This window comes from Capra hircus, chromosome 5 (assembly GCF_001704415.2).
Source record: "Capra hircus breed San Clemente chromosome 5, ASM170441v1, whole genome shotgun sequence".
In the NCBI taxonomy this organism is placed as follows: domain Eukaryota; kingdom Metazoa; phylum Chordata; class Mammalia; order Artiodactyla; family Bovidae; genus Capra; species Capra hircus.
The window spans coordinates 27288336-27429412 of NC_030812.1; the positions used below are offsets into that span (position 1 = coordinate 27288336).

The window sequence follows — 141077 nt, forward strand, 5'->3', positions numbered from 1 at the left end:
TCACTCTCCCAGAAGCTTCCCTCTGAGTGCTCAGTACCTCTTGGTATAACCTCCTTGGACAACCCACAGTCATCACCCCTACATGTTAACTTTCTAACAGATCTTGTGTACCAGGCCTCCTTCCTCTGGTCCTTCCTATGCCTTGTCAGTTTCAGCTCCTTAAAAATCTGCTTCCAAGACACATCTACCCAGGCACCAAAGGCTCAGCAGAAGATGTCTGAAGGCTCCTTAGCCCAGCTCAGGTTGGCCCCAAGGAAGCCCTCTTTCTCATCTCCTAGGTCTTTCCCACTTTCTTTGCTTCATTTCTGGTCTTTCTTTTAGACCACTTGGCCAGAGTTGAGTCCATCACACTTCCCAGTTCTTGGCACAGTGTCTTCACCAGCCCACAGAAGGCTCTTCCCTCCTTTACTCATCTGTTCCACCTCATTTCTTATCCCTCGTCTCACTCTCCTCACCAAAGGCACCCACTGTAATGCATGTGATGATGTCTTCAAATTGTATAAAGTATTATAGCCTTATTAGCGTAAAGCAGTGCTTTCCTGGTGGCTCAGATTATAAAGAATCTGCCTGTGTTGCCAGAGACTTGGGTTTGCTCCTTGAGTTGGGAAGATCCCCTGGAGAAGGGAATGGCTACCCTCTCTAGTATTCTTGCCTAGAGAATCCCATGGACAGAGGAGCCTGGTGGGCTACAGCCCATGGGGTCGCAAAGAGTTGGACATGACTGAGCAACTGAGCATACACACACACATTGTGAAGTAAGTAGCAATGCTTTTGGACAGTGTATATTTTATTTACATAAACGGTATGGTTTTGACACTGTTTAACTCAACACTGTGTTGTCTGTAAGTACATCAGTTCTGTTGCTTCAAACTTCCATAATACACCTTTATCACCTTTTATGTTATCTAGGCTGACTCCCACTTCCCTCTGCTACAAACAAGGCCATCATGAATTGTCTGGTGCCGGCAGAGGGGCTGCTCTCAGATGTGGGGCTGGACTTCCCTCAGAAGTGGGGTTGCTGGGTCCTAGGCTTTACACATGCCTAAATACATGCGCAACACTACCCTGCTTTCCAGAATGCCTGCACCAGCTCTTATTCCACCCCAGTGCCCTAGGGTCCCCATTCTCCCAACTCTCCACTCATTGTTGGTAGTGCCTGCTTTTTAACCCTTGCCATTCTGATGGTAGAAGGATATCTCATGGTTCTGGTCTGCATCCTCTAAGGACTGGCAGGAGCATCCTCAAAGCCATTTGGTCTTTCCCTTTGGGGGGCTGTCTGTGCAGACTCTGGCTAGCTTTCCACTGGATTTCCTGTCCTTCACTTGTTGTTCTGTAGGGCTCCTTGTATATTGCAGATATTAAGCTTTTCCCAGGCTCTCCGCTTTTTCTCTATAGTCTTTCTTTTTTTTTTCTCTCTCTCTCTATAGTCTTTCATTGAAGTAGAATTCTTAATTGTGATTTAATTATGTCAATCTATCTTTTTCCTGTTGTTTTGATTTTTTCTTTGTGTGTGTGTGATTTTGACTTCTAAAGTTTGCTTGAGAAGTCTTTTCCCACCCCTAAGTTACAAGGGTTTTCTTTTATATTTTCTGTTTGCTTTATACTTGCATGTTTCATGTCCAGACCTTGCATTCATTGAGATCTCCCATGGCACAGGCTATAAACTGGACACCAGCTCTATGCTTTCCATGTAGTGGGTCTATTTTTACTTATCTCACCAGCCGAATAAATAACTCTTGTTGCCACCATCATCAAATACCAAATTTATCTTACATTAAAGGGCCTGTTTTGAGCTCTCTCTTCTGTTCCAATGGCATTTACCTGCCCCTACACAGGTACTAGGCTTCTTAATTACTGTGACTCTCTATCCTCAGATATTCTCTTTGCTTTCCTTTTTTCACAACCAACTTTACTGTAAAGGGACTTTATTTTTTTGCATAAAAATTAGATTGATTTTATCAAGCCCCTCAAAAGAAATTCAGCTGGAATTATATTGCATTATACTTAAAATTAATTTAGAAAGAATTGATATCTTTAAAATATTAGGTCAGATTATTTCTGAATATGATATAATTCTACTTAGATTTTCTTGTATTCTTTTATAAGAGTCTAACCTCTTTCATAAATAGTTATGTTTATTGTTACATGGCAACTATTGCACTGCTTTGATCACTCTTAAGAATGGTATCTTTATTTTTCTATTTATTTTCTTATTGGTGACACTGATATAGCAACACACTTTTAATTTTTGTAAGTTGATCTTGTAACCAGCAACACTGCTCAATGTATCCTGTCATTTCTAGAGTTTTTTGGTTGATTTTTGTTGAGTTTTCTATGCAGCTGATCCCACTGTCTACAGATAATACCAGTCCTTTCTCTCCTACATTAATTGCATATATTTATTTTCTTGGCCAGGAACTCCAGTATGTCAGGCAAGCATGGCTTTGAGAGCCAATGTCTTTGTCTTGTTCCCAACCTTCATTGGAATGAGCCCAAAGTTCACCCTTTAGGTATGACACCCTTTGAGATCCACCAGTACTCTTTGAATATTTCTGTGCTGTTCTGCCCTTTTCTACCATTCTGACTTCCCCAAGCCCTACCCACCCTTCAAATCCCAGCTCAAGTCTGGCCTTTCCCACAGAGCCTCCCTGATTGCACCAGCCTACAGTGAGCTCAGTCCCTGAAACAGACGCACTTTATCAGACAATTGACAATCAAGCATAATCAATCTCAAACTGCCTTAGAAAAAGGACTATATCTACTATCTTTAACATGTACTTGTTTCCAAACCTACCTGATTAAACAGTCAGCTTTTGGAAGACAGGGAAGTATGGAAAATGTCTCCTCATCTCTTACAGGACATAGTACTCGCTGAATAAACAGTTGTGGAGTATGTGACGGTGCCACAGTTTATCAGCTCCAGCCGCTGTGCCTCAGTGTATTGCAAGTTCAAGGCCGAAGGCAAAACTGGAGGCTGCAAGATTGGAGAACAAAGTAGGAAAGGGGAGGGGACGCAGTTCCCTCCTAGATCGCAGGCAAAGCAGGCTTAGCCTCAGGGGCTTTCACATAGACCGGCTCGTTTCATCCTTAGGGAGGCCTAGGAGGCCAGCGTTCCAATCCTCACTTTACAGACGAAGAAACAAGGCACATTAGGGAGGCCTAGGAGGCCAGCGTTCCAATCCTCACTTTACAGACGAAGAAACGAGGCACACAGAGATGGCCTTACTCGTCACACAGCTAGTCAGAGGCAGAAATGGGATTTGTATCCACATCTCTGGACTCTCACATCCTCTCACAGGCTTCACTGAAACAGCCTCGTCTCTTCCAGACAGGCAGCACTCAGGCACAGCCCGAGCCAGGGTGGTCCTCTTGCACCTAGTGATTTTACCTAAAGTAAAAAGAATTAAAGGACTCGTGGGTACAAAGGCAAGAAGAAATGACCAAAGTCAGGGCACCCATGGGTCAAATGCCAGGCAGACAGGCAGGTGACCACCAGAAAACTGCACAGTTATGAATAAGGCTGGGTGATGCTAGGCATCCCAGGGTGGTAGGCAGGAATCAGAGCTACAGGGTGAGCTGCAATTCCAGACAGCAGAAGCAGATCAGTCCCCAGGCAGACCCAGGCCAGCTGTGTGAAGGAGAGACACAGGGCACAGGCCTTGGCGACCAAACCATCCTGGGATGCGGCCAGAACCTTTATAGCCCAGGACGAGGGCGGGGCCCAGTCCAGCCTGGCAGAATGCTGCTGTCCCTTTGTCAGCTTCCTCTCTAAGGGGGTCACCAGGGCTCAGTTCTCTTTGTTCTGGACCACTTACACATAAGTGCTTTAATTAAAGCTTGCTGAGGCGGCCTTGATTGTCTCATAAAGATGCCGGGCTAGTTTCTGCTCACACAAGGATGATACTTCACAGCCAATGCTCACTGACCCTTGGCAAGGTCCTGCTGGCCCCTGTTAGTATACAGTGTAGGGGGGAGCACCTCCTGCCTCCAGGGTAGGGGAGAATACCTCCTGCCTCCGGGCATGCTCCTCATCCTCCCAACATTCCAGCAAAGTCTGGATTGCATTCATATTTTACAGATAAGGAATCTGGGAAGCATAACTTATCACAGGTCACAAAGCTAGTAAGTGGCAGAGCCAAGCTGCCAACCGTGCTTTTCATCTCCAGAGTCTACGCTCCCATCAGGACCGGGACCTGAGTACACTCATGGCTCCCCCAACCCAAGGAGATGGGTGTGTCTACACAGAGACCCTCAGTGAAGAGTCCAATTTGGATACCGAGCCCACTGGATCCAGGTAGATGAGCAGGATCAGAGGACAGAGGCAATTAGGAGTGTGGCGACAGATGGAGGATCCACCGTCTTCCATCCCTCAGCACTTGACCAAGAATTAATCTCACATAACCATTGGACATACAGTGAGAAACTTCCAGAAGCTCACCAGTTCCCGCTGAGACAAGAGGAGAGAAATATCTGGTTCTCTCTTGGCAGATGTTTGAGCCAGCAAGGGCTGAGCAAGAAAGTACCAACCAGCACACCTCCCACAGAATCACCCCCAAAGTCCCACTGGGCATTCAGCTGGATTCAGTCACCCCCAAACTCCCAGGCTGCCTCCTGTGTGTCTCTCACAGCTGATGCCCCTATCCCACAGAGCCCACTCCAGGCACAGGAGTCTGCGGAAATCTGTGCCTAGGGCTCAAGAGGAGGGGCTGCGAAGGTCTATTTTCAGCTCCGAGTGTATGTTGCCAGCTCCCTGCCAGATCTCCACAGTTCACCCATTCCCGGCCCTCCCAGAATAGATGGCCCCTCCCTCACCCTGGGGCATAACTGACCACTCACCTGAGAGGTGGTAGGGAGGGCAAAAGGTGAGGCTCTGGGAGAATGCTTGGAAGGCTATTTTTAGCCCAGACTGGGTCAGCATGTGGTGGCAGGGGGTCAGGAAACAGGTTCATCAGAGGAGTCACCCTCAAGTAGAAAGGTGCTCAAGAGACATACGCTCGGAAGGGTTTATAGGCTCACATTCTCAGATGAGGGAAACCTCCTGTCTCAGTCCCATAGTCCACCCATCAAAGTCATCAGTGACCCAGGTGCAAAAGGAGGGGGGCAAAAGGACAGCCATATGAACCCCCACCTCTGCTCACCCAAGGATCCTCTGAGGGAGGAAGTGACACCACTTCAGGACTCTCGTGACCTCCCCTACCTCCAACACCTTTCACTCTTCCAAGTGGGCGCATACACACCGACAGTCATCACTCAGCTTCCCTGCTAGGAAACCGAAGGACTTCCACCCCGCCAACATCTGACCCCAGCTCAACCTGGGCATTAGGGGCTTCCTCCTACCTGTGACCTCCCTCCTTCCCACAGTGAACAAGCCTTGGCATCCCTGGGGCCATGCCAACCCTCTCCTACCTCCACATACCTCCAGTCTCTGCTGGTTCCCAGGACCTAGCAAGGTGCATGGCTGGCACTGGATAAGAATGTACCGAATGAATGAAAGAACTAGTGATGGCACGGTTTCCAAATTAGAACTGAGCTCCTTCCTCGTCTCCCACCAACCCTAGCCTTACCCTACCCTGGTCCTCCTTAAACACACCTCCAAGGAGGCTCCCTGGATTAATCCTGCAGCTCTGGGGTGTTCTACTCTCACTCCTGCCCCCTGGCCCACCAGTGTGTGCTCAGTTGCTTCAGTCGTGTCCGACTCTTTGTGACCCTTTGGACACTATGGACCCACCAAGTTCCTCTGTCCATGGGGATTCTCCAGGCAAGAATACTGGAGTGGGCTGTCATCCCCTTCTCCAGGGGAGCTTCCTGACCCAGCAGTCAAACCTGCATCTCTTAAGTCTCCTGCATTGGCAGGCAGGTTCTTTACCACTAGCGCCTCCTGGGAAGCCCACCAGTAGTGATGCCTAGAACTCTGAAGAACAACCTTGGTTCTCTCCTGAACTCTCTGACTCAGGTTCTCCCATGTCCCAGTGGATGCCCCATGGCTCCTGCCCTCCTAGGAATATCCAAAGTGCAGGGGTCATGCTCTCTCCCAAATCTCTCCCACAACCCCCATCACGGAATAGGCTCTGGGTAGGAACAGCTTAAGAGAAGCTCATTTTGACGGTGAAGGATGGGACATACTTTAAGAGATAAAGGCAAAGAGGCCCATAACGAGAGGTTGCTCGGGACAAGCCAACCCCCTCATGGGACAGGCCAACCACTCTACCCCAAGGCCAGGTCGTAGGTCCAGGGCCCATGGTCCAGCCCTGTGCCTTCCAGAAAAGGATTTGGGGACCAGGCTCTACCCCAGGTCACTGCAACTATCGCCTGCACTCAGAGCATGGAGTCCAACTAGATACTTCTAGGAGGTCTCCACTTCCAGTAGCAATGGGAGGGGGAGAGGAAGCTCGTAAACGGCTTTGAAGATGAAACAGGCCTGAGGCCGAGATTGTTGACACAGCTTTACTGAATAGGCAAACAGTTGGCTCTTAAGAGGCCAGGGTGATGCCAAGCCAATAAAATGCAGCTGTTGTCTCTTTGCTGCCCCTTTTACTGCCAGCTACCCTGGTGCATAAAAGGGCCTGCCACAGCTCAGGGAGCATAGGCCTTTGGCTCAGTCCTCTGCCAGCTTCTCCACTGTCCAGACACCTCCCGGTCTCCAACATGACCTGTGGCTTCAGCACTGTGGGCTCTGGATTCGGCAGTCGCGCCTTCAGCTGCGTCTCCGCCTGCGGACCCCGGCCCGGCCGCTGCTGCATCACGGCCGCCCCCTATCGCGGCATCTCCTGCTACCGCGGCCTCACCGGGGGCTTCGGCAGCCGCAGCGTCTGCGGGGGCTTCCGCGCCGGGTCCTGCGGCCGCAGCTTCGGGTACCGCTCCGGGGGTGTGTGTGGCCCCAGCCCTCCCTGCATCACCACCGTGTCAGTCAATGAGAGCCTCCTCACGCCCCTCAACCTGGAGATAGACCCCAATGCGCAGTGCGTGAAGCAAGAGGAGAAGGAGCAGATCAAGTGTCTCAATAACAGGTTCGCTGCCTTCATCGACAAGGTGAGTCTCCTTGATCATGCCTTTCCTGAATCCCACCCATGCTCAGAACCCCAGCTGGGCACTGAGGAAGGAGGCAGAGACATGCCCACAGAAACCCTCAGGCCAAAAGGAGAGGAAGTCATGCCTCTTGAACACAGACAGAAAGACAAGAATATGCTCAGAAGCTGCCTCGTCTAATGGGGGAGACAAACGGAAAACACAGAAGCAGAACTAAGGGGAGAAACTTTAGTGCTGAGAGATAACATCTTGTGAGCAAAGGGCTGCTGTGTGGGTGTTCAATGCATTTGAGGACCAGCAGCTGCTTACTTAGCAAGGAGGTACTCCCCGTGTCCAAGCAGGGCTGGTGACTGCGATACTGGAAGACTGCCCAGAAGGAATCTCCTGGTTCACACAGAGCCCTTGATATAACAGTGGTTACTTGGCCACTGAGCAGGGCCCAGAGTGGCTTGTCCATGCCTCTGTGCCTGGGATCCAGGGGTGAGCAACAGACTTGGTCCCCACTCTCCTTGGCCTTGTGGAGAGGAAGGTAGTATGCGGTCTGGTTGAAACCATCTGCAGATGTCAGTGTCCAGCTCAAGTCTTCTCCACTGAATCCAGGCAACTGCCCTGAGGCAGTGGTTCGAGGGGCCAGGGGAGAAGGCTTCATTGAGGAAAAAGTTCTGGGGCCAGCGAAGGTTATCCAGAGCCAAACTTCTGAGAATTCATGCTACAGAGATACCCACCAGGAAGGGCCAAAAGGATCTGGAGCTCTTAAGAGCATGAGAGACCAACAGTAGCGCAAGAAAGAACTTACAGGAATGTGGCAAAGTTATTACAGAAAAGGATCTGAATGGGGTGGTGGGCCAACCTCATGGAAGAAGAATGGATGTGAAATTTCTCTTGGGCACAATTGTCAGCAATTATTGTAGTAAGAGAAGCAAGCTCCCCCCATCCCACCCCCACCCCGCAGGGCAGAAGATCAAAGTTGGAATTCTTCTGCCACTATGAGATCTCAGGCAGTTACGGAACCTCTCAATCCTATAAAACTTCCTCATCTGTAAAACAAGGGGGTTGGCACACACCACACCCCTGCACTAATAGTCCAGGTGACTATTATTCTAATTGCATTGTTGTCGTAGGATTTTGATTATTGGCACATACTTTATTTGGTAACTTTTACAGCTGGTTTTTCTAAAAAGGTTGACCTGTTCATTCGCACGCTGACAGTTACACCTGTCTTGGAATAGCAGACATTCTGCATTCGTGTGCTTTTCTGCAACAGGGCTCATTAAACTCTCAGCAAGGCAGGCACTCAGGACAAGGGTTAAGTGCTGGGCCCAAGGACACATTATTAACAAGAGCAGCAGGGTCTGGACTCTGCATGGCTTTAGTGCTTTCCATGACAGTAGGTATACTGCCTTAGAAGAGACTGACATTAGCTCCAAGGAAGAAATTCCAGGAGAGCCACTGAAGCCCTAACATGGTTTAAAGAGAGGGGACATATGCTTCTGAGGACTCTGGGTCAGAGAGTTAGGGATCCTGGGTCTTGGTGCTGGGACCCTCCTGCCTCCTGCCCTCTGGTCCTACAAGAAGAGGTTCTCAGGCTCTGCCTCTGTGCGGCAGGTGCGCTTCCTGGAGCAGCAGAACAAACTGCTGGAGACCAAGCTGCAGTTCTTCCAGAACCGCCAGTGCTGCGAGAGCAACCTTGAGCCCCTGTTCGAGGGCTACATCGAGACACTGAGGCGGGAGGCCGAGTGCGTGGAGGCTGACAGTGGAAGGCTGTCCTCGGAGCTCAACCACGTGCAGGAGGTGCTGGAGGGCTACAAAAAGAAGTGAGTGTGGGAAGGCACCGGCTCCGGGAAGGGCTTGAAGGTGGCTCCAGGCACAGGGGAGCATCCAGACCTGTGGCTGGGTCTCTGCCTGATGATCAGGAAGAGCCTATGCCCTCTGCCCCTCCTCGAGGCACATGGGTTCCATGGGTGGGTCCTGGCCCCCTGGGGATGGAGCTCAGCCTGACTTCCTACCAGCAGGTCAGGGAAATGATGTTCTCTCCCTTTCTTCTACCCATAGATTCTTCTCTTAGGACCCCAGAAAAACTAACATTGCTGATCCTTTTGAGTCTAGCTTTCAAAGTCCTGGACCTTCTTTTGAAGTTCACCCCTTCACTCAGCTAACACTTTCTGAGCACCTACCAGGCACCAGGCAGATCTGGACAGGGTGATAGCAATCCAGGGGTGAATGATAGACCCAGCTCGTGTTTTTGTGGGGCTTGCAGTCCCCTGGTAGGCAGAGATGGCAGAGTCACAGACAGAGACCTCCGATGACAAAGAGTGACACGGAATACGAAGGCACACACTGGGTGCTGCCAGGCCACCGTGCTCCCTGCCTCTGGCTCTGCCCACAGAGCAGGAGGAAGCAGCAGGCTCCACATCTCTTGGCTGAGCCAGGAGGAGGATGACAGAGGGGAGCTCCTACCACCTGTAGCCAGGGGCAAGGGGAGGAGTCAGAGGAAAGGGAAATGCAGACCTGGGTGAGAAAAGAAGGCACCTCCCAGCCCCAGCCACACACACGCACATGCACACACACAGCTTCTAGATCCTGCCCCGGCCCCGCCTCCACCCCCACCCCACCGAGGAGCCCAGAGGTGATGTGAAGGTGGGTGTTTCAATAGTCCCGTGTATCCCAGGAGGCCTGGACCAACCACCTGATTCCTCCCTGGTCCCACCCCATTTCTTCTGGAGGTGGGGAAACGAGTGGAGGGGGGAGCTAGGAATCAGGCTTGTTTGCTTACATGCTTCATGGTCAAGTTTAGAGTTGCTCAGAAGGGGCCCTGTTTTCCCCATACCCCTCAGGTATGAAGAAGAAGTTGCTCTTCGGGCCACAGCGGAGAACGAGTTTGTGGCTCTAAAGAAGGTAAGTGCGTGAGCCAAGCCCCTCCCTGAGCCCCTGGCCACCCTGTCCTCTCTGTCCTGTGACGCTGCAGCCAAGCCCACAGAGTGACCTTGAATCTCACGGCCCCTTGAACCCCACACAGGATGTGGACTGCGCCTACGTCCGCAAGTCGGACCTGGAGGCCAACTCAGAGGCCCTGATCCAGGAGATCGATTTCCTGCGGCGGTTGTATGAAGAGGTGAGAGGGTTCTTGGTCCTGGTGGGCATTCCTGAGCCCCTGTCCAGCCCTCCCACTGGCCGACTGATGCAGAAATACAGGATGAGACTGAAGGGTTAGGCAGAGGAATGGAGAAGCAAAACGGGATAGAATTAGTAAGGGGCACGGAATTAGTAAGGGTGACGACCTCTAGAACAGCTGTGCCTTGGGAAACCAAAGCCCAGGCAAACACCTTGACCGCATTTTCTCTAGCTCAGATTTTCTCTGGCAGCCAGGAGCCTGTGGATGGTCCATGAGAACAAGAAATGGGTCTCCACACAGGGGCCTGGACCCCAAGGAAGTGTCCCCAACATGCTGGCTGCAGGGACAAGATTTACAGGGGCCTGAAAAATCCCCAAAGCAAACATTTGAGACATAATTGCACTTTTTTCTAAATGGGATTTCCTATCTGTATGGAAAGTGATGCAATTTCATCAGGTAATTGTCTACTCCAAACGAGACTTTGGCTCCAGATGGACCTAAGAGATTACAGCCATTGGCGGGTGAGGAAAAGCTCAGATAACTTGCTTATACTTCGTCTTTCCTGACTCCCGATCCACAGGAGATCCGTGTTCTTCAAGCCAACATCTCGGACACCTCAGTCATCGTCAAGATGGACAACAGCCGGGACCTGAACATGGACTGCATTGTGGCTGAGATCAAGGCCCAGTATGATGACATCGCCAGCCGCAGCCGGGCCGAGGCCGAGAGCTGGTACCGCAGCAAGGTGAGTGCTCCAGGACACCTGCCTCCTAGACGCAGCAGTGGTAGGGACTTGAGGTATATATAATTAGAAAAACCTTCTTTTTTTCCAGGGATTCTGATCCCTAGAGATGATAACAGAAGGGCAGATGGTTCTCAGGTTACAGTGGCAGGACTGAGTTGCCATGTATGGTTGCACAGGCTGAGCACTGTACACCTGCAAATCATCCACGTTGTCCTGAGTGGGTGGAATGTCATATGCTGAGCTTCACGAGCCTTTCTGCTTTCCTCCAGTGTGAGGAGATCAAGGCCACGGTGATCCGGCACGGGGAGACCCTACGCCGCACCAAGGAGGAGATCAATGAGCTGAACCGCGTGATCCAGAGGCTGACAGCAGAGGTTGAGAATGCCAAGTGCCAGGTAAGGAGTGTTTGAGGCCCACCCAGGGTCCCACCAGCAGTGTGTGTGCCCAGCTGGATCTCACCATTCACTCTCCAGCCCATCTGGATGACTTGAGTCCTTGGTTATGGCCATGGAGAGGTCTGTTCCTGGGGTGATCTCATCTGGGTGGAGAGACTGGACACATCCAGGAAATGGACACAGAGACCCAGAGGCCATAACCCACCTTATTCTCTCCTGGGCCCTTAGAACTCCAAGCTGGAGGCCGCAGTGACCCAGGCTGAGCAGCAGGGCGAGGTGGCCCTTAACGATGCCCGCTGCAAGCTGGCCGGGCTGGAGGAGGCTCTGCAGAAGGCCAAGCAGGACATGGCCTGCCTGCTCAAGGAGTACCAGGAGGTGATGAACTCCAAGCTGGGCCTGGACATCGAGATCGCCACCTACAGGCGCCTGCTGGAGGGCGAGGAGCAGAGGTAAGGGTCATCTCGGTTGCCGCATGAGTTCCACTTGCATAGGTCTGCCCACTTCTGATTTTTCCTCATCCTAGTCTCAGTCCTAAGAACTGGTCCCAAGCCAGACTCTGAGCTCTTTGAAACCTGTATCTCGAAGGACTAGAATACGGTCAATAGCATACAGAGAGGAAATGAGGGCCAGGGCCACTGCAATGTCCAGAGTCCCAGAGAGCCCAGGGCCTTCCTAGATTTAGAACCTAGGTGCCCTGCCTCCCAGTTCAGAACATCCTCAAATTATTCCATCCTCAGCTCTTGCAAGATCCACTCCCTGCCAGGTTTCTTGGCAGTCATCCTGCCCTAGTGTGGAGATGCTGGCCAAACTCTGATCCTGGCCTCATGTGACTCCCCAAAAGAAACTTCCTCTTCCTAAACCTGAGCCCAGCCAGGTATGCCAGGTATTGTTGCTCCAGCTGTGCACTGCACAAAAGCAGCCAACTGAGGGGCAAGTGAGGATAAAATTCAATATATACTCTGTTTGCTAAATAGTGTGCCCTGGCATTGCTGCAACTGCCAGAACATCACTTTATAAATGTTAACACAAGGGCATAAATATAGGCCAGAAATAGCCCATTTGACCCATCCTGGCACCCAGAGGAAACTTGAGGATCTTATTCTAACCTGTTTTCTCTTTCCCTTATTCACCTTTTCCCCACTCAGGCTGTGTGAAGGCGTTGGAGCTGTGAATGTCTGTAAGTATTCTGAGCCATGAATAGGAAAATTCTAGACTGGGCAATAAGAGTGTCCTGGCTATGAGTGTATAGAGATACCAGGAGGAGTGTTTCAAAGAATTCCCTCAGTAAATGGGAGTAGGTTAGTCATACAGTAGGAGAGACTGAGGTTAGCTAACAGGAAGAACCTCACAGTATGAATGAGATCGGAAAAAGATCACCGCAGGAAGGGACCTCAGATGTCACACAGTACAACCCTCACCTTGTATAGTGAGGACACTAAGGCCCAGAGCAAGGAAGGGACTTGCCCAAGGCCACAAAGGAGATCCAGGGCCAGAAGCCAGGGCTCCTGATTTGCAGGCTAAGTTTCCGTCCACACCTTCAGAACACCAACTGAAGGCCCTTTGTGTCCTTCCTGGGAGGGCTGAACAGATAAGAGAGGCCAGAGGAAGGTGGCCAGATGCGGTGGCCACTAGCAGGCCTCCTGACACAGCCCTCATCCCCGCAGGTGTCAGCAGCTCCCGCGGCGGGGTCGTCTGCGGAGACCTCTGCGTGTCGGGCTCCCGGCCAGTGACGGGCAGCGTCTGCAGCGCCCCCTGCAGCGGGAACCTGGCGGTGAGCACCGGCCTGTGCGCGCCCTGCGGCCAGCTCAACACCACCTGCGGAGGGGGTTCCTGCAGCCTGGGGAGATGCTAGGCGGCCCCCAGGGAGAGCCAGAGAGGCCCCTCGGCCTGCCAGAAGTGCCACCGCCGCCACTGCTGGCTGAGAACAGCAGCGCCTCGGTAGCTGGCCCCCTCGTGTTCTGAGAATACACCACGCCCTCCTTCCCTTCAGCCTCTGCTCTGCTCATCTTGTCGCACCTGAAGGGGATGCAGCCTGGGGAGGGACTCCTCCCCTCCGCTGTCTTGGCCTCTGGCCTCGCCCAGGAAGAAGAGCGCTCCTTCCCATGTCCCCTGACTCTCTGGCCTCTTGTCCCCGACGTTTCTCTAATAAACCGATGGACCCGCTTTCTGTGCTGTGATGTCTGGCTTTCTGGGAGTGAGCCCCACGCACCGACTGGTGAGCACCCCAGCCCAGGGAGAAGGCCTGAGGACTGGAGTGCTTCTGGCCTGCCCTCAGCCTGTGCTCCTGCAGGGCCTGTCCCCGAACAATGCCGGCCTCCCCCTGGCCAGGCAGTGCTGACCTTCCTCAGTCTCACCTCTGGGTCTGGGGTAGCTGGGGACTTATTCCTCTGACTGGTTTTGGAGGGACCCAAAGGAGGGCACAGGAATCCGCTGGAAGGCTATGTATGTGTGTTAGTGTGTGTGTGTGCACACACTTGTGTGCACACTTTTAGCTCCCTTCCCACCCACCGTGCTTGCTGGGCACACCTTCACGCTGCTGCCCCACCTCCACCACACAATGCACCACAGCAGTAACAGTCACAAGTGCCAACAGCCACCTCAGGGGGCCACCCTGTGTCAGCCCAGACCCCACCCCACCTCATCCCCACTGCTGCCCACCAAACAAGGGGAGATGAGACCCTTGACACTGGCCCCTCCCCCTTCCACACCCCTCCCCAGCACCTGGAACAGCCTCCCCGCAAAGCCCTGTAGCTGGTAAAGGGGTACTGGCTACTGACTCTCCCAACTGCCCCACTTGCTGCCCTCACCCCCACATACCTCAGAGCTTCCATCCGGAGACTAAGATGGCTCCCCTGCCCCCTGTGTGGCCTGACCTTGCATGTCCTCTGTTCAGGAAGTGTCTGGGGGGGGTCTTAGGAGAAAGACCTTGAGGAGCCCCAGCCCCATTCTGGAAGCACCAGGCCTGTAGTAACCCCTCTCCTGTGTCGCCCACTTCCCTCCCACTGGCCCTCTCCTTGTCTGCCTTTGCCTTGCCTTATCCCAGAGCCCAGTGCTGGTCCTTCCTCAGGCCCTGACCTTTCTACCCAGCTTACCACACTCTCCCTGGAGGACCCAGAACCTTCCTCACTCCCTCCTGGAGTCTAGGGTTCCTTGGCTCCTCACCCAAGCCCCTTCTGCTTCCATCACCCTCACCCCCTTCCCCTCTCTTGAACTCTGAGTCTCTGGCCTTTCACTTCCTTGCTCTGCAGGCCAGGCTCTCAGCTCTTCCCTGGCTCACTTCCCTCACCCAGGCAAACTCACCCTCAAGCATGAAAATGCCTCAGGGCCCTTCCCTCACCACTCTGAGCACACTCCCTGGGCAATTACCTCCACCCCTTGCCTTCCGTTACCACCACGGTTAACATCCTCCCAGGTTCAAATCCTTCAGCCCAAATCCCCGTGGCTCTCCCCTGCCCTGACCTCACTCCCCAGCTTCAGACACACTAGCCCCAGTTCCTCCAAGACCTCTCCACTTGGCTGTCTTGGAGACTCTTCCAACCCAACAGACCTTCGAGATGAACTGACTATTCCTCATTCCCTCCAGTGGGGTCTCCTCCTACCTCACCTGTCAAGATCATCATCACAGCTGCCCAAATCTGAGCCTCTATGATCTGTCCAGGCCTGAACTCTCCCCTTCAAAACCAAATAACCCCTAAGTGCTCTCCTTTGTACCTCCTAAGTATTCCTCTCATCCATCTTTTTCCTCTCTCTGCTGCTGCTACCATCCGCATTTTGGCCGCCACCATCTTGGTTGGAGACCTGCTGGTCTTCCCTTCCAGTCTACACTGTGCGGCAGCCAGAGGCATCTTTCCAAAACACAGATCTGACAGTGGATGAAGTCAAGACTTTCGACCATGACGTGCCAGTCCTGTGAATCTGGCTGTGACCCATCTCTCAGTGTCTCTCATCACTCCCCTGCTCTGACTTGGGAGCCCTGAACACCTCTTAACTGAGAGCTGGCTTTTGCACAGCAAAGGAAACCATAAACAAAATGAAAAGCCAACCCTCGGAATAGGAGAAAATATTTGCAGACGAAGCACTAACAAAGAATTAATCTCCAAAACATATAAGCAGCCCATACAGTTCAATATAAAAAAAATAGACAACCCAATTAAAAAATGGGCGGAAGATCCACATGGACATTTCTCCAAAGAAGACATACATATGGCCAACAAAAACACATGGAAAGATGCTCAACATTATTAATCATTAGAGAAATGCAAATCAAACCTGTAATGAGGTATCACCTCAAACGGGTCAGAAAGGCCATCATTTAAAAATCTACAAACAATAAATGCTGGACAGGAGGTAGAGAAAAGGGAACCCTCCTATACTGTTGGTGGGAATGTAAGTTGATACAGACACTATAGAAAACAATATGGAGGCCCCTTAACAAAATTAAAAATAGAGCTACCATATGACCTAGCAATCCCACCACTGGGCATATAACCAGAGAAAACAGCAGCTCAAAATGACACACGCACCTCAGTATCCATAGCAGCACTGTTTATAATAGCCAGAACATGGAAACAGCCTAGATGCCCACCAACAGGGACATGGATAAAGATACAGCACAAATATATCATGGAATATTACTCAGCCATAAAAAGGAACAAAATTGGGTCATTTCTAGAGGCATGGATGGGCCTTTCAGTTCAGTTTCTCAGTCATATCCGACTCTTTGCAACCCCATGGACTGCAGCACACCAGGCCTCCCTGTCCATCACCAACTCCGAGAGCTTGCTCAAACTCATGTCCATCGAGTCAGTAATGCCATCCAACTATCTCATCCTCTGTCTTCCCGTTCTCCTCCTGCCTTCAATCTTCCCCAACATCAGGGTCTTTTCCAATGAGCCAGTTCTTCGCATCAGGTGGCCAAAGTATTGGAGCTTCAACTTCAGCATCAGTCTTTCCAATGAATATTCAGGAGTGAATTCCTTTTGGATTGACTGGTTGGATCTCCTTGCAGTCCAAGGGACTCTCAAGAGTCTTCTCCAATACCACAGTTCAAAAGAATCAATTCTTCAGTGCTCAGCTTTCTTAATGGCCCAACTCTCACATCCATACATGACTACTGGAAAAACCATAGCTTTGACTAGATGGACCTTTGTTGGCAAAGTAATGTCTCTGCTTTTTAATATGCTGTCTAGGTTGGTCATAGCTTTTCTTCCAAGGAGCAACTATCTTTTAATTTCATGGCTGTAGTCACCATCTGCAGTGATTTTAGAGACCAAGAAGTAAAATCTGTCACTGTTTCCATTGTTTCCCCATCTATTTCCCATGAAGTGATGGGACTAGATGCCATGATCTTCATTTTTTGAATGTTGAGTTTTAAGCCAACTTTTTCACTCTCCTCTTTCACTTTTATCAAGAGGCTCTTTAGTTCCTCTTCGCTTTCTGCCATAAGGGTTGTATCATCTGCATATCTGAGGTTATTGATATTTCTCCCAGCAATCTTGATTCCAGCTTGTGCTTCTTCCAGCCCAGCATTTTGCATGATGTACTCTGCATAGAAGTTAAATGAGCAGGGTGACAATATACAGCCTTGACGTACTCCTTTCCCAACTTGGAACCAGTCCATTGTTCCATATCCCGTTCTAGCTGTTGCTGCTTGACCTGCATACAGATTTCTCAGGAGGCAGGTACGGCTGTCTGGTATTCCCATCTCTTTAAGAATTTTCCATAGTTTGTTGTGATTCACAGAGTCAAAGGCTTTGGCATAGTCAATGAAGCAGAAGTAGATGTTTTTCTGAAATTCTTTTGCTTTTTCTATGATCCAGTGGATGTTGGCAATTTGATCTCTGGTTCCTCTGCCTTTTCTAAATCCAGCTTAAACATCTAGAAGTTCACAGTTCACATACTGTTGAGGCTTAGCTTGGAGAATTTTGAGCATTACTTCACAGGTGTGTGAGATCAGTGCAACTGTGCGGTAATTTGAACATATTTTGGCATTGCCTTTCTTTGGGACTGGAATGAAAACTGACCTTTTCCAGACCTGTGGCCACTGCTGAGTTTTCCAAATTTGCTGGCATATTGAGTGTAGGACTTTAACAGCATTGTCTTTTAGGATGAACCTAAAGACTGTCATACAGAGTGAAGTAAGCCCAAAAGAGAAAAACAAATATTGTATATCAATGCATACATGTGGATCTAAAAAAGTGGTATAGATAATCTTATTTGCAAAGCAGAAATAGAGACACAGATGTAGACAACAAATGAATGGCTTCCAAGGGGGAAAGGGGTTGGATGGGAGGAGCTGAGAGATCGGATTGACACATATACACTATTGATACTGTGTATAAAATAGCCAGCTGATGGGAACATACTGTATAGCACAGGGAACCCCACTCCATGCACTGCAACGTCCTAAATGGGAGGGAAATCTAAAAGGGACGACATGCATGTGTGTATTACGTGTGGCTGATTCATTTTCCTCTTCCCTAGAAGCTAATACAACATTGTAAAACAACTATATGCCATAAAAATCAATATTTAAAACTTGAGGCCTGCCCACAGGCTCTACAAGGGCCTTTTCAGTTCTGACCTTTTGGGGAAGTGACTCTGGACTCTGCTCTGGGATTGTAACACCTCCTTCCCAGGGACTTAGCAAGGAGTCTGTAATAACCTTGGGAGGTTGTCCAGGTGCCACCTGGGGGAACCCAGGGACACCCCCACACCTCTGGAGGTGATGTACTTGCCGTCCAGCTACCAGCTCAAGGGACCAAACAGGACTGACATTGTATACTCAACTTCTGTAAGAGCTTCAAGTCCTGAGGCCCTGAGCCCCACCTCACACCTTACAAAATTTTTTAAAGAATTATAGCAGATCTAACTCCAAGGAACAGAAACCATTCAAGGTGAAAAGAGGCCCCTGGGCTCCTAACCTCCAACAGACAAGAAGCAGGCTAAGAACACATGGGCTGTTTCTCATGGAAAAGAAAGGATGGTACAAAAGGTGAGGCCAAGATTCCAAAGGATAGAGACAAGGGCAGAGGAGAACCAATTCCAGGGAGCAAAATTAAGCACTAATCAGATACACTCCCAGTCTCTGCAACAGGAGGAATTAGCAATGAGTGCCTGACTGTACTTAGAACTGTTATGAATCAGGGACTTCTCACTGTGTCAAATTTTTCCTCTTTCTAAACAGAAGTGCAGATTGTGGCTATCCTACCCCAGAAGCTCTACAAAGGGCCTTTTCTGTTCTGACCTTTTGGGGAAGTGACTCTGGACTCTGCTCTGGGATTGTAACACCTCCTTCCCAGGGATTTAGGATTCTGTAATAACTGAATGCAATGGTGATTGCATGATAGGTGTGGTGGACATAAATAATTGTCATTTAATTCAAAAGACTTCAGCCTGAGGTAGATAATATTGGAGGAGCTACAATAAAAGAACCATATCCCAAGAGTCTCATGTGTTAATGGATCTAATCCAACCAGTGAGATCCTGAATTTCCAGCTGATGTTGGATGAAATTGGATGAAATTTGGGGGGATCTTTGCAGGAGTTAGCATATGATGTTTGTGGAAGGGACATGAATTGTTGTGACCAGAAGGCATACTGTGGGGTCTGGTGTCCACAAGAAGACTTGGCCGTTCTGTTCTTCTGTCCACATATAAGCCAGAACAAGGTGGAGTCTACTTCCCCTCCCCTTGAGCCTGAGCTGGCCCTGTGACTGCTCTGGCCAGTAGAATATGGTGGAAGTGAACTTCTGAGCTCAATCCTAAAGAGGCCTGGCTGCTTCTGCTCCCTACCTTCCTTCTTAGAACCCAGCCACCAAGCAGCTATATGAGAAAGGCTCATATGGAGGAGAAGCAAGCCCCTGGACTCCAGTTATCAATGCATTGTCTGTCAGCTCCAGATTCACCTGCCATGGCCTGCTCTGTGAAAATTTAGAGGGGCCCTCTAAATACCTTCCTTTGTTTACTGGAACAAGATTGAGCTTTGTCAGTAGAGGGTGATGGAGAGAAAGCGCAAGAGGAAGGGGCTTTCCTTCCTGGCTCCAGGTTCCTCCTGGCAGACTCCTGCAGCACCCACAGTTTCTCCAGAACTTCTCCTGTGTTGCCAAGGCTTTTCTCCTGCAGTGCACAGTGGTTAGCAGTTTCCAGTATCCCCCTCGGGTGGTTTTGAGGTGGAGACACGTCTTCACAAACAGGTCTCCCTAGTTTTCCCTGGATCTGAGGTCCGGATCTTGGCATTGGGGTCCACTTCCTTGGGTGCGCTCCCTTAGGTCTAGAGGTAGGGGCTGCTCCTTATAACTGCAGCCCCTGTATGCTTAGATTTCTTGCTTCTTACTAGCCAAACTCTCATGACTCAATCGCCTAGTACAGTTAATAATTCTTTATATTAAACCTCATAGGTTCAAATGATTGTCTCCTGACTGATATGTCCTGGCCGAAAGCTCCAGCTGAACTCCTGGCTAGTCATTCAGTCGTGTCCGACTCTGTGTGACCCCATAGACTGTAGCCTGCCAAGCTCCTCTGTCCATGACATCCAGCACCAAATCCACCCATGTGAAATGAGGCCATTTTGGACCTTCCAGACATCCTAGCATCCCAAACAACATCACATAAAGTAGAAGAGCTGCCCAGTAAGCCTATTGAATCATTAGAAAAAATAAAGCATTATGGTTCAAGCCTCTAAATTCTGGAGTGGTATGTTATGTGCAATAGATACCTTAAACCTCCCTACAACCCAGTAGGTCTCATTATTCCATTTTACAGATGAATAAACTATAAAGCTCAGTGACAATCAGTGTCTTGCCAACAATTACAGAACTAGGAAACGGCTGAACCAACATTCAAACATAGGCTTGTATTAACCAAACTCCTTTAAATACACAATCTTACTTAGGGAGCCAGAAGGAGCCTTAGGAATAGTGTCCACCATCCCTCATTCTCTAGCCAAAGAAACTGAGGCTCAGAGGGCAGAAGCAACTTGCCCAAAGTCACCCAGCTAGGAAATGGCAGAGTCAGGACTCTGAATTAGAAGCCTGGTTCTCCTGACCCTCAACCTGGAGCTCTTCCTCTCCCTCACACTGTTGTCCCTCATGCCTTCCTTTCATTCTTGCCCTCACCCACGTACTTTTCCCCTCCAGGAATGTCCTTGGCAGGTTGGCAGAAGGATCACGCTGGGTGAGAAGCCGTAGGGCACATCTGGCCGTGTCTAGGGACAGCTTCAGTTGTCACAGCTGGGGGAGGGTGGACTACTACTGCCATTTAGCGGGTAGAGGCCAGTGGGCAAGTCACTGATCCTCACTAAATTTTAGTTTCTTCATCTGTAAAGTGGAATAATGATACCTACTGGATTATAGGGAGGTTTCAGCTGTCTATTGCCCTTCTGGCTCCCTAAGTAAAATGATGTATTAAAGAGTTGATTAAACCTACGTTTGAATGTCGATTCAGTCATTTATTAGTTCAGTAACTGAGCAAATCACTGATCCTCCAATGCACAGGATACTTGCCCCCCCCAGTAAGGAAGTCTCTAGCCCAAAATGTCAGTAGTGTTGAAGTCGAGAATCCTTGGTCTAGAGAAACCCATGACCACACAAGGCAGGGAGGGATTCTCCATCCCCATGGGTCTTCTCTAGTTTTCTCAAGGCTCCCGTGGCTCAAGGCCAGGTGGGCAGCTTCTACCACATCGTTTTCACCTAATGAAAAATAACTGAGTGCATGAGAGGTCCTGAGGACATCTCTGGCAGGGAGCACCTATCTCAGGAGGGCCCTGGCATTTATGAGGCTCTGAGGCACCAGGTCTGATCAGCCACAATTAGTTTATTGGAAACAAAGAGTGAGACAGACAAAAGAGAGCGTGCGGGCAGTTGACTCATTAGCTTCGTAGAAGCCTTCGCGGGCATCCTTGAAAGGTGATGGTCTCCCCTCCCACAGGGCACGGCCCTCAAAGAGTTACAGGAAAACCACCACCAGTGTTCCCCACGTCCATGCCGCAGGTACCCCCAAGATGTGCAGATCTGGAGTTTCCGGGGCCTGTCCCCCGTTCCTCCAAGATTAGGTGAAGGGGATCAGGCAGGACCAATGAATCCAGCAAAACCCAGAAGGCAGAAGAAGGCATGAATCCTCAAGACAGCAAAAGGACTACTAGGAAAGGCTACAGAAAGAGGTCAGGGTGCGCCCCAGCCTCCCCGGGGCTCAGGTGCCTGGCAGATGGCACGCAAAGGAAGCAGAGAGGGAGCAGGGAAGGCGGACCCTGCAGGCCCGAGGGCGGCCCCGGGGCGGGGTGGGGCGGGGGTGCAACGGAAGGGGCGTTCCGGTGGAGCGAGGGCCTGGCTGGGCCGGAAGGCGACCTTAGCACTTCTTACAGCCCAGGATGCTGCCGCCCACCCTAGAGCAGGGGCTGCAGGCGTCAGAGGTGCCCACCACCACGTTGCCGCTGCAGGGGGCGCTGCAGACGCTGGTGGTGACAGCAGGGGCAGCACCGGAGGCGCAGAGATCGCCACAGACGACGCCACCGCGGGAGCTGCTGACGCCTGAATGCGGGGAGAACAGGCAGAGACGCGGTCAGACACTGCCCCAGCCAGGCGGCGTGGGGCGGCGAACGTGCCCCCTCCCTAAAGGCATTGTGACCACCCGGCTGGAGAATGGGGAGGGGCGGGCTACTTACAGACATTCACAGCCCCGACGCCCTCGCACAGCCTGCGGGCAAAGGAAAAGAGAAAGGTCAGCGCCCTGAAAAGCCGCCGGTCCACACAGCCAAAGTGAAAGGCGAGGTCCCCCGCCCTCATTCTGAGCACTTGCCCCGGAAAGGCGCCATTAAGCGGTAGCCCCGGGTCACTGTATGGGTTCTCTCTAGCCCTTATTAGCTGAGCAACCTCGGATTTAGGAGCTTCCCAGGTGGTGTTAGTAGTAAATTACCTGCCTGCCAATGCAAGAGACATAAGAGCTGCGGGTTCGATCCCTAAGTCGGGAAGATGCCCTGAAGCAGGGCATGGCCATCCACTCCAGTATTCTTGCCTGGAGAATCCCATGGACAGAGAAGCCTGGCAGGCTACAGTCCATTGGGTAGGAAAGAGTCCGACAGGACTGAAGCAACTTAGCACACACACAGCCAGCCTCCTGGGGAAAATCTACTCCCTGAACTTTGCGGGGATGAACTCAAACTGTGCCTGTAAGTGCCTGATTTCTGCCATTAGGAAGGGTAGTGCTTCGGAAATGGTAGCTCCTACTGTTTCTTTCCGTTCTAATTGACTTGTAAATGTATTCGAGGAGCAGCAGATTTAAATTCCTGAATCTGGTCTGACTGGTATCACTAAAGCTTGGGCTTCCAGAGGACAGAATTTTTTTTGTCTATCCTTTTTCCCCCGCTGCAGAATCGACAGTGCCCCCAGGTGATGCTTGGCTCAATAAATAACTTGCATGAATGAATGGGATGATAGAATCCATTGAGAGCAGACTCTGAGATTAGCTACATCTAGTCCCTCACTTAACAAATGGATAAACTGAGGCCCAGAAAGAGGAAATAATCAGTGCCACTCCAGCCACCTAACTCCATCCAACCTGGGTTTCCTTCCTATGCGATGCTGTCTCCTTAAGGAAAACAAACACCCTCTGAGAGACCAAAGCAAACGGTTGTCTTAAGCAGCTTCAGAAACAAGGACAGTCTGCAGCTCACAATCTACCTTCCCAGGCCCATGTTTCCTAGGGAATCCACAGCAAAGCTCCTGAGTTCATTCCAAGAGTGTTTGGGGCAGAGGGATGGACCCTTCTGTTTCCAGGGGAAGAACCAAAGGGCACAGCCTGTGACTGTTGTCCTCCCAGAAGCGGTTCAGCCGCCCTCCACCTGAACATAGACGGCTAATGACCAGTGGGTCTCCCTTTGTGCTCAAAAGCGACAAGAAAAATGCCCAGAGCAGGCTACAGCTGCTTCAAGGGACCAGTCCCTGTTATCTGTCTACCCTTAATTTCACTTGCTGCAATGAACAAACACTTAGGCAAAGGCACTATATAGTTAGAATATATAAGTGTGTGTTGATAAAATCATCTATTGACGCTGTCATTGGGAGGAAATCTGAACTCCCAGGGCTGGAGCCAAGGCCAAGTTTGAGAATAGAGTTGGAACCCTGAGGGGCGTGTGCAGTGAGGGCCAGGAGAGAAGAATCACTATTGAAGGAAGGCGACCTAGCCCAGACAGGGCTCCTCAGGAACAGCAATTACTATGCCCTTGACTCTGGGCTGTGAGAAACAGATTTGCAAAAGCACCAATCCCAGATCAGCACCTAAGTGGGCATGAGAAACTGAAATGGGGCTAGAAACATACCTAAAGAAATTACTCAAATTACCTGTCCAGTTGCAGGGTGGGGAGCTTTGTCAAGTAGGAAAGTCAGGGACACCACATGATGAGAACCCAGGCAGGGCTGGGAGAGAAATTTGCCTACAGTACCCACCTCTGCTCCTCGCCCTCCAGCAGGCGCCTGTAGGTGGCGATCTCGATGTCCAGGCCCAGCTTGGAGTTCATCACCTCCTGGTACTCCTTGAGCAGGCAGGCCATGTCCTGCTTGGCCTTCTGCAGAGCCTCCTCCAGCCCGGCCAGCTTGCGCTTGGCATCAGCGAGGGCTGCCTCGCCCTGCTGCTCAGCCTGGGTCACTGCAGCCTCCAGCTTGGAGTTCTAAGGGCCCAGGAGAGAACAAGGTGGGTTATGGTCTCTCCACACAGCAGGAATCTCTCCCCTTCATCACCTGGATCACCCAGAGTGACCACAGCCTTGGTCTCAAGTCGTGCAAATGGACTGGAACATGGATGGTGAGATCCAGCTGGGCCTGTGGGAACCTGGGTGGGCCTCAAACAGCTCCTACCTGGCACTTGGCATTCTCGACCTCAGCTGTCAGCCTCTGGATCACGCGGTTCAGCTCATTGATCTCCTCCTTGGTGCGACGCAGGGTCTCCCCATGTCGGATCACCGTAGCCTTGATCTCCTCACACTGGTGGGAAGCAGAGAGGCTTGTGAAGCTCAGGACAGGACATTCCACCCATTCAAGACACTACAGATGTCCAGTGCACAGCCTGTGAAACCATATATGCAGCCCTGTCCTCCTACTATAACCTGAGAACTGTCTGCACTTCTGTCAGAATCTCTAGAAATCCAAATTGCCAGACAAAAGAAGCCTTGTTATTGTATACCTCACATCCCTTCCATCATGTCTAGAAGGCAGGTGTCCTGGACCACTCACCTTGCTGCGGTACCAGCTCTCTGCCTCGGCCCGGCTGCGGCTGGCAATGTCATCATAGTGAGCCTTGATCTCAGCCACAATGTTGTCCATGTTCAGATCCCGGCTGTTGTCCATCTTGACGATGACCGAGGTGTCTGAGATGTGGGCTTGGAGAACTCGGATCTCCTGCAGATGGTGGGGCGGGAGGGTGGAAGGGTCTTGTTTACACCTTGGCTTCCCCCACCACAGTGTGTACAAGCCTTCTCAGCCCTCCTGATCTCCCTGGGCCTCCCAGCGACCCCCCTCTGACAGCCTCATGGACTGTAGCTCCTGCTCAAACTCCTGTCCAACTCCGACCCCAAACCAACACCCTCTCTTCCGGATCCTGGTTTCTGCCAGGGCTACAATCACTTACCTCCTCATACAGTCGCCGAAGGAAGTCGGTCTCCTGAATCAAGGCCTCCACATTGGCCTCAAGGTCTGATTTGCGGAGGTAGGCACAGTCCACATCCTGGGAAGATGGGGAGTCTTTGAGCAAAGTGGTCCCCTGGTGATCATCATCACCCCAAATTCCTCTCTCTTCTCACCCATTACAAGGAGGTGAGGAGGAAAGGATTCCCTGTGTTCTTCTTCCTGTCCCATCTCCATGCTGCCCTTCCTGAAGGCATCTCATAACCTCCTCCCCTTCTAAGAACAAATGCCTTGTGCCTTGGAGATGAACCACCAACCTTTCACCCTTCCTTCCTGAGACCTCTCACTTTGCAGCTCTCCTTTTCCCCTTCCCTGCACCAAAAAGCCTGCCAGACTGGCTCCCTTGCTCAACCACCTTGACCTTTCCCTGTTTCCCTATAGTTCACCAAGACTCCACCTGGCCACAGTTGGCTCTGCTCCATCCTCCCTTAGATCCTGGGACTGTGCCCCTCCTCTTAACCAGACTCCTGAAACACTAGAAAGGACACCATCCCTCAGAGAGAGGGATGAGCTACAGAGAGACTGAAGCTACCATGCCTCCACGGAATCCCAGCCACAGACTACTACTTCTGAAACACCACAGAACATCCAGAGGTCAATTCAGCTATACCCCGGCTTCAGGGCAAGGTGTTAGTGGATTGTCCAAGGTTACTGCCCTGGCCAAAGCCTTGGATGTGCCTTTCATGACCTGGTCTATGGGAATTTCCCATCCTGACTTGGCAAAGTCACTGCTCCCCAAAGAAGATGAGACCATTGTTCTCCACAATGAGAGCCTGTCATTCTGAAATCCTTCATGGCTCTGCTTCCCGATCCCATGTTACTCACCTTCTTCAGAGCCACAAACTCATTCTCGGCTGTTGCTCTCAAAGCAATTTCCTCCTCGTACCTGGGGAAGAGGGCAGAGAGGGGAATCATGACAGGGCAGGTCTCCCCAGAGCCCCCTCCACATTTTACCAGTGAAGGGGACAACACTAGGGACCTCCCCACACAGCCAGATCCCTGGCAGCCCTGCTGGGTCCTCTCTGGTTGGACTTGGGGTGTGTCTATGATTCTCTCTCCACTTGGAATTGAGGGATCCAGGGGGTGACTCTTCTCGAACCTCACAGCCCTGCTGCCCAAACTGCTCTGAGGTCACCTCTGGAAGAAAATAAGGACTCAGCACCGGCCAGGAGTGGACAACAGCCCCTCTGGGACACTGCAGCCCCAGCCTCTCCCCACCTGGGTGTCCAACCTAGCTCAGCGGGGGGAGGACCTATGGATCTCAGAGGCCATCAGCATTAGAGCAAGCTAGACAGTGGGACACCCAGAGACACACACCTGGCAGCCCTGAGAGACACTGAGACTCATATCACATCCAGGTGCTACAGGTGGGAGCCTGAAGGGCCAGGCCTGGGAGAATGCAGAAGCCTCCTCCCCACAGAGCACAGGGCACTGTTGCTGGGTGATCAGGCTTCCAGAAGAGAAGCCTGAAGGAGGAGACAGAGCTCCTAGGGAATCATGGCCCTACTCATAGGCATCTGAGCAATGACTGCCTGATGGGAAGATCCTGCTGCATATCACCAACTTGCCCTGCATGGTCACATCCCCTTTGAAATTCTCCAGTCTCATCCAGTGGGTTGAATCCATGTCCATTTCCTGTGCCCAACATCACCCCCAGCCACACTCACTTCTTCTTGTAGCCCTCCAGCACCTCCTGCAGGCTGTTGAGCTCTGAGGACAGCCTCCCACTGTCAGCCTCTGCGCACTCAGCCTCCCGCCTCAGCGTCTCAATGTAGCCACTGAACAGGGGCTCGAGGTTGCTCTCGCAGCACTGGCGGTTCTGGTAGAACTGCAGCTTGGTCTCCAGCAGCTTGTTCTGCTGCTCCAGGAAGCGCACCTGCCATTTGGGATGGGAGGAGGGGTCAGATGGCTTCTACTGCCCCAAAGCCTATTTGGGGGATAGAGGGGATTGGGGAGTGTGCTGATTGCTTTATAGTAAACTCCAAAACCAGGAGTTTAGCAGAAATTAGACAGAGGGGGCAGTGGGAGACAAGGCAATTTCTGGATTTCAAGATAGTGATCATGTTTGTATTTTCTATATTAGGGTGAGAGCAAGGTGTTTGGAAAGATCATTCACTTCTCAGGTGAACTGAGTTATCCTGACCTGCTGAGTCTAGATGACATGTGATCAGGAGCTAAGTAGAGCTCTTTTTGCATTTGACTGCCCCATCAGTGCCCAGCTGGGACTTGGGCATGGGGTGTGGGGGTGGAGGTTCAGAACAGGTGTAATCAAGGACAAATATTTGAAGGCTGAACTGTGGTCCTGTTCCTGTATCTTAGGTGCATTTCTTGAGTCTTGTTTGCATGTATGCTTTCTTCTCTGACATGTGGTTCCAAGCCTTGTCCTTGTCTGTGGGGACCCTGCCTGTCTGGACAGAGGCTGCATATAATAACAGAACTCCATTCAGGAGCCCCTGCTCTAGACTCATCTCTCTGGTCTGTCTGTGCCCTGGATGTGTGTCCATTTCATCAGTCAGATTGGGACCTGAAAGGACCACATTATCTCCTGCACCCTGACTAACCCTTGAGTGCCCACCCAGGAAGGGAAGGTTCAGGAAGGGTGTGATCAAGGACACCCACCTTGTCGATGAAGGCAGCGAACCTGTTGTTGAGACACTTGATCTGCTCCTTCTCCTCTTGCTTCACGCACTGTGCATTGGGGTCTATCTCCAGGTTGAGGGGCGTGAGGAGGCTCTCATTGACTGACACGGTGGTGATGCAGGGAGGGCTGAGGCCACCCACGCCGCCGGAGCGGTACCCGAAGCTGCGGCCGCAGGACCCGGCACGGAAGCCCCCGCAGACGCTGCGGCTGCCGAAGCCCCCGGTGAGGCCGCGGTAACAGGAGATGCCGCGGTAGGGGGCGGCCGTGATGCAGCAGCGGCCGGGCCGGGGTCCGCAGGCGGAGACGCAGCTGAATGCTGGGACAGCACGGTAAGATCCACAAGTCATGGTGCTTCTTTGGGGCACGGGAGGCTCTCAGGAGGCAGATGGCCTAATGGAGGGCTAGTGGACGAGGTGTTCACTTCTGGGACATCACTGGGCCTTTATATATGTTTGGAGCCTGATGTATCCACGTGTTAGCAGCAATTAGACATGTTTATGGGCTTGGGTTGTTTAGCTGCTGTTGCTCCTTCCTTAATGTGCTTAATTGGGTGCCAGATGCTGCCAGATGTTTATGGCCTTTTACCCTAAACTGCACAATTTTTGTCCTCAAAGGGCCAGCTCACCTCTCCTCACCCCACCCCAACCTCCTCATACACAGATGGCGAAAGGTTTTTGAGGATAGGGGAGCGGTGACTCACGTTGGAAAGGAGGGCGGGGAAAGGCGGGGCTGCGGCTTCTTTCGTTACCACCCATTTAATGTGCTCATGCCGCTGTCCGTGGTGCTGATCACATCGGCACTGCAACACTGGGAGAGGGTAAGATCAACAGATGGGGAACTTGAGATCGCTCCGTGATTTCCTTTACAGGGATGGCTGTTTTTACAGCAGCAAAGCCTCACACACCTGCTCCCAGATTCCTCACCTGCACCTATCAGCCACCACTCTGTATCTTGTCTCTCTCTCTGTTTCTCTCTCTCACACACATGTACACACACACGTGCTGGATTTCCCATCAACAATCTCACAGATACTCATACGTGCTCATACACACATGCATCCACCTCCACTTGCATCTGACAAGTCCACTTCTTAGACCTTATTTGTCAGCCTGCGCTGAGAGGAGGCACGCCCTCCCACAGAATCTTCCATGAGGCCTAAGGGGGCACACCTTGGCTCAGTGGTCTCAAGAATGCCCAACCATTTCCAACAAGGCCCCAAGCAAGGATAGCCTGTCTCGATTTCACCTCCAGGCTCCATGGTTTCTCCAGGGCCCAGAAGGACTGGGGTAGACACAGCTATTATAAGTCGTTATAGCTTTTGGCTCAGAATACAAGGGAATCTTTCTAGACAGAACCATATAGGGGGAGCATCCAGCCCCCTGCCATCACCCCCCGATCCTGTATTGCTTTCCATGTTCTAATAACCCTGCAACATCCTTCCCTTTACAGCAATTTGCCAATGGCATTGGAAGATGCTAATCCATATTGTCAGAACAAATCCATATTGGTGTGTGCCATCCACCCAACATAGTTAGATTGGTCCTTGAACCCTAAAAGGCAGGGTAGGAACTGGGGCTCTTCCATGATTAGCTCTATGTGATCTAGGGGGGCAAGGTAGTTCACTCGTCCGGGAAATGGATTAAGCATCTTCTTCCCAGGGCTGCCTTGGAGAATTACAGAGATGTGCATGCACTCAGTAAACTCCAGAGCACTGTGCAGATGTGCTTTGTTGTAATCATTAAGAAGCAAGAGGCTCTGGGACTGCATTTTCTCAGAGTTCACATCATGACCCACAAATAGAAGCAACCAGAGTTTTAATGAAACAGGTTAGGACAAAATCAAGTAGAGTAGAATACAGTAGGAAACATCAGAGTGTAGCATGCATAATAAAAACATTTCAGGATCTTTTATTTCAATAGTATGTGATATGTACATATGTGTGTGCTTAATCACTATGAAAAATTATTTCTTACTATAATTGGAACTAAAAAGTTTAAATACATGGCTTATCAGTTAAGAACACAGACCCAGAGTCCAAACTGCCTAGTTTCAAAGTCCACCTTTGCCAGTTTCTAGCTATGTAACTTCAGGCAATTTCTTAACCTCTCCCTATCTCATTTCATGATTTGTAAAACAGGGGTAATGCTACCTACCTCATATAGTTTTTATAAGGATTAAAAGAATTAATCCATGTCAAGCAGTTAAAATAGAGCCTGACACACTCTTAAGGATGTAATCATATTAGTGGTAGGTGTCGCTGCTGCTGCGGTTATAACGTCAGGTTTGATGGAGAGGTAGAGATATTTGTCATTATTGTTGTTGCTACTGCTGCTGCTGTGGATATATCAGCAGGTTTGATGGAATATACCTACCTACATTACTAAACCACATATGTAAAATACCCGCTAATGATGCCTATCTTAAAGGAATAATGAAGTGAAATGAAGTGAAAGTCACTCAATCATGTCCTACTCTTTGTGACCCCATGGTCTATACAGTCCGTAGAATTCTCCAGGCCAAAATGCTGGAGGAGGTAGCCTTTCCCTTCTCCAGGGGATCTTTCCACCCCAGGGATCAAACCTAGCTCTCCCACATTGCAGGCAGAATACACAGATTAAATTTTAAAATACATGGATAATTCTTAACAGCTGGCACATAGCAAGTGCTCAGTAAATGTTATCAACTCTTATTCTACCATGTGGTTAGTCTTAGGGGCAAGTAGAACTGGAGACCTTTCCTTTATCCTGAAAAAGAACACAAAATCAAAGGTCCATCCTCAAGCCCAACTACCTGAGGGAAGGCCCAATGAGAATGTCTCTTCTTAGGCAAAGGGAAAGTGTCACCAATCCTCAAGTTACTACACTACTGGGTGAAAAGAAAAGCTTGTACAGTCCAAAAAGTCTGTTATCTGTTATAATTGATAAATTTGTGTTCCTTATTTGGCCTTAACAGACCATCAGAAATCTTTAGCCACAAATCAATGACATGCTCATTCACCTTGCCTAATGGTGATTTTTTTTTTTTTGGCCTAATTCCAAAACCTCCTGATTGATCAGTAGCCCAGGGATATCATGGGGTGAGGCTGACAATCCATCCAAGTATGATGGAACTCTAAAGAGAGCAGGACTTCCACTGCGGCTGGACAGATGGAAGTTGGATTTGAAGAAAAACTTGCCAGAAGGAGGGCAAATAGTCATGCCTTCCTAAGGAGCTTGCATTATGTCTCCCATTTAGGGGAGCTTTATGTAAAAGAGAAACATTCTTTATTCTGGAATGGCCATCATGTTTGTGGAGACAGGGTGAACCAAAAGACCTTTATATCTGGAGATCAGAGCCTCTTCTTTTAGCCCAAGTAGATCTTGTTTCAAGGGATGCCTGGAGAGAAGGGGTAAATCAGGTAATTTTAACATTGAGAAGTTCTTTTCCAAGACTCCCTCTAGTCCATCCTGCTCCTGTGAAGGATGTCGCAAAGCAGATGCCCCAAGATGGACAGTGGGTTAGACAAGGTAACATCTTGTTGTTAGATTCAAGAATTTTGTGATTGATGTATCCCTGCAACATGCTGAACCCTATCTTAAGTTTGGAAGGAGAGAGGAAAGCACTAAGAGGAGGAAGGAACTATGGATTCTGGAACTCCTGATCTGACAGGGAAGACAGACCCAGAAGTTCAGAAGTTCATGAGAAAAGGCAGAAGGCTGAAGAGAGTTTGTTTATAGCTATACCATCAGATCCTCAGGAGCTCAGTGCCTATTGACAGTGCCCATTCTGGGACAGTGTGAAATACAGTTAGTCTGATGAGAAAGGTATGAACGGATCCCTAGAAAGGGTGAGGACAGGCTTCATAAAGCAGCAGGAGGGACAGTGTTGGTAAAAAGATGTGCATGAGGTATTTCAGAGAGTAGACAGTGGGGGCAATCTGAGGGCCCTTGCAGAAGAGGAAGGGATCATGAGGTGCTGTGACAGTGAAGAACCAGTGGAGACAGAGACCTCCGAAGCAGGGCCCATGTCATTCTGCTGCATGGCTGCAGACTGGGAAGCAGCCTGTGAACTCTACATCTGGAAGATACCAAAGCTCTAGGCTTGCAGGTATCCAAGAGGTGTGCCAGAGCTCTGCCCCTCAGCCAAGACAGCCTGGGACAGTGACCAATTGTCCATGAGAGCTCACCAGAGGAGGGAGGGCCAAAGGCAGTCCTGGAGAATCTGGCAGAGGAGGAAGCCTGACTCAGGAGCTCCATCCTTGGTGAGGTCCATTCCCACCAACTAGGCTGAGCCCCTGCACCTCCTCCAGCCTATGTCCATGCCCCATAAGGGCTCGTTTCTTTAGAGCTGGAGCCTACCCTTTAGGTAGGTCTAGACCTGTGCCCCTTCCCCCATGAACCTCCTTTGCTCTTCCACCGTGGAGTGTCCCCCCACTATTCTCCCATGGTCTTGCCCTTCTTTTTCCTCCACTGTCCTCCACTTCCCTCCTCTCCCCTCTGTCTCCCCTAGTCTTCCATCCATGCCATTCTCCTCACCCCAGTCATCTCCATCCTTCTTCCAAGTGGCCCTGGAGAGTAATAATCTAAAAGCAAGCATCTTTCTTCCTCCTTTCCTCTAGAAAATTACCTTCCATCCACTTCTCTCTCCTCAACCCTACCCCATCTCTACTCTGGCTCATGGCCTTCAGAATTCTTGCCTTGTTGTCTGCCTTTCCCTTCCACTCCCATCATCACTCAGGTTGAGGAGTTTGCTTTGGTAAAGGACACATCCATTCACTTCATCTTTCCTTCAGGCCCCAGCCAAGAACCTCTCCCCACCCCACCCCCACCCTTAGGAATGGCCGCCATCCGGTCTGCTTCATCTGGTCCCCACCCCATCTTACCAGAACAAGCTTTGCATAATTAACCATCAAGCTTTGACGGCTCCATTACTCAGCACCTAATGTGCATCTGGGATTCATTTCATTCACGCAACAAATATTTACTGAGCACCTACTGTGTGCCAAGTCCTTGGAATATAGCCATGAACCAAATGTCTGTACCCATTGGTATGCTGCAGGGTTTGCATTTTTGTTCATGATCTGGGTATATGTACAGCTTTTCCCTTGGAAGCTCACAACAAATAAGAGTGAGCTCTCCTCATCCTCTAGTCCTACACCCTGAGAGCATGCTGAAGGACCCAAAAGAGGTACTGGAGGGAGAGGAATAGTGAGCGTGTGTGAATGTACCATGTACCATGTGATGCTTTAGTGATGGAAGACAGTGGATGGACAAGACTATGATCAAGCTTTTCCATTGCGATCAAATACACCAGGCTACGAGTGCCAACTCTGCCTCTAACTACAACCTGAGCAAATCTCTTGACCCTCTAGTCCTCAGTGTCCTCATCTGTAAAACAAGAATAATAACACTAGCATCAAAGGACAATTTGTAAAAACTAAATGCGTTAATGCAAGTTGGGCAGTCAATATAGTATTTACTATGAAATAAGTTGAACATCAACAGATGTTGTTATAAGTTTGGAAGACTGTTCATAAAATAGGTTTCTATGCTAAGCATATGCTACCTGAATAATTTTTTTTAAATAACCACATACCCTAGAAAAACTTGTACAGATATACCAGAAGATATGGGAAATAATGTTCATGGCAGATCTGTTCATAATACATTCTGGGAACAGCCTCAAGGCCTTGGAGGTGGAAAGATGAATAAACTGTGACATATTCCTACAGAGAGTACAATCCACAGTGAACATGAACACAATACAGCTACAGGAAGCAACTTTGAACAAAGGAATACACACAATGTGCTTCCATTTATATGAAGTTCAAAAACTGGAATATATGGTTTAGAGATGCATTCCTTGGTCCTTAAACTAAAGAAAAGCAAAGGAATCATTCAACACAAAATCCCAGAGAACCATCCTGGTTCAGAGAGGAAGGGGGTGCAGTAAAAATGGGGTTCAGAGGAAGTTCCTAAGTTATACATATGTTCTATTTCTTCCCACAGGTGGTAGGCATACCACCTATACATTCTTTTGTAGAGGAGGTATATTTCACAATAAAAGCAATGTTAACTCTCCTGATGGCTCAGCAGGTAAAGAATCAGTCTGCAATTCGGGAGATGCAGGAGATATGGGTTCAATCCCTGGGTCAGGGAGATCCCCTGAAGAAGGGAATGGCAACCCACTCCAGTAATCTTGCCTGAAAAAAATTCCATGGACAGAGGAGCCTGGCGGACTACAGTCCAAAAGGTCAAAATCTCCTGTTGCCAGAGCCAAGACCAGACAGTAGCCATTCTGCCAGTCCTTCCCCCTCCCCTCTCCCCTTCCCTCACCAAGAGCTGTTTTCACTCCAAGGAAACCTACAGATACAATGTCTTTTTAAGTCTTCAAAATTAGCAGCCATTAGTAACACCTGAGTTAAATGAAATGGTGTCACATTTGAATTTTTTTATATCCTGGTTTAAATTGCTTCTTTCAAATTGCTTAGCAAAGACCAGCCATTAGTAATTAGCTTATGTTTATGCGTGTCATTTTTATAGGGAGTTACACTAGTAGAAAAGGCAAAGTGTGTGTGAGCTGCACTCTGACTCACAGGGCTTCTCCTTGGAATACCCAGCCAGCTGGCTGGCTGGAAGCACCGCAACTCCATTGTGGGCAGTGCCAAGAGTGGCGGATGAGGGCATAAAGGGCCTCAGAAGAGCCGGCCCAGGTCCCCAAACACATAAAGTGACATCAGGAGCCACACCCTCCTTTGGGATGGCCAGATTGCCGACATGGTCCGTGACCCCATGTCCATCCTATTGCAAGTCCCCATTCCTGAATGTTCTACATGGACATACTATTCTCTTCTCCTCCTTCCTCCTCTTTCCTACCAACCCCTCACCTCTTACCCTAAGCTGCTTTGCCTGCCCTTTGCCCCTACAGCACACCAGCTACCAGGGGCTGCCAGCTACAGTGTTTCTCTTCTCTTTTCTTCCCATCCATTTAAAACAAACCCCTGTACTTTTATGGGATCATTTTTCTAGTCTTGCTCTATTGGAATGGGGTGTTTCATATATGTAGAACACAGTATCATCTTATCAAGGTACTTACAATATACCAGACGCAAGCAAATAGCTAAAACTGCTATTCTCCATCCCTTTCCTTCAATTCTCAGCCACAAGGTCCTGCAGATCTCCTCTCCTCTGTCTCTCATTGCCTTGTGTCACACGCATGCCCATTGGCCCTCCTGGTTCCAACCATTAACACCCCCGACTCTGCCCATTTTTCTTAGACTCACTCTCCTCAATCCTATATCCACAGATTGCTGTTGTTATTTAATTGCTAAGTCATTTTCGATTCTTTTGGGACGCCATGAACTGTAACTCGTCAGGGCTCCTCTGTCCATTGGGTTTTGCAGTCAGGAAAACTGGAGTAAGTTGCCAATTCCTTCTTCAGGGGATCTTCCTGACCCAGGAATTGAACCCAGGTCTCCTGCCTTGGCAGGAGGATTCTTTACCACTGAGCCACCAGAGGAGCCCTATCTCCACAGAAACCCTCTCCCAATAAGTTTCTCCACCCTCTTGAAAGTCTCCAAGGACTAGGAAATCCAAGGGTTGTCATAACCTATAGGTGGGAAGGCTTGGCATCTCCTCAGTTCCACTTCTTAATAGCTGGGAGGTTTGGGACAAGTTATTTAACCTCTCCAAGCCTCAGTTTCCTCATCTGTAAAATAGGGATAATGATACCTACTTCATATGGTGGACGTGAGAATCAGAGATCATTTATGGCATATAGTATTGGTAACAGAGTAGGTGGCCAGTAAAAAGAAAACAGAACCTCTATTGCCCTACAGAGATCTTTCTAATTGTAAAGGGGAAAACATACTCAAGTGATCTGATTTAGCATCACCAGTAATAGGACAACTTGATTGTGCTTTCTGGGGTGATACAGTAAGAGTTATAAAGCATTGTTTATGATGTATGCGGCCCAAAAATGTTTCAGTTAAACCCAATCAAGCCTCCAGACCAGCACTATCCAAAAGACACTGGTGTGATGGTGGAAATGTTCTGTTTCTGTGCTGTCAATAATGTCGCTTCTAGTCACGCGTGGCATGTGACTGAAAGACTAGATTTTTAATTTATTTAATTTTAACTAATTTAAATTTAAATAGCCACATGTGTCTGTTGGCTACCATGTTGAACAGCCCAGCGCAAGAGTTAATTTTCAGTGTATAGAAAATACAAGAGATAGAGCCATAAGTTAAATCAAGAAAACCTATTTTTAAAAATCATAGGACAGTTAGGAAATTTTAATATGAATGGATAGTAAATGATGTTTTGGAATTATTCTTCTTGCATGTGAAAAATGGTACTGTCTCTATTCTTAAGAAATGCATACTAAAGTATTTAAGGGTTCCATGCTATGCTTTCTGTAATCATCAGATAACTGGGCAAATGTGAAGGCAAATACAGCATAATGTTAATAACTCTTGAATGTGGGTACCTGGGTACCTTTACAATTAGAAACACACATCAGGGTGTTTGTTATACAGGTACCATTTCTTCAACTTTCCTAATTTTGAAAATTCTCATAATAAAAGTGAAAGAAAACATAAAACACAAATATTTAATAATCTGCTGACTGCTGTCATGAAAGGAAAAGTCAGATGTTTTTCAGCAGCCAACTGGACTCGCTGGAGATTGGGAAAATACAGCTTTCTGTAACAGTAGACCCTTGCCCACTACTGAGATGCAAACTTCCAGAAGTTACTTGCTAACACCCCAGTCTCTCTAGGCCCCCCACTCACACCTGCACACACACAGGTCACCTGCTTCTACCACTTCTGGTTTCCGTTCTCCTCCCTCCACTCTCCTGCCCTGCCCTTCTCTTTCCAGTCTCCTCAGGTGACTGCATGCCCAGCTGGCAAGGCACTTTGAAGATGAAACATGCTGAGTCTCTTACAGCCCAGGGACTGGCATCTTTTACACAGAGGAGGGTGCGGGCCTCTATTAAAGCACATTCTAGAGAGGCGTTGACCTCAGCTAGCCACACAAGCCCATAAAGCGCACATTGCCACAACCGCATCTGCATAGCCAAGCCCCTTCCGACCTGAGCATAAATAGGACCCCGGCTCTCTGAGGAGGACATTGGAGTTTCCACAAGACTCCAGCTCACCTCTCCTGTACTCTGCAACCTACACCTCCAGAAGGATCATGACCTGCGGATCAGGATTCCGTGGCCGCGCCTTCAGCTGCGTCTCCGCCTGCGGACCCCGGCCCAGCCGCTGCTGCATCACGGCCGCCCCCTATCGCGGCATCTCCTGTTACCGCGGCCTAACCGGGGGCTTCGGCAGCCGCAGCGTCTGCGGGGGCTTCCGTGCCGGGTCCTGCGGCCGCAGCTTCGGGTACCGCTCCGGCGGCGTGGGTGGCCTCAGCCCTCCCTGCATCACCACCGTGTCAGTCAATGAGAGCCTCCTCACGCCCCTCAACCTGGAGATCGACCCCAATGCGCAGTGCGTGAAGCAAGAGGAGAAGGAGCAGATCAAGTGTCTCAACAACAGGTTCGCTGCCTTCATCGACAAGGTGGGTGTCCTTGATCACACCCTTCCTGAACCTTCCCTTCCTGGGTGGGCACTCAAGGGTTAGTCAGGGTGCAGGAGATATGCGGTCCAAGTGAGCCCCCATGGACACACATCCAGGGCACAGACAGACCAGAGAGATGAGTCTAGAGCAGGGGCTCCTGATTACAGCACTGTTACTATATACAACCTCTGTCCAGACAGGCAGGGTCCCTACACACAGACAAGGACAAGGCTTGAACCACATGTCAGAGAAGAAAGCATACATGCAAACAAGACTCAAGAAATGCATCTAAGATACAGGAACAGGACCACAGTTCAGCCTTTGAGTGGGAGTCCTTGATCACACCTTTCCTGAACCCACCCATACTAAACTTGGACTGGGCACTGATGGGGCAGTCAAATGCAAAAAGAGCTCTACTTGGCTCCCGACCGCATGCCATCTAGACTCAGCAGGTCAGGATAACTCAGTTGACCTGCGGAGGAAATGATCTTTCCCAACCCCTTGCTCTCACCCTAATATGGAAAATCCAAACACGATCACTATCTTGAAACCCAGAAGTCGCCTTGTCTTTCACAGTCCCCTCTGTCTAATCTCTGCTGAGCTCTTGGTTTGGGTTGTTGTTCAGTCACTCAGTCCTGTCCAACTCTTTGCGACCCCATGGACTGCAGCACACCAGCTTCCCTATCCTTCATCATCTCCCAGAGCTTGCTCAAACTCATGTCCATTGAGTCAGTGATGCAATCCGACCATCTCATCTTTTGTCTCCTCCTTCTCCTCTTGCCCTCAGTCTTTCCCAGCATCAGGGTCTTTTCCAATGAGTCAACTCTTCACAAGTGGCCAAAGTATTGGAGCTTCAGCTTCAGCATCAGTCATTCCAATAAATATTCAGGGTTGATTTCCTTTAGGATTAACTGGTTTGATCTCCTTGCAGTCCAAGGCACTCTCAAGAGTCTCCATCTCCAGAGTTAGAAAGCATCAATTCTTTGGCACTCAGACTTCTTTAAGGTCCAACTCTCACATCTATACATGATGACTGGAAAAACCTTAGCTTTGACCATATGGACCTTTGTCAGAAAAAGTAATGGTTTTGGAGTTTACCTTGAAGCAATCAGGACCCTCCCCAAGCCCCTCCATCCCCCAAATAGGCTTTGGGGCAGTAGGAGCCATCTGACCCCTCCTCCCATCCCAAATGGCAGGTGCGCTTCCTGGAGCAGCAGAACAAGCTGCTGGAGACCAAGCTGCAGTTCTACCAGAACCGCCAGTGCTGCGAGAGCAACCTCGAGCCCCTGTTCAGTGGCTACATCGAGACGCTGAGGCGGGAGGCTGAGTGTGTAGAGGCTGACAGCGGGAGGCTGTCCTCAGAGCTCAACAGCCTGCAGGAGGTGCTGGAGGGCTACAAGAAGAGGTGAGTGTGGCTGGGGGGTGATGTTGGGCACAGGAAATGGACATGGATTCAACCCACTGGATGAGATTGGAGAATTTCAAAGGGGATGGACCATGCAGGGCAAGTTGGTGGTAGGAAGCAGGATCTTCCCATCAGGCAGTCATTGCTCAGATGCCTATGAGTAGGGCCATGATTCCCTAGGAGCTCTGTCTCCTCCTTCAGGCTTCTCTTCTGGAAGCCTGATCACCCAGCAACAGTGCCCTGTGCTCTGTGGGGAGAAGACTTCTGCATTCTCCCAGGCCTGGCCCTTCAGGCTCCCACCTGTAGCACCTGGATGTGATATGAGTCTCAGTGTCTCTCAGGGCTGCCAGGTGTGTGTCTCTGGGTGTCCCACTGTCTAGCTTGCTCTAATGCTGATGGCCTCTGAGATCCATAGGTCCTCCCCCCGCTGAGCTAGGTTGGACACCCAGGTGGGGAGAGGCTGGGGCTGCAGTGCCCCAGAGGGGCTGTTGTCCATTCCTGACCGGTGCTGAGTCCTTATTTTCTTCCAGAGGTGACCTCAGAGCAGTTTGGGCAGCAGGGCTGTGAGGTTCGAGAAGAGTCACCCCATGGATCCCTCAATTCCAAGTGGAGAGAGAATCACAGACACACTCCAAGTCCAACCAGAGAGGACCCAGCAGGGCTGCCAGGGATCTGGCTATGTGGGGAGGTACCTAGTGTTGTCCCCTTCACTCCTGTAAGGTGGTGACCTCCCTCTGTCCTCTTTCCACAGGTATGAGGAGGAAGTTGCTCTGAGAGCAACAGCCGAGAATGAGTTTGTGGCTCTGAAGAAGGTGAGTAACATGGGATTGGGAAGCTAGACATGAGGGATATCAGAATGACATGCTCTTGTTGGGGAGATCTATGTTCTCAACCTCCCTGTGGAGTGCAGTGACCTTGCCGAGTCAGGATGGGAAATTCCCATAGACCAGGTCATCAAAGGCACATTCAAGGCTTTGACAAGGGCAGTAACCTTGTAAAATTCACTAGCACCCTGACCTGATGCAGGGGAATGACTGAATTGATCTCTGGACGTTCTGTGCTACTTCAGAGCCGATAGTCTGTGGCTGGGGTCCCATGGAGGCATTGTAAGCTTCAGTCTCTCTCTGGAGGGATGGTGTCCTGTCTAGTGTCTCAGGGGTCTGGTTAAGACGGGGAGCACATTCCCAGGGTCTAGGGGGAGGATGGAGCAGAGCCAACAGTGGCCAGGTGGAGTTTTGGAGGACTGTAGGGAAACAGGGAAGGGTCAAGGTGGTTGAGCGAGGGAGCCAGTCTGGCAAGCTTAGGGTAAAAGGAGACATGGGAGGTAAGAGATCTCAGGTAGGTGGAGTGAAAGGCTAGTGGTCCACCTCCAAGGCACAAGGCATTTGTTCTTAAAAGGGGAGGAGGTTGTGAGATGCCTCCAGGGAAGGGCAGCATGGAGATAAGACAGGAAGAGGAACACAGGGAATCCTTTCCCCCTCACCTCCAAGTACTGTGTGAGGAGAGAGAGGAATTCAGGTGATCATCACCAGGGGTCCTCTTTGCTCAAAGACTCCCCATCTTCCCAGGATGTGGACTGTGCCTACCTCCGCAAATCAGACCTTGAGGCCAATGCGGAGGCCCTGATTCAGGAGACTGACTTCCTTCGGCGACTGTATGAGGAGGTGAGTGATTGTGGTCTGGGCAGAAAGCAGCAGCTGGCCTGGAAGAGAGGGCATTGCTCTGTGATCAGAGTTGGACAGGGGTTGGGGCAGGAGCTACAGTCCATGAGGCTGTCAGAGGGGGCCAGGGCTGGAGACCAGGAAGCGCCGAGAAGGCGGGTACACGCTGTGGTGGGGGGAGCCAAGGTGTAAACAAGACCCTTCCACCCTCCCGCCCCACCATCTGCAGGAGATCCGAGTTCTCCAAGCCCACATCTCAGACACCTCGGTCATCGTCAAGATGGACAACAGCCGGGACCTGAACATGGACAACATTGTTGCTGAGATCAAGGCTCAGTATGATGACATTGCCAGCCGCAGCCGGGCCGAGGCTGAGAGCTGGTACCGCAGCAAGGTGAGTGCTCCAGGACACCTGCCTTCTAGACATTATGGAAGGGATGGAGGTATACATTAACAAGATTTGTTTTGTCTGGGGATTCTGATTCCTAGAGGTGGTGAAAGAAGCACAGACCGCTCTCAGGTTATAGTGGGAGGACAGGGCTGCCATTACGGTTTCACAGGCTGTGCACTGGCAACCTGAAAATCATCCGTGTTGTTCTGAGTGGGTGGTACATCCCATCCTGAGTTATAAGAGCCTCTCTGCTTCCCACCAGTGTGAGGAGATCAAGGCCACAGTGATCCGGCATGGGGAGACCCTGCGTCGCACCAAGGAGGAGATCAATGAGCTGAACCGCGTGATCCAGAGGCTGACGGCTGAGGTCGAGAATGCCAAGTGCCAGGTAGGGTTTTTTTGAGGCCCACCAGGGTCCCACAGGCAGTGTGTGTGCCCAGTTGGATCTCACCATTTATTCTCCAGTCCACTTGCATGACTTGAGACCCAGTCTGTGGTTACTCAGGGAGCCCCAGGTGATGAAGGGGAGAGGCCTGTTCCTGGGGTGATTCCTGCTGTGTGGAGAGACCATAACCCATCTTGTTCTCTCCTGGGCCCTTAGAACTCCAAGCTGGAGGCCGCAGTGACCCAGGCGGAGCAGCAGGGCGAGGCGGCCCTCGCTGATGCCAAGCGCAAGCTGGCCGGGCTGGAGGAGGCCCTGCAGAAGGCCAAGCAGGACATGGCCTGCCTGCTCAAGGAGTACCAGGAGGTGATGAACTCCAAGCTGGGCCTGGACATCGAGATCGCCACCTACAGGCGCCTGCTGGAGGGCGAGGAGCAGAGGTGAGGACCATCCCAGCCTGGCCCTGACTACCCATTCCCATCCTTTACATAAATACTTCCCTTGATCCTGGCTGAGCAATGGCCAGGTCTGGGGCAAACCTATCATTTATCACTTTGAGGTGGGGTATTCTGAGGACTCTTCCTTCTGACACTCTGCTCCTTCTTACCACTCATGGACCCCACTCCAAGAAGTTATGGAGCTCTGTTTGCAGCTCTGATTCAGTCACTAATGTTGCCTTTTTCCCTCTCAGACTGTGTGAAGGCGTTGGGTCCGTGAATGTCTGTGAGTATCCTCGGTCCCGTGTGGATGGGTTTACTTGCCTCCTGTAAAGGATAGGAGTGTTTTCTCTGACACCTAAATATGAGTGGGCTGGCATCACAGGGAGAGGGATTTGGGGTCAGACAGCAGGAAGGACGACTTCTTTTGGACCAGAGTTGTAAGGATGCTTGGAGAGGGCCATAGTCGGAGAGGCGGCACCCTCCGTCCCCCAGAATTTTGACTCAGTCTTTGGGGTTCGCAGGTGTCAGCAGCTCCCGCGGCGGGGTCGTCTGCGGGGACCTCTGTGTGTCGGGCTCCCGGCCGGTGACGGGCAGCGTCTGCAGCGCCCCCTGCAGCGGGAACCTGGCGGTGAGCACCGGCCTGTGCGCGCCCTGCGGCCCCAGCAATTCCGTCACGTCTTGCGGCCTGGGCGCGGGCGGCGTGGGCTCCTGCGGCATCAGCTCCTACGGCGTGGGTTCCTGCGCCAGCGTCTGCCGCAAATGTTAGGCCTCCCAACGCAGGCCCCGCCCGGGCATCTCTCCCCCGCAGCCCGGCAGGGCCTTCCCTGCATGGCCCCGCCCCCTCCGCCGCCACCCCAGCTCTGGGTGGAGCAAGCCCTAGGCTTCCTCTCTCGTACTTCGGAAGGTCCGTCCCACTCCTGGCATCTCACGCCTGTGCGTAATGCCCTCTTCCTGGGTTCTGCCTCACGCTCTGGGAAAGGCTACCCTAGCAAACAGTCCCTTTGGCCACCACAGGAAGGGACCCCAGGGCAGGGAGGACCAAGACCCCACTCTGGGTTGTCGTGGGGCCAATGGCCAGAGTCCCCACCCTGTCCCAGCATCTCCCTTCCTTCTCTGCTGTGTTCACCTCTTCCAAGATCTGTGTTTCCAATAAACCAATGTAGCCAACCCTGAGCCTTGTCTGTACTTCTGTTATCCTCCTCAGGGTCGAGGTTTGGGAGAGTCCCCAAACATGAAGCAGAGAAAACCCCAGGTCTGGGGTTTTCCTCTTTCCCTGGGCTCACAGCAGTCTCGGGTTTAGCCAAGGACGGTGCTAGGGCACTATATCCTGTAATTTTATCCACACCACCTTCACAAGATGTCTTGCAGAGGAAGAAACTAGAGCTCAGGGACCCACAGTGGCCAGGGCCAGGCTCTACCCTGAGTTCAGTGGCACACAGCTGGGGTTTGAACCTCCTGTTCATGTTTAGTGGTCATGTCACTAAACCACAGCTGCCTCCCAGAAATCACCTCTGTGCACATGTGTACACTTATGAATAGATTCACCAGTCACTCAGAGCTTAAGGAAACATCACTCTTGGCTTTGGTGGAGAAGACTCATACCTGAGTAATTCATGAGAATTCTTTAAGAGGTGAATATATGAACATGACTTAAGCTTTCAAAAAGCCTTTGATATGACTACCTTTTTTTTAAATGGAGTCCTTTTGGGGTTTGGAGACCTGCCATCACTGATAAATTACCTCAAAGCTAGACAATAACAAGAAGAAAAAAGATGATGTGGCCCAGAGGTGAGCACACAGACCCTGGATCCAGACTGCATGGGTCCAAAACTGGGCTCTGTTCGTAGCTGAGTGACTTTGAGCCGTTTACTTACCCTCTCTGTGCCTCAGTTTCCATACGTCTAAAGTGAAATGATAAAAAGAGCACCTCTCTTTCACCTCCTAGGGTTATTGGCAGGATGAAAGAATTTAATATATGTAAAATAATTAGTGCTTGCCACAAAATAACCACAACATGTGTTTATTGTCAGTAGTATTCTTTTGCAGAATATAAAATAGAAATCCTTCCTGGGATAAGGGCCATGGCCTGACTATCATTACACTTATATCTGTGATCAGAGACCCAAGCATAGAGAGAAATCCCCACATCTTCTGGGCCATCAAGCTCCTCCCTGCAGTAAACTGTCCCCCTTACACTGATGACGATATTACAAGTGCTGGTGCAAGTGGGACGATGGCCCCTCAGCTTCACTAGAGACTGAACTGAATACCTGAATATACACGTATACAGCACAGTGAATCTCAAAACTTTTGGATCCGGGCCCAGGAAGCTAACAGAAATGGGAGTCCCCATTCCATCACTAAGGGCAATAGAAATAATTGAGACCAGAAGTGAGAGGTCTGGAAAGACACAGGCTCTTTTAAAGGACAGGATTAATCCTAGGTCTTCTGACCACCAATGTGTCCCCTCCACCCTCCAATGGAATTCTGAGGACAGAGCCCTTGGAGAGTTCCAGAATCCACAACTGTTCTAACCAGCCCTCTGTGCTGTGACAACATACAGCTCAGAAGTAGACCTTATCTGGAGTCCAGATCCAAGGCCCCAGTATCAGCTTCATCTCCCACCCCCAGTTCAGGAGCCACCGGTCCTGAGAGACAGCTCCTTCAACTGACCCCTCCCTCTGCATCTCACTAGACTCCTCAGCCCAGCTGGACCTTGATGACCTGTCATATTTCACTCTCTCACCCTCTCTCTGGCTCTGACCTCTTACCTACCCCAGCTCCACAATCCTCACCTCCCTATAGGTTCCCAGTCCTAGACAGGCTCAGGCAGAGGCACGAGGGTGAATGAATAACACACATATTGCCCATGATGCAGGATGGTAAAGAAAATGAAACATCTTGCTGTGTGACATTCAGCAAGTCACTTCTTCTTTCTGGGCTTCAGTGTATTCACTAGTGGAAAAAAAAAAAAATGCTTGGACCAGATAGACACTAAGGTCCCTTAGCCATTTAAAGTTCTATTTTTTTTAATTGAAATATAGTTGATTTACAATGTTGTGTTAGTTTCAGGTATACAGCAAAGTGATTCAGTATATATATAGATAGATATTATTTTTCAGATTCTTTTACATTTTGGGTTATTACAGGTTATCTAATATAGTTCCCTGTGCTATACAGTAAGACCTATTGTTTATTTTATATATAGTAGTTTGAATCTCTTAAACCCGAGCTCCTAACTTATCCCTCCCCCTGATCTTTCCCCTTTGGCTAACTGCAAGTTTGTTTCTAACTCTGTGAGTCTAATTCTATTTTGTAAATAAGTTCATTCAGTTCAATTCAGTCACTCAGTCATGTCCGACTCTTTGCGACCCCATGAATCACAGCACGCCAGGCCTCCCTGTCCATCGCCATCTCCCGGAGTTCACTCAAACTCTTGTCCATTGAGTCCGTGATGCCATCCAGCCATCTCATCCTCTGTCGTCCCCTTCTCCTCCTGCCCTCAATCCCTCCCAGCATCAGGGTCTTTTCCAATGAGTCAACTCTTCGCATGAGGTGGCCAAAGTACTGGAGTTTCAGCTTTAGCATCATTCCTTCCAAAGAAATCCCAGGGCTGATCTCCTTTAGAATGGACTGGTTGGATCTCCTTGCAGTCCAAGGGACTCTCAAGAGTCTTCTCCAACACCACAGTTCAAAAGCATCGATTTTTCGGCACTCAGCTTTCTTCACAGTCCAACTCTCACATCCATACATGACCACTGGAAAAACCATAGCCTTGACTAGACAGTCCTTAGGACCACTTTCTTAGACTTCACATATAAGTGGTATCATATTTGTCTTTCTCTGTCTTCCTTTGCTTAGTGTGATGATCTCTGGGTCCATCCATGTTGCTGCAAATGGCATCACTTCATTCTTCTTTATGGCTGAGGAATATTCTAGTATATATATACCACATCCTCTTCATCCATCCGTCTGTCAATGGACATCCAGGTTGCTTCCTTGTCCTGGCTCCTGTAATCAGTGAAAGCTCTATTACTCTTTAGTAGACATGGGATGGCACGAGGAGCTGGAGGGAAGTATGGAGCCACGGTGCCACACACTGTGCTTCATCCCTCACAGCTCACTGTCTGTAGCTTTCTGTCTGTGAGTGAAACAGAATGATTGCATCCAGGTGCACGTACATATCTGGGCATCTGTGTGGAAACACGTACGTGTGTGAATATGCATACCTCTGTATATGTGCTGAAGAGATGACATTTGTGGGTCCATGAGGGTATGACTGCAGTGTGAGTGCACAAGTGGACTGGTTTGGGTGAGACGGGGTCACGTGTGAAGAACTGGACTCCGCACTGTGGTGGGAGTGGTGATAGGCAGGTACTGCTGGGGGTCATGCTGGGGAGGTACCCCCTGACTGGGGAACCCTAGCTCTAACTTGGGCTCCTCTGCCTACCCCTCTTGCTCTGCAATTACTGCAGCTCCAGCCAGGACAGAGGGAGACCAGCTGGCCTTCTTGAAGTTGGACAGCCTTCTTCAAAGATACTCACAACTTTTCCCAAGAACTCCAGTAAGTGAAATATTGATTATATTCATAGAATTCCTACTATGTTTTCAGCTCCTTACATATAGTAATATATTTAATTCTGAAACCTCCCTGTGTTAGGTACTATTCTTATTTTGCAAATCAACAGTAGAGAGATTAATTATGGAGGAAAAATACAAGGGATAAATGAACCTTCATTAGGTGTAGAGAGAGCAGGAATGAGGCCCAGAAACAGTAAAAGCAAGATTGGGAACAGAATCTGGACCCTTTCTTCTTATTCCAAGCTTGGCTGGTTGATATACTATAGCTAGAATCACATCAGGAAGGGCTGCATTTAGATGCATCAGGAGACTCCCAAGGAGGTCCCTAGGGTTAATAGTGGAAGAACAGGGCCCGATTCATCCAAGGACAGAGTGGACCACACAGGACCACAGGGCTTCAGCCCATTCATATCTACTACATGGCAGACTCTGGAGATGGATGGATGAGATAGGTCACGGTCCTCAAGGGATGCTATGAAGTTGCATCCAACACTCCAAATGCTACTATCAAGTGTGAGGCAGGTGTGGGCGCAGATGGGGGCTGACCCCTCAGGATCTCTTTCAATGAGAAGCAACTGGTGACACGTCTCCTCCCTTCAGAAGTCATTCGACTCACAAAGCTTTGTAAATAGTTGAGGACTGACTCTCCATAAATGCCCCAGGCTGGAATGTGGCCCTGGGCCAGGAAAGCCACTCAGAAAATTGATCCCCAGACCACAAGCATTGGCCTGGGCCCAACAAGTGACTAAAATCTGACCCCATGGCCCTTGGCGTCTCTAGCCTGACATCAGGCTTGGGATTTGGAAAGAAAACCTGTGGTCTGCAACCAGTCCTCAGTGATACTGGTTGCAGCATGCTCCCATCAATCCTGCCTGCAGCTCCTGGGTTGCATGGGGCGGGGGGTGGGGGCAGGGAGGGGCATAGCTCTTCCTTCTGCACTTCCCCAAATCTTCCTTCATTGACATGATCAGCATGGCAGAAGTGGGAGAAACCTGACTTTGAATATCAGAAAATCTCATCACTTCCCAGCAAAATGCAGGGAACATAAAATCCACCTGAAAAAAGTGTGCGGAGGAGCGGCTCTGCTTTCAGGCAGCTGCTTTGCATTGGGTGTGTTGGTCAGAATGTTTATACCATTGGTGTTGGTCAGAAAGGATTAAGGGGGCTGATCGTGAGTCCAGTGGGGCCCCGTTCCCTGTTCCTCAGGTGGATGGCAGGCTGCCAGCCAAGTTCTGGTCCCATTCCTCTTGCATGAGACTGCTCTGTTTATCCAGGAGGTAGGCCTTTTGGGTACCTGTTCTCTGGGCAGGAACTCAGAAAACACAGCAGACCTTCTGGTACTAGCAAACCTTAAAAGGTAAACCTGGGCCTCTGACCAATGACTCACCTTAGCCCCACCCAGGGACATAGAAAGCAGGGACCACTGTCCGCCAGATAGGTCAGTGATGTAATCCTTTGTGCAACAGAAAAGAATGTGAGCTCCTTGAATGGAGGCTTCTCTCAGGCCTGTGTGGCAAGGAAAGAACCCAGAAACCCAGCCTTTCTCAGGCCACCCCCACTGCCACAAACTGGCTACCTTCTGCACCCTCTCTCAAAAGTGCCTTGTGAAAATGCAGACCAAACTGCACCAGAGACCTGGAAGTAGCCAAACTGGAATTTCTGATTCCAAAGCTCATGTTTTCCTCCCCTGTGGTATGTTGTTCCCAGCCCACGGTCAGATGATTTGTTCATTTAAAGCCTGGACCACCCAGCTGTGTCCATGTCCTCCAGCCCTAGTCTGCCAGGGTCATTTTCCCCTGCACCTGTCCTCAAGTGCTCACACCAGGGCGGTAGAGTGGGGCTCACCTTCAACCCCATCACTGTATTTCTTTCTGCTCCATTTCCTGGTTTAAGGCCTGCCCCCACCCACCACCACCAGACCATTGCCCAGGACTAGAGTGCCTTGCCCACCAAGCACTATGCCTGACCCTCAGTGGCCATTCGGCACTTATAGCCTGAGTGGATCAATGAATGCAGTTCTCAGCAACTCTGGCAAGATTAGCTGCCTGCGGACCCCAGGATGGGAATCAGTCCACCATCATGCATGAATCAACCCCTTCTTTCCCTTTCACTGGGTTTTCCTGGTAGCTCCAGGGGCCCTCACACACACATGCACACACACACACTCACACACACACGCACACACACACACCACACAGAACATCCCCAACCCTCAAGATCCTGGTCCTCTGATATCACCATCAACTGAAGTCATATGGACCCACACACCCAAAGTGGGGTTGCTTCCTGGTAATGTCTCTCCTTTTCTTTTCCCTCCCCCAAATCCAGCCAGCTTTGTCTTTGCTCTGGGGATAGAGAGCCTGAAGAATCTAGGCACAAACAGCAGGAAGACTCCAACTGCCACATAACTTTTTATTGCAGAGGAGGAGTCCCAGGAAAAGAAGGGGATGGGGCAGTTCAGAGGGGAGGGGTGCTGGATCCAGGGAAGACAAATACCATGCTTCCCAGTGGCACAGCGTCCAGCCTATGCCCACACTGGGGACGGCTCTACCATGGTCCAGTAAACCACGTTCAAAGACTTTATACCCTAGGGTGGGGGACAAGAGGGGGAGGTAAGACGAGGGTCGGCACCGTGGGAGCGGGCATCTGAGACACAGGTCCAAGTCACTGAGGAGGAAGCTAGGGTTCCTTGACTTCTCCGGAGTAGCGCAGGAAGGACTCAGCATCCGCGTGAGCCGCTGCAGCGTAAACCCTCGACACAGCCTGGGGAGCCGCAGAGCGCACAGCCGCCGCCAGGGGCGCTCGTCTCCACGGCGCTGGGACCCGCTCTGAGCGGCAGCAGTGCCTCAGGGACCGAGGCTGAGCCCGGCAGGCCGGTGGGAGCGCTTCCGAGGGCTGAGCGGAGAGCGGCTGTTGGAGGAAAAAACTTCAAGTCTCCCCTGCCCTTTCCGCCCCAGAAGACAGACATACAGATATAGAGATGCGCAGACACCTCCCCCTACCAGGAGACAGACGTGCAGACTCCTCAAAGTGACAGATACACAGACCCCATCCCCTAAGAAACAAACTCGGGAATGTCTCCCCCGGAAGTCAGCCCCAGATTCTCCCCGATGCGAGAATGAAACAGTCTTCCACCGGGATAACCCACAGACCTTCCTCCCACACCCCAGGACACATCAACAGATCCCTCGCCGAGGAGCAGACCACAGAACCCCTTTTCCCAATACACACAAACACCAAAAAACCACCCCCAAGAGGAAAAACAGCCCTCACAAATGGGAGACACACAGAGGAAGAGGCTCCCTACTTCCTTCCCAGAGAGGACACATACCCAGGGTGGGGAGGGGATAACATGTGGCCCCTCTCACCCCCAAGTTACTCTCTTATTTACTTACTGACATTTCCTGCCCCAAATCCCAGACCAAGCCTGCAGGGAGAAGGAGGGAGCAGGTGAGTGAATCCATCTACCAGGCAGAATACTCACCATTCTTCAAAACAAAGCACTTCTGGCCCTCTCCAGCCAGGCAGAAATCCTTCCATTCTGATAGCTACTTGGGTCGCTCAGATCCCCTCAGCGCTTTCAAGTAAAGACTCCTTCTGGACCTTTACACTCAACCCTTCCTGTCTTGCTGCTGCTGCTAAGTCTTAAATTCAAATAATTCTTTTACTGAAGAATTCTTAGAGAAGGGAGAAGGCGGAAGATCTACACTGTCTTTAGCCTAAACTTATCTTGAAATTAGACCCCATGATGGGGGCATTTTGAAGGCAGATCCCAGAGGAGATAGGTCAGTTGTCTGGAGAATATTGTTCAAGCCTCACCCAGTCGTTGAGACTCAGTTTCCTCATCTGTAAAATGGGGATAATAGAACCCCCTTCCCAAGAGTTTAAAGGAGACAATACATGCAGCTTGTCTGCTGCACGATGGGTTCCCATTCCTTCCCCTCAGCCTAGTGGGCCCAGCTGGAGCTGGAAGCCGTTGGGTCTCTACCTGCCTAATGTTAAAAGCCAGGCCCTATCTGTTGCCATAAACCCTTCCTCCCCCAGCCTGGAGGAGAGAGGAGCAGAGTTGAAGGCACCCACACCAGGGATCTTACTCCCCCTGGCTGGGCCTTGGTCCTTGCAGTTGTCTCAATAGACAAACTGGCTCCTGCTTTCTGATCCTGGGAGTGAAAGAGTCCCTCATCACGGGTGCTAAGGTTACTTGTTAGCTGGAACCCTTTGTCCAAAGGTCTGTGAGATGGAGGGAAAAAAACTGACTCCAGGAGAACAGATCCCTGGATACCCAGCTCACCTCTCCTCACCTTATCCCCCACCCCAGCTGGCGAGGACCCAGGCAGTATCCTCCCTTAACCTTCTCTACTCCTCGCCTAGACCACATCTGAAGCACCGCCTAGCCCTCACCTGCTCTCCTCGCCCTCCAGCAGCTTCCTGTAGATGGCGATCTCAAACTCCAGGCCCAGCTTGACGATCATGAGCTCCTGGTACTCACGCAGCTGCCGCACCATGTCCTGCTTGGCCTTCTGCAGGGCAGCTTCCAGCCAGACCAGCTTGCCCTTGGCGCTTCCTGAGGCACTTTCCTCCTGCAGAGAGGCTGGGTCCTTGCCTCTCTCTGGTTCACAGACCTGGGGGCAAAGGGAAGACCACAGACAGGAGGACATCCTCAGCCCCTCCCCACTCAAGGATCCAGACCTTTCTCCATAGCCGGAGGGCCAAAGAGAAGTTAGAGATCGTTAAGAGGAATGAGTGTGCCTGCTCTGAAATCTGTGTTTGTGTGTCTGCCCCACTCCCAGGGTGGAGGTTGGGGACCAGCCGTCTTAAGTGACTGAGAGCCTTTTGCATCTAGCATGTGTGTGTGCATGCTTGAGTCACATCCAACTCTTTGCAACCCTATGGACTGTAGCCCACCAGGCTCCTCTGTCCATGGGATTCTCCAGGCAAGAATACTGGAGTGGGTTGCCCTGCCCTCCTCCCGGGGGTCTTCCCAACCCAGGAGTTGAACCTGTGTCTTCCGCAGCTCCCACCTTGGCAGACTGGTTCTTTACCGCTGGCCCACCTGGGAAGCCCACATCTAGCATAGTGACACTTCCAAAATGAGCTGGGGTCTGGGACGCATCAAATGCACTTTAGCATGTCATTCTGGGGTTATTGTTTCATCAGGGAAATGAACAGGAAGAGCATCCTTTCCTGATAAGAGACTGGAATTTGTAGTCTCTAGGGAAAAAAATATAGATAATAAAGGCCTGCCTTGGTGAGGCATACTTGCTGCTTAGGGACCCAGTCAGGGAATCAGAGCAGCTGAGGCTGCTGGGAGACTGCCAACAATGGGACCACCCAGCCACCACTCTGTCACCCCTGGAACCTGAACAGTTTGTCCCTCCTCAAAGTCAGGGGTTCCTGCAGAAGGGAGAACCCCCACGAATATCCTGCAGAGCCTGAGACACTTGTCTCTGCAGAAAATGAGAACTGACTGGAAGCAGAACCTCTTCCCTTTGCAGGGTGGAGCATGGGCCAGGGCAGGAGCTTGACCAAGAGGGCAGCTGAGAGGAAAGAGGAGCAGGTGAGAGGGAGCGAGGTGGGGAGAAAGAGGGCATTCATGTGGGAACCTTCTCTTTCTGGAGCCTAAAGCCTGAGAAACACAAGTGCCTACAGAGCCTGGCTGGAGACATCAAAAAGTATAGGCCAGGGACTTTGCTGGTGGTTCAGGGGTTAAGATTGCACTCCCAATGCCCAGGGCCTGGTTCCATCCCTGATCAGGGAACTAGGAATGCTGTAACTAAGACTGGGCACAGTGGGGGTGGGGGGAGGAGGGGAGAGGGAATAAAGGCCAAATGTCAAGTGTATATGGACAGTACCCAGTTCCACAAAGAAATATACACACTCTAATTTTCCTGAAATCACAAGGATGTCCTTCCTGTTTTCAGTCTTTCATTTCTTCACCTTAGATAGAGAGCTAGAGCCAGAGCCTAGTTGCATCTCTTTGACAAGGATGACAAGAGTATCAGCCAAAGTGAGGATAAATGGCAAAGATCCCTCTGCCCCAGTGTCAAAGGATGCAGTCTGGAGTGGTGGAGTCTGCAGCACGCGGCAGGAGCATGACCCCCATGTGAAGATGAAAGAGAAGACAGAGGCCTCTCTTCTCTCACCGGATGTTACTGTGTGAGACCAGTTTAACATTGCCAGATCTACATGTTTTTAGAGGGAATCCACGATACTGAATTTCTAGGTAAGAGAATCTTGCCATTTCTGAAGATGGGCTCAAATTTCACACTGTAGGACAATCACAAAACATACAGACTTAAAAATATATATATACATAAAAAATGATATGCAAACAAGCATCCATATGCATACATTTTCACCTGCATGTTAATTATTTATCCACATTAAAAAAAACCTCAAAGTCCTGGGCAAATGAAAGCATGGTATATACACACATAACCACACTCCTGTTTGCTCAGACAGTCACAAAGAGAAACTCTATCCAAAGGATGGGAGGGGGGGCGTCTAGTGTAGGATGCATCACCAGCATCACCACTCAGCTACCCCCACGCCGCCCCTCACCTGGCTCTCGGTGCCGTCCACCTCCACTGTCAGCCGCTGGATGGCCTGGTTCAGCCTGTTTAGCTCCTCCTTGCTGTGCCGCAGGTTCTGCGTGTGTTTCTGCACTGTTGCCTTTATCTCCTCGCACTGCGAGGTGGGGGCAGCCAAGCGGGGTGGGGGGGTTGATCAAGAAGATGAGGAAGCGGCAGGTGCACTCACTGGAGACCAGCAAGACCGTTCCAGCACCCACCCACCCACTTGCTATCACGGGCGGCTCATTTGCCTCCTCTGAGCCTCTGCTGCTCCATCTATAAGGTGGGAATGGTCATCCTTTCTATCCCCAGCGGTGGTTGAGAGAAGGAAGTGCACTTGGCTGGCACCATGGCACGTGGGCCACCAGGCTGTGGATGCCAAAGGTAGTGTGAACTCAGCCACAAAGGGTAGCAGTGCCGCAGTCTGTTGAGTCTTGGACTGACCACACAGAGCTGGCCCCAAGAATCAGGGTAGCTAACCCTAGGAAGTCTAGTCTTGTCCTTCACTACATAGGCTCATCTAAATGAATACAAAAGGCAGTTTAAAAAGATTCGACATTCCCGAATTTTAAAAATACTTTTTCAAATCTAAGAATATGAAGAAACTCTCCTAATTTGATGAAGGTTATTAATCAGTGACAAAAGATCCAGTTTCCAGCTACCTCCCCAAACCCAAGAACACTCTGGGACAACATTATGGGACGACAAGGGGCAAAATCAGTGGGCCTTTACCCTTCCTGCATCCCGTCTGTACATGCCAACATCTAAACAATTGGGTACGGTGACCGATGCTTTCACAGTGCCTTATACTCTCCAGTATTTTCCCTCCACCATCTCCCTGGGGCTCAGGACCACCTGTGAAGTAGGCCAGGGGGATGTTCCTGTCTCTGTTATCTTCCCTCAGGCAAGCTGATGCTCAGCCACCGTGCAAGAAGTAGAGACCCTGAGGGATATGACCGACCCTGCCAGTCAGTGACTGAGCCTGGCTGCATCTTAAGTCCACACACTTTGCTCTGCTCCCCAAGGAACAGATAAAGTCACGCAGGCCCTTCAACACAGAGAATAGGAACTGTCCACTCCAGCCCAGTGCAAATTTCCTTCCAAGGTATTGATAGATAGGGTGTGGGGAATGGATGGAAAGAGACTGTAAAACTTCATCTCCCACCAATCTCTGCCCTAGTCTTACTGCCCACACCCGCTCTCATCCCCAAAAGCTGAAGACAGCACGCAAGCTTGTGCCTGGCTGGGTCCAACAGATCTGGGTGGAGTTCAAGACTCCTCCTCCTGTGTGAAGTGATGAGCCGTATAGACAAGTCTCACCATGATGAGCAGAGCTGTTTTCTCCTCCAAGCCTCCTGTGGGCCCTGAAGCTCAGCTCTAGCCCAGAGAGCTCCTAGAATGCTCAGCTCTGAGGGACAAAGCCTCTTCTTCCTGGGGGCTCTGTGACCTCATCTTGTTGCATTTGCAGAGTTCTGATTGGGGGAGTGGTGGAAGGGGCCGTCCTGTGAGCCCAGAGGGGAACATGATAGTCTCTGAGCTGGAAAGGACCTGCAAAGAACAGGAGGAGGAGGAAGCGGGGTAGGGGAAGGAAAAGGACTTCAGTGGGGGGAAATGTGTGGAGCTGGGGAGTCTGGGCTTTGGGAGTGGGCAACAGGGAGCCACAGAAGGTGCTTGAAGAGGCCAGCAGCCTGGTGTACGTACAATGCAGTGTGGGAAGGCCTGTCTGGTAGCAATGCAGAAGACAGATAGCAGGGAGAGAGACTTTGCCTGGGAGTCCATTTCCACTAGTAGGTAGGAAATCTGGGGAAAGACAGGACTCCAAACTGAAGGAGTAACGGGGACCAGAGACCACAAGTTGATCGGCCTTTTCTTTTGTTTGATAAATTTCTCATACATGCAAGACTATATATAACATGGATTTAATGATTTAAATGGTGACATAATAAAACAAGCCCTTGTGTGCCCACCAGTACCTCCAAAGCCTGCTGTGGGACGGACCCTTCCTGCTTACAGCATCCTCTCCCTCTGACCCCATCCAGTCTCCAAGGTGACCACTATCGGGTTTCTGCGTTGAGCACCCCCTTGCGTTTTCTTTATTGTTGTATCATATGTGTATGAATCCCTAAGCAGCTGTTTTAGTTTCGCCTTCCTTTAAGACTTCTATAAATGGAATTACACGCAGGTTTCTATGACTTGCTTCTCCCTCCTCAACATTCTAATTGTGAGATGCAACCATTCTGAGGCATGTAGCTTAGTTTGTGTTGCAATGCTGTAGAGTATCCCAGTGTGATTATTGCTCCTAGGGGTATACACGTGTGTGCTTTTTTTTTTTTTTTGGTCATAGCAAACAATGCTGCTATGAACTTTGGGGTTTGTATTTGCTAGTGTACTTTGGCAAGAGTTTCTTTAGGGTACTGGCTGTCAAATTTTTTTTGTAGCCATCGCTCAAGTTATAAGAAATACATTTTAGGGACTTCCTTGGTGGTCCAGTGGTTAAAAATCTGTGTTGCAATGCAAGGAAGACAGATTCTATCCCGAGACAGGGAGCTAAGATGTCACATGCCACGGGAGCAGCTAAACCCAAGTGCTGCAATTACTGAGCCCACAGGCTCTGGAGCCCACGCACCACAGCCAAAGACCTGGCATGACTCAGCAATGATCCCATGTGCTGTAACTAAAACCCAACACAGCCAGTTAAATAAATAAAAATTAAACAAATTTAAAATATATCTATTTTATATCATGAATCGGTACCTATATACATATCCAACACATAAACTGAAATAAATTTTATGAAAAATTACTTCTACTATGAAGTGCCCTCTGATCCTCTAATCGATCACTTTAATGTTTCACTTTCAATTTATGGACCTAGGTTTTCAGTAAGGGCTCATGTTCAGGTTTTCATATGTTTTAGTTTTTTCACCAAGCCTTATGTTTAGGTTTCATTTCTTATACTGCTAAGTCACTGCAGTCGTGTCCGACTCTGTGTGACCCCATAGATAGCAGCCCACCAGGCTCCCCCGTCCCTGGGATTCTCCAGGCAAGAACACTGGAGTGGGTTGCCCTTTCCTTCTCCAATGCATGAAAGTGAAAAGTGAAAGTGAAGTCGCTCAGTCATGTCTGACTCTTAGCGACCCCATGGGCTACAGCCCACCAGGCTCCTCCATCCATAGGATTTTCCAGGCAAGAGTACTGGAGTGGGGTGCCCTTGCCTTCTCCGTCATTTCTTATAAATAGCATATTAATCTCATTATTTGTTAAATAATGTAATGAAATATCCATGAACTAACTTACTGACACAAGAACCCATTCTGTCCTCTCCCTCTCACTCTGGAGGTAACCACTTCCTTGAGTTTGTATCAATGTCACCTTGCTTTTTTTTTTTTTTAAAGTTTTATCACATACATTACATATATCTAAAAATATATCTGTAAGGTTTTCTTGTTTGTCTTTTAATAAAAAGGATATCAGTTACACAGGGCTTTCTTTTTTTTTTTTTTTTTTGTCTTTTAACTTTGTTTAGCTAGGATTCCTCCCCTAGCATTCATAGTATTCTATTGAGCGAATATACTATGCTTCTATGTTATTCTGTTTTTATTCTGTTTTATTTTTTCATTTTACAAAGTTGATTCTACAGCAGTTTTTCTAAATGACCCCTGATGCACATATGTGAGAATTTCTCTTTGATACACATCTAAGATCTAGGAGTGAAACTTGGGGACCTTAGGATGGTCAATGTTCAACATGACAAAACAAAAATTATCTGCCAAAGTTGGTGTAGTAACAATTTACACTTTGGTCAGCACTGTATGACTTCCCAGGTGGAGCTAGTGGTAAAGAATCTGCCTTCTGATGCAGGAGAATCAAGAGACACAGATTCAATCCCTGAGTTGGGAAGATCGCCTGGAGTGAAACATGGAAACCCACTCCAGTATTCTTGCCTGGAGAATCCCATGGACAGGGGAGCCTGGTGGGCTACAGTCCACCAGGGGGTCGCAAAGAGTCAGACACAGCTGGGTAACAGGCATGGTGTGGCATGACAGCACTGTGTGAAAGATTCATGCATTCTCCACATATCTTACTTTTCAACAATTTAATGGGGACTTCCCTGGTGGTCCAGTGACTAAGACTCCACGCTCCCGATGCCAGGGGACTGAGTTCAGTCCCTGGTCAGGGAACTAGATCCCACATACTGCAACTATGAGTTTTCATTCAGCAATTAAAGATCCCGTTTGCTGCAACTAAGACCCAGAACAGTCAATTACATAAATGAATATCTTAAAAAAAAAAACAATTAAATAGTATAATCAATCTTATTTTTGACCCTGCTTTGAATTTTCATGATTACTGTTAAGGTTGAATAGCTCTATAAATGTCTATTATCCATATGGATTTGCTTTCTTTTGACCATTTTTTCTATTGGATTGTTTGCCTTATTCCTATTGGATTACAGGTGTTCTTTATATTTCTAGATATTACTATTTTATCACTTATATGTGTCACAAATAGCACTTTCAAATTTATAGCTCATCTTTTTACTTTCTTTATGGCATATTTCTATCAATAAAAGTTCTTAATTTTAATGTAGTCTAACTTATCTTGCTTTTATATTAAGTACTCTGTGTGACCTGCTTAAAAGTCCTTTTCTATACCAAGATCGGAAAGGTGTTCTCCATTCTTTTTCTTCTTAGAGTTTTAAAGTTTTGCGTTTGACATGTATAATTTTAATTTGCTTGAAATTGGTTTTGTGTATCACAGAAGTCAGGGATCCAATTTCATTCTTTCCCATGTGGATAACCAATGTATAGTTCTTTCTCTGTTATTGATCTGTGGATCAAAGATATATATAGATATAGATATAAGGTATATTTAACTTTACATATTATATATAATTTTATTTATGTCATATTTATTTAATATATTTATATCATATATACACACAAGAATAAATTGACCAATGTAACAAAACAGAGAGCCCCCAAATTGATATATATTATATATATGTCATATATACATATATGATGCAATATATTATATAGTATGTCATAAGCATAAATAATGCAATACATATGTTTTATATATGTATGTATACAATACACATCAGTTTAAGGGCTCTCTATTTTGCCTCATTGGTCAATTTGTCTAACCTTGTATAGATACTGCACTGAATTTCTGTAGCGTTCTGAAAGGGCAAATATTCATTCTTTCTTTTACATCAGTGCCTTGACTCTTCTCAAACTTTTCTCTTCACCATAAATTTTAGAAACAGCTTGTTAAGTTTTATGTAAACCCTTGTTTGGGATTCAATTGTAGAGGCACTGATACTGTGAATCAATTTAAGGAGAATTAATGTCTCCTTTCAACAATGCTGTATCTCTTCATTTAGTTAGGTCTGCATTTTAACTTTCATTTCCTATAACATTTCATAAAATGTTTGTATTTCTCTAGGCATAGTTCTCTCACATATTTGTTAGGTTTATTTCTAAGTATCTTATGGGTTTTAAAGTCATTAGTTTATCCATTTTATTGGGAGATAATTTACATACAGTAAAATACACACATTTCAAGTGTACTGTTCAACAAGTTTTGATAGATGTTTGCCCTCATTCAACCATCACTGAATGAAGATAAACGACATTCCAGCAAGCATCTCAGTAGTTTCCTTCATACCCCCTTGCAGCAATCTTCCCACCTCATCCGAGACAACTACTGATCTAATTTTTAGCAATGGAAATTAGTATTGCCAGCTGGAGAACTTCCTATGAGTAGAAGCACACAGTATATACTCTGATTATTTTCACTTGGCATAATGTTTTTGAATCATCCATGTTGTTTCATGAATCAGTAGTTCATTCTTTTCTCTTGCTGAGTGATAATCATCACATGAATATATCTCTGCTTATCCATTCACCTATTAATAAAATGTTTTTATTGTTTCTACTTTGGGACTATTATGATTCAAGCTCCTAAGTAATTCATGTACAAGTCTCTGTGTGGACCTGTTTTCATTTCTTGTAGATAAATACCCAAGAGAGGAATTGCTGTGCCATTTGGCAAATGTATGTTTAAATTTATAAGAAATTGGCAAACTGTTTTCAGAGGTGACTATATCATTTTATCCTCCATGAAAGTTCCAGCTACTCCAGCTACTTGATGGTCAGTCTTTTAAATGGTTAGTCTAGTGGGTAAGTTTTCTTCTCATTGTGGTTTAATTTAGGTTTCTCTGATGACTAATAAGGATGAACAGCTTCTCACATACTTCAGTTCAGTTCAGTCGTTCAGTCGTGCCCAACTTTTTGCAACCCTATGAACTGCAGCATGCCAGCTTTCCCTGTCCATTACCAGCTCCTGGAGCCTACTCATCGTGTCAGTGAAGTCATCCAACCATCTCATCCTCTGTCGTCCCCTTCTCCTCCTGCCTTCAATCTTTCCCATAATCAGGGTCTTTTCCAATGAGTCAGTTCTTTGCATGAGGTGGCCAAAGTATTGGACATTTAGCTTCAGCATCAGCCCTTTCAATGAATATTCAGGACTGATTTCCTTTAGGATTGGCTGGTTGGATCTCCTTGCAGTCCAAGGGACTCTCAAGAGTCTTCTCCAACACCACAGTTCAAAAACATCAATTCTTCAGCATTCAGCTTTCTTTATAGTGCAACTCTCACATCCATTCATGACTACTGGAAAAACCGTACCTTTGACTAGATGGACCTTTGTTAGCAAAGTAATGTCTTTGCTTTTTAATGCACTGTCTAGGTTGGTCATAGCTTTTCTTCCAAGGAGCAAGTGTCTTTTAATTTCATGGCTGCAGTTACTACCTGCAAAAAAATAGTCTCTCACCGTTTCCATTGTTTCCTCATCTATTTGCCATGAAGTGATGGGGCCAGATGCCATGATCTTAGTTTTCTGAATGTTGAGTTTTAGCCAACTCTTTCACTCTCGTCTTTCATTTTCATCAAGAGGCTCTTTAGTTCTTCTTCACTTTCTGCCATAAGGGTGGTGTCATCTGTGTATCTGAGGTTATTGATATTTCTCCCAGCAATCTTGATTCTCACATACTTACTGAACCTTAATACATCTTTGTATTAGGTTTGTAAAGTGTCAATTGAAGTCTTTTACCCATTTTGATTGAGTTGTTTGTCTTCTTGTTACCAAACCCAAGTCTGACTACTCAATGCTCAAAAACTATTAAAGAAGCCAGGCTGATGGAAAGAAACTTTGCTTTATTTTGCATGCCAGCAAGCAAGGAGGCAGGATGGGGGTGGGGAAGGTGAACATCTGTCCAAAAGCTGACTCCCCCCACCATTGACAGGGGGCAAGAGCTTTTATAGACAGAAGGAGAGGGTTACATGCAGAAATAGCATGGTCAGCTCTGACAGTCATCTTGAGGTTGGTCATCAGTGGTCTGACCAGTGTCAACTTGACAGTTTTAGGTATAGTTTACCTTCAGTTCCATGTCAATTTGTTCTCATTTCCTTGAGGCCAATTCTTGGAATTACAGCAGCTTATGTCATGGCTACTGGAGAAGGCAATGGCACCCCACTCCAGTACTCTTGCCTGGAAAATCCCATGGACGGAGGAGCCTGGTAGGCTGCAGTCCATGGGGTCGTTACGAGTCGGACACAACTGAGTGACTTCACTTTCACTTTTCACTTTCATGCATTGGAGAAGGAAATGGCAACCCACTCCAGTGTTCTTGCCTGGAGAATCCCAGGGATGGGGGAGCCTGGTGGGCTGCTGTCTATGGGGTCGCACAGAGTCGGACACGACTGAAGCGACTTAGCAGCAGCAGCATGTCATGGCTACAGTCTGGTCATCATATAGTTAACTTCTTCCACCTGGAGAGGGTTTCGGTATCTGTAAGATGGTTCCTAGGATATGGCTCAGCATATTATCCGCAGTCCTTGAGAGGGAACTAAATGTCCCTGATTATGCTTAATGACTACATTATTATTATGTTGTCTCCTTTGATTGTTTTCCTTTGTTTCTGCATTTTCTGACTTCTCTGATTAAACTTATTCTTTGGCTAAAGTTTTTCCATGGACAAAATGCAGGCAGAGGACACGAGGGGGCAAGGACTATGGGGTCTTGTTCCATTTCATTCTTATTGAGAGCTGAGTTCTTTACATTTACATTTAATGTAATCGTTGATATGATTGCTTTTAAGTCAATAATTTTGTTGTCTGTTTCACATTTGTCTGGTATGGGTTTTTTTTTGTTTGTTCTCTAAAGTTTGTTTCCTGCCTTCTTTTGATTTAATCAAACATTTTTTTAATATTTCAAGATTATTTATTCTGTTGGCTTTTTAGCACTGGCTTTTTAAAAAATAATAAACACTGATTTTAGTGATTGCTCTAGAGCTAAAACTGACTGTGCATCCTTGGGTCTTCCCTGGTGGTTCAGTGGTTGGGACTCTGATTCCACCGGCAGGGCTGAGGTTCAGTCCCTGGTCGGGGAACCAAGATACTACCAGCCATGCAATGTGATGAAAAATAAAAAAGCATCCTTAATTTATCAAAGTCAATTAAGATCCCCTGGAGGAGGACATAGCAATCCTCTCTCCAGTACTCTTGCCTGGAGAATCCCATGGACAGAGAAGCCTAGTGGGCTGCAGTCCCTAGGGTCACAAAGAGTTGGACACAACTGAAGAATCTGAACACACACACTAGTCATCTTCCTGGGCATTAGGCTGATGTGAGATGCTTCTGTTCACCCCTCTTATGATAGCTTCTTGGTTCACATTTCATGATTTTTGATTACTTGTGAGCTTCCATTTGTTGTAACACTCTCTGGAAGAATTCCTAGAAGCCTGGGTTTGAATGGCATTCTTCTAGAAAGGATTTGTATTTGCTCTTGCCAGATTCAGAGGAGAACCACCAACCTGGGCTCATTTTAAACAATGTTCTCATGTATGGTACTGTGGGTATTTGCCACCAAAAGAAAAAAAAAGTGAACTCCAGCCTAGAGCTGGATGAGAACAAACTTGTGGTTTAAAATTATCAGGAAAAACTTTTCTTTACCAAAGCCAAGGTCAAGACATACATGTTTCTTTCCTCTCTTTTTGCGGATTCTTTTCCTGCTTCTCTCTTCACTGAGGGTCATCCAGGGCCTATTATGGACCTTGGATCCAATTCTCCCTTTTATGGGCCTAGGCTTTGTGTCCTGTTCCCTAACCATAGTGGGCTTCCATCCATTGAATGCCAATGACCAACAGATGCCCCTTCCATGCCATCAGACTTCATCATTCACATACTTCCCTGGAGCCATGCTTACTGTTATTGTTATCCAACTCTGATCATCTCTCATGTGTTCTTGCTAGCTCATGATGCATTAAAATATTTTTGAAGTATATTATCTATAATTTTAATGACAAAAAGTTTATTCAGAGTTCCTAGTCTGACTTACTGCAAGAAAAGATGTTGCTGGTGGCATTCTTCAGAGAAAACAATTCACAAAGCTTGGTGACTCATTAGATAAGGAAAATAGGTGTCAAAGAGTCTTAAGCTGGAGATATTAGAAAGAACTAATAGAAAGAAGGAAAGTTGATGAATGGGCCATCTGTAGATGGGAAAAATGATGAGATGTTTTTAAGCCTGCTTGAATTTCAATTATGAGTGTAACATTCACGTGGAGGTGCCCGTGGTCAATCAGAAACCTCAGAGATGAACTCATTCATTCTCTCAACATTGCTCAGTGCCTACTATAAGCCAGCACTGTGTCAGACACTTCCTAGCACTAGAGAATTACCTCAGAGAGCCCTGAGCCATCAGAGCACCCCTCCTCAAGGTCCCCAGCCCTGAGCACACAGTAGCAAGGCCCAGCAGCAGGCCCACCTCTCCGTCCCCCACCCCACCCCCTCCGCTTCCTGGAGATCCCACCCACCTGTTCCAGGCCTGGAATAATGGACAGAAAAATGCACACATATGACGGCAACTAGATTACTTTATTCTAAGCACAGTTAGCAAGGAGGAAACAAGATTTGGGAAAGGGAATGATGAACATTCAAGAATGCAAGGGAAAGAAAGGTGGGAGGGGGACTTAGGTGTCGTCCTCTTCATGGGATCAGAGTGCCCAGAATCCTCAAATAGACTTCATCCATGGATCACTCCTCCCAGCAGCCTTTCTCAGCCAGAGGCAAGCAGGAGACAAGGAGGGGAGGAAGGGTTTCCCACACAAGAATTGAAAGGTGGACAGTAGAGAAGGTGTGTCAGAATGATGGGTTGCACATGGTAGGGTTGGGCAGACAGGCCAGCTGGGAGGCTCGGAGAGGGTGAGATGGGCTGGGGCTTGGGTGCCTCCTCAAGTCTTGCCAACTCAACACTTCTTATAGCTGCTGCCACAGGCTCCCACCCCATAGGAACTGATGCCACAGGTACGGGTGCCTGAGAGATCACCACATACAACTCCACCCCGGGAGCTGCTCACACCTGCACAGAGACAATAACAGTGAGTCAGAACCTTCAGGGGTGGTGGGGAGCTGGCCCCAAGCACAACTCCCTCCCTAACACCCAGTAGGATGTCTCTGGATCATCCACATCTCCAGGGAGAAAGACAATCTGAACTCCCGTGTGGTCTCAGGACTCCCATCCTCACTGGACGAGAATGACCTCAGTCTTTCTTAATCTATTCTTCTGTAGCTGATTCCAGGAAGACCTCCATGGGGACAACCACGCTGATAAAATACCTGTCTTGATCCGGAACAAGACAACTGGAGTATGGACAAGTGTTTGGACAAGGAAAAAGTCAGAGCTTCCTGTGATGGGGAAAATAAGACTGGCACTCTAACAGGCGTGGGGTGAAGTATTATTCCACTCGTAACCTGTCAACCAGCTCCCCCTTTGTAACTGTGTGGTTGGAATGAATGGAACTCTTCTTCCTGGGTCTTTTCACCCTCAGAGCTAAGACTCCCACCGTCTCACTTCAGTGTCTCCCCTTCAGGGCCCAAATTACTCACTGACATTCACAGCACTGATGCCTTCACACAGCCTGATGTGGGAGAGAAAAGAGCATAAGGACTGGGTATTAGTTTCGGACAGCGATCCCAGAAGTCACATGGTCACCCACTCTGAACCCAGCCACCTAAGGAGCCACCCAAGTCCCTCCCCGGAAGGTCAGAGAAGGTCTGGGGTCCAGCACCCCTTGAGGCTCAGCATCTCCCCAGCTCTGTTTCAAGAGAACACAAGGGGCAGGATCTCTCAGGTCCCTCTAGGAAGAGGGTCCTACTCAAATGCAGTGGGACTGCCCTCAGGACTCTAGCTTCAGACTGCCTACCCCACTCCTACTGACTGGCTCTACCATCCCGAACAACCCAGTCTCCCTGGGCCACAAGCTTTTCATCTCTCTAATCGAAATGTATTTTTCTATTTGCCCTTTCAGTTTGAGGCCATTTTTATCCTGTCCCTTAAGCAAGGGTGTTCTGGCACCAGCTCCTACCAGTTAGTTCACAGATACTGTTCTGTACATTTCTAGCCAACTCTGCATGAATTCACAGTGGTAGCTTGAGCCCAGCCATGATAGAAGTATTTATACCACTAGAATATGCAAATGTTATACATCATAGACTTTTTATTCCCTCAGAGAACCAGCAAACTATTGTCCCCAACCAAATGATGTAGGAGCCCGTTGGAAATCAGACAGTGGGGTCAACTGAGACTGTTCTCAGCCTCTCCTCGGAGCAGAGAGGGAGCCAGAAAGGGTTCCAAGATGTGAGCAGAAGAAGGAATGGGGAAGTAGTAGAGGGAAAAAAAAAATGGGCCAGGTCTCTGCAATTGAGGCCCCAGCTGTGCAGACTGTACCCACCTCTGCTCCTCGCCCTCCAGCAGGCGCCTGTAGGTGGCGATCTCGATGTCCAGGCCCAGCTTGGAGCTCATCACCTCCTGGTACTGCTTGAGCAGGCTGGCCATGTCCTGCTTGGCGTTCTGCAGGGCTTTCTCCAGCCCCGCCAGCTTGCCCCGGGCATCATTAAGGGCCGCCTCGCCCTGCTGCTCCGCCTGGGTCACTGCGGCCTCCAGCTTGGAGTTCTAAGGGCCCAGGAGAGAACAAGGTGGGTTATGGCCTCTGAGTCTCTGTGTCCATTTCCTGGATGTGTCTAGTCTCTCTACCCAGATGAGATCACCCCAGAAACAGACCTCTCCCCTTCATCAACTGGGGCTCCCAGAAGGGCCATAACCTAGGACTCAAGTCAAACAAATGGGTTGGAGAGTGAATGGTGAGATCCAACTGGGCACACACACTGCCAGTGGGACGCTGGGTGGGCCTCAAAAAAATCCTACCTGGCTCTTAGCATTTTCAATCTCAGCTGTCAGCCTCTGGATCAGGCGGTTGAGCTCACTGATCTCCTCCTTGGTGCGGCGCAGAGTCTCCCCATGCCGATTCACTGTGGCCTTGATCTCTTCATACTGGGAGAGGAAGCAGAGAGGCTCATGAAACTCAGGATGGGACCTCCCACACATTCAGGACAACATAGATGATTTGCAGGTTGTCCATGGCTCAGCCTGTGCAACCACACATGGCAGCCCTGCCTTTCTACCCCAACCTGAGAGATGTCAATACTTTATCTACCGTCCCTAAGGATCAGAATCCCCAGACAAAAGTAGCCTTTTTTAATAAATGCCTTGAATCCCTCCCAGCGCCATGTCTAGGAGGCAGGTGTCCTGGACCACTCACCTTGCTGCGGTACCAGCTCTCAGCCTCGGCCCGGCTACGGCTGGCGATTTCATCATAGTGAGCCTTGATCTCGGCGATAATGCTGTCCATGTTCAGGTACCTGCTATTGTCCATCTTGACGATGACCGAGGTGTCTGAGATGTGGGCTTGAATGACTCTCAACTCCTGAGGGGCCAAGAGTCATTCACATTACATACATCATCCAGAGCCAAGTAGAACAGAGTTCACATTCCACCTTTACACACACACACACACACACACACACACACACACACACACACACACAAGCCCACAATTTCCAAAACCCTCACGCCTACAGGCACTCCCGTCTATTTCCTCTGTACACAGGCCGGCCTGGGAATCAGGAGGGCTGAGTAATGTCCTCTCTGCTGGTGCTCACCTCTTCATACAGGGTCTTCAGGAAGCCCACCTCCTCTACCAGGCTTTGTGCGTTGGCCTCCAGATCTCCCTTGCGCACATAGACATGGTTAACCTCCTGGAGATACAAACACACAGCAGTCCCTGGTCATTGCAGAGGCTTTCCAGGGGGGCTCCACTTCCCCCAACCCCATCCCCAGCCCTGCAAAGCAAGTCTTAGGCATAGATCAGTAAGTCAAGAATAAGGGAACTAAGGTCTCCCACCAATTCTAGCAAAATGTCCTGTGTGACTTTAGAAAGTCCTTCCATCTCTCTGGGCCACCCTATAAAGGAAGAGCCAGAGAATTCCTGCCCTGTAGATCTCCCAGAGTGTGAGAAGGGAAATGCCCTTCTATTGGTTGGAATAAAATATAAGTTTATTAACTGAACAAGGGCAAACCGATGCCCTGAGGACTACCAGACTCCCAGGCAACTATCCCACAAGCAGACCGACTCACCTGCTTGATTTTGACAAACTCATTCTCTGCCGTGGTCTTCAGGGCGACCTCCTCTTCATACCTCCACAAGGGAAGGTAATTTGAAACAAGAGATTTAGCTAGTAATGGAAAGGAGGGCCCAACCTGACCCATCACATCCACCCCCAAGGATATCCGAAACATCCCTCTCACCCATATCCCTAATTACACATTTCTCTAACTTAGACATGATTCACTTTAAAGATATTGGTTTTGTTATTACTCAAGTATAATAAACTGCCTGGAAAGGGGGATGGAACTAGTAGCTGGAACCAGTGACTGTGAGCAGTGGAGAAGACATAGTGACATTTCTTTGTACCTCCAGTACCTAGGACAGTAAGGCCAAAGAGTAAGTGTTCAGAACAGGTCTATGGGATGGGTCAGTGGATGGATGGATGGATGGATGGATGAATGAAGAGGGATATGGTCCCTATCCTAAGAAGTTCATAATGTGATAGAAAAAGATTCTTTGCTGACATTTCAGCTTCTCTTCTTTTCATGTGTCTTCCTGTCACTGCCTTTAAAGCTGACAAAAGCAAAAAGCGGGTTAATGAAGAAAGAAGTTTCTAAGGCCAGTGTGCTCAGTGGTTCCCTGATTGTTGTATCATGTCAGCCCTTCTGAGAGAAGTGGACCTTCCCAAATGCACTCACTTCTTCTTGTAGCCCTCCAGCACCTCCTGCACGTGGTTGAGCTCTGAGGCCAGCCTCCCGGTGTCGGCCTCCACACGCTCAGCCTCCCGCCTCAGTGTCTCGATGTAGCCATTGAACAGGGGCCCCAGGTTGCTCTCACAGCAGCGCTGGTTCTGGTACAATTGCCACTTGGTCTCCAGCAGCTTGTTCTGCTGCTCCAGGAAGCGCACCTGCCACCCAGAGGAATAGTCACCCAGACAGCCGTAATTCCACCATCCTGCAGGATCCATCCCCCAAAACTTCCACCCATTCCTTTCCCCATCCCACCACAACACATACATGAGGATCTCTGTCACTGAGATGGCTGCAGATCTGAGTCCAAGTATCCATGATCAAGCGGGAAAGTCCTTTTTCATCCCTGGCTTCACTGTGCCAAGGATCAGAATCCCCTCCCAAATGACCAAGCCTTCCCCTGAGAAACCTTCCCCAGTTAGGTCTCCTGCTGGCCCACTCCTGTCTGAAGTGAACATTGCTGGGGAAGCCTCAGCTGGCCCTAGAGTTCAGTGTGAGAGTGTGAGTGAGTGAGTGTGGGGCAGGGGTGCGGAGAGAGAGATTGGTGGGGGACAACTAAGCATTCCAGGCATCCGCAAGGATGACCCTATAGTCCTATTTCTATTTCTTTTTTTCTTCTGTTTCTATTTCTGATGTAAATTTCATATGTGTCCCATGGGGGACAGGGGTCTGTGTCCGCCTCCCTCTGACATGCAGTTCCAAGCCTGTTCTTGTCTCTCTTGTACACTGTAACAGTGCTATCATACCAGGAGCCCCTGCTCTATGCTCACTTCTCTTTAGTCTGTCTGTGCCCTGGAAATGTGTCCATCTCCTCCATCAATCCACATCTCTCCTGCCCCCTGACTAACCCTTCAGTGCCTACCCAGGAAAGAAGGTTCAGGAAGGGTGTGATCAAGGACACCCACCTTGTCAATGAAGGCAGCAAACTTGCTATTGAGGCTCTTGATCTGCTCCTTCTCCTGGTTCTTTACGCGCTGTGCATTGTGGTCGATCTCCAGGTTGAGGGGCTTGAGGAGGCTCTGGTTGACTGACACGGAGGTGATGCAGGGAGGGCTGGAGCCGCCAGAGCGGTACCCAAAGCTGTGGCTGCTGGAACCAGCACGGGAGCCCCCGCAGACACTGCGACTGCTGAAGCCCCCGGTGAGACCACGGTAACAGGAGACACCGCGGTAAGGAGCAGCCGTGACGCAGCAGCGGCTGGGCCTGGATCCGCCGGCCGAGACGCAGCTGAAGGTGCGACCAGGACAGTACCTTTGAGTGGTCACAGAGGAGCTGGAATTGCGGCCTCCACTGCGGGAGCTAAAGCAAGCCGATCCACAGGTCATAGTGAGTCAAGGCTGGAGGAGATGAAGCCAGAGGAAGAGGAGAAGGGTTCTGAGCTCTCCCTCGCTGTCCGTGCCTTTTATAAAGCCAGACACCCGGCGCTGTCTATGTCACCACATGGAGCAACTTTCTTGTCACCTTTATGGGCTTGGGGAATTTCTCAGTCGTTTCTCCTCTCCTGGGATAATATCATCAAGATGATATTATATTGGCTTTGGAAAATCCTACACTCAGGCAACTCTGAAGCCTTGGCAGAATTTTTTCCATAGTTCAGGGCCTGAGGGTGCCAAGGAGCCTAGGTCAACCAAGGTCTGGGGACTCTGCATTTTGCAAGATAATTGAGAGAAAGAGAAGCCAGGTTGGGATGATGGTTTTCAGGTCAGCTGGACTCATAACCTCTGACTTTTAGTTTGGGCCACAAGATTAACTAAGACCAGGGACAAAGGGTGGGCCAGCCTAGGGTGGGAAGGTGGGGGTGGACCCTGACAGCTTTGAGAGCAAGAGCCTTCCAGGGGCTTCACAGGTAGGGTCTTGGGGGCCAACTCTTCAGGGCAACCTATGACACTTGACCCTTGGCATGCCCAGAAGGAAATTGTGTTTACTCCCACCAAGACATAGAAAAGCCAGTCACACAACCAAAAAAGTATTTGTTCAGCCACTTCATGCTGGGGGATCCATGAAGTGGGTAGGTATGTGTGAGCAGTGTGGTGTGAGAGTTCAGTATCTGAATCCCTAAAACCCATTCTGTCCACCCACCTCCATCCCTCTTTGTGTGCCTTCAAGATTCCTCACCCACATCTAACACAGAATGTCTCCCTCAACTAGACCTTAAGTGCAAGGCCACACTCCCCAGACAGTCTCTTTCAAAGGCCTCCCTGTTTTCTTGGGCATTTTCAGAAGAGCTTCTCCAATAAGCTCTGAGCCTGGACTGAGTGGTGGGACCTGGGATCCATTCTAAGAAACTTCAATGGGCAGGAGGCCCCAGCTCCCAGACCTGGAAGACAAGGCAGGCCCAGGGTGGGGGTGAGGAGAGTGGGGAGGCCGGGATGGTTGGAAGGGAAGGTACCTGGGGCAACCAATGGGCCATAGAGGGGAAAAAATAATAACAACAATAATGATAACAGCTGATATTTATTGACCACATACTATGGACCAGGCATTGTATTAATGCTTTACATATACACTCACTTTATCCATATCACATCTCCAGATACGTTTTATTATCTTCATTCTAGATACAAAGGAAACTGAGGCTCAGGGAGGTTATGGAATCTTCATCCAGATTGCAAGGTGCAGAGCCCAGGCTTGAACCCAGGTATGTCTGATTCCAGAGTCACTTTGACCATTATTCCATGGAGAAAAAAGAAGTGTGTCTCTGAACTGGGCATGCTGATGCTCAAGATGTTTCATAAGGATGCCTTGGGTTGCCAAAAGTAGACACACACACACACACCCTCCATGTACTATCCCCACATCCCATTTGCTCACACACGGTGAATATGGCCTTCTCCCGGTCAACTACCTCTCACACTCAGCTTGACAGTCTAAGCCCACCTTATCCACCCACCATATTCACCATCCCCCTGCCTCCTTTCCCCCTAACCTCATCCATCCCCCGTTTTCCAACCAAAGTGGACTTGCTGCCAACTCTTCCTCCCACATCCTCTGGCCTCCCTCGATTTGTGTCTTTGCTTACACGGTTCCCTCTGCCTGAACCCTCCTCTCCTCTCTCTTCTCTGTACATCCAGCTCTTCTCAGTGTTCTTCATCCCCAACCAAGCTGTCATTTCCTGTAAGACCATGCCCTGACCTCTGGCCCCAAGACGCTGGAGGCTGACTCTCCCAGCGAGTACCCTGGCATTAGAGTCAGACCCCCTGCAGCCTTGTATTAAAGTCCTTTGTGTGTGCCTGCCCTCCGTGGGGACTGCAGACTCCTTCCAACTCTGAGCCTGGCTCCCGTTGGGTATCTATTTGCTCCCCGCCTTGTATCGGCTCCAGGGGCCTATGGTGGGGGTAAAGAAGAGACACAACACCAAGACAGAGAGTTAGCTTTCCATCAGTTGACTGGTGGGTTGGAGATAAAGGGGGCAAGGGATGAATTTCTAGAAGATCTGGCTGAAAATGGAGCAGTCCCCCTCTTCCCCATCGCTGTGACCGCCAACTGTCTTTATGGGGAAGTCTGTCCTTGAATGTATCAGAAATTGGAGCTGGGTCAGGGATTGGTACTGACACCTGGGGGACCACTGTGCTTTAGTTGTCAAACCTATCATTTCCATCCTTCCAGTCATGTTAGAGAGCACAACTCAGCCTGCAGCCCTCTGGTCTCTTGGGACTTTAAATGCTCTTAATTATCAGTGTTAAAAAAAAGCTGATTATCAACCTCCTCATTGATTGTGATAGCATGGAAAATCTGCTCCATCCATCCACCAAAATGCAGAAGGAGATCCAAGCAAGCATCATGAAAGTGCTTCTGTAAGTCTAATTTAAATCTTTAAATTAAGGAAATTAAATACTTTGGGGTAAGTCCATTTCCTCTTGTGAGGGAGATACCAAGGGAAGACTTCTTCAATACCAATTTATTCCCTAAAGAAAATTGGAGTAGAGGGCTTCCCAGGTGGCTCAGTGGTAAAGAACCGACCTGCCAATGCAGGAGACACAGGTTCAGTCCCTGGTCCAGAAAGATCCCACATGCAGAGCAACTAAGCCCGTGTGCCACAAACTACTGAGCCCACTTGCTGCAACTAAAGAGTAGCCCCTCTCTCCACAACTAGACAAGAATTCGCACAGTGACGAAGAGCCAGCAGAGCCAAAAATAAATAACTTTTAAAAGAAGAAAACTGGAGTAGAAATTCATAATCCTGAAGCCATTAGTCACACAGCTGGAGCTGGAAGCAGAAGCACAGACACTGGAGGTGGGCTCCATCTTCTACAGAGGATGGCACTAAGGTTACACTGAAATCCCTGCAAAATCAAAGCTGGACCAAAGGGATTCAGGCCCACAAGAGAACTGGGAAAGACAGCAAAGAGGGCAGCGAGGCACTCCCTAGAAATAGGACGCCAGGCATGGCTGGCCAGGGTGACCCCTGCTGTTCCAGGATTTAATTACCCCCTTGCATAATAACAGGTCATATTTAAAGGCAAAGGAAGCCAAAGATGATTTGCGTATTTCTCTTTAATGCAAGCTGCTGAGTTCACACTCTGGTTTCCTCTGTCCATAATTGGACACATAATTAACTACCATTATGACGGCTTGTAGCCTTCTAGGGTTGGTGGCCATGAGCAAGCATCAGTTGAGGAGAAGGCTTTGGATCGGACTTTGGATCTGATTTCTCTAAGACCCCAAAGCCTAGCAGTCTGGGCTCCTGCTTCAGTCCTGAAGACTCAGACCTTTGATTCTTGGCAGAGGGCTGGGAGCCTCCTTCCAGATTCTGACTTTGCCCCTTGATGGACCCTTCTGTGCTTTTACCTTGTTTTTTTTTTTTTAATCATTATTTTTATTTATTTGTTTCTGACTATGCTGGGTCCTTGTTGCCGTGAGGGCCTTTCTCTAGTTGTGGAGGGCGGGGGCTACTCTCTAGCTGCAGCAAGTAAGCTCAGTAGTTGTGGCTCTCGGGCTCTAGAGCACAGATTCAACAGTTGTGGCGCGCAGGCTTAGTTGCCTCACAGCATGTGGGATCTTCCCAGACCAGAGATCAAGCCCGTGTCTCCTGCGTTGGCAGGCGGATTCTTTACCACTGAGCCACCGGGGAAGCCCCCGTGCTTGATTGTAAATAAGCCACTGGTTCACTCTGAGTTCACCTTCCTAATCAAGTAAATGGGCACAGTAATTCTGACCTCAGAAGAATGCCCTGGGGGTTAGATGAAATAATGCAGGTAAATTCCTCACACATTGTATGTGAGTGTGTACACAGTCGCTTCAGTCCTCTCCTGCTCTTTCTGACCTCACGGACTGTACCCCACCAGGCTCCTCTGTTCATGGGATTCTCCAAGCAAGAACACTGGAGTGGGTTGCCATGCCCTCCTCCAGGAGATCTTCCCAACCCAGGGATCGAACCCAGGTCTCCCGCATCGTAGACAGCCGCTTTACTGTCTGAGCCACCCAGGAAGCCCACACATTGTAGGTACTCCATAAATGTAAATTCCCTTTCTCCTCGCCAGTAGAGTGGAGAGAGGTATGAGGGGTAGGGGTGGAGGATCTGACCTTACTGGGTGAGGAGCTATGAGCTGAGTTCTGACAAAGAGAGGAGAGAGAGTTTTTGTCCCGGGGAAACAGGATGAATGGCAAATTAATAATAGAATAAACAGAACAAACTAACATTTATGGAGCTCTTATTAAGAGCTAAGCACGGCCCTAAATGGAAAAAGCAAGAGAGTTCCAGAAAAACATCTATTTCTGCTTTATTAACTATGCCAAAGCCTTTGACTGTGTGGATCACAACAAACTGTGGACAATTCTGAGAGAGATGGGAATACCAGACCACCTGACCTGCCTCTTGAGAAATCTGTATGCAGGTCAGGAAGCAACAGTTAGAACTGGACATGGAACAACAGAATGGTTCCAAATAGGAAAAGGAGTACGTCAACGCTGTATATTGTCACCCTGCTTATTTAACTTATATGCAGAGTACATCATGAGAAACGCTGGACTGGAAGAAACACAAGCTGGAATCAAGATTGTCAGGAGAAATATCAATGACCTCAGATATGCAGATGACACCACCCTTATGGCAGAAAGTGAAGAGGAACTAAAAAGCCTCTTGATGAAAGTGAAACAGGAGAGTGAAAAAGTTAGCTTAAAGTTCAACATTCAGAAAACGAAGATCATGGCATCTGGTCCCATCCCTTCATGGGAAATAGATGGGGAAACAGTGGAAACAGTGTCAGAATTTATTTTTTGGGGCTCCAAAATTACTGCAGATGGTGACTGCAGCCATGAAATTAAAAGACGCTTACTCCTTGGAAGAAAAGTTATGGCCAACCTAGACAGCATATTCAAAAGCAGAGACATTACTTTGCCGACTAATTTCTGTCTAGTCAAGGCTATGGTTTTTCCTGAGGTCATGTATGCATGTGAGAGTTGGACTGTGAAGAAGGCTGAGTGCCGAAGAATTGATGCTTTTGAACTGTGGTGTTGGAGAAGACTCTTGAGAGTCCCTTGGACTGCAAGGAGATCCAACCAGTCCATTCTGAAGGAGATCAGCCCTCGGATTTCTTTGGAAGGAATGATGCTGAAGCTGAAACTCCAGTACTTTGGCCACCTCATGGGAAGCATTGACTCATTGGAAAAGACTCTGATGCTGGGAGGGATTGGGGGCAGGAGGAGAAGGGGATGACAGAGGATGAGATGGCTGGATGGCATCACGGACTCGATGGACGTGAGTCTGAGTGAACTCTGGGAGGTGACGATGGACAGGGAGGCCTGGCGTGCTGCGATTCATGGGGTCGCAAAGAGTCGGACACGACTGAGCGACTGAGCTGAACTGAACTGAGGGCCCTAAATGTTACCCGGTCCATTGCGCCCCCGCAGGTGCTGTTAGAATCCCTATTTTGCACATGAGGAAACAGGTTATTCACCTGTCCCAGATCGTGACAAGGATTTCCAGAACTGACCTCTAAGATGCCTCCCCTTCAACACACACACAGACACACAACACACACACACACTCACACAGAGACCTCGCAGAGCCGCACAGGAAACTAAGACCAGAGCCGCCCAGCCCGCAGGGCGGCGGCCCAGGCTGGCGGGGCCGGGGGTGCCTAGCTGCCCAGCTGGGGACTGGAACCAATGCCGCTGCGCTTCCCGGCGCAGTCCCGGCCGAGGGCCGCGGGCGGCCGGCCCCAAGCCCGCAGCGCACGGCCGGCGAAGCTGAGCCGGCGCTACCCGGGCCCATAAAGCGCGCGCGGGCGGGAGGCGAACGCCGTTTTATGGAGGCAGCCGGGAGGCCCGGTTCACTTTAATTCCGGCTCGCAGAGGCTCGCAGCCCGACCTCCAAGCTCATAAACGAGTGGGCCGCGCGCTCCCCCTTCCGGCCCGCGGGCCGCGATATAAGGCACATGGTGGGCTTCTGGGTCCAGCTGCCCTCTGCCACCGCCGCTCACCGCCAACGCACCATGTCCTGCCACTCATCGCGCGTCTGCATCCCCCGCGGGGTCCGAGCCTTCAGCTGCGTCTCCGCCTGCGGACCCCGGCCCGGCCGCTGCTGCATCACGGCCGCCCCCTACCGCGGCATCTCCTGTTACCGCGGCCTCACCGGGGGCTTCGGCAGCCGCAGCGTCTGCGGGGGCTTCCGCGCCGGCTCCTGCGGCCGCAGCTTCGGGTACCGCTCCGGCGGCGTGGGCGGTCCCAGCCCTCCCTGCATCACCACCGTGTCAGTCAATGAGAGCCTCCTCACGCCCCTCAACCTGGAGATCGACCCCAATGCGCAGTGCGTGAAGCACGAGGAGAAGGAGCAGATCAAGTGTCTCAACAACAGGTTCGCTGCCTTCATCGACAAGGTGGGTGTCCTTGATCACACCCTTCCTGAACCTTCCCTTCCTGGGTGGGCACTCAAGGGTTAGTCAGGGTGCAGGAGATATGTGGTCCAAGTGAGCCCCCAGGCTGATGGAGGAGATGGGCACACTTCCAGGGCACAGACAGACCAGAGAGATGAGTCTAGAGCAGGGGCTCCTGATTACAGCACTGTTACTATATACAACCTCTGTCCAGACAGGCAGGGTCCCCATAGACAAGATCCCACCCTTCCTGAGCCTGGACATCCTGGCAGGACCTGAGAATTTACAGGCTAGTCTCCCCTGGAAGTTCATTCCTGGTGGCTCAGTGGTGAAGAATTTGTCTGCAATGCAGAAGACCCTGGTTCAATCCCTGGGTGGGCAAGATCCCCTGGAGTAGGAAATGGCAACCCACTCCAGTATTCTTGCTTGGAGAGCAAGAATACACAGAAGAACTATACAAAATATATCTTAATGACCCAGACAGATAACCACGATTGTGTGATCACTCACCTAGAGCCAGATATTGTGGAGTGTGAAGTCAAGTGGGCCTTAGGAAGCATCACTAAGAACAAGTTAGTGGAGGTGATAGAATTCCAGTTGAGCTATTTCAAACACTAAAAGATGATGCTGTGAAAGTCATGCACGCAATATGCCAACAAATTTGGAAAACTCAGCAGTGGCCACAGGACTGGAAGAGTTCAGTTTTCATTCCAATCCAGAAGAAAGGCAATGCCAAAGAATCTTCAAACTACCATACAATTGCACTCATCTCACACACTAGTGAAGTAATGCTCAAAATTCTCCAAGTGAGGTTTCAACAGTACTTGAAACGAGAACTTCCAGATGTTCAAGCTGGATTTAGAAAAGGCAGAGGAACCAGAGATCAAATTGCCAAATCTTTTGGATCATTGAAAAAGCAAGAGAATTCCAGAAAAACATCTACTTCTGCTTTATTGACTACATCAAAGCCTTTGACTGTGTGGATCACAACAAACTGTGGAAAATTCTTCAAGAGATGGGAGTATCAGACTACTTTGCCTGTCTTCTGAAAAACTTGTATGCAGATCAAGAAGCAACAGTTAGAACTGGACATGGAACAACAGACTGGTTCCAAATTGGGAAAGACTGTGTCAAGGCTGTATACTGTCACATGTTTATTTAACTTATATGCAAAGTACATCATGCATAATGCCAGGCTGGATGAAGCACAAGCTGGAATCAAGATTGCTGGGAGAAATATCAATAATCTGAGATATGCAGATGACACCACCCTTATGGCAGAAAGCAAAGAACTGAAGAGCCTCTTGATGAAAATGAAAGAGGAGAGTGAAAAAGTTTGCTTAAAACTCAACATTCAGAAAACAAAGATCTTGGAACCCAGTCCCATCACTTCATGGCAAAAAGATGGGGAAACAATGGAAACAGTGACAGACTTTATTTTGGGGGGCTCCAAAATCACTGCAGATGATGATTGCAGCCATGAAATTAAAAGATACTTGCTCCTTGGAAGAAAAGCTATGACCAACCTAGACGGCATTTTAAAAAGCAGAGACATTACTTTGCCAACAAAGGTCCATCTAGTCAAAGCTATGGTTTTTCCAGTAGTCACATATGGATGTGAGAGTTGGACTATAAAGAAAGTTGAGCACTGAAGAACGGATGCTTTTGAACTGTGGTGTTGGAGAAGACTCTTGAGAATCCCTTGGACTGCAAGGAGATCCAACCAGTCCATCCTAAAGCAAATCAGTCCTGAATATTCATTGGAAGGACTGATGCTGAAACTGAAGCTCCAATACTTTGGCCACCTGATGTGAAGAACTAACTCACTGGAAAAGACCCTGCTGGGAAAGATTGAAGGCAGGAGGAGAAGGGGACAACAGAGGATGAGATGGTTGGATAGCATCACCAACTCAATGGACATGAGTTTAAGCAAGCTCTGGGAGTTGGTGATGGACAGGGAGGCCTGGTGTGCTGCAGTCCATGGGGTTGCAAAGAGTCAGACACGACTGAGTGATTGAACTGAACTCTCCTGGAAATGGGGAATGAGGACTGTTGATATTTTATGTGATAGTTTCAGATGTTCCATTGAATCATTAAATAACATTGAAACGCCTGATGAGAAATTTCATCTCTTTAATTTATTTATTTAATTTGATCCTTAAAATCAAATGGAGGAAATCTCATTTAGGTATTAATATGTCTTTAATATCCCTCTAATACTTGCTACTCATGCTTTTAATGAAAGAGAGCAAGCCTCAGCTTCAAAGCTGTCCGGGGCAACAGTTTCAGCTGAATTTCATGCTTTCTGTTTTCCTCTTATGTATGCCTCGTGATACTGGTTTTATAGTTATGATGCTAATATAAAGTTACCCCTTTAAGCCCCATTTATGGGTTTAGTGAAATGCTAAACAAATCCATTTGTAGATAAATCATGAGTAAAACAGGCAAAATCCTGAAGTTGGCCTGTGAAGGGCTCATGTTTGAGACTCACTGCCACCAGAGTAGCCCTCTGAGTGCTCATAGAGGAGAAAGGAGATGGAGAGTTCTGGCAGGACCGGCCCCAGCCCCCACCCACAATCCCTGAGAGCGGGTGGCAGAGCAGGAGTCCAAGCCTGGCTCTTCCAGGCTCTCCAGGCCCCTGAGGCCAGAGGGCTCAAAGCTTGGGGGCCCAGCTCCCCCACTCCTCTCGAGCGAGAGCTGGCTCACTTCAGCAGGCACTCTATCCTGAGTGTGCTGGAGCTCACACTTGGGAAAGGTGGCCACGGAGTGGAGCAGAAAGGGTCCTGGCCCAGGAGCAGGCAGCATGGGCTCTGTGTCCAGTTTCTCCACTGATTCTCTGTGTGATGCTGGCCGGTGGCTTCCCCTCTCAGCCCCAAAGCTGCGCTAGGTGCAGTGTGTGTGCTGGCCACAACTCTGAAAGGAAACGTAGGGATCAGGACAGGCAAGCAACTCACCACCATGGCTTGAGGCCTGCCAGCTAAGACCCCGTAAAATGATCCCACATAATATCAGCAGTCCCCTTTCTCCATTTCTGGGAGCTCCACAGGGATTGCCTAGCTGCATTCATCAGGTTGGATGAAAGGATACCAGGCCTATGAAAGGCAAGACAATGTCCCAAATCCAGCTAAAAAAAATCTGAGAAGGGGAAAACTGGAGACCAGGGGGCCTGGTCCCGTTTGCTGATTCCTTTCTGGCGTCACAGTGATTGCTGCCGTCACATCTTTCCAGTTTGAATGATTTCCAGCAGAGGTTTGCATGCTTTACTTCCCTAAGGCCCCACCCTCCCTATTTTTGAAAATCATTCCCCCTTAACATTACCTGTTTGGCTTCCAGACACATAAGAGTGTGTGTCTCCTCACGCAGGAGTGTGTGTCATCCTCCACCAGGCCTCTTCAGACCCCAGCCATCCTACTTGGTGAGAAACTGCCCTCTCCAACCTCCCTCCCCAGCTAGGAAGCCCTGCCCAGGCTGCCCATCCATTCAAGCCCCAGGCTGGCCACTGAGGACAGAGCTCCGCTGCACTGGTGAGGGCCACACTGAAAGGCTTTCCTCTACTCTAACCCTCTCAACCCTCCTCTACATTCCTTTCCTCCAGGAAACCTTCCCTGATTGCCACTACTGTCAACCCCTATCTCTCTCCACCCCAAACCAACCCAGCACAACCCATATGCCCGTCAGTGTCTCACTTACCCCAGCCAGGCCCAACTGGACAGACCCTCACTCAGATTCGAGCAAGCAATCAGGAGACAAGGAGTCTCCAGCTGCCTCCTAAGGCCAGGAGAGCCCAGCAAGGACGATGCCATCCACCCACCCTCTGCCTCTGCACACCTTGCTGTGAGCTCCAGTTCTCTGGAGCTCTGCCTGCTTTTGCAGGAGGGCTGGACTTATTGGCTCCTCTCACTGTTTCTCCCACCTCCCCACCAGGTTCGCTTCCTGGAACAGCAGAACAAGCTGCTGGAGACCAAGCTGCAGTTCCACCAGGACCGCGAGTGCTGCGAGAGCAACCTGGAGGCCCTTTACGAGGGCTACATCCAAACGCTGAAGCGGGAGGCTGAGCATGTGGAGGCTGACAGCAGGAGGCTGGCCTCACAGTCCAACCACATACAGGAGGCACTGGAGGGCTACAAGAAGAAGTAAGTGCATCGGGGAGGAGGCTGCGGAGAAAGGAAATGGGGTGAGATCAACGCAGGATAGATTTGGGTTAGACCCCTAGAAGAACTTTCCATAGGAAGTAGAGAGTGACAGAAAGCCTGTGGGGAAATTTTTTTCTTTTCTGAGATGGGAGAGGAAACATTGGCGAGTCTGTGCTTCTCCAGCCACCTCATCATTCTGTGTTTATTTTATTTTGATTTATCAAACATTTGTCTATGTTCCAGGTGCTGTGTTGGGCCCTGAAGAGGGGTAAGGATAAGAAGTCAAGAGGACAGGAAAGGGGGCACCTGAGCTAGATGAGGGTGCCGCCACCACCACCAGGGAATTAGCTTCAGGGACAGAAAGGAGGCCTATAAAAATGTGCATGGACCCACCCTACCTCTAAAACAGGAAGAACAGTGGGTGACATGGCTGGTTTGGGTGCCCACAGGAGAGGGATGGACACTTTTTGATTCCATGACCACGTCCAAAAGATCCAGTTCCTGGAATGTGTTTGTCTGATATAGGGAACTAGGTTTAAAGAAGGTTGAGAAGTGCTTGCAAACGAGACTCTCAACCAGGGCTGAACATTCTGGCAAACGAGATGTTCAGCTAAGAATCCTGTTTGTTCCCGTGGGAAAAGAACATTGCTTGCACACAAGGATGTTTCTCTGATTCCTCAAAAGGAACAGACCCTGGGACAAAACGGATTCTAAGTTGATAAGAAAGTTCCCCAAAACAAAGTCTTAGCTGCAGTAAATAAGCCAAGGTAAAGGTTATCTCGCCCTGCGCCTGCGCACTGTATAGTCTCTGAATCGTAGTGCTTGGCAGCTTGCCCTGTAGGTTGTTGTGCAAGGGATATAAAATAAAGCAGCTGTAAGAAGCGAGTGTTAAAATATAAAGATTTAAACCACTCTGCAGTGTTGGTGTTTCATTCCGTCGCCGGCAGTCTGAGCCTTCCTTCTCTTTGCTTCTCTTCAAATCCCAGCCTATTGAAACTCTAGCCACTGAAACTTGTGCCCTTTTTGTCCCCAGGTATGAAGAGGAGGTGGCCTTAAGGGCCACTGCTGAGAATGAATTTTTGGCCCTGAAGAAGGTGAGTGGCCCCAGAATACACATCCCACAACTCAGAACCGTGGACAAAGGTGGAGGGGGGCACTCTGTGATTCAGTGAAGCTGTGACTTCCCCAGAATCACACAGCCCACCTCTCCCCTATTTCTTTCTCCAAATGTCCCAGTGCTCCCTGAGTGGCTCTGGCCATCAGAGCACAGTGCTTCAAACAGGGCAGTCTTCCACCAGCCAAGCTAACTCCCATCTGCCCAATGGCCTCCCACCTCCTCCTGCTCTGAGCCTGGCAGAAAACGGGCACTGCATAGATTTTTGTGAACAGAAGAGCACCTGAATGCTTGGGGATGGCTCCCTCCTTGGCCAGCAACAGTTGGGAAATGCCGGCATGAACAGAGCTGTTTTCTTCTCACCTCTTTGGACTTGACTCAGCAACACCGAGGGCGGCGAGTCACATTGGTTTGGGAGCAGAGTTGATCCCTGGGATGACTTCTAACCACACATCTCTAGATTTCTTTCCATAACATTCCAGAGCGGGGAGAGGTGGATCAGCATTAGAACTGAGCTATTTTACATCAGATCCTACATTTCATGATAGTGCCTTCTAGAGGGACCATCCTAGTACCAAGGGGAATGCCTGGAAACACCGGGACACCCAGACCTGCTCTTGACCCCTCAAAATGAGTAAAGGACTTCACTAACACCATGACACCAGGCACCAGAACGAGCAGCTAAGGAGGGTCCAGGGAGTGCGCCCTCCCTGCTGGGGAGAACTCTGTGCTGTCTCCCCACTGAGACTCTTGCTCCCATAGGATGTGGATGGCACCTACCTCCATAAGTCAGAGCTGGAGGCCGACGTGGAAGCCCTGACCCAGGAGACTGACTTCCTGCGGCAGATGTATGAGGAGGTGCGGGGCCACAAGGCAGCTGGGCACCAAGGAACATGGCAGTTAGACACTGGAAAGTACTTGCCAACATTTGGCTCCTGAAACTCTTGGTTTGGGGACACAGGGCAGAGTTGAGGCAGGTTTACTGTCAGAAGGTGAAAGGCATCGCTTCGTGTCTTATCTGCCAAGCCCAGACAAGCTGGTGCTCCCAGTTAGTGTAGTGACAATTATCACAAATTTCAAGTTCTAGTCCTAGATCCTAAGGATCAAGACAGGAGGCCCTGACTGAAGTCAGGTAAGCAGGCCTCAGCGCTGGACTCCTCTCAGCCTCAGGACTCTGGTCCTGAGGAGCACTGAGAGCTTCCAGGGTTGAAGGGGAGATGCCACTTTTGATTTGGGGTTTCAGACAGTGAGGCTGTGGAAGAAGCAGGGGCAGAGCACAGGAAAGGAGGTGAGAAAGCGGGCTGCCTGGAGGGGGCTATGGTCCAAGGGGCTCTTAACACTCCCCCACTTCCCCTCAGGAGCTCCAAGTTCTCCACACCCACATCTCAGACACCTCGGTCATCGTCAAGATGGACAACAGCCGGGACCTGAACATGCACAGCACTGTGGCTTAGATCCAGGCTCAGTATGACGACACTGCCGGTCGCAGCCGGGCCGAGGCTGAGTCCTGGTACCACAGCAAGGTGAGTGGTCCGGCACTCCCTTCCCAGAACAGGGATGCTAAATCTGAAAGCATTAGCAGGGTGGGGAGGGATGCTGAAAAAGCATTGACCTTTGTCTGGGTGGGCAAGGGAAGGGCAGGCAGCTCTCGGGATGGGGTGCAGATGTGCAAGCTGTGGAGTTCAGTCGGATGGCATATCCTGTGTTTCATGAGCATCTGTGCTTCCCCCCAGTGTAAGGAGATCAAGGCCATGGTGATCCAGCATGGGGAGACCCTGCGCCACACCAAGGAGGAGATCCACGAGCTGAACTGCATGATCCAGAGGCTGACGGCCAAGGTCAAGAATGCCAAGTGCCAGGTACAGGGTCCTGGCCCACCCTCCGGTGTAGAAAGAGAGCAGGGTTGGCCTGAGGCAGGGAGATTGAAGTCAGACACCTTGCCAAAGTGAGGGAAAAGGAGCAACTTGAAACTTCAGGCAGGTCCCCCTCCATAGACAATATTCTCCACTCCCCCTGAATGTGGGTTGTGGGGGGAGGGCTACGGAGGAGAATGGAATGACCTGGTCTTTCATGGTCTCTGAGCCAAAATGAGGCAGGGGAAATAGCACAGTCTGAGGGGCCGGAAACCTATGCTTTCTAACCAGCCCTGCCACTAGCTCATCACGTGATTTGAGGGGCCCATTTCACCTCTCTGGCCCATTGCTTTAGGTCAGTGATCACACACTGAGATGTCCCCAGAGATTAGTGAATGAGCGAAGCAGGCTGTACCAAAGGCACTGCTGCTGCTGCTGCTGCTAAGTTGCTTCAGTCGTGTCCGACTCTGCGCTACCCCATAGACGGCAGCCCACCAGGCTCCCCCGTCCCTGGGATTCTCAAGGCAAGAACACTGGAGTGGGTTGCCATTTCCTTCTCCAACGCATGAAAGTGAAGAGTGAAAGTGAAGTCGCTCAGTCGTGTCCGACTCTTCGCAACCCCATGGACTGCAGCCCACCAGGCTCCTCCGCCCATGGGATTTTCCAGGCAAGAGTACTGGAGTGGGCGCCACTGCCTTCTCCGACCAAAGGCACTAGGGTTTGGTAAACTGGAAAGCACAATGGGCAGAGCTCACCAGCTCAAACTGCGACAGGCCCCATGGAAAAGCAGGCCCAGTGTGGCCAGATCCTCTGATTTTTCAAGAGAGGCCAGGAATGTGGGTTTATACATTAAATTTCAAAAAGTTAAGGACACTGTGCCGACATTCCCCAAGAGCACTAATTTGCAACCCCTGAGCTAACAAACCAGTAAGGCCTCTTCTTCCCCTGACAGTCAATGGATACCTGGTCTCTGACCCTAAGTCCAAAAGGAGACTTAATAACCTTACACTCCCCCCCAGAACTCCAAGCTGGAGGCTGCAGTGACCCAGGCTGAGCAGCAGGGTGAGGCAGCCCTTAACGATGCCAGCTGCAAGCTAGCAGGGCTGGAGGAGGCCCTGCAGAAGGCCAAGCAGAACATGGCCTGCCTGCTCAAGGAGTAACAGGAGGTGATGAACTCCAAGCTGGACTTGGACATCGAGATCGCCACCTACAGGCGCCTGCTGGAGGGCGAGGAGCAGAGGTGAGGCCCACATGTGTGCAGAGGATGTCTCTTCACCCTCCAACCTGTGTTCAGCCAGGAACGTGTCTGCATCTTATTTACATCTAATTTGCATCAAGATTATTTGGAGGAGGAAATTTGCTGGTTCTGCTCTCCGCAACTAATTTTTGTCTCTTTCTTCTCCCCACAAGGTTGTGTGAAGGCATCAGTGCTCTGAATGTCTGTAAGTAATCTGTACTGTGGGTCCTGAAATAAGAGCCTGGGGTTCCTGGTGGGCAAACTTTTTGCCAAATGGCCAAATAGTAAATATTTTAGACTTGCTGGGTCACGCGGTCTCTGCTCAACTGCTCTATTTGTTGTAATGTGAAAGCAGCCACAGCAATAGCAATACTTAACAGATGTGATTAGGTTTCAATAAAGCTTTATTTACAAAGACAGGAGGCCCTCAAGGGGCCACAGCTTAAGACCCTGAAAGGAAGGAGGGGGATGTGGCAGTGAATGATTGTATTCACTTAAATAGCTGTTCCTGCCTATAGGGAGGGCCTGGTCTAACAGTTTTTCTAGGATGCTTGAGGTTGGCCTACAGGAAGGAGTGTCCGGGTATGATGGTGTTTGAGGGGGAAGAGGAACAGAATGGAGGGAGAGGGCTCTGAGCAAGAGAATGGCGGGGGGGCGGGGGGTGACTGGCTAACAGGCGGGAGCCACTGACGACAGCCTTGCACGAGGACTGAGCCACATCCTTTTCGCGCCGCAGGTGTCAGCAGCTCCCGCGGCGGGGTCGTCTGCGGGGACCTCTGCATGTCTGGCTCCCGGCCGGTGACGGGCAGCGTCTGCAGCGCCCCCTGGAGCAGAAACCTGGCGGTGAGCACCGGCCTGTGCGCGCCCTGCGGCCAGAGCAGTGGCAACGGCCGCCTGGTGAGCTTTGCATAGCGCCTTCCGCTTTGTAAATTCACCGCTCCGCAAGCCAATCGTACCTGCCTCGGGCGGCGGCGGGTCTTGGAGCTTCTGGAACTAGCCGGTTTGACCTGCCCCAACGGCTGCTTTCTCCTCCTGCGTCTCTCCTCCGGCTTGTCTCTTCATTACTCTCAGGGAGAGGGGCGGTCTAATCGTCCGCAGAATTCCGCCGGGCTACTTGCCCCGACCCCCCACAGTCCGAATAACCGGTTTCCTCCAGCCCTGGGCAAAGAGCCCATCGTGACTCGGGCTGCTCTGGGAGCTTGGACTCCCGTGGCTTCTAAGGGACAGACTGGCCCCAGGGCGCCTCCGGCGCTTCCTAAACCCTCCCACGGTGCCTGAGTTTGCGTCCCCGGGGTGGGGGGAAAAACTTTATGCCCCCGCCTCCCTCCCACTCTCACCCTGGTGCTTGGCCTCCAAGTTTCCCGTTGAGCTCATGACTCAAATACAAAGCTCTCTGAGAATCTCCCTACACATGTGGACTGCCAGCTCTGTTTCTGCCCTCTTCCAAGGGAACAGAGGAACTGTTCTAAGCAAAGAGGGAGAGAGGGCTGTCTCTAAGGTACCCTGCCCCTAGGATCACACTACATCCTGAAGGGTGCCTGGGGGTGTCCTGCAGCCCCCAGAATCCAGCCACACGGAGGCATAAGGGGGAGCTGGGAGGGAAGTGAGAGCGGCTGCAGGGAGGGGTGGTAGCCAGCAGGGGAAGGGTCTCATCACGTGTGGCCGCTGAAACACCAGTGCTCCACGCCCTCTACTCCCTCGCTCCACTCCCACCTCAGTATATGAAAATTCCCGGCCATGGGATCACAGCCTTCCCTCTTCCCACAAACCAGCACTCCCTAGACGATCCCCTCCAACCCTGCCCCCACACCCACCACCACCATCACCTCCTGGGAATCCCAGTCAGAGACCTCCTACCTCCCCTCCAGTACCCAAGCTATGAGCTGCTGTCCATCAGAAATGGATACCCCCAAGCACAGACCCCCAAACACCCCACACACTCACAGACACACACACCACATCAGAGACCCTGACACATACAGACGTCCCATCAAGCAGAGCCTTAACATCCTGATGTCCTTCCTGCCCCCCCCCCCATGAGGGACCCAGATCCACAGCCCATCCCTGGGTGAGGGGGGTGAGACAGCCCCCTGCCAGGGATCCAGGCTCTGGGACCCCCTCACCCTAAAGTCCTCCCACACGCACACAGACTTCCTCCCACTGCCATCACTCCCGCAGAATCCCAGAACCCCTCCAGGACCTCAGACACACACCATCCAGGGCCCAGGGCCTGGCCAACTCAGCACCAGGAAGAGCTGAATTGCCAGTTGGCTGGTCCACCCGAAACCCAGGCCTGGGGCAGCTAAATGTTTGTGGTCTTCTCACCACTAAGGAATGTTCTCTGACAACACAGGGCATTGGCAGGGGGAGGGGGTGTGCAAACAGCCCTCCCACTCCCTCAGTAGGAGGAGTCCAGTGCCCACTTCCTGGCAGAACCAGAACTTGCAGGGCTTTCTGGCTTGTTCAGGAGAGGAGCTGGAATCAGCCCCAGCCTTGAGAGTGGCCACGGCCTCACTCTAGGTAAGAGCCAGTTTCCCGTGAGCAGCGCCCCCATGTCACCAGTGTGCTCTCCCAGTGCTCTCTAGAGCCTTTCCTCGCCACACCTTCCCCTCTGGGCCTAATGAAGCCAGGATACCAGGTGCCAGGCAGGGGCTCATCCAGGTCTCAGAAAGCAGCTGCTTTATTGGAAGCTATTCTGATATCTTTTTCCAAACTGTCTTGCAGTTCTTGGGATGAGGGGTAGGACCAGGGTTGGGGGTCTCCTTGTGACTATGGGAGGAGGGGTATGTATCTTCCCACATCCAGGGCTCAATTGCGGGGGCTCCTGCTGGTGGCGGATGTGGTCCTCATGGAGTAGGCCTTGAGGGTCCCAGGCCCTCCACCGCTGGAGAATCTCAGGGCATTGTTGCCCATGGTTCCCCCAAAAGTCAGCCGGCTACCAGAGCCGCCCGTGGAACTGACCACAGCTGAGAGAGAAGAGAAGAGGTCTCCATCAGTGTGAGGCCCACTACCTGAGCCCCCAGCCTCCTGCCATAGCTGCCTGTTTCCCTCCCTCTACGCACCACCCTTCCCCTACCAACAGCCAGGGGCCAACCCAGAAGTGGCCTCAGAGGTGAGGGCTGCTCCACACTGCCCCCTGCCCCACCCTGCCCTCATGCATGGCTTTGCTGGGCTGTTGAGCCTGTCTGGATGGACTCTCCAGGCACCTGCTGAAAGCTGTTTAGGGAAGGAGGCTCCGGGCCTCCATGAGGCCAGGTCTTCAGGCCAATGTGCCATCTAATAGACCCAGCCTTGTCTGGACAGCACAGGTGATGGGCCGCAGCCAAGGACTTACAGATGTTCACGGCTCCTACTCCATCTCCGGTCAACCTGGGGGCAGAGGAGAGACCTGTGAGGGCTGCTCTCTCCTCAGCACTGGAGGAGGCACTCCTGCACCCCTCCATCCAGGCCGCAAGCAGGACTCATGTTCATTCCTGTGTCCCCACACATCCAGCCTTCCACTTCTGGCTACAACAATCTTGGGAATGTCTCAGAGCCCCCGTTTCCTCACTTGTAAATGCGGTCTTAGCCTGTCCCAAACTCACAGGGTTGTTTGTGAGGGTTAAACTCATAACTTACCTAAAGCCCTGGGCACACAGGATTCTATAAATGGTAGCTGCTCTTATTGTTTATGTAGATCGCTGCCTCCCTTAACCAGATCATAAAATCCTCAAAGGCGGCTGTGGCTTATTGATTCCTGCATCACCAGTCACCAGCATGAGGTCTGGCACATGCTAATTACTTAATATGGGTTGAAATTGTTAATGAAATGTTAAGTGTTGACTGAGTGAATTCAGCTTTGGGAACTGCAAGGGGAAGGAGGAGGCAGCGGTGGCTTTAAGCAGCCTGGGGAGCTGAAACAGTTCTTGTACTGGAAATTAAAAATCTATCCGAGACAGGTATGTTTGTTCTGTGACTCATAGCCCCATTGCCACCAAGCCCTTGGCCGTGAGGATGAATTTATGCTGCAGGGAGGAGGGAAGGCCTCAATTTAGTGGAGCAAGCAAAGGAAGCCCAGCTGACCTCGGCAACCCCAAGTCCTGGAAGGGGATAGAGCAAAGGGCAGGGGTAAGAGAGGTAGACACTAGGAAGCTTCCAGGCCCCTTATCTGTTGACAAAATGAGTCAATCAAGCCATCAAGGTATGAATGAAGACCCAACTTTACGGACATAGGTTTTGAGTCTTTTGTGAAGAATTTCCTGTAAGACTAACCCAGCCCAGCTTCATCACAGGCTGCAGGTAAGCATGCAAATATCTCTGGGGACAGGGGAAATTTACCTCCTCACCATGCTCAGTCAACACCACATGACTTAGCCCTCAATTATGTCGTGAGAAGCAGACTGTTGCCAAGGAAGATGGTTGAACCAGGAATCAGCAGAGCTCATACTGGCTATGTCCCCTCAGTTAATAAAACTAACCAGTTTACCCTCTGTACACTCAGAAGTCAATAATACCTGTCTTGCTTACCCAATGTGTTCTGAGAATCAAATAAGATGACCTTGTTAACACACAAAAATGCTGTTATCAACTTTCCCACTGAGCTTATACCACAAGGTCTTTCCCTCCAGAAAGCCATCAAGGGCAAAGAAGCAAGCATTATCTGTACCCTCCCTGCACTTCCCATCTTCAGTGCCCTGCAGAAGGAGGGATACAGGAAATGCTCGCAGGCGGATGGGTGTCAAGCTGCAAGCCCCACCGACCAGCTTGTATGTCCTTACCGGCTCTCCTCGCCCTCCAGCAGCTTGCGGTAGGTGGCAATCTCGATGTCCAGAGCCAGCTTGATGTTCATGAGCTCCTGGTACTCCCGGAGCTGCCGGGTCATGTCCTGCTTGGCCTTCTGCAGGGCGGCCTCCAGATCCTCCTGCTTGGCCCGTGCATCCTTGACAGCCAGTTCCCCACGTTGTTCAGCATCGGCAATGGCGGCTTCCAACTTGGCACGCTGTGGGGAGTAGCGGGGCTCTGAACCAGGGTTGCAGGCCTCATCAGTCACTGCCTCCCTGCCTCCCCATCCTGCAGTGAGCACCTGGGCAACGTGCTTACTGTGGCTTCACTGGCACCAGCCTCCTTCCCCAAGCACCAGGGAATCCCAAGGGTTTAAAACATGGGCTTTGAGGGACTTCCCAGGTGGTCCAGTGATTAAGAATCCACCTGCCAGTGCAGAGGACAAAGGCTCCCTCCCTGGTCTGGGACAGTCCCACACACCAAGGGGTAACTAAGCCAGTGTGCCACAGCTACTGAACCCGTGCGCCCTAGAGCCTGTGCTCTAGAACAGGAGAAGCCGCGCAATGAGAAGCCTGCACCTCACCACTCGAGAGTAGCCCTTGCTTGTTGCAACTAGAGAAAGCTTGCGTGCAGCAACTAAGACCCAGTGCAGCCAGTAATTAATTAATTTTAAAAAACATGGGCTTGGATACCCAATGCCTAGCTTTCAGTTCTGGCTCTGCCTGTTACAAGCCATGTGATCTTGATGAATCAACCCTTCTAAGCCAGAAGTCTCCTCTTTTCTAAAATAACAGTAATCACGGTATATAACTATAGATGGGAATAGCTCAAGTAATGAAATGAAATGATACACAAGTCCTTGGCACAGTGTCTAGCATTCAGTAAGTACTTAATAAATGCTAGTATGAGTAAATGCGATTATGATTTATAAATGCTCACATACCCGACCCCTACTTGGAGGAGCTCCAAGGCCGTGGGATTCCAGTGTAGTACTCAAATTTCAGGCAGCTGACCAGGCACCTTTCAGGCACCTTGAAAACAGGAGCCATTTTGCAATAGGCCCAGAACGGGGAGACTCGGAGCACAGAAATGCTTCCCGAAACCCTAGATTCCAAGTCAACAGCCCGCCAGGTGCAGGTAGGGGTGGTGTGATTCAGAGGGACCTGAGCAACAGCTCTCACTTCCTGCCTGGCCTTAGTGTTCCCTCTCTTGTGCCCCATCCCCTACTAGAGGAGCCTATATAGTGGGGGGTGTGTGTGTATGTGTGCTCAGCTCAGTATGTGTCTGACTCTTTGCGACCCCATGGACTGTAGCCTGCCAGGCTCCTCTGTCCATGGGATTCTCCAGGCAGGAATACTGGAGTGGGTTGCCATTTCCTTCTCGAGGGGATCTTCCCGACCCAGGGATGGAACCTGCCTCTCCTGCATTGACAGGTGGACCCTTTACTGTTGCACCACCTGAGAAGCCTGAGCCGCCCCTTATTCATTTCCAAGGGCCACCATCCCATCCCCTAGCCCAGGGCTCCTCCTCCTTCATTCTCACAACCACCTTCTGCCCTCAGATCCTCTCCCCTCAGTGCATGCACTCTGCCTCTCTGCCCGATCCTCCCAGTCCTGCCCTGGAGGCTGGCTGACGCCCTTGCCCCCATCCACCGGTCAGCATCCTCCCCTGTCACACTGGTGCCCCCTTGGCAGGGTCATTCCTGCCTCTGAGCCACAGCTTCAGGGCCTGAGCCTGCCCTGCTGTGTGAGAAGAGAACCAGACGTGGGAGAAGCTGTGGGGTTCGGGAAACTGCCGTTCGTTGCTCTGTGCCTCCCCTCCTGGCCTGGATACTGGCTCACTGCACCAGTGACTCATGGCTCCGAATCTGTGCCAGGAGGAAGCTTCCATTCTCGCCCACATGCAAACAGGCCTGCAGGGCTCCAAGGGGAGGACATTTCTGGGTAGATCACCCTCACATCCCATCCCCCAGCTGTCATCCATCAGCTTCTTTCCCTTCCCACTGCAGATGCCTGCTGAAGCTTAGCTGCCTCCCCCACTTCCATGCCGTCATCAGATCTTAGGGGACCCTTTCTCATCAGTGCTCCCTGCCCCAGCTTCACAGGATCTCCTCCTATCAGTCTGTCTTCTGACACTTGTGCCCTACTATGTGTCAGGTGCTGGGAAGGGAGGAGCAGCGAACCAGATGGACGGGGGGGCCCAGCTCTTACAGCATTTTTTAATATCCCAGGGGAGGTGAGGGACAATATTTACTTACACTTAATTAATAAGACTTACCTAGTAAGTCAATGGACTTCCCTGGTGGCTTAGACAGAAAGAATCTGCCTGCAATGTGGGAGACCTGGGTTTGATTCCTGGGTCAGGAAGATCTGCTGAAGAAGAGAATGGCTACCCACTCCAGTATAAGACAGGACATTTCAGAGCGTGTTAAGTGTTTCAGGGATCTTCCCACAGACTGCTGAGAGAGTGGCTAGGTGGCTGAGGAAGCCATCTCTGAGAAGAGATCTTTTGTCCTCAACAAAAGACGATGAGAAAGGGGCACGATGTGCAGAGCTGGGAGAACCACATTCCAGGTGGAGGGAACACCGAGCGCAAAGGCATTGAAGCATGAAGATGCTTGGCAAGCATCATCTCCAGCAAGCGGCAAGAGCATGGCCAGAGAGGGAGTGGTGGGGAGTGAGGTCAGCGGATGTGGTGGGGTCTCGGGAGTCACAGCGAGTTGGCCCCAGACCCCATGGCCCCCATTCGCAGGTATACATTGCACCCAGAGCTAGGTGCAAGAAGAGGGCTCAGGACCAAGGTGGTAATGAATGGTGGTTCTCGTCTGGCCGGCAGCCTGAGGCTCCCTCCACAAGCACTATGCCCTGCTAGGACTCCTGTTCTCCCTTGGCCAGACCAGCACCTGGCCAAGCATATTTCATCCTGGAGAGCCCACAGGTGGGTCTGAGATGCTAGAGCTGCCCCAGCCTCGTCCCCAGGGCAGCAGGGGCAGGACTGATGCCCCTGCCTCCTGCTTCTCGTCCTGAGCATGGTCCCAGCTGGCTGCCCTTCACCTGCCCCAAGGACAAGCACTGGTGCCAACCTGGTTCTTGATGTTCTCGATCTCAGCCTGCAGCCTCTGGATAGCCCGGTTCATGTCCGCAATCTCATTCCGGGTATTCCGGAGGTCGTCCCCGTGCTTCCCAGCCTGGGCCTGGAGGGTCTCAAACTGGAGGACCACACAGAAGGGTATGACAGGGGCGGGCTATGATTACAGGGGGCTCGTCTTCTCCTCACCCAAAGAAGGCCCCAGGTTCTGAGTGACAAGGCCTCCCAGCTTATCGTGCCGGGGAGGGACAGTCTGACTCCCAGCAGACTTTGCCCGATGCCAGAGGCCAGACTTCTGGACAGTGGGGTGGGGCAGGGTTCAGCTTCCTCCCAGCCAGGACAGGGAGGACAACGATGGCTCCCTGGACCCGTCCCCACTGATACCAGTGCTCTTCCCATTTCCATCATGTCCTAACACTGGAGAACCACAGGAAGTCTGAGATCCTCACCTGTTAACCCCTTCATTAGCATCATCCATCTCACAGATGAAGAGCATGAGTCCCAGAGAGTGGAAGGGACTGCCTAAGAGTCACACAGCAAGTCCTTATTGACATACCTGTGTTCTCATGTGCACCATGGATGACCCCCTATATCTGCAGAGACAGCACTCTACGCCACTTTTAAACCCTCAGGCTCCCTCCCTCAGTTACCCCAGCACCCCCCACCCCACCCCAGCCCCACACATTCCCTCAGCACCTGCCCTGTCAGCTGCCCTGCCCTCGCCCAGTGCATATAATGATTAAACATAATCTGGAGCCCTTGGATCCAGAATCTGGTCTCTACTCTTCCATTCACTACCTGTGTGGAGCTAGAAAAATCACTTAACTTCTCCATGCTTCAGTTTCCCCACCTGTGAAAAACGGATAATATTGCGTACCTAACAGGCTGTTCTGTGGGTTATATGAGTCAATACAGGTAAAACATTTGAAATGTTGCCTAGCACTGTGCTCACTCGCCAAAGTTCAGCTATAATAATTATTACTCCATGTCCATTTCCTCTGCCTTGCCCCTTACATCAGGCTGGAATCTCTCCCTGGGCAGGTGCCTGGCCTTCTCTTCCTCTTCTTCCCGGGGCACTGGAGACCCCCATAGACTTAATCCCTGGCGCCTGTCAGCACAGTGAGACCCAGGCCCCAAAGGCTCAAGACAGGGTGAGAAATAAGGGAAGCCACCACCCAGGACCCTGCCAGGAAGAGAAAATACGCCTCCAGTGACCACACACCTTGGTCTGGTAACAGGCCTCGGCCTCAGCCCGGCTGCGGTTGGCGATCTCCTCGTACTGGGCCTTGACCTCAGCAATGATGCTCTCCAAGTCCAGGGAGCGGTTGTTGTCCATGGACAGGACCACAGACATGTCTGAGACCTCAGACTGCAGCTCTTTCAGCTCCTGTACAGACCAGATGGAGCATCAGGGCTTGGGTGATACATTCCTGTCCCCACGCCCATCCTGGGATCCCTCGCACTAGGCAAAGATAAAGGAAGAAGAGGCCAGAGTGAGAGCGAGTAACCAGGCAGCCAGAGGTCACAACAGACCCTGCACCTACTAAACGGCTCTGCCAGTCCTGGCTCCCAGAGGAGCCCATCAGCAGCTCATCAAATCAAAGAGTCCGGTGGGATCACAGAGGAAAAAACAAGAGACAGAGTGTGCTGAACTGTGGTAGTCCTGGCTGTGAGCTGCTCTGCGGGTTGAGCTCTATGATGATACAGCCATATTTATGGACAGGGAACTACATCCATGATATACAGTTATGTAAAAAAGGCATGATTCTATTCTATTAAATATATATACTTCTGTATCTTTATGTATAGATATACATACAGAAAGAGCCTGAAAAGGTAGCTATCAAGATGATAAGAGATGGCATAGGAAGCTTTTTTTCAATTTTATCCTTTACTTAATTTTCTAGATTTTTTGCAATGAGTAGGTACTTCATAATGACAGGAAAATAATTACATATACGTGTATACACACACACACACACATATATAACATGTGATAGACATATAAAGACCCACAATGAGACTAGGAGGGCCCAAAATCAGCTTCAAGGATCCAGCCCCCGAAATTAACACACGTGGAAATTCTCTCGGAGATGCAAATGGAAGCTGGATGTTCAGGTAAAAGCGAGACTGAAGAGAAGTAAGAACTGGTCTGTAGTTCGCCTCTGGTGTAACTATGTCCCAGACCAGCCTGACGATCAACCATACCGTCTTCTGCCTAAGGCCAGAGCCTCACTCTAATGGGATGAAGTGGTTTTTGACCCCCTTCAGGGAAAGGATCTGGAAGCTCAGGGCAGGGCAGGAAAGGAGATGGGAGGGGCAGGCAGAGAGAGAGGCTGGGTGGTGGGCGTAAATCCTCAGGCACTCCAGCCTCTCCTGACCTGGTTTCCCTGCCAGCCCACCCAGCGCACCCATGAACCCTGTCACAGCCCAGATCCCTCAACATCCTCCTGGTTTCTTCCAGCCCCTCCCAATCCCCCTTCCTTACAAATGGTCATCCCATGTCTCTAGAAGGCCAATTTTAACTGACACACACCCCACCCCGCATTCTCACCCCCCTGCTACACTGCCTCAGCTCTTCCTGAGCTCCTCGCCCACCACCGATTCCTGCATCTAGAGAAGAGCAGGGTCATCTCCGCTACATGCACCCAACACACACCCAGACTGACCCAGAGGCAGAGGGTGGGCCAGATGGCCCCCTGGCTAGGACAGGTAGGGTGTGGCATATTTCCCACCCCTGAGGTCTCCACCTGCTCATAGAGGGTCCTGAGGAAGTTGATCTCGTCATTCAGGCCATCCACCTTGGCCTCCAACTCCACCTTGTTCATGTAGGCAACATCCACGTCCTGGGAGGGGTGGTGGCAGAAGGGGTAGATGGATAGCATGTTCTCAGTACGTGAAACATTTGGCAGCCAGTACTCTCCAATCCCAGGACCAAACCCCACTGCCCTACCAAGAAACATGCAGCAGCTCCATGCTGCCTGACACATCCACAGCAGGAAGTTCCCTCCAGTGGACCCGCCCAGGCTTTGAGATGGACATTATCTCCACTCATCCCCAGGACTGGAGGTGCCTTCTCAGCACTGACAGCCCAGAGCATTCTGAAGCCCCAAACGGAGCACTTCACCAGTTCCTAAAGGCTTCAGTGGTTTAGACACACCCCCGGCTCTGCCCCCTAGTGGCTATATCACCTTGAACAAATCACTACAACTTCATGAGCCTCAGCTTTTCATTAGTCAAATGGGAGAGCATGAAATCATGCAGACTCCAGGATACCACACCCAGAGATGAGAAATCTCCAGCCCAAATGTGTAACTGGCAACTTGGGTGATGCTGACGCAGGCAGGCCACAGATAACACCACAAGTCCAGATGATGTCTGGGCACCATCCTCTGCTGTGGGTTCCTCCTGTGGGGAGAGCTCACTTCCACTCATCCCTGAATCTCCAAGGGCACAGCACTCCAGGGCAGGTTACATTTCTGTGGATGGGCCTGGGACACTGAGTAAGTGTACTTTAAAGCATAGTCTTAAGTCAAGCCCTTATTCCTAAGGCCTTCCAAACTCAACTTGCACACCTCCAGGTATGGGAAGGCTCACTCTGCCTCAAGGCAGCCCATTCATTCACTATTTCAGGCCTGCCATGTGCCACCCTCATCCGTAACTGAATGTTCTAACTGATAGAACACTTACTTATTGTGGGGTTGCAATTGCCCTCTCCAACCTCCAACTTGGCGTCTTAATTCTAATCTTTCCAAGCCCAGAAACAAGTCTACTGACTTGCCACACACACACACACGCACACACACACACCACACGCACACACATACATGTACATGTTATAGCCTTATAAAGGGCCTGGCTTTCAAATCGTTCCTTCTCCAAGCCCATCATTTCCCTCTTATAGACCCACCAGACTCTGACCACATTGGTTGCTTTGGTGAGAGGCATGTGGTCCCCGGGCCCCTGTTTCTACAGTGTCCCCTACCCTCCCTGTATGCCCCCCTCACCTTCTTCAACACCACAAACTCATTCTCAGCAGCTGTGCGACGGTTAATTTCATCTTCATACCTGCAGCAAAGAAGGGAAGCATGGTGTTGGTGCAACTCTGCCTCTGTCCCCTCATATCCAAGTGTGAAGGTCTGCCGTGCATCACCTTCACTCCCTCCTTAATGACATGGTAGCTCAGTTGGTAAAGAGTCTCCGCAATGCAGGAGACCCTGGTTCGATTCCTAGGTCAGGAAGATCCAGTGGAGAAGGGATAGGCTACCCACTCCCGTATTCTTGGGCTTCCCTGGTGGCTCAGCTGGTAACGAATCCACCTGCAATGTGGGAGACCTGGGTTCAATCCCTGGGTTGGGAAGATCCCCTGGAGAAGGAAACGGCTACCCACTCCAGTGTTCTGGCCTGGAGAATTCCATGGACTGTATAGTCCATGGGGTGGCAAAGAGTTGGACAGGACTGAGCGACTTTCACTTTCACTTTCACTTATGACGCAAAATGTCCCTGGCTCATCCATATGGCTATTCCTAGGACTTTGAGTCTTGGCAGGGGGTGGGGGTGGGGGAGCAGGAAACATATGTGAATTAAAGGACAGAGGCTGCATATCCTGGGAGTGAGAAGGCAGAGAACAGCCACGCTTATGGACCGCTTCATATGGCCCTGCCCCGTTACATGCTTCCTGCGCATTCGCTAATTTAATGTCCACAACAATCCTATTAACAATTGCTGTGACTCATAGGAAGAGGAACAGAGGTGCTGAGAGGCAAAGTACTCTGTGCAGTCATCAAGCTGCTAAGTGCAAAGCCCAGACTTGAAGCCTGGTCATCTGACACTTGAGCTTAACCTGCTTAATCCCATTGGCTGAGAGTGAAGAAGGGGCCTGAAGAGGAGGAACCTTGTGGACTCGGGAAGAAGAACCAGGTCCCAAGTAGGTGGGGAGCCCCCATCCCTACTCTCACAGCCCCTCTCCCATCCTTCTTTCTCTCAAGGAGCCAGCCCCTTGTCCATAGAAGGACACCAGCAAAGCCGGGCACAGAGCAAGAGGGCAGCTGGGCCTGGCCCAGTGTTTACTGGAGGATTCAAAATAGGTGTCGGAAACTGAGAACAACAGGAGCAATGTGGGGCAGCTTCAGTGGGGAGTAGGATGCTCCGGCAGGCAGAGGCCCTCCAGGAGCCCAGACCCCCAAAGTCCACTCCCCCTACCCCATCCTCTAGAAGAGTTAGAAAAATATCTACAAGGCTGTCTGCCCATTCCTGCTGTGCCGCTGGGCCCAGAGGGCACACGGATGAGGGCTCCCTGGGCAGCCGCATCAGGACCCCCTCCCCACATCCCCTTCCAGCTCCTCCTTCAGCCTGGTCCGGAGCTCAGCCTGGGGCCCCAGGAAAGCGCTCTGGGGCTTTGGCTGGGGGGAGCATGTGTGCACACATGCAGGGCAGGGGAGGCCTGGACAACAGGGGCTCACAGGCTGTCCCAGGCCTCCCCGGCCCTGCACCTGTCTGGTTCCACCTGCTGTGGGATTAATCCTGTTGCCCTAGGGAAGTTGGGGGAGGGGGGAAAGGCGCTCCCTTCAGAGGCCTTTGTTTGTTCTACCTCCAGTCAGAGGAAGTGGCCCTGCTCCGGCTTAGTCATACACCCCCAGGCAGAGCACAGAACTCACTCATTACCCACCCCCACCCCGTGCCCACAGGCCAGGGATGCCCACTCAGCCTCTGGCTTTGGTTTCTATTCAGTGAGAACAGCGGGCACCTCAAAGGCCTGCCCTCAAAACCAGCCTCCACACTCCCTGCCTCTCCTCAGAGCCTCCTTTCTGGTTCCTGCTCCGGCCGGAAACCCCCATCCCCATCCCCACCCCAGCCTCTGCAACCTCGCCCATCGCTCGCCCTCTCTGCCTCTTTCCTCCTCAAGCTGGCTCCATGTATGGAGTTGGGGCCCCAAAGCAAGACCCAGCATTCCCAATGATCTACTCTGCAATCTCAGTCAAGCCCCTGCAACTAGCTGGACTCTAATCCTCACAGGAACAAAACGGAGTTGTTCTGGAATAATCTGAGGGTCATACAACTTCTGGCGCACATCTGTTGCAGGATGATTCCTGGCCTGCTGTCTCCTGGGCCCTGGTCAGGCTCCCAAAGGGAACAGTGCGGATCAGGAAAGCGTTGAGAGAGTTCTTTGGGAATGAGTCGGGAGAAAGGACCAGAATGACTTGGAAACGGCCCCCAGAGACAAAGAGAAGAAAGGGGGGGAGAGGCAGGGAACCTGTGAATCAAGACCTTCCTTCCCTTGAGGGAGTTATTGCACTGAGCAGCAGCACCCCCTGACCTCTGACCCCAGAAGGATTATGAGGGGGTGAGCTGAGAGGGGCACAGTAGCCCAGGGCACGAATCCCCACAGGTTGCACTGGGGGACCATACTTATTCTTGAAGTCTTCCACGATATCCTGCATGTTCCGCAGCTCCACCTCTAGACGACCCCCATCCAGCTGCAGGGCCTCTAGCTGCTTCCGCAGGCCAGCAATCTGGGCCTCAAAGATGCCTGGGAGGCGGTTGCTCTTGGCAGACTTCTGCTCCTGTAGCAGCGTCCACTTGGTCTCCAGCAGCTTGTTCTGCTGCTCCAGAAACCGCACCTAGAAGGAGCAGGAGGAGGGAACTCACGGAGGGCTGACTGTGCCACTCAGTGCAGTTGGGAGGGTCTCCCAATGCGCACCTGGAAGAAGCTGCATCCCCACTGGCTCTTCCCCGCCAGCCCTTGGCCCTCTTCTCCAGGAAGCCCACCCTGAACTAGCCCCTCCTCCAGGACTCTCTGTCTCCAGTGTGTCCAGGGCTCAGATCACTGACATGTCCCAGTGCTTACGCTTTAGGGTCTCCTCCTTCCTCTGCTCCCCAACACACCACAGGTGATGGTCTCCACTGCCCTCTCCGAAGGGCTGCCTCCCGCCTATCTTCATCCTGAGCCTGACTGGGGCCCCCTCCCTTCAGGCTGGGACATTATCTCTTCCTCTCTCAATATCCTCCCTTCCCCTCTTCCCTCTTTGTCCAACAAGGCCTCAGGACAGGATGCTAGAATCAAGCCAGTGTAAAGAAGCCCTAAGAAGCACCAGTATGGCTGGTGGTGGGAAGCCAGCCTCCTCAAGACCAGCCACTAAGGCAGCAGGACCCAGGGGCTGCAGCTAAGTAGCAGGGGGAGGAAGCCTGGGCCTGGGGCTTCCTGTGGAGGTTGCCCCAGAACCTGAAGGATGTGTATGGTCTGAAGGGTGAAGGAGAGGAGATGGGGGAACAGAGAAGCAGAGAGTTACACAAGGAAGGAGGCCCCGGTCCTGCTCCAGGGAACTAGCCCTTAGTTCCTGGGTCCAGCCCCACAAGTCTGCACCCCCATCTCCATTCCCCACTCTTTTGGGACCTGAACAACCGAGAAAAACACCTCCTAAATGGCCGTTCCCGGGGGCACTCAGTGCCCCCAATGGGCCCTCTCCAAGGGCAGGAAGAGCCTCACTTCCCACCACCAAACAGAGGGTTGGAAGACCAGGTAGGTGGGGCAGCCAGGGCTGGGAGCCTCCCTCTCTCCAGCCCTTTCTTTCCAGCAACTGCTGGAGAGGACAGGTGGAAGTGTTCTCAACCTACCCCATCTCCGACTCCACACAGCCCCCTCTCGGAGAAAAGGGCCCAGGGAAAGAAGTCCAGGCCCCCAGAGTTTGGAGCTCGAAAACTGGCCGCTGAAAGCAGCCCAAGAACTCCAGGTCACAGGACAGCCCCCGACACACGTTCTGGGGGAAAAAGCAGGTTGATTTGGGTAGCTTGCCGGAAGAGAGAGGCTGATGTTGGCAAAACAGGATTCATGGGGAGGGTTCAGTCCCCGATATCGGAGGAAAGAGAGCCAGTACCAGCCCTGCCAGCGCCCGGCTCACGTGTGGCACCGCGGGGCGGCTGCTGGGGCCTGGAGCCTGGCTCCTGGCAGTGAGGGAGCTCACCTTGTCGATGAAGGAGGCAAACTTGTTGTTGAGGGTCTTGATCTGCTCGCGCTCCTCCTGGCGCACCTGCTGGATGGAGGGGTCGATGTCCACCTGAAGCGGGGTCAGCAGGCTCTGATTGATGGTGACCGCGCTGATGCCGGTGCCCACAGGGGCCCCGTAGGATGAGCGCGCGGCCACTCGAGGCCGAGAGGCGCCCAAGCCATAGAGACTGCTGCTGCTGCCGAAGCCGCCGGGGCGCACCGAGCTCAGGCGCACCGGAGCGCCACGGCCCGGGAAGGCGGCGGAGCGCGAGCTGAAGACCTGGGAGCCGAAGTGGAGAGACATGCTGAGCTGGGTCTGGATAGAAAGAACGGCTAGAGACAGGGGGCTGAACTCTCTGACCTCCGGGCAACAGGGCCGCTTTTATCCGCTACGCGCGAGTGGATCGGCTTACACAGGTAGGGGCGGGGCTGGCTGCGCGCCACCTTTCTCTGCCCGCTGGCCCCTCCCGGGACCGCGCTTCCGCCCTCCGCGCGGTCCACCTGGCCGAGGCTTTCGGTCCCAGCCAGGGCCAGTCCAGACTGGGGAGGAGGGCTGTAGACCCCCAGACCCCTTGGTGCAGGCGAATGCAAAAAGCGGTGGAAGACAGCGGGCCCGATCCATCTGAGAGTCAGGGGAGGCTTCCTGGAGGAGGCATAGGGAAGAGGAGAAGAATATCCAGATTTCTGACAGCAGAAAGATCAAGCGATAAAAGATGGAGCTAAGAGGTGAACAAAATGTTCTAGGGCAGGAATCAGCCTCCCCTCTCCGGTCCCTTCCCCAGGATACTGAAAACCAGAAAATCATTCCCACCCAAGTTCATCTCTAACTTGAGAGATCAAGCAGCTCAGTTCTTGAGTCAGCTAACCCCAAGGTGGGCCCCCCAGAGCTGGTTTCCCTGGCCACAGGCCCCCACACCTCATTTCTATGCAGAGACTAGGCCAAGTGGAGCAGGACCCCAGTTCTTGCCCCTCTCCTCCCCACCCAGGAGACATCTGAAGCCCAGAGGCCCCTGAAAATAGTTACCCTGGGCCTGCCCTTCCCCCAACTCCCAAATCACATTCCTGTCCACTTACTTCATTTGTCTCAGGAGAAGAAGGGGACACCTGTGTGTATTTGAGACACTTGGCGCTAGTGTTTTGCGCGTACATGCCTGCAGGTTCCTGGGCTTGGCTGTATACACATTCTAGGCATTTGTGTTTACATATGTGTTTGCATGATTGGGAATGAACTTATACAAATGGGAGTCTATTTGGGGGGAGCAGGTGGATAGGTGCGTCTGTGGATACACACTTGCACACTTTTGTAAGCACGTCTGTGCAATATGCTTATATTTGCACTCAGACACTCCTGCCTATTCCCCACCCCTGCCACTTTCCTGTTTAAAGGTCCCACAGCTGAAGCCACCACCAAACAATCCCCAGCAGTTTCAAACCCAGGATGAAGATGGGGATAAACGTGCTGGAACAAGGAACGCTGGACCAAGGAGCTAAGCACTGGCCTCACTTCCTAGTCTCCAGCCACAGGTGCCACACCCTCTGCGTGGCTCTGCTAGAGAGGTAGCCAGAGAAGCTTTTCGAAAAGACAACTGACAGACCTGTTGTCAGCTTTAGGCCACTTCTAGCCTCACAGGCCAAGTTGTCACTTCAGACCAAGCGCTTGGGGGCATTCTGGGTGGAGGAGGGTGGGCATGGAATGCCTTTCCTGGTTTTCATTTCAATTAGACAACGAGGATTAATCAGCAACAACCCTTTCTCGGTGATCTCAGTGGAGACCCAGGCCCCTTCCCCTCCTTCTCCTCCATAGTGGTGTTGGGACAGCTCAGGCCAAGGGATTCCCAAGGAGACCTTCAGTGTGTCTGCTGCAGGGTGTGTGTGTGAGACAGAGAGAGACAAACTCACACACATACACACTCACATGCATATATGCATATATACATACACGCGCATACACATTCATACAAACCTTCACCTACATGCGCACCATGTCACAGACACACATACACACACATACCATATCACTCACATGAGCACATGCACATCACACACTCACACACACACACTCTAAAGTCCGTATCCCTCAGTGTTCATCCTCAACTCTTTTCCCCACTACCTCCCACCCCAGCCCCCTAGCCCTCCAACCTCCTAAACTCACCCAAGTTCCATAGCTGGCCCCTCCGCTCCCCTAGACGCAGCTCCCCCCTCCCAGGATCTGCCCTCTGGAGTCTACGCCCCATCCATGCCAGGAATTCCTCCCCCTATACCCCACACCCCTACTTCTTTCCTGGCCTGGGAAATCTCTGGCTGGGCAATGCTGGTGACCCTGAACAAGTCACTGCCCCGCCCTGGGCCACAGCGTCTTCACCAGAGGTGAAACCTGCAGGTTAATGGGGAGAAGGAGCTGGGAGAACACAACAAAGGAGAAAAAGGCCTGTGGGCTTTTCAGGCCCAGGACGCAGCCTGGCTTCTGGCCACATTTCCCCATTCCAGACCTGCCCTGGACCCGCCCCTCAGCTCCCCGTCTCCTCCCTCGCGTGTTCTGGCTGCTCCAGCCCTCCCCAGCCTCCTCCTGTCCCTCCATTCCCAGGCCAGCACCATGAGCCCACTGAGTGCCCGGCTGCCCACACAGACACCTTCTGGAGGGCTTCACACAGAGCTATCAACACTGAGAAGCCAAGGATCAAATTCCTGCCCCTCAAGAGTGCCCCATCCAGGGGTTCCCACCAGCCGATCTGGTCTCCCATCAGCCCATCCGGTCTCCCATCAGCCGATGTGTCTGCTGGCCTCACAGAGACCCCCTTGGGAGATTCTGGGTAGAATCTTGAGCTGAATAAGTTTCCAAAACCTTTACCAGTTGTTCCTCCCCACCCCAGAGGCTCGCTTCATCTCTGTAGTGTTCTGTCACACACACACTCACACACACACACACACACACACACTCACACACACACGGGCACACACCATGCACATCACTTGTCCTCCCACTGCCCACCTGACCTCCCCTGCACCTCTGGACCCAGCTGTGAACAAGCAAGCTGCCCCAGGTCCACAGTCCTGCTTGGCTTCACCAAACCTGCCCAGAAACCACAGTCCCACAGCCCTCAAAGCTGGAACAGACTGGATCTCTGTGAGAAGTGGAGTAGACATTCTTTCTGGCTCCATTACTCATTGTCCATCCCCTCCAAATACCTCCTTAGATTCCTAAAGAAAACAAATGTTTAAGGCATAATTTGTTTTCATTATCTTGGAATTCCAATTATTGCAATCATAACAAAAGCCATTTAACATTTCCACATGCAATGTAATACTTTAAAAATAAAGCCCAAACAATTTTTTAAAATAAAGTCAATTGACAAAACACATATATGGCAGCCAACTTTCCAAAAGAGACAAATCCATAAGGAAAAGAAAAGTGGGCAACGAACACGTATCGTATCAGCCAGTGCTTACCTCGTACTTACTTTATCTGCGCCCAACTCTGTTCTAAGCACTTTGCATGCTGCTGCTGCTGCTGCTAAGTCACTTCAGTTGTGTCCGACTCTGTGCGACCCCATAGACGGCAGCCTACCAGGCTCCCCCGTCCCTGGGATTCTCCAGGCAAGAACACTGGAGTGGGTTGCCATTTCCTTCTCCAATAAGCACAGTGTACATTGCATAGTGTACATTATTACACATTATTACATTATTATTCATTTTAAGAGAGGTAAAGCTAATGAATTTGAATAAATGGCCCATGGTCACACAGCTAGTATGCAGAAAAGCCAGGATTTGAACCTTGGCAGTTTGAACTGCTGGATTGCTTCTAAAAAAAGAAGAGAAAGAAACAAAATCAAATACTAAACATGAAAAAAAAAGATCGACTTCACTCAAATTAAGGAAACACAACTAGAATAGCAATAAAAAGCCATTTGTACCTGTCGGGTTATCAAATGACTAAATCGTTTGCTAACAGTGTTAGGGAGTGTGTGGATAACAAAGTTTTGTCCTTTATTGGTGCATCCTCTTTAGAGGGTAAGTTGGCGATAGCTATCAAAATTAAAGGCATTTCCTTTACCTCCATAACCAAAACTAATGAAATGCATATGCTTGTCCTTGGCCAAGCACATTCACTGCCAGAAACTTACCCTACAGATGTTCTCACCAAAAGTGCATACACACACACACACACACACACACACACACACACACGGTCTCTGTTTCCATTATTTTATATCAGTGAGACACAGGGAACAATATGAATGCCCATCAGTTGGATCTGATTCAATGCATTGACCTGCACACATTCAGAGAAACATTCTATTGAAAAGAATAAAAGCCTTTGTACACTGATTGAAATTTTGCCTTTATATATTGATCGTACAAATCACTGTGATTTTAAAAAAAAAACTCTCAGGAGGCGCATACCATCAACTCTACCACATCTACCCTCTACCCTGTAGCTGGTCCCAGCAGGCCCCACAGTCACCTCCTGATCCCCTGGCCACTCCCTCACATGCACCAGCGACTCTGGATCCTGGTTCTGGGTGCTCCTCTCCCCTCTCCGCCCCAAACCTCATCTCCAGGCATATGACCCACTCAGTGTCTTAGCCTGATCCAGGCTCCCCAGTTCCAGTGCCTTCTGTGTCCATCCTTTCTCTCTTGTCTCTGCCTGTGTCCGCTCTCAAGACCCCAGACTGCTCCGTCTCTGAAACCTCACACTCTGACCTCGCACACAGGGCCCTTCAGAACTCTGCCACTGTCAGCAGGCAGGCTCTTCAGCCACAGCACCACTTCCAGTCCTGAATCCAATTATTCCATTTTCTCCCTCTAACCTCCTTCAGTGGAGAAGGCAGTGGCACCCCACTCCAGTACTCTTGCCTGGAGAATCCCATGGATGGAGGAGCCTGGTGGGCTGCAGTCCATGGGGTCGCTAAGAGTCGGACACGACTGAGCGACTTCACTTTCACTTTTCACTTTCATGAGTTGGAAAGGGAAATGGCAACCCACTCCAGTGTTCTTGCCTGGAGAATTCCAGGGACGGGGGAGCCTGGTGGGCTGCCGTCTCTGGGGTCGCACAGAGTCGGACGCGACTGAAGCGACTTAGCAGCAGCAGCAGCAGCCTCCATTAGGGGCTTCCCTCGTGGCTCAGATGGTACTGAATCTGCCTGCAATGTGGAAGACCCAGGTTCCGTCCCTGGGTCAGAAAGATCCCCTGGAGAAAGGGAATGGCTACCCACTCCAGTACTCTTGCCTGGAGAATTCCATGGACAGAGGAGCCTGGTGGGCTATAGTCTATGGGGTTGAAAAGAGTCGGACACGACTTAGCCACTAACACTGTCATTTTCTCCATCTCTGGGTCAGTCTGTACCTTGGATGTGTGCCCACCTCTCCCTGGCTGGCAGCTCTTCTTCTTTGCAAAGCTTTCCCCAGTTCCCAAAATGGGACTGCAAGTGTTGAGAGCCGAGACAAGATGGAGCAGAATGATAAAGCAGAATCATCTTGGTAGGTAATGCTGTCAAACCACCGGTGACCAATTCCAAGGTGACTGTCTGAGCTGACTGTACTGTTCCTGTGTGTAACCCCCTCACTCTGTCAATAAAAGCTCTTGCCCCATAATTGTGGGGGAGTGAGGGGGAAGTCAGCCTTCAGATGGGCATCTGCCCTCCCCAACCCCAGGTTGCGGGCATCCAAAATAAACCAAACTTTTGTTTCCACCCACCTGACTTCTTTATTGGCTTTTGAGTGACGAGAAGCTGGACCCCCACTTTCAGTAACAGGAGAGATCATCTTCACTGTGTGCGCGGCCTGTAGAGCATGGGACTGCACAGACACCTGTGGGCTTTAGGCACGGCTCCCATGGGCCTTGGGCAAGCCACTTCTCTCATTCCTTTATTTGCTGATATAGACATTTAGAGAATGTTGACTCTGTGTAGCAATGTAGTATTTACGGGGTGAGAAATGAGTCTCAGAGAGGATAAAGTGACTCCACAAAGATAGATGGCTCACAAAAATGGCAGAGATGCAACAGAAATCCAGGCACCCTAACTTCTAGGTTAAGAAGATCTGGGCTAGAGATCTCCCTAGCAAGCCACCCCTCTAGTAGCTTCCTATCTGGGGTCACCTAAGTCTCATCAGAGTCCGATTTTCCAACCTTGAGAACACTGAATCCCCCAGAGGGCTACCAGGTCATCTCCTTCTGCAACAAGCGAGAACATGTAAGCACACAGGTAGCCACCTACATTTATAGCATATAGTCTGCACTTTTCACCCTGGGGCCTCAAGAGCTATCTACATACCATTCCCTAGCCCTTTCCTTGAGCAAAATTCCTTAGTCATTTGTAGAAAATGAACAGTTATGCTGAGAAAGAAACGGCGAATCAAGGGGACTTCCCCGGTGGTACATTGGCTAAGATTCTGAGCTCCCAGTGCAGGGGCCTGCATGCCATGATGAAGTGTGCCGCAACTAAGACCTGGCACAGCCTAATTAATTAATTAGTAATAAATAAAAATCAGTATTAAAAAACGGTGAATCAGGACAGAATAGTTTTCTCCAAAAACATTGCAGATGGTATCTGCTTGCACCTTTGATCACTGTTAACTTTTCAGAGTTTCTTACTTCATTGTCTTTAATTGTAAAGGCTGCTAATCAATACATCCTACTTGTTAAAAACAACTCAAAAACTCAAGGAGCACATAGAGAGAAAGATGAACGTCCTCTCTTCACGTCCCTGAATCTCACTCCCTGACCTGTCCGTGTAGGTCACTACAGTCGTGGCTGTCCTTCCAATTTTTTTCTTTTTTAAATTCATTTTTCTCCTCCCTGGTGTTTGGAATTTTTTCCTATGTATCTCAAGTTTATTCGTAATTAGATTTCAATTTATATTTTAGTATCTCTTTATTTTTTAATTAATTAATTGATTGTATTTGTTTTTGGCTGCACTGAGTCTTCGTTGCTGCATGTAGGCTTTCTTTAGGTGCAGTCTGCAGGCTTCTAATTGAGGTGGGTTCTCTTCTTGCAGAGCACGGGCCCTAGGGCACACAGGCTTCAGTATTTGTGGCTCATGGTCTCTAGAGCACAGGCTCAGTAGTTGTGGCACAGGGGCTTACATGCCCCATGGCATGTGGAATCTTCCTGGACCAGGGATCCAACCCATGTCCCCCATATTGGCAGGCGGACCGCCAACCATTGGACCACCAGGGAAGTCCAAGGTTTCAATCTACATTTGAACCCATGCTTCCCTATCAACATACCAAAATTATATCGTTATATGATACCCTCCGCTCAATGCACACTGTTGTGCTTTCTATCTCCTCGTCTTCATCGCCTCTTTCCTCTCAACTCCATCAGTCTCTCCATCCCATATCCTGGGCTTGGTTAAAAATAATCTGACATTTTAATTTCAACCTACTAGGAAGGATTTTCCCTCTGTCTTCTATTTCAAAGATCTTTTCTGGTTTATAACATAGTTAAAAGTCAGTTTATCATCATCCATTTATTTGCTATAGATTTTACTAGATTCGTTACTCTCTGCTGCTTGACATGCTCTTTGTCTTCTCTTGAGATGTCTCTGTTTTCATTCAAATTTAACTTTCTTTTGTCTTAACTACCTTCTTGATTAGGTTCCTGAGAAATGGATCATGGATCTTGCAGATCTGGAAACATCTGCCTTCTGTTCTCACACTTAAACACCATTTTGGCTAAGATTCCTTTCCCCTGGAAGCCTGGAGACTTTTCCAAGGCCCTGGGGCTTGCCGAGTTGCAGGTGATAACTTCAGTGCCAGTACAATTCTCTTGGCTTTGCAGATTACCTGTTTTTGTTGTGAATTGTTGGATTGTTTTTATGTCTGGAGAGTTTCAGGATTTTCATTCTTTTTTTTTAAGTTCTGAAATTTCACTAGGGTCTAGGGTTCTAACAACTCAGAGAATTCAAATCTTCTGACGTTATCTCCTCTGGGATCCAACAAGAAACCAAACTTCCCCCAACCACCCTCATTAGGTGGTCCACTTTTTATCCTCTTGGTTGAGTCTCCCAGAAGGACAATGGGAAAAAGAAAATCACCCTTCTCCAGCCACTGGTTTCCCAGTAGGCCCCAGGTATAGATAAATTCAAGAATGAATGGATCTCTTATTTTCTCGCTTGCACTTGAATCCCTGTTTCCTGCATTCTGTCCCTTCCTCTTAAGTTTACCTCTTTATTCCTTTTTAAACTATTTATTTATTATTTATGTATTTGGCTGTGCCAATTCTTAGCTTTGCCACATGGGATCTTTGATCTTTGTGGCAGTATCTTTAGTTGTGGCATGCGAATTGTTAGTTGCGGCACATGGGATCTAGCTCTGTGAGCAGGGATGGAATCTGGGCCCCCTGCGTTGGGAGCAGGGACTCTTAGCCACTGGACCACCAGGGAAGTCCCCTGCCCCTTAGTTTTCTGTATTTTTTCGTTTTTTTTTTTTAAGTATTCAAATATAGTTGATTTACAATGCTGTGTTAATTTCTGCTGTACAGCAAAATGACTCAGTTATATATGTTTTCTTTTTCATATTCTTTTCCATTTTGGTTTGTCACAGGATATTGAATGTAGCTTCCAGTGCTATACAGTCCTACCCCTTAGTTTTGATAGAGCATACATATCCTCCAGTAGCTTTCTGAGAAAGGTGAGGTAAATGTGTTGATAGGAATGCATGTCTGCATATTCCCTGTGCTCAAGAGTAACTCATGGTTGGTAAAGCTATAGAATTCTGAGTTGGAAAATGTTTTCCCTCAAAATTTTGAAGGTTTTAATTGTCTTCTAGCTGCTAATAGTACTGCTGACAGGTTTGAAGTCATTCTGACTCTAGATTCTTTATACGAAAGTTTTTGTCTCCACTCTATAAGTTTGTAGAGTCTGTTCTGTCCCCACCTTGATATCTGTTGGAGATTTCGTGGCCCATTTCAATCTGCAAACTCACATCCTTCAGTTCTGGAAGTTTTTCTGGAAATATTTCTTCTTTTGTTTCGCCTTACACTTTCCCTATTCTCTCTTTCTGGGACTCTTCTTATTTAAACACTGGACCTCTTGAATTGGTCCTCTAATTTTCTTATCTTTGATCTCCTATTTCTCATATTTTTATCCTTTTTCTCTACTTTCTATATTTCCTTCATATTCTCTTCGAAATTATTTATTCAAGTTTTCATTTCTGTTATCATAGTTTTTATTGCCAAGAGCTGGCTTCTTTTCTGAATATGCATTTTTTATTGTATCGTGTTCTTGTTTCAGGAATAAAGTATCTTCTCTTTCTTTTTGAAAATACTGATAAAATCAATGTTAATATTTTCATCTCCCTAGTCTCTGCTTCCTCCACAGTTTTCTTTCATGTTTGCTATCTGAGCTCCAGTTTTTATGTGGAGGCTCTTCTCAAATGACTGACTGCTCCATGGCTGACAACTCACATTTCCAGGGGCAGCACCAGCAACTCCATGAGTGTGGATGAAGCATGTCAGTGGTAGGCTCTCTGTACAGTGTTGGCTAAGCTATTCACATGGAGAGATTCTAATATCAGTATTTAGGGTCTTTCCTTTGCAGTTAGTTAGAACAATCTTCCAGATTCCCTAAGAGTCCACAAGCCTGACTTCTAGCATTCTGAAAACCAAAAGGAAAAAGAGGGCTGGGGATCTTAGCCCTTGGTTGTAAACTTTCCTTCATTCACCATTTTTTCAGTAAGGCATCTGTGCCCTACTGTGCCTTGTTACAAAGATCCTCTGTTTAACCCTCCGGAGAGTAAACCTGAAGTCCTCCGTGGAGGTGGGAAGGAACAGTGTCCGGCCATTCTGAGCAGATGAGGGGATTCCAAATTCCAATGGCTCATGGAATAGATTCCAACCAATCTTCCAGATTTTTCAAATCAATTTTATTGAAGTAAAATAAAATGCATCCTCTTGAAGTGTAAGTTGGATCTGTTTTGATAAAAGTTACTTGTGTAACCACCATCAAAATAAAGAACATACCCATGACCCCCAAAGAATTTCCTTTTATCTCTTTATAATCAACCCCCACAACCCCCATAAGTGTCCTGAGCAAACACTTATCTCTTTCCTGTCACTATAGAATAGATGTGTCTCTTCTAGGATTTCATATAAATGGAATCCCACAGTGGGTACTTTTTAGTACCTAGCCCTTTTGCTCAACATAAATTTTTTGAGATTCGTCCATGCTACTGCATGGATAAATCTTCATTTCTTTTTATTGCTGAGTAGCATTACATCATGGCACAGTGGTGAGGAATCCATTTGCCAATGCAGGAGATACAGGAGACACAGGTTTGATCCCTGGGTCGGGAAGATCCCCTGGTGGAAGAAATGGCGACCCACTCCAGTATTCTTGCCTGGAAAATCCCATGGACAGAGAAGCCCGGTGGGCTACAGTCCATAGGGTCGCAGAGTCTGACACGACTAAGCATGCGCACACGCAGCATTATATCATATGACTATAGCACAATCCATAATTTTCATGGACATATGAGTTCTTCCTAATTTGGGACTATTTTGAATACCTGATATGAACACTTGTATATACATTTTTATGGACATACATTTTCATTTCTGTTGGGTGAATAAACACCTGCTGCTGCTGCTGCTGCTGCTAAGTCACTTCAGTCGTGTCCAACTCTGTGCGACCCCATAGACGGCAGCCCACCAGGCTCCCCCATCCCTGGGATTCTCCAGGCAAGAACACTGGAGTGGGTTGCCATTTCCTTCTACAATTCATAAAAGTGAAAAGTCAGAGTGAAGTCACTCAGTCGTGTCTGACTCTTAGTGACCCCATGGACTGCAGCCTACCAGGCTTCTCCGTCCATGGGATTTTCCAGGCAAGAGTACTGGAGTGGGGTGCTGTTGCCTTCTCCAGAATAAACACCTAGAAGTCGAATTACTGGATCATAAGTAAATTGATGTTTAACTTTATAAGAAACTGCAATGTGGTTTTCCAACGTGGTTATGCAATTTTACTTTTCTACCAGGAACACATGAACATTCTAGTTGCTCCACATATTCGCTAATACTTGATAGTATCACTAATTCTAGTGATACTGGGGTTTGGTGGGTCTAATGGTGGTTTTAACTTGATTTCCCTAATAATTGGTAACACAAAACATATTTTCATGTGCTTATTGGCCATTCATGCAGCTTATTCTGTGATGTGTATGATCAAATATTTTACCCAGTCTTAAATTGAGCTACTTGTTTTCAGCAGGTAAAGAATCTGCTTGCAATGCAGGAAACACAGGAGACACAGTTTCAATCCCCGGGTTGAGAAGACTCCCTGGAGGAGGAAATGGCAACCCACTCCAGTAGTCTTGCCTGGGAAATCCCATGGACAGAGGCGCCTAGAGGGCTACAGTCCATGGGGTCGCAAAGAGTAGGACATGACTGAGCAACTAAGCACACACACACGTTTGTCTTCTTATTGAATTGTACTAATAAGTGTTCTTTCTGTATTTTACATTCAAGCCCACTGTCAAATACGTGGATTATGAATAGTTTATATTTGCAAGGATGACCTGACTTTTAATTTTCTTAATGTATCTTTTGAAAAACAGAAAGTTTCATTTTTAGGAAGTCTAATTTATCAAATGTTTTCCTTTATGATTCACGCTTCTTGTGTATTATCAAAGAATTCTCTCGCTCTACTCCAAGACTGTAAAGATTTTCTCTTATGTTTTCTTTAGAAGTACATAGTTTTAGCTTTTATGATAATGTTTATGATCCATTTATACTTCATTCTTGTGTAATGCATTGAGCTCCTTTTTCTCTAACAGATACCCAGTTCTTTTAGGACCATTTGTTGAAAAGACTATCCTTTCTCCAATGAATCGCCTTCTTGTCTTTGTCAAATATCAATTGACCATACATGTATGGGCCTGTTTTTAGATTCTGTTCCATTCCATTGGTCTGTGTGTCTATCCTTTTGCCAATATCATGCTGTCTTAATTACCGCAGCTTTATATTAAGTCTTGGAATTTGGTAGCACAAGTCCACCAGTATTAAGCTCAGTATTCAGGGTAAGTTTAGGGTAGTCTTTACTGTAGACTGACTAGCTTATGCTTTCCAGTAGTGTGTGATGCTCCTGGGGTCTCCACTGAGTGCCCAGGGTGCTTGTTAAGGATTCTCCTCTCTGACTGGTTCTAACTTGAATGGGTTCTGAAAATTGTTCAGCTTACAACTCCCCAGTCATTCTTTGCCTAATCTCATGATCATCACTCTACACATACAAGACTGGTTACTCAACCATGTACTCAAGGAGAATTCCTGCAGATTTCTGAGGCTCTCTCTCTGCAGATCCCTTCTGCTTTCTCCCAGCTGCCTTAACAGTCAACTTTCTTGGGTCTAAGATAGAGTATTTGAAAAACCTAGAGTTCCCCTGCTGTGTGTCTCCTTTACTACTCACACAGACACTTCATTATTGATCATCCTGGTGGCCAAATGTGTGGGAAATTTTCCCCACACCAAGTAGTTCTGCAACACCGTCCAGGTCCTACAGTCTAACTCAGCTCTGAAACTTAATCTACCTAGAGACAGGATCAGGTCTTAAAAAATTGCCCCCTCCTTTCAGTCCAGGTTGTCAGGTATGCTTCTGATCGATTGGCTATAAATCTGAGGTTCCCACAACTCTATCCTCAGGTTCCATCAGTTTACTACAGTGACACACAGAACCCAGGGAAACACTTATTTATACTAACCTGTTTATTAAAGGATGTGATTTTTATTTTTTTAAGTAGACAGCCAGATGAAGAAACACTTGGGGTGAGGTGTGGGTAGGTCCCAAGAGCAGAAACTTCTGTCCCCATGAAGTTAGATTGCGTCACCTTCCCCAGCCCCATTCATGGATGTTTTCTGCAGTTTGGAAGCTTCCCAAACACCCTTCTCTTGGGATCTTATGCAGACTTCTTCACATCAATTCAGTCCAGTTCAGTCACTCAGGCATGTCCAACTCTTTGTGACCCTATGGACCGCAGCACTCCAGGCCTCCCTCGTCCATCACCAACTCCCGGAGCTTGCTCAAACTCATGTCCATCAAGTTGGTGATGCCATCCAACCATCTCATCCTCTGTCGTCCCCTTCTCCTCCTGCCTCAATCTTTCCCAGCATCATGGTCTTTTCCAATGAGTCGGTTCTTTGCATCAGGTGGCCAAAGTATTGGACTTCACACAGGCAGGATCAATTATTAACTCCATTTCCAGCCCTTCTTCCCTTTCTGGAAAATGAGGGGTGGAAACAAAAATGGCAAGCTTCTAATCATGGCTTGACATCCAGGAGCTCACCCAGAGTCTCCTCAAAAGAACAAAAGATGCTTCTGCTGCTCTTATCACTTGGGAATTTACAAGAGCTTTAGGAGCCCTGGGTCAGAGACAGAGCCAAAGACCAGGCTTTACAACAAAAGATGCTCCCTAGGCTCCTGTCACTTAGGGAATTACAAGGGTTTTAGGAGCTCTGTGCTGGGAATGGGCAGTTAAGGGCAGAGACCTATATATATATATATATATATATATATATATATATATATATATATATACATTTTCAAAACAACCAACTGTGTTTGTATTCAAAGAAACAAACTTCACTGCAGTTTTTGTGGGTTTCAGAGGGAAACAGAGGTAAAGACATGTGTTCAATCTGCCATATTTGTTTCTTTACATGATGACTTCCCAAGTGGACAGCGGGACCTGCCAGGGTAAGGACTAGTAACTCTGTATCCATTTTTCCAGTTTCTAGCCCAGGATCTGATTCTCACTGCTGTGCTTGAGTTGCTCAGTTTTTTGCGACCCCATGGACTGTAGCCAGCCATGCTCCTCTCTCCATGGGACTTCCCAGGCAAAAGTACTGGAGTGGGTTGCCACTTCCTTCTCCAAGGGATCTTCCAAACCCAGGGATCGAGGCTGTGTCTCTTGTACCTCCTCCACAGGCAGGTGGATTCTTTACCACTGAGCCACCAGGGAAGGCCCCCAACCCTCATTAGGTGCTCACTAATGTTAGTTGAATAGAGTTCAAATGAAAGTTGTTCTTTGGCCATTTAATACATCAAACAGATGAAATATTTGTGTGAATTTATGAAGACAATTTAAAATAGATTCTCATCTCCAAGAAATGCCTTAACTCCATGGAACATACAGCAGCCAAACATTCTAACTGGAATTTCTCCAGCCACCAATTCCTCAATGCAGCTAGACACTTCTTATTTGAAACTTGTCAAGAGAAAGCAAGAATGTTCCAGAAGGGGCCACTTTCTTTCAGCCAACACTATAGCTCCCACAGTCCCACTGGCCAGAGAACTCTCTCTTCCTCATACCTCTGTGTACACAGACTTTAAAAGAAATCACGTAGGCACAACAAGGGCCTCTGAACTTCAGGAGCTCAAGACCTGCCGTTTGTCAGTCAGGTTCCAATAGGGAGAAAAGGGTCACACTAGTTTTTTGAATAGAAAGAATTCTGAAAGAAATCTGAAAACCTATACAGAAAGAATTTAATGTAAAGAACTGTTAACTAAATGTAGAGTTGTCCACTGGGAGATTGAAAGCGTGCCCTAAGATATCACGGAACTGGCACTGACAGACGTAGAAGGTGTAACTAGGGTTGAAGGAACAAGGGAATGAGGTTAGAGGTGTTAAAACTCAGAACCCTAGAAGAGGGGCCCCTGGAACAAAGAACTCGGGAGGAGGCGCCGCTTGGCTGGCACTGGTGCCTCTAGTAGGAGGCACAGTGACACTTATTGATTCTTCAAGTGTTGGGAAAACTGCCAACTAGATTCAGCTACGACTACAGAGGACAGAGTTGCTGTCAGCGTGAAGGCACGTTACTGGGGCACTGCGTGCGGACCGGAAACCCACAGAATGCACCGTGCAGGCTCCCTCTGGCGCCCCCTACTGGCAGGTCCTAACAAGCGAGCTTGAAAACCCAGGTCTTAACTGCACGTTGGAGCTAAGGCACAAATAGATGAGAAAGGAGAAGCTAAAGGCAAAGGAGAAAAGGAAAGGTATACCCATTTGAATGCAGAGTTCCAAAGAATAGTAAGGAGAGATAAGAAAGCCTTCCTCAGCGATGGATGCAAAGAAAGAGAGGAAAACAATAGAATGGGAAAGACTAGAGATCTCTTCAAGAAAATTAGAGATAGGCTCAATAAAGGACAGAAATGGTATGGACCTAACAGAAGCAGAAGATGTTAAGACGAGGTGGCAAGAATACACAGAAGAACTGTACAAAAAAGATCTTCACGACCCAGATAACCACAATGGTGTGATCACTCACCCAGACATCCTAGAATGTGAAGTCAAGTAAGTGGGCTTTAGAAAGCATCACTACGAACAAAGCTAGTGGAGGTGATGGAATTCCAGTTGAGCTATTTCAAATCCTAAAAGATGATGCTGTGAAAGTGCTGCACTCACTGTGCCAACAAATCTGGAAAACTCAGCAGTGACCACAGGACTGGAAAATGTCAGTTTTCATCCCAATCCCAAAGAAAGGCAATGCCAAAGAATGCTCAAACTACCACACAACTGCCTTCATCTCACACACTAGTAAAGTAATGCTCAAAATTCTCTAAGCCAGGCTTCAACAGTACATGAACTGTGAACTTCCAGATGTTCAAGCTGGATTTAGAAAAGGCAGAGGAACCAGAGATCAAACTGCCAACATCCATTGGATCATCGAAAAAGCAAGAGAGTTCCAGAAAAACATCTACTTTTGCTTTGTTGACTATGACAAAGCCTTTGACTGTGTGAATCACAATAAAATGTGGAAAATTCTGAAAAAGATGGGAATACCAAACCACCTGACCTGCCTCTTGAAAAATCTGTATGTAGGTCAGGAAGCAACAATTAGAACTGGACACAGAACAACAGACTGGTTCTAAATAGGAAATGGAGTATGTCAAGGCTGTATATTGTCACCCTGCTTATTTAACTTATATGCAGAGTACATCATGAGAAACGCTGGGCTGGAAGAAGCACAGGCTGGAATCAAGATTGCCAGGAGAAATATCAATAATCTCAGATATGCAGATGACACCACCCTTATGGCAGAAAGTGAAGAGGAACTAAAGAGCCTCTTGATGAATGTAAAAAGAGAGTGAAAAAGTTGGCTTAAAACTCAACATTCAGAAAACGAAGATCATGGCATCCGATCCCATCACTTCATGGCAAATAAATGGGGAAACAATGGAAATAGTGACAGATTTCTTGGGCTTCAAAATCACTGCAGATGGTGACTGCAGCTATGAAACTAAAAGATGCTTACTCCTTGGAAGAAAAGCTATGACCAACCTAGACAGCATATTAAAAAACAGAGACATTACTTTGCCAACAAAGATCCATCTAGTCAAAGCTATGGTTTTTCCAGTAGTCATGTATGGATGTGAGAGTTGGACCACAAAGAAAGCTGAGCACCAAAGAATTGATGCTTTTGAACTGTGGTATTGGAGAAGACTCTTGAGAGTCCCCTGAACTGAAGGGAGTTCCAACCAGTCAGTCCTAAAGGAAATCAGTCCTGATATTCATTGGAAGGACTGATGTTGAAGCTGAAACTCCAATACTTTGGCCACCTGATGCAAAGAACCGACTCATTGGAAAAGACCCTGATGCTGGGAAAGATTAAAGGCAGGAGGAGAAGGGGACAACAGAGGATGAGATGGTTGGACGGCATCACTGATGCGATCAACATGAGTTTGAGTAGGCTCTGAGAGTTGGTGATGGACAGGGAAGCTTGGCATGCTGCAGTCCATAGGGTCGCAGAGTCAGACACAACTGAACAACTGAACTGAACAGATTATACCCATCAACTGGGAATCCCATTTAGCCCACACCACATTTTTCTGAGCTGACTAAACCAACTCATCATTTTGGCATTTGCCCACAAATCACCCCCTCAGTCTTAGGCGCAATGACCAAGTCCCTAAAACAATCAACTTAGCCATGGGTTGAATGAATTGAGGTGCCTTCCTGTTGGCTTTCTCACTGAGTTGTGCAATAAAAATATCTTTGTTGTTTCCATTCCTGCCATCAGTCCTGGTAAACAGCAGATACACCTTAAATGCTCCTTGAATAAAAACAAACTTGTATTCAAATATACACTAATTAAATCAAGTAAGGGGTTTTTTTGTCTATTAAATTATAGGCTCTCTTTTTAGATAATATGTCATTGTCATTTCAGTGTGGCATTCAAATTAGGTCAAACCTTTAGAAAATAATTAGTGAAAAAAATATCCATGAAGATGTTCATTATGGAGGAGAAGGGAGGAGAGGGGGAGAGCCAGCCAGCAGCTCACATATCCTACAAGATGGGAGCAGTTGTGTAAGTTATGAAAGAATTTCTCATTAGTACATGCCTGCATTTAACATCAGAGTTGTGGAACTAGTGTTGTACTATGTAAAAAAAAAAAATATATATATATATATACACATTTATCTTCAGGGAGGTTGGTAGCAAACAAGACTGAAGTCAGAGCTATCTGGTTTCCAGTCCTAGCTCAATCACTTACTAGAAGTGTAACTTTTAACAGTCTCCCTGAGCCTCAGTTTATCTCTAACATCAGGAAAATATCTACTTTGCAGATACAGTAAGGATTAAAGAGGAAACAACACATACAGAGCCTGGCACACACTACATATTTCATAAGTAGTAAGTGTTTTTATTATTGCCTTAGGTAAACATGCAGGCTGAAAGGTGTAGCAACATTAAAGCTGTAATTATATTTAAGGGAAAAGAGGTGCATGCAGGGGAGAAACTGAAAGGAAATGCACTAACATACCACACAATGGTTGTATTTGAGTGGTAAAATTATGGATGACTTTTTTCCAAATATTAACCATGCAGTCTGGAACATTTACAATGGCAAAACAAGAATCATTTTGAAGGGCAAGTTTTGAGAAAAATCTCCGAAAGATCGGGAAATGTAATAATTCATTGGTCAGTGAAAAGTCCAAAATGTTGCTTACTTGCCTGTATAATTCTATCCCAGTGCTGTAAGATGGGCCCAAAGGAAGCAGGCATACAAGCCAGAGAGCAGTAGGGATGGGCAGGGGACGGGGAGTGGGGCGGGGGGCGTGGTGCTTGTCTCTACACAGAAGAGAGCATCCTTGCTGGGGGCAGCAGCTATAAGAGATGATGGAAGTGTGAAAACTAAAATGACCCGTGTGGTGTGTTGGGACTGATATTCAAGGTATAAAGATGGACTCATGGCCTTCAAATTAGTCAGGTAAATTAAAAAACATAGATTTAAGTTGCATTCAAATGAATGCTGCTGTTGCTCAGTCGCCCAGTCGTGTCCAACTCTTTGCGACCCCATGGACTGCAGCCCCGTGACCCTCACCATCTCCCGGAGTTTTCCCAAGTTCATGTTCATTGAACTGGTGATGCCATCCAACCATCTCATCCTCTGTCACCCTCTTCTCTTTCTGCCTTCAATGTTTCCCAGCAACAGGGTCTTTTCCAATGAGTCAGCTTTTCGCATCAGATGGCCAATGGCCAAAGTACTGAAACATACGCACACACACACACAGATGCCTTAGATTCAATAAACTGTTGTTTATTCAATAAATATGTTTGTTTTTAAATTTTAATTGTGCGTAGTGGGAGTCTTTATTGAATTAGTTGCAATATTGCTTCTGTTTTATGCTTTGGTTTTTTGACCATGAGGCTTATGTGATCTTAGCTCCCTGACCAGGGATTGAATCCCTGCCACATGCATTGGAAGGTGAAGTCTTAACCCCTCGACCACCAGGGAAATCCCATATATTTCCATTAAAAGTTTCATTATGTCCATGCTGTTCACCACCTGAACAGGTTTCAGAGTCACCCAGACCAAAAGATTAAAGCTTGAAAGTAACATTCTGTTCCTGGCTAAAGAGCTGGAAAATCACTGGCAACATTTCAAAAGCTATGAGCATACCCAGCGCCAAGATCTTGGTTTCTACACCATTCTCCACCAAAGGAAGCTAGGTTCCTTGGAGAAACGACAAGTTCCAGGGCTAAGACAGATAAATCACAAGATGAGTCAGGACTACCTGGTTCCAGAAATTTGGGAAGTGCTTAAAGAATGGAGAGACTATATCAAAAGGACACAGAAGCCACCTTGAAGGGGTTCCCACTGGCCAAAGCTGAGATAATCTGAGCCTCAAAATAGAGAATAAATAAAATAGGAATTGCTGAGTCTACTCTAACATAAATAAATGAATGGATGGATGAATAAATATGAAGAAGAGAAGGTTTATTTCCCATACAGATGATGCCAACTAATAAATGTAGAAGTAATCCTGAATTTGGCAATCAGTATAGTAAGAAGCCAAGAAACAGCAGCGGTCCTAGCGGGAGGAAATTTGGTAAGGATCAGGGTACTTAAATCGTCCCAAAGTGTCTCTCCACAAGGTACTTTTTATTTACAAAGAGGAAAAAAAGGTACTTTAGAGTGGAGAAACCTAGCCAACTATTATCAAAGTTAGCATCATCAATAATGGGACAAGTTGAAATCGCACACTGCCTTACAGGATACACACAACATCCCTTCTGTGGTACTCCTGCCCATAACGCATACTCACGAGGAAACACCAGACAAACCCAACTCGGGTCATTCTACAAGATAGCTGGTTTATTATAATCCTCAAAAGTGTCAAGGTCATGAAAATCAAGACTGAGAAACTGTTCCAGATTAAAAGGGATTAAGAAGATGTGATGACCAAATGCAGTTAACGCTGGATGCTTTCCCTACAGAGGATATTACTGAGACAACTGGTAAAGTCTGAGATCCCCTCAGATTGGGGTCTGATGATTAGGTGGCAGGAATGTATCAATACTAATCTCCTGGTTGTGATGGCTCTATTGTGGGTGAGTGAGAGAGAATGTCTTTGTAAGAAATACACATTAAATATTTGAGTGGTAAAGGAGCATCAGGTCAGCAACTCACTCTCAAATGGTTCAGAAAAAAAAGTTCTTTGTACTATCCTTGCCACTTTTCCCTAAGTTAGAGATGATTCAGAGGAAAATTAAGTTCAAAAAGTTTATTTCAGCTGTGGCCAAAAGCCCTGCCTCTTTATCTTACTAAAAGCAAAGGCTGCAGCCAGTTCAGTCAGCCAAACCTGTTTGCCTTGATGGTTGGGGACAGACTGCCAGGTGTGGGTTGGGCAAACAGCTCAAGGGATCAGACCAGAGGCTGGGAGGGCTGGGGCGGCAGCTTCAGCCATGCCTTATGTGAGGAACCTCAGCGTGGGGCACTTAGGAAGAGCTCAGAAGCTTATGATCTCTGGGACTCAGCATAAGAGGAGGAGCAAACCAGGATACTTTCCACACCTAGCTAGCACCAAGCCCCCTCCCATCAGTCCCTAAAGGACGAGAGAAGGCAGAGCTTGGAGAAAAGAAGAGGAGAGGGAGAAGGAGAGAGAAGAGAATGACCTTGAATTTCTGGTACCGTCACATTGTTGATACAATAAATATGTATTTAGTCCATAAAGTCACCAAACTCTGTTGTCCTTGGACCTCTATGCATTTTCCCCAGCATTGTGTCCCCAGCACCAGTGGGCAGGACCCTGCTGACGCAGTAGCCTAGGGACCCAGGAGAGGGCTGTTTTGGGAGCAGGCGTCCCAGTAGTTAGTCACTGAGGGATTGTGAGGTTTGGGGGTTTTCAGCTACTCAGCAAAGTTGCTGCTTCATTTTTTGCATATTTTAGTAGGTTTAATGTTTTCCCTGAGCTAAATCTGCAAATTTCAAGAATGGAAAAGAAATACACGTTTGTCAATACATATCTCAGCAGTGGCCACAGGACTGGAAAAGGTCAGTTTTCTTTCCAATCCCAAAGAAGGGCAATACCAAAGAATATTCAAACTACCATACAATTACACTCATTCCACATGCTAACAAGGAAGGTTATGCTCAAAATCCTTCAAGTTAGGCTTCAGCAGTACATGAACTGAGAGCTTCCAGATATACGAAAGGCAGAGGTTTAGAAAAAGGAAGAGGAATCAGAGATCAAATTACTAACGTTCACTGGATCATAGAGAAAGAACGGGAATGTCAGAAAAACATCTACTTCTGCTTCATTGACTACACTAAATCCTTTGACTGTATGGATCACAACAAACTGTGGAAAATTCTTAAAGAAATGGGAGTACCAGACCATTTTACCTATCTCCTGAGAAACTTGTATGTGAATCAAGAAACAACAGTTAGAACCAGACATGGAACAATGGATTGGTTCAAAATTGGGAAAAAGAGTTCATCAAGGCTGTATCTTGTCACCTTGCTTATTAAACTTCTATGCAGAGTACATCAAGCGAAATGCCAGACTGGATGAATCACAAGCTGGAATCAAGATTGCTGGGAGAAATATCAACAACCTCAGATATGCAGATGATATCACTCTAATGGCAGAAAGTGAAGAGGAACTAAAAGAGTTTCTTAATGAGGGTGAAAGAGAAGAGGGAAGAGATGGCTTAAAACTCAACATTCGAAAAACAAATTGCATCTTGTCCCATCACTTCATGGCAAATAGAAGGGGGAAAAGTGGAATCAGTGACAGCTTTTATTTTCTTGGGATCCAAAATCACTGAGGACAGGGACTGCACCCATGAAATTAAAAAATGCTTGCTTCTTGGAAGAAAAGCTATGACAAACCTAAACAACGTATGAAAAAGTAGAGACAGTGCTTTGCTCACAAAGGTCCATATAATCAAAGTTATGGTTTTTCCAATAGTCATGTACAGATGTGAGTTGGACCACAAAGAAAGCTGAACACCAAAGAATTGATGCTTTCAAATTGCGGTGCTGGAGAAGGCTCTTGAGAGTCCCTTGGACTACAAAGAGATCAAACCAGTCAATCCTAAAGGAAACCAACCCTGAATATTCCTGTCTCTGCAAACTGTGACCATTCAGCACAATGTACAGCGCCCATGTATTGGGTGGGCTTAGATGGGGATGAGTGTCTCTTACAACATTTAGTATTTTCACTACACTATGTAGATGCCCTGGGCTTCCCAGGTGGCGCTAGTGGTAAAGAATCCACTGACTAGTGCAGGTGATCTAAGAGACCCAGATTCGATCCCTGGGACGAGAAGATCCCCTGGAGCAGAAAACATGCCATTTCATGGCATCGGGTCCCATCACTTCATGGCAAATAGATGGGGAAACAGTGGGAACAGTGGCTGACTTTATTTGTCTGGGCTCCAAAATCACTGCAGATGGTGATTGCAGTCATGAAATTAAAAGACGCTTGCTCCTTGGAAGAAAAGTTATGACCAACCTAGATAGCATATTAAAAAGCAGAGACATTACTATGCCAACAAAGGTCCATCTAGTCAAAGCTATGGTTTTTCCAGTGGTCATGTATGGATGTGAGAGTTGGACTATAAAGAAAGCTGAGCACCAAAGAATTGATGCTTTTGAACTGTGGTGTTGGAGAAGACTCTTGAGAGTCCCTTGGACTGCAAGGAGATCCAACCAGTCCATCGTAAAGGAGATTGGTCTTGGGTGTTCATTGGTAGGACTGATTTTGAAGCTGAAGCTCCAATACTTTGGCCACCTGATGCAAAGAGCTGACTCATTGGTAAAGCCCTGGATGCTGGGGAAGATTTAAGGCAAAAGTGGGCGACAGATGATGAGATGGTTAGATAGTATCACCGACTCAATGGACATGAATTTGAGCAAACTCTGGGAGATAGTGGAGGACAGAGGATTCTGGCGTGTGACAATCCATGGAGTCACAAAGAGTCAGACCAGACATGACTTAGTGATTGAACAACATCTCCTCCAAGTGACTATGAGCTGCTGTAGGTGAAAGCTGTGCAAAGTCAGCCTCAAGTGGCATTGCTTTATCCACTCTTTCCCAGTCTCTAATTAGGGCTGGGCCACAGGCAGTGCTCAGTGAATGCTCTGTTTCTGTGTGTGTGTGTGGTGTGTGTGTGTGCATGTATGTGATTCAATGGACTTTTTTTTCATGTCTGAGCGGCAGAGATAAGTCCCATCACCACAACTTCCCCTATTTTTCCACGTGCAAAGGCTCTCTGAGACATCTCAATGCAAACCACATGTTGTATGTGGATGTCTGGAGTGGTGTGTTTAGCTACTGAGAATGGGTAAGCCATCGTTTGCTGTCCTTGAAAGAAAGTGAAAGTGCAGTCGCTCAGTCGTGTCCCACTCTTTGTGACCCAGTAGACTGTAGCCCACTAGGCTCCTCTGTCCATGGGATTCTCCAGGCAAGAATACTGGAGCGGGTTGCTATTTTCTGCTCCAGGGGATCTTCTCGTCCCAGGGATCAAATCTGGGTCTCTTAGATCTCCTGCACTAGTCGGTGGATTCCTTACCACTAGCGCCACCTGGGAAGCCCAGGGGATCTACATAGTGTAGAGAAAATACTAAATGTTGCAAGAGACACTCATCCCTACCTAAGCCCACCCAATACATGGGCGCTGTACATTGTGCTGAATGGTCACAGTTTGCAGAGACAGGAAAAGACAGAACCTCCTGCCCAGTCACAGGTGTAGGAGAGAGTTCAAAGTAGGCATTTCCACATCTCCAATGTTCACCAAAGTCTAGAGAAAGTTCATCTGGGTCTTCATTGGAGGCTGCTAAAATCTAGATGAAGAAGAGAGGTTCTTGAGGAATCAAGATAGGTCTCTGGGTGTTGCAAGCTGGATTCAGGAGCTCTGATAGAAATGAGGCAGTCCTCAGCCACAGGGACAGAGGCCCCACCCCCAGCAGCAGCAACAGCTACGAAAGCAAAGCCTTCCAGGGCTTGGCTGGGTCCTTTTCAGGATATTTCATCTGAAAAGCATCTACATATCACAGAGCCCATGTCAGCAACACCTTCAGCCCACAGACCTGGGGGTACTCAGTTCAGCCCTAGGGCCCTGGCTTCCCAGCTCCATCACTGGCAGTGGGCATCGCATCATGATAAGGCAGCAACCAGGTGCAAGCCTGCTCCCGCCTGGGTCCAGCACCTGACCCCAGTGTGACCTCCCTCCTCCTGGACTTGGGCTTGACTCATGCTTCCAGAATGGGAACCTGGGGATTCCTGCTGCCCCACGGTAGCTGACTCATAGCTGGCCCAGGGATAACTCTGGAAGGGGCTCAGGGCAGCTGTCAGCTCTCAAGGAAGAGATACCTATAGTTCCCTAAGTACCTATCATGGGCCAAGCACCAGGCACACCGCCATATTTCATTGGTATAATGACACTGTTGGCTAATTCCTAGAAAGGAAGAAAGTGAAGTTCAGAAAAGATCATGCACAGAGCCAGCCTCCCGTTTACCCTTAAGAGACTCCCTGGAGCCAGCCAGCACCCTGGGAACCACCATTTGTTTGTTCATTCCCCCAGCCAGTATTTATTGAGGGCTTCCTGCCCTCTGCTTCAAGGCCTCTCAGTCCCTGAGGGCAGCCTGCAGGAGGCCCATCCAGCTCTCCTGGAGGAGCCAGGCTTGACAGGGAAAGGGGGGCTCCTGGCCCCCAGGTCCACCAAGGCATCCCCCAGGTGTCCCACCCCCTGCCAGGGTATTGCTTTGGCAGCAGAGGAGGGTTCTCTGGCCGGCACTGGGGCGTCAGCTGGGCTGTGGGCTCCTGCACCCAGGAGGTGCTTCAGTGCGGGAAATGCGCTTGTTCTCCCAGCCTTAGCCTGCGGCAGGTGGGCAGGTAAGGGAGGCAGTCTCTTCTCATTCCTGTGGTTTCAGGTGCCTGGATGATGTCAGGCCAGAGTGATGCGTGGGACTCACTGTGTCTGGGGCCTGACTGGGGGTGGAGTCATTTCTTTGGAAGCTTATAAATCACTAACGACTTCCCCTTTCAGCCCAGCCCCACCCCTGGCCTAGGAGGAGTTGCTCCGCAGGTACACAAAGACAGCTTGCCCCGCCCCCCACCCTCCGTGTCTGTGCACCGCAGAGCCAGGCCCCCTTCCGCCGGGCTCCTCTCCCCAACTCTGCAGTGGCAACACATATACACACCAACCTACCTCGCGGGCAGCCAGCCTGTCTTGGACACACAGGTGCACGCTGTAAGCGGTCCCACGCGCGTGCTCGCAGCCCTCACTCGCACTCACGCTCCGTCTTCACGCTACTCCCCTGCTCAGTGGTGTCCCCAGGCACAGATGGACTCTTACCTGCCAGAGCCCTCAAGCTCTCCTCCAGGAACCCACAAAGCCATGTGTCTTTCCACTGTTCCATGTGCTCTGGAGTGTGCACCTGCACAAGCCCCAGTATCCACGGGGCTTACATACAAGCAACAGTCTGCAGGGGCCTGCATTCCATTCACACACACACACACACACACACACACACTACTGCATGCACTCGACATGACCACAGACACACTCCAATCACACACTCACACCAGGCACACACACCCAAATCTACACGCACCTTCACACTCTCAGGCACACCCCCACACAAACAAGTGTGACTGTCACGATGTCTGGGGTGACCGCGTGAGCCAGCAGAGAGCTGAAGCCTACACAAAGCCGCAATCCCCAGCCTCACCTCCAGGGGCCGCTGCCCAGCCCAAAGCCCTGGCTCAGCGGTGGGGACAGAAGCGGCTTTAGGCAAGGTCCTCCCGACGTCAGGAGGAGAGGGACTTTCTGCAGACAAGACTGCCCCGAACTTCTGACCTTCCCGCAGTGTGTAGAGAGACCTCCCACCCAGGTGGGCAAGGACTCCAAGAGGGGAGTCTGAACGGGGACAAGTGAGTGGAAGAGAACCACAGGGAGCAAGGGGCAGAGGCAAGAATGAAGACGTGGGGGTCCTGGGGGGAACCAGGAGACAGAGAGGGACTGGGGGAAGAAGAAGAAAGAAAGGGAGGGAGATGGAGGGATGTGCCGTAGATGGGAGGGACACTAGAGGAAGGAGGTAAGGGAGGCGTGTGAGAGATGGGAAGGAAAGAGGCTACTTGGAGATGGCGACAGGGCTCAGTACACCTTTTCCAGGGCCAGAAAGAGGGGTGGCTCTTTCTGTCTCCTAGGCTGGCTGGACCACCCTCCATCCTACCCCCACCAACAGCAATCACCTAGAGGGCGTACTCCACCTCGGTGCCTTGGCCAGCCCCAACCTGCCACCCACCAGATACATGAAGACCCCTTCCAACAAGACCCAGATGGCAGGTGCCCCAGGAGGGGGCCCTAGGGTGTGAGCATCTCTCACCTCAACTCACCCAACTGCTCCCCTGGGGTCTGGAGAAAGCTGGGACCCCTGAGACAGAGCGGGAATTTCTTGTTGCTGGAATCCTTCCTGCCAACTGCAGGCCTATTGCCTCCTGCTCAGGGCTCTGTGAAATAAGTCAAGCTGTAAAAACGCCAAGATTTGGAGACTTTCAGAGCTGGGAAAGTTCCAGGTTCTCACCCCTTTATGTCTAAGTGCTCACCCCATCTTGCCTGTTCCGTCCAACCCTGGTCCCACTCTTGGTCCCACTCTCACAGGATAAGAAGTGAGCCTAGTAAGCTGGAATGTTCTGAGACACCAGCTCAGATTACAGAGGAGCAAGGGAGGCCTTGGACCCACATCTTGTCCACCAGCTCCTCACCCTGGACACGCTCCCAGAAACCCTGTCCCTGCAGCCCCTCCCAAAGCACTCCAAGAGCTTCATGTCATGCCCAGAGCCCACCTAGGCTTCTGCCAGATTCTTTGTCATTTTTATTTATATGGGTCTTTATTGAATTTGTTGCAATATCGCTTCTATTTTTTTATGTTTGAGTTTTTTGGCTCTAGGTATGCGGAGGAATCTTACTCAAACCCACATCCCCTGCATTGGAAGGTGAAGTCTTAACCACTGGACCTTCAGGGAAATTCCTTTGCCACAGATTCTGCCTCTCTGAACTTCCATGCCCCAGAATTCGGGACCAGACAGAGGAACAGCGACTTATTTATTAGTTAGATACTCCACATGACAAAGAGAAAGGGGTGGTGCTCTCCATTTCTCAGGTGAGAATACTGAGGTTCATAGAAGCGGCCTGTCTTGTCTGAGGGCCTGTGAAGCCAACCAGCATTTGAGGCCTAAAGGGAGGAGGAGGCTGAGCCAAGGCCACGGTCAGGCCCCTGGCCTGCTCTCACTCCAGCTTCAGCCCTATGCTCAGCCTTCCCCCTCCAACAGAGCACTGCCTCCACCCCTGCCCATTTCCCACCCTTCCCACATGTGCAGGCACCCCTCAACACCCTGCTCCAGACCCCCTGCACCCCACAGCCCAACCACCCTATGCCCCCTCCCCAGGAGCACACCATCCCCATCACTCCCTCCTCCATGAAACCTGAAGTCAGGCTCCCCCATTTCCCTGTTCCCATAGCACTGCAGCCCCTGCATCTGACTATGTCTCTCCCCTGCTTAAAACCCCTCTCATGGCTGGCCCTCCCCTTGGGAGAGTGTTCACTCCTCAGCATGGCATTCAAGACCCCTGCAGACTTTTCTGGCCTCATCTCTATCCATTCCCCACAACACCCCACACCACAAGCAGGCATTGCAGTGTCTGGGGCTCCGAGGACCATCTCTGGGAGAGCTGGCTCGACATGTCAGCGAGGAGGGTGGATGTACATCTTGTTGACATGCAGCTCCCTGCTCACCTGAATCCTCTCAGACTCTACAAGGGCAATGGGTGGCCAGGAGGGCCTGAGACACCAACACCCCACTCCTACCTGCAGGTCCCTGGGGCCTCTGCAGAGCCCCCCAGAAGCCCCCAAGTGCAAGCCCTCCTAAGCAGCTTTCCCAGCACCTTCACTTCCTGGAGCAGCTACAGCAGGGAGACCATGCCTGCGGGCCCAGCCCTTGGAAAGCTTCCAGGCTGGAAATCGAGGAATGACCCTGTCACCTAGGGCCCAGACAGACCCAGGGACAAAGCTAGGCCAGGATGCAGGTGGATACCAGCTGGTGGATGGTGACAGCTGCAACAGTCACGATGGCTACTCCTCATTAAGCACTTACTAAGTGCAAGACTCCAAGCTGAGCAATTTATAGATGTTTTCTCATTTAATCCTCCCCTTTGCGTCTATGGAGTAGATATCCTTCTTAGTTTACAGACAGGAAGCTCAGAGAGATCTAGCAATCTGTACAGCATCACACAGCTAACCAGTGGAAGACCTGAAATGTAAATCCAGATCCACTGATTCCCAAGGCCATGCCCTTCCCACCCCATTTTACAGCCACCCCAAACTCCAGGTGGGGACTTGTCACTTTCCTTCCAAAAAGACTTCAAGGGCTCCCCACCACCAAGAGCATAATCTCTCCCAGCTGAGGGGCCCCCCTATCTGGCTGCTGCCTGCCTTTCACCACCCACACCCACTACACTCCAGATTGCAGTCTTGGTGTTTTCTAAGTCAAGCTGTCTGAGCTTCACTGTTCACTCGGGCTCAAACACCTGCCCCATTTTACAGACAAGAAAACAGAGCACTAAGAATGTTAAGTAACTAGCCCAAGGTTACACAGTTGGGAAGCAATTGAGCCTGATTGGAACCCAGGTCATTAGAGCATCAAGTGCTCAAGCATTAATTTGTGTTACAGACAATTAAGGAGTGGGAATTAGCAGGACATGCTGCTGATGGTGCAGAAGAAGGCTGGGGAGAGTACTCAGGTCGGTTCCAGAATGGAGGAGGGCAGTCTAGGCCTTCAGGAATGGCAGGGTCTGGATGGGTGAATTTGAAAGGGAAGTCTAAGAGAAGTACAGACAAGAGAAAAAGAGAGAGACAAAGGGCTGGTGAAAATTAGAGAGGCAATGTACGTGGTGGAAAGGGCTGTGCCATGGGGAAGTCCAAACATGCGCTTCAAATTCCTGTGTGACCTTGAGCAAAGCCCTTCCCTCTCTGGGAGACCCTTTGTCTATAAATGAAGGGTAGATGAACCCTGATGGTCCCTAAGGTCTAATCTGGCCCTGACGTCCTAGGATTCTGACTCTGTATGTTGCCATTGAGCCTTAAACACAGGATATGACCCCAGACCTATTGTAAAAGGATACGAACTTGAACTCCAAGAGCAGACGGGGCCAGCAGCCAACAGTACCCAACAGGGTACACCAAGGGTTGGCCCAGTTACACGCCAGGGATGGCACATGCATCCCTCTTCTCCGCGCATGCGTGCTGTACATGCGGACTCACTACGGCGGGGTTGCTATTGTGGAAGTTGGAATGAATGGATGAGGGGTGAATTCACTCAGGGGTGAATGAGTCAAAGCAGAACTGAGGTCTTACAGGGAAGTTTCAGGACATGCACAGCATTAGCTAAAAGCCCTGACCCCAGCTTGGGAAAGGGGAAGGGAGTAGGGGTCCCTGAAGAAGGGGCAAGAGGAAACATCCTGTGGGTGAGGGTGCGGGTGGCAGGCCCAGAATAAGTGGTCTGTCCGACTGGAGGACACTCAGGGAACAAGGATGGCCCCCAGTCAAGACTTGCACCCAAATCTAGAGTACATTCCAGACCATAGCAAAGGGGACATTCTTCCTTGGGTGCCTGTGGTACAACCACAGAGACGCACTAGAGGGCTCAGAGTCAGGTGGGGCAGAAAATGCATCACTAGAGGCTGTGTACACACATCCCAGCAGATGCACGCACACACAAACTCCCGCACAGAGACCCCAAAGTCAGGTCATCCATCCCCCCCCACCTCCAGGCTGAGCCCTCCAAACTGCTCTCCCTACCTAGACAGCACGCCCTTCACGTGCCGATGACACACAGCCCTGGAAGTCAGAAGGCCTCGGTGTCTCACCTTTATCCCTCTTGCTGCAGTTTTGATGCACCTGCTTCCTTTCTGACTCAAGAGGTGTCAAACAGAAACAGGCCCACCCACCTCTGCGTGCTGACTTCCACCCTCTGGAACATGAGCTCACTTCTTATCTTTCCTGCTTCTTTGACCTCCATCTCTTGCCCTCAAGAAGGCTGTCTTAGTCACCACTGAACACATGAGGGAATGAGAGCGCCCTTGGGAGCCCACCTGGTCCTCCAGTGGCTCACCTCACTGGACTCTCAAGATATATCAAAGAGTTTGAGACTAACAGCGTGCAGAGTAGGTCCTCAGTGAAGACTGTTTAATGCGTGTCCTTAATTATACCACCATCCCATCACTTAAGTAGGAAGTCCTTCTGGAAGTCTAGCCTCAAGTCCTCATGCTATGGTATGAGCCAGTGTTCCACCTTTGTTGGAGTCTGGGGACCAAACTGGAAGAGGTTACACAGGCTGGTAAGAGGAGCCGCCTTCCTGGAAGGGGATGAGGCCAGGAAGGAGATTACAGAGGCGCCGAGCCCAGGGCTCCACAATGGCACCTGCCGCAGCTCCTTACAGGGAGATCAGGGGGCCTGCCAACTTACCCCACCCCATGATCTCATAGCTGTCTTTGCCAGGCGCTGGCTCAGGGAGCAGGTGCTGACAGCATGGATTGGGCACAGAGCCCAAGGACAAGAAGGTGGGAAGGCTGCAAGGGCCAACAGAGTCGTCCCCACAGGGCTCAGACATGAGGTCCCTCCAGCCACTGTTTACTGCCTTTGGCTGCTGACACTCCATCTCGTCTCCTCTTCCCAGGTTCCGCCATTGCCCCCCAGAAAACAACAGATTAGGGGAGAAGAGACTTCTTCCTCCCGGAACATCAGTCTCTCCATTTGCACCTCTTTTGGCTTCTCTCTGTTCCAAATTGTTGAATGGCCCTGAATGGGATGCTGTTGTTTCCAAGCAGGCAGAATTTGCTAGGCGGGAGACAGATGTTCAAATTTTGTCATTCCTGAGGCTACTACAGGCGCGAATCTAAATGCCAGTTAAAAGTGACTATGAATCCCTAAATAGATGCTTCTGTCCTAGTTTCATGGCATCCCCAAAGGTGTCAACCCCAGACCCAAGGTTCTCCTGTGTCTTACCCACCCTCCAACCACCATGAAATCCACCTCTGGAGTCAAGAGACCCCCTCCACCCAGCCCTGGTCCAGTAGGCTGCAGTTCCTGGACTCAGGATGGGGACATCTGGTGGAAACCCCAGGCCTCAGAGTGAAGAGTCACTTGAGTCCTGGGACTGCAGTCAAAGCTCTACCGGGCCATCAGAAGTTCCCTTCGGCTCTTGATTCAAAGGTGAGGCCCCCAACTTGGGAGACAGCTGTCCCTCAGGGTGCTTTTTCTTCTCCCCATTCTGCTCTCACCTCAGCCAGCCTCCCTCTGCATATCTTCCTCTCCCCCCAACCAGGGGACCCTAGCCAGGCCTGCGCCTTCCAGCCGCTCAGTCCTGCTCACGGCCCACCCCACCCACAGGGCACCACCCCGAATCTGGCCCTCTCCTTCCTGAACCACCGCCCAGCACTAGTGCCTGAGGTATGTCTGCTATTCCCACTGTGGACGGCAGCCTGGGATGTGCCGGTCGCCCCCCAGGGAATGCCTCAAAAACCATAGCAGCACCTCTTCCTCAAATCCTGGGTCTGTCCCACCTCCTCCCCCACCTACAAAATCTATCCTCCCCTCCCAGCCTCTAGCCCTCCAGTCCTTCTCTGTACGGGAAGCGGGTGCACTAAGGGCCCCTCCCATTCAGCAGCTCTGTGCATCTGACGTTTCTCTCCAGGGCCTCAAGCCCAGGCCCAAAACAGTCGAAATGGAGATAGACTGACTGCAGACCTGCCGTCCTCCATATTGGCGCCCTGGTTCCTGAGAAGGAGATGAGAGGCCTTATCAGCATCCTATCTCCACTTCTCAGAACCTTCCTCAGCCGCTATAGAGGCTCCACACTCTTCCCTCATCTCTTTCCCCAGACATCCCAAGAGAAGACCCCTGGACAGCCCACCAGCCAAGACTCAGCCAGGCTTCCTGGAGAGGAGGACCTCTCAAGGGTAGCAGGTTACTGAGCCAGAGCTCCGGGGCACAGCTCCTGGGGATTGGCTAGCTCCAGAATAATGATGCCTCTGGGATGCTAGGTGCCCGCTGCTCTCCCTACCTGCCCCCACCCCAAAGATAACCTTGCCCCTCCTCAGTCGGTCCACACCCCACTGCTCCGGGAAGGTTTCCCTGGACAACCCCACCCAGCTCTTATTGCCACTTATTCCGCCACCCCACGCACTTAGATCCAAAGTCTTCCCTGTATTCAGTTGCCCTTGTTCATGTGTTGCTTTGCAAATGTTCTCATAAAGCTATATTTCTTATCGTTGTCACTAGTTGTGAGTTCCCATGTTAGTTAAGCCTACTTTGCTAGAGGATTAGTCCCTGACCTTACAGAGTGCCAACAAAGACCCTAAGAGCTAAGTCATATCTCTTTCCCTGCAATTTTCCCCTCTTGACAATCAAGCAATGCCACAAATGAAACTTTCAACAATGGGCAACTTCTCCCCATGGCCAAGTTCTTGCCTTGATTGCCAGGGAGGCCCCTGATAAAGTTCCTTCCAAGCAGGACTCTCTAGGCAGTATCTGGAAGAGGTCAGCTCTTTCTCAAGGGAATCTTCTCGCTCTGGAGCACTGCAAACCCTTCTGAGATCATTTCCCTTCTCCCTGGCCTCCGGAACCAGGCTGAGAGCTAATGCAGCATCCACACTGGGGTCCCTCAGACACTGCAGTAAGATGTGGCAAGAGAGTGATGTGGGACTGAATCTACACTAATTGTGTGGACTAGTGCCCCTGGACCTTGATTCTTCTGCCTATAAAATGGGCACAATAGTAAGATGGAGTTGATACACGTAAACCAGGCTGAAGCAGGAGTCCCTCTTTTTGCAAAGGAAGACGCTGCAAGTCACTTCAAGATCACATAGCTAGTCCTGGGGGTGCATTCATTAAGCTGGAAACCCTTTGGTGAGTCCCTACTGAAGCTCGGCAGAGGACTAAGTTTACCTGCTTATCTAGATAACCTTACTGTAGGAGGAAGCAGACCTGTGAATGGGAAACATCAACAGGATAAAAAGTAAAGTTACTGTCGTGTCTGACTCTTTGTAACCCCATGGACTGCGGCTTCCCAGGCTCCTCTGTCCATGGGATTTTCCAGGCAAGAGTACTAGAGTGGGTTGCCATTTCCTTCTCCAGGGGATCTTCCCAACCCAGGGATTGAACCCAGGTCTCCCACATTGCGGACGGATCCTTTACCCTCCAAGCCACCAGGGAAGCCAGTGGGCTAGAGCAGGTTCAAAGCTGTGAGAGAACATGAACAGATTTCTGCAAGCTCACAGAAAGGGACCAGCAGCCCCTCCCCGGCATCTCCTTCCCAGTCGAGAAAGCTCTCTTTTTTAAGACTTTTTTTTTTTTTTAATGTGGACTATTTAAGTCTTTATCAAATTTGTTACAAAACTGCTTCTGTTTTTACATTTTGGCTTTTTAGCCACAAGGCATGTGGGAGCTTAGCTTCCCAACCAGGGATCAAACTCACACCCCCTGCATTGGAAGGCAAAGTCTTAACTACTGGAGGGCCAGGAAAATCCCAGAGGGCTCTTCTAACTTCATTTCAATCATAAAAGACAGTTTGATCAGGTCAGTGAATGAGGCTTCACTAGTGGGACTCCAGAGGGTAGCTTGCCCTGGGCTGCCCCAGGCCCCTTCGCTGCTCCCTGCAGGGGCACCCCCAGACCAGACACAGACAGGCTTACCCAAAGAGGCTGTCTTCATTTACAGAGGTGAAGAAGGACTGGAAGGCTGACTTGGGCCCCTGGAAGCTAAAGTAGGTCTGGCTACCAGAGGTCAAGTGCGACTGGTGGGGAGGGGCAGCGGGAGCAACGCTGGGCCCAGGTTGCAGCCGCCCACCTTTCCCGCCCAGGAATGCCATCAGCCAGCTGAAATTCCCAGCCCACACCAGGCACCCTCGAGGGCTTGGGGGAGGGTGGGATTTACCTTTCTCCCCACCCCTACTGACACCCCAGCGGGAAATGTGTTGAGTTCGTCAACATCTCTCTGAGCCCCGGGGCCCAGTGCTCCTGTGGCTCCTAAATGATGGGGCAGAAGCCAGGTCATTAGGCAGGGGAGACTGTCATTAGTGCAGTGCTGATGCCACCGCTGCACAGACAGTGGCAAACAGTCATTAGTGGCTGTGTCACGGGGGTGAGGCAATGCTGGCCAGGCACGGCAAACCGCCCCGCCCCCAGTCCAGCTCCCGCACACTCACCTGTACACTCACACCAAGGAGGAAGCAGGCGCCCACTCCCCCAAGCACACGTTCATACAACAGAAGTGTGAGTAGATACTCACACACTTGCCCACTCACATGTCCACACACACACGGAGCTGGACCCCTGGATCCTTCCACAACCAGGTTCCCAGACACAGAGGTATCGCCCCTTGACATGGGCACACAGACTTCCAGGGGCCCCAGTGGAGACTTCAGACACCCCTTCCCATCCCACCCACTCTGCTTCAAAGGAGAAGCACGCACGACAAGCCTTGCCTTACTTGCACCCTCAAGAAATGGTTTTCGGCACCCCCAGGAAATGGTCTACCATAGGCATGTTTCTAAGCATTCCTGACCCCCCAGTAGGAGAGAGACAGGAAAGGGAGGCTGGGATCAGAGGAGAGGAATGCTTGAAATCTAGCCTCCTTCCCAGTTTTGAATCTTTCCTTCCTTCCTCCTTACCAACTGGCTTTCATTTGTCAAGCTGTAGGACCCAGCTTTCAGTCTGGAAAATGTGGGTGTGGGTGGGGAGGTGGAAAAAGTGGCAGTTACGTCAGTCATGTAAGGTAGAGGGAGCAGGGGGCCAGCTGAGTCCCGGGTTCAGATCCCGGCTCTGCTGCCAGTTGGACATATTCATTTCCTGCTTCTGCTGTAACCATGAACTTAGTGACTTAAAACAACATGATTTTGTCATCTTACAGTTTGGAGATCGGAAGTCCAAAGTGTGTTTCAATGGTCTAAAGCCCAGGTGCCAGCAGGGCTGCCTTCCTTCTGAAGGTCCTGGAGGAAGATCATTTCCCCCCTTTTCCGGCTGCTGGAGACCACCCATCTTCCTTGGTCCCCTTCCCTCTTCCAGGCACCAGGGGTCTCTCACAGTATCACTCTCAGCACACTCTTCCTCATGAAAATGACCCTGGTGATGGTCCTGGGCCCACCCTGGTCATTCGGGATAATCTATCCATCTCCAGAGCCTTCACTTACTCACGTCTGCAAAGTCTATGACCATTCAAGGCAACGGAGTCACAGGCTCCGGGGGTCCACTGTTCAGTCTACCTCACCTGGTGACCACGGACAAGTCCTTTAACCTCCCAGAGTCCAGCCTCTTCAACCATAATCTAACATAGCTCCTACCACATGGACGGATGGTCCTGGGGACTTAGAAAGTCACACGAACAGGAAGCACGGTGCCCCACATGGGGAGTGGGAGGGTCCCTGGCCAGCAGCACTGACATCTCCCTTGTTGGCTTCCTGAGGACCGAGGACAAGAAGGCTGGGTGAGGGACCTCAGAGGCTGGTGAGGGGGCTTTGGAGGCTCCAGCAGGTCAGAAAGGAGGTATGGGTGTCTGTGAGGGTCCCCAGATCCGGTCCGTCACCCGGCGTGGCTGTGGGCACACACTGGTGCAATGACCGGGGACAGGGCAGCAGGGCGAGGCCGGGCTGCCACTCCTGCTTGCTCCTGCCTTTCTCTCCTGCATCCGTTGCCATCTGTTTGCAGGGCCCTGGGGCCAGCGGGCAGGCAGGAGCCCCAGACCAGGCTGCTATTACCTGCTAAGTGCAGAGTGCAGAACGATGACCCGGGAAGATAAACCCCACATAGAGGAATCACCCGCTGGAAAACACTCATTAGTCTCCGATCTCACCCAGCACTGTTTGTCCACGCAGTAGGCAACACGGCACCTCAGAGAGGAGCTGAGGTTGTCAGATGCCCACTGTCCAGTCTGGCTCCATCCAGCAGCTCAGGCCCAGGGTTGGCGGGCGGTGGGGGGAGGTCCAGCCTTGCACACTGTTCCTCTGCCCATCTCCCCTTTCCCACCCCTCCCTGGCCCATCCCCACCCCAGCTCCTCCCAGATTCCCCCAGAACCTCAGAACTTAGAGGAAGCCTGGGCTGGGGGCTGCATTTGGAGGCAATAGACCAGTTTCAGTCCCACACCTCTGCACAACGAGGGCGCAGGGGTGTCCAGCTGACGAGAGTGTTGGGGACATGAAACCAGGTCACCTGTTTGAATGCTTTTTGTAAGCCTGGGTACTAATTTGAGTTTGGGGACACACGGAAGGACTTCCTCCTCCCTTTCTCCCTGGGATGCAGTGGGCAGGGCTGACCTCGGATTGGCCTTTCATAGACAGCTGCCTTGGAGACCCCACATCTCACTGCATCCAGAGATCCCCAACAGGTGCTGAGGGGAAGAGATGGAAGGATGGAGAGGGAGGAAGGGCTCTTCTAGTTCCTAGAGGGGATACTGCCCAATTCATGAATCACCAATAAAGCCAATTGGATCTTCAACTGGGGTGGGGTAGGGGGGAGGGCTTCCTCTGCAGCCCAGTGGTCAAAATTCTATGCTTCCACTACAGAGGGCACAGTTTCAATCCCTTGTTGGGGAACTAAGATCCTGCATGCTGCACGGTATGGTTAAAAATAAAATTTAAAAAAAAATTTTTTTTTAAAGGATGGAGAAAGAGGACACAGCTGCCTACATATGATAGCTTCTGGTAGGTGCCAAGGGCACACTATTCAACCACTGAGCTCCTACTGTATGCCAGGCATCGTGCTTGGTGCTATGGATACAAAGATAAATGAACCATAAACCACCATCACTCAAGCATCAGTCCTCAAGATTCATCTTGAGAGTCTCCCTTGTGCCCTATATGGGCTCTGAGGACTGCTGGACGAGTGAGATATCCCTGCCTTACCCCTGCACAGTGGGATATCCCACTGCAGGTTGGTGGCTACCCACCTGACCACAGCCTCCCAGTGCCAGCCGGCCTGTGTCAGCTGGCACAGTGCCCCAACACCACCCGGGGCTGCTGCCATTCTGGCAGGCTCACAGAGGCCGGGCACTGGTCGCTCCACCGGGAGCAGAACATGGTTTCGGTCTATTATCAGGGCAGATAAAGCAGCCGCTGAAGCTCAGGGCGCAGTTTGAGCTGACAGATGAGCATCTTGAGATGCCCTACCCCTCCCCATCCTGCCTTTGTCAGCCACCCTGGCCTTCCAGTCCCTCTTTGTTCCTCTCTGAAAGCAGCCCCAGGGAGGTGGACGCCTCCTAAATAGCTGTGTGCAGTGCCAGCGATGGAAGGGTGAGGAGGCTGAAATCAAATGGACAGCTGGCCTGAAGGCAGAGGCCAGATGGAAAGAGAGTCCAGAACTCAGAAAGCCTCACTGATCTTTGTACACATGTCCCTGCTCTGCGCCCAGGAGAGGTGGAGAAAGCCTTTTCTCAATGAAGGCCCAATTGGCCGGGGTAGGTAAGATTAGACAGTGTCCCCAGTGACCAGGATTCCAGATGCAGGGAGACTCGCTAGAGGGGAAACTGGGGTCCCCAGGTCCTGTCTAATGGGGGAGGGTACTACAAGAAAGAGACCCGTGCCTAAGAGAGTCATAGAAATGAGCGCTAAATAATAGAGGACACGCCCTGCATTAACTCAACAACTGTTTTGTGCGAACCTAGTATGGGCCAGTGGTGATGGAACAGTGGGTAAAGCAAAGTCTGGCCACCACAGAGGCTGCTCTTGAGTGCTCTCCCCACCAAGACAAGTGAGCGGGCTATCTGGGGAGACTTCCTGGAGGAAGGGGGCAGGTGGGCTGGCTGAGTGGTCAGCAAGAAGGCTCAGAGGCAGCTGGGGGAGGGAGGGGTGTGGAGAAGGGAAGAAGAAAAATGAGCGTCTGAGGCCTGAGAACTGAGGGCTACTGGGGGGAACCATCCCTGTGGGGGTGGTGGTTGGAGCCGAAATAGGTGGATGGAGAGTGGGCAGCACGCCACGGGGAGTCCCCTGTTCCTGAGACCTGGCATTTCCTCTTGGAGGAGGGAGCAGCTGAGTAGGTGCGGTGTTTCCCGGAACGGGACCAGCACTGCGGCTGCGCCCTCCCGGGAGGCAGTGAGCAGCCACCGGAAGTGGAGCCCTGCTGCTGGTTTTCCTTCGCCGCCATCCTCCTTCCTGACCCCTCCGCCCAGAAGCAGGCCTGGCAGCCCTGCCAGATGCCATGGGCATGAGCCTCGCACCCACACAGCTGGCCATGGGCTGGGGTTCCCAGGGAAGGTAGGGCCCACCCTCCACCTAGACCAGGGGCCCTGGCCCCGTGTGTTCCATCCTCGGGTCCTGCGTGGAAGGAGCGGGACCTGGGAGGCTTATGGCTTGGTCCCTGCCCTGCCCCGAATGCATGCCTGACTGAAGTCTAAGCCTAATGAGGCTTCTACCAGCTTCTGGAGCCTTCCTCCTGCCTCTTTCTTTCATGAAGAGGACCATCCATCTTCTCTCCTGTCTGAGGCACCTGGCTGTGACAGGAGGGCATCAGAGTTCCCACCCTATGCTGAGCGGGAACACAGGAAACAGAGGCCAGGCCTCTGGGAGTCCATCTATGACGGGACCGTGACCTCCCACCAGCGGAGGACCCAGCATCAACCACAGGCCCATCCCAGCCAGCCCAGCTCAGCCTGGAGAGGAGGCAGCCAGGTCCTGTGGGGCAGGGGCCCCGGAGCCAGCCTCAAGATTATGGGGTGTCTCCCCATCCTCACTTGCTCCATGACCCACCTAGCGTCTGTTGCTCTACACCGTCCGAAGCTTTTGACGTTGCACCCTGTGTTGTAACATCGTATAACAAGTGCCCCGTGTGGAAGGGTAGCCTTTCAGTCATTCCAGAAGGAAGTAGTCATCAAGAACCTACTATGTGCCAGGCATTGTGCCAGGCCCTGGGACACCAAGGAATAAAACCATCACATGGTCCCTGGGCTCACTGAGCTTCTCAGGGGAGGCAGGTACAAGTAAACAACCAACAACAAATCATTACAAATTGGGCTAAGTGCTCTGAAGACAAGAAAGTGTAATTAGCCTATGCTTACCTCTCCCTGGCCCCAGAGGCCAGCCCTCATTAGAAAATGCCCTCACCTGCCTGACCTCCCCAGCACCCTGCTTGGCTAAAGACCTTGGATCATTCTGGAAACCACTGAGTACCTGGCATAACAAGGGGATTGACCACAGTGTGAGGAATACTTGTTGAATCAAACCAGGGGGGAAAAAATTTTTTTTTTAATTCACACCATCCAGTACAACCTAATTTTACAAGCGACTGAGGCCCAGAAAGTCTAAGCATCTGGCCCCAAACCACACAGCTAGGGAGCAGCAGAGCCCAGATCAGAAACCAGCTCGGCCCCCATCCCATGCTGCCCTCTGATCTATCCTGATCCAGTTCACAGCCACCTGCTGGCCCATCTCAAATGCCTTCTTTGCATATCAGCCCTGGTGGATAGAGCTGCCCACAGTGATGTTCCCTGTCTGTGGGGCCCAACACGGACACAGGACATCACTCAGCAGGTTTGAGCAAATGGGGCCGATTTGGCGGGGATGGGAATGGGCAGGGGCTACAGAGAACAGGAGGATGTGACGAGATGAGATACAGAGAGGAAGAGGGGAAGCAGGCACAGAGGATCTTATTTGACAGTCCAAGGAATCTTCTAGATCCTAATCCACAGAGAGCCACTGAAGGGCTTTATGCCAGGTGATGAGATGCCTGCACTGTGGTGTTCCTGGGAGAGTTGCTGCTCCTCTGAGCTCCTAGCGCCTCTGACACCCCGGTCCCACTGGCTCCCATCATCGTCACTGTCCTACACAGTTTGCCTGAAGCAACCTTCCCTCCCCTTCCTAGACAAGTCTTCCAGTTCCTTCAGGCCTTTTTTCACTGCCCCAGACCCCTTCGCCCAGGTCAGTGCCTCTCCCATGTCTCCACAGCCTGCCTGGCGCATGGAAGGAGCTTCATAGACGCTGTTTTGGGGTGGTTTTGTTTTTATTTATTTATTTATTTTTGGCCATGCTGGGAGCATAGAGTCTTAACCACTGGACCACCAGGCACCATTTTAATGTCTCCATCTTTGCTGTTAGTCCCTCTCTCCTGGCCTTGGTCCTTCCCAGTATGCTCTCAGCTCCCTAGTCTCCAGTTCTGGAGCCTTTGGAAATTCTTTTCAGCCAGCCATGGGTTGCTCAAACAGAGAGGGCACTGCCCCAGATGAGGGCATAGGTGTGGGTGTGCATTTTCTAGAGAGGAGGTGGAGGCGGGGGGGGCAGGAGCCTGTGCAGGTTTCTCTGGGAAGCTTCCTGGAGGAGTGTCCCGGCCTTACCACCATGGGCTGGAATGAGGCTAAGAGTCCCTTGCCTGGAGTCACTGTTTGTCTTCCCAGGAACCACATCCTGCTCCAGAGCCCCAGCCAGGCTGGGATGTGCTCACTGGAATATTCATCCAGCAACTATGTATTGCTGTCCTGCATTATCCCAGGCGTGCCTGCTCCACAAGCCAGGCCTCAGGCCAAATGGGCAAAGGGCACAGACAAGGCCCTGAAACTGTGACATAGTGATGCCTCTCCTTCAAGAACATCCAGCCAGGTTGTAGGGCCAGGGTGCTTCTCCTCTCCCAAGGCTGAGAGCCGGAGGAGCCCTGGACCAGGACTCTCCCAGAGGACAGGGAGACAGGGCGGCAAGAAAGAAGAGGTGGAAGGAAGTGAGCAGTAGATACATCAGCAGTTGGGAGGCAGTGACTTGGAGAGAGAAATAGTAGGCAAGAGGAAGCAGAGAAAATAAGAAAGTTCCTCCTTGATTCTTTGAGGACCAATTTCAGGAGATCCAGCCTCCCCAGTTCTTACCTCTGGCCAGCTCTTGTCCCTCTTCCTTCTTCTCTCTGCCCCCTGGATGGTCAGAATCGCCTTCTGTTGCCAGTTACAGGGGACCGGAACAAAGGAGACTTGAGGTGGAAGGTGGAGAATGGAGATTTCTGTTCCTGGACCATGTAAAGATCAACCAGGACAGGGCTCCAGAATCCCAAAGGGGCAGAAGATGCTGTCTCCAGCAGGGTCACCCAAGCTTGTACCCCACCAGAAGCCCCAAGCTGGTCTGTCTATGAGTACATCCAGGAATGGTTGGGAGACTGCCCAGGTACCCAGACATCCCCAGAGAGACTAAAAGTTTCACCCACCCTCCATCTTTCCTCTCCCAACCCCTACCAGGCCTCCTGCTCCCAGGGGGCCTGAACACCTAGGAAGTTTGTGCTTCATATCAAGGCCAAAAGAGGGTCATGTCAGGTCCTCAGTGAAGATGGAGAGGCAGAGGCCTGTACAGTGGACCCCAGGGATGTTAACTCAGGAGTGGAGGGAGGCATGGGTGAAGCTAGGGGAGGCAAGGAGAAAGGGAGGAAATGGGGCTGGGAGCTTCCATGGAGTTACATTTGGGGCCTTTTTGCTGCTCTTCCTGTTCAGCAGCTGGGGCTGTGACAACCAAAGATCATCTCGGTGACTGCACCTAAGGGAGACGGCTGGGTCAGAGAGGCAGCGGCAGGTGGGACCACATCCTTCTTCCTGCCCATAGCGTCCCAGGTTAGTGCGTCCTTCATGGCTCCAAGAAGCCAGGCCACCCACCAGGCAGGCGCCCAGTGTTTGGACCCCAGAGACTGTCCTGCAAGGCCAGCCTTAAAGCCACGGACTAGACAATTAACTGTGATTTGTCAAAACACTTGGAGTAGCAGATCTGAGTTATCCAGAGGTGCTCTGGAGAATCGAGCATCCAGCTTAAAGACAGGAGATGGAATCAAGCCACCAATGGTAAGAAGACATCTTTCTTTTCCATCCCACTGTCCTTTCCAGGAGCCACCGGGCTTAGAGGCTAAGATAAGAGGAAGGGCCCATAACTCCAACTGTCTGCATTCAATCTATTACTTATAAATTGCTGTCAGAAGAGAAGGCTCTCGGGGCTCCCCAGTGGCTCAGACAATCTGCCTGCAGTGCAGGAGACACTGGAGGCGCAGTTTCGATCCCTCAGTCAGGAAGACTCCCAGAAGAAGGAAATGGTAACCCACTCCAGTATTCTTGCCCGAAAAATTCCATGGACAGAGGAGCCTGGAGAGCTATAGTCCAAAGGTTGCAAGGAGTCAGACACAACTGAGCATGCCCACAAACAAACAAAAGATCAGGCTGTTAACCGCTCCAAGCCTGTTTCCTCCTCTGCAAATCGGGGCTGATGAAAATTAAAGCTTCTACAAAGGATGGGTGTCATGAGGACATGGGAGCTAATCCATGTACTGGGGGCGTACCTGACCTGTCTACTGCTATTTTGGCACCAGCAGAGCCCATATGCCTTTGTCTGCCTTCCCCACTCCCTGCGGAGAACACAGAGGTGGCCAGGTGGGGGCAGGTAGGGTGCTAAGTTCAACCACACACCATTCAGATACCAGGTCAGGGAGGCTGGATGGACCATGCAAGTGGGTGCTGAATGGGGGGAGGGCTAGCATGTCTCAGGGGTGGGG

General features: G+C 50.0%; 7 protein-coding genes and 1 pseudogene across 7 annotated transcripts; 4 read left to right on the plus strand and 4 right to left on the minus strand.

The window, feature by feature from the left end:
- Nucleotides 6590-13443, plus strand: LOC102185436 (keratin, type II microfibrillar, component 7C). The gene is made up of 9 exons (XM_018047727.1): nt 6590-7029; nt 8632-8840; nt 9861-9921; nt 10043-10138; nt 10719-10883; nt 11153-11278; nt 11507-11727; nt 12424-12455; nt 12943-13443. The coding sequence occupies exons 1-9, from the start codon at nt 6646-6648 to the stop codon at nt 13128-13130; spliced, it is 1482 nt and encodes a 493-aa protein (XP_017903216.1). The 5' UTR covers nt 6590-6645; the 3' UTR covers nt 13131-13443.
- Nucleotides 21070-27998, minus strand: LOC102183211 (keratin, type II cuticular Hb1-like). Its single transcript, XM_018047728.1, has 9 exons — nt 27569-27998; nt 26617-26825; nt 25775-25835; nt 24894-24989; nt 24500-24664; nt 24125-24250; nt 23717-23937; nt 21937-21968; nt 21070-21802 (listed from the first exon to the last, which is right to left on the minus strand). The coding sequence occupies exons 1-9, from the start codon at nt 27935-27937 to the stop codon at nt 21621-21623; spliced, it is 1461 nt and encodes a 486-aa protein (XP_017903217.1). The 5' UTR covers nt 27938-27998; the 3' UTR covers nt 21070-21620.
- Nucleotides 36690-42587, plus strand: LOC102183766 (keratin, type II cuticular Hb1). The gene is made up of 9 exons (XM_018047726.1): nt 36690-37135; nt 38332-38540; nt 39292-39352; nt 40109-40204; nt 40431-40595; nt 40855-40980; nt 41194-41414; nt 41666-41697; nt 41936-42587. Exons 1-9 carry the CDS (start codon nt 36767-36769, stop codon nt 42178-42180), a joined length of 1524 nt encoding a protein of 507 aa, XP_017903215.1. The 5' UTR covers nt 36690-36766; the 3' UTR covers nt 42181-42587.
- Nucleotides 48675-53323, minus strand: LOC108636094 (keratin, type II cuticular Hb1-like). Its single transcript, XM_018049021.1, has 5 exons — nt 53300-53323; nt 52578-52682; nt 50397-50617; nt 49395-49422; nt 48675-48905 (listed from the first exon to the last, which is right to left on the minus strand). Exons 1-5 carry the CDS (start codon nt 53321-53323, stop codon nt 48675-48677), a joined length of 609 nt encoding a protein of 202 aa, XP_017904510.1.
- LOC102185150 (keratin, type II cuticular Hb1) lies at nt 62501-68491 on the minus strand. Its single transcript, XM_005679941.3, has 9 exons — nt 67734-68491; nt 66778-66986; nt 66109-66169; nt 65634-65729; nt 65234-65398; nt 64840-64965; nt 64367-64587; nt 63522-63553; nt 62501-62994 (listed from the first exon to the last, which is right to left on the minus strand). The coding sequence occupies exons 1-9, from the start codon at nt 68151-68153 to the stop codon at nt 62882-62884; spliced, it is 1443 nt and encodes a 480-aa protein (XP_005679998.1). The 5' UTR covers nt 68154-68491; the 3' UTR covers nt 62501-62881.
- Nucleotides 73944-83891, plus strand: LOC108636095 (annotated as a pseudogene).
- On the minus strand, nt 85633-99238 carry KRT7 (keratin 7). The gene is made up of 9 exons (XM_005680100.3): nt 98789-99238; nt 97236-97447; nt 94835-94895; nt 93578-93673; nt 92050-92214; nt 90823-90948; nt 87737-87957; nt 86314-86348; nt 85633-85945 (listed from the first exon to the last, which is right to left on the minus strand). Exons 1-9 carry the CDS (start codon nt 99113-99115, stop codon nt 85788-85790), a joined length of 1401 nt encoding a protein of 466 aa, XP_005680157.3. The 5' UTR covers nt 99116-99238; the 3' UTR covers nt 85633-85787.
- Nucleotides 128861-129302, plus strand: C5H12orf80 (chromosome 5 C12orf80 homolog). The gene is given in 3 exon segments (XM_013963678.1): nt 128861-129010; nt 129013-129151; nt 129268-129302. Coding segments are annotated over 3 exon segments (324 nt in total).

Excerpts from the sequence above, each read along its gene's own strand:
- LOC102185436 (XM_018047727.1), top strand. The coding sequence starts at position 6,646 with ATGACCTGTGGCTTCAGCACTGTGGGCTCTGGATTCGGCAGTCGCGCC. Across the intron at positions 7,030-8,631 it reads TCGCTGCCTTCATCGACAAG|GTGCGCTTCCTGGAGCAGCA; the intron begins GTGAGTCTCCTT and ends TCTGTGCGGCAG. Across the intron at positions 10,884-11,152 it reads AGAGCTGGTACCGCAGCAAG|TGTGAGGAGATCAAGGCCAC; the intron begins GTGAGTGCTCCA and ends GCTTTCCTCCAG.
- LOC102183211 (XM_018047728.1), bottom strand. The coding sequence starts at position 27,937 with ATGACTTGTGGATCTTACCGTGCTGTCCCAGCATTCAGCTGCGTCTCC. Across the intron at positions 25,836-26,616 it reads CTGGAGGGCTACAAGAAGAA|GTACGAGGAGGAAATTGCTT; the intron begins GTGAGTGTGGCT and ends CCTCTTCCCCAG. Across the intron at positions 24,990-25,774 it reads AGTTTGTGGCTCTGAAGAAG|GATGTGGACTGTGCCTACCT; the intron begins GTGAGTAACATG and ends CCATCTTCCCAG.
- LOC102183766 (XM_018047726.1), top strand. The coding sequence starts at position 36,767 with ATGACCTGCGGATCAGGATTCCGTGGCCGCGCCTTCAGCTGCGTCTCC. Across the intron at positions 40,596-40,854 it reads AGAGCTGGTACCGCAGCAAG|TGTGAGGAGATCAAGGCCAC; the intron begins GTGAGTGCTCCA and ends GCTTCCCACCAG. Across the intron at positions 40,981-41,193 it reads TCGAGAATGCCAAGTGCCAG|AACTCCAAGCTGGAGGCCGC; the intron begins GTAGGGTTTTTT and ends CTGGGCCCTTAG.
- LOC108636094 (XM_018049021.1), bottom strand. The coding sequence starts at position 53,323 with ATGTACAGACGGGATGCAGGAAGG. Across the intron at positions 50,618-52,577 it reads TCCAGCGGCTGACAGTGGAG|GTCTGTGAACCAGAGAGAGG; the intron begins GTGGACGGCACC and ends CTTTGCCCCCAG. Across the intron at positions 48,906-49,394 it reads TGGGATTTGGGGCAGGAAAT|CCGCTCTCCGCTCAGCCCTC; the intron begins GTCAGTAAGTAA and ends TTCCTCCAACAG.
- LOC102185150 (XM_005679941.3), bottom strand. The coding sequence starts at position 68,153 with ATGACCTGTGGATCGGCTTGCTTTAGCTCCCGCAGTGGAGGCCGCAAT. Across the intron at positions 66,987-67,733 it reads TTGCTGCCTTCATTGACAAG|GTGCGCTTCCTGGAGCAGCA; the intron begins GTGGGTGTCCTT and ends TCTGGGTGGCAG. Across the intron at positions 66,170-66,777 it reads CTGGAGGGCTACAAGAAGAA|GTATGAAGAGGAGGTCGCCC; the intron begins GTGAGTGCATTT and ends TCCCTTGTGGAG.
- KRT7 (XM_005680100.3), bottom strand. The coding sequence starts at position 99,115 with ATGTCTCTCCACTTCGGCTCCCAGGTCTTCAGCTCGCGCTCCGCCGCC. Across the intron at positions 97,448-98,788 it reads TTGCCTCCTTCATCGACAAG|GTGCGGTTTCTGGAGCAGCA; the intron begins GTGAGCTCCCTC and ends TGCTCCTTCTAG. Across the intron at positions 87,958-90,822 it reads TCGAGAACATCAAGAACCAG|CGTGCCAAGTTGGAAGCCGC; the intron begins GTTGGCACCAGT and ends TACTCCCCACAG.